Source organism: Brachyistius frenatus, unplaced genomic scaffold, assembly GCF_029030835.1.
Source record: "Brachyistius frenatus isolate BFR_SWC_R1_liver_20210118 unplaced genomic scaffold, ASM2903083v1 Contig_20, whole genome shotgun sequence".
Taxonomy (NCBI): domain Eukaryota; kingdom Metazoa; phylum Chordata; class Actinopteri; family Embiotocidae; genus Brachyistius; species Brachyistius frenatus.
The window spans coordinates 2543804-2678229 of NW_027210619.1; the positions used below are offsets into that span (position 1 = coordinate 2543804).

A 134426-nucleotide genomic window follows, 5' to 3' on the forward strand; every position below is an offset into this window, starting at 1 on the left:
TGAACCTAAGTGCTGACCTGACCAGGCAGGCAGGCATGAAACATGTAGATGGTTTATTTAAACAAATTTAAATATAGAGGCTTACATACAGGGAGGTTGGCAGGCAAGCAGGTAGAAAACAGGAGCAAGCAGGAATCAACAACCAAGATAACAGAATCTGGAAGAGAGCAAAGGCAAGATGGCAAGTATAAATACACTGTGGCTGACAGGGCAATTGGGAACAGGTGAGGTGGGTGTGGCAGCCAGGTACAGAAGGGAAATGGGGGGATGGAGTGTGACAGGAGCTAACACTTCTGCTCTGGTACACAAGGTGGGTTTTTATTTCTTATATGTTAATTTTTTCATTAGTGAGAGTACCATTTCTCCTTTAAAACATTAAATAGTCTTCCCTTAATTATAAAATAACAATACCACTGTAAAAATTACAAGTAATTGCATTCAAAATTTTAGTAGAGAATAAGTTTAAATATATGAGCAGAAAAGTATATATCAGTAGAAATATTTACTGTAAGAATAAAAAGAAATAATGTAGTGTTGCTCATACAGAATGTCCCTTTCCAGTCTACAACTTTAGACTGAATCAGTATTACTGATGCAGCAATGTATAGGCAGCATTTTAATTATTTAGTTTGAACGACTTCATAGACCAGCAGGCGGTTGAGTGAATAACAATGCATCATATTCTTTAAATTTAATGTGTAATAACTTAATCTGCGAAGTTAATAGAAACTCAAGCTGGAAGGCAAATACGGTGGAGCTAAATGTGAAATATCTTTCTATGAAATTCAGTGGAGTAGTAATATAAAGCTCCATAAAAATGAAATACTTTTGTAAGCACAAGTGCCTTAAAACTGAGGAGCTGTTTGAAATGTTTTGAATACTGTACAGAATAATATAACCCCCTCCACTCTGACTGAACTATAAGGCAACTCAACGGAGAAAAGGAAATGCAGAAGTACATCTGTCTCCCTCGCCAAAACAAACTCCTGTTGTAGGCCACATTTATGCTAAACGTCAGAGAAGTGATGAGTAAGTGCATCACGCAGCTGCATGGGTCTTCTTAATAGAGCACTGGGCTGGACCCACTCTATCAGACATGCTCTAATCGTTGCCCTACATTGGCTCCATTGTATCCTAATGGCTCAGATTGCACTCGGGGCCTGGGAGGTGTGCAGTCTAAACCGCAGCCAACTGCTGTATGCAGATGGATTTCCGCACAGCAAACAGCACTCGGATCCTACTGCCTGAGAGGGACTAATCAAATCCAGAGAGCGGGAGGCTACAGCGGGTAAAATATATACAGGAGGAGGGGTTGTGGAGTGGCGGGAGTGAATGGCGGATCGTGAGGAAAGCTGGAAGCAGTGTGTCCGCTCTCCTATTTAAATGGCGAGCAAACAGTGCAGAACATCTCGCCTCCAAACAACTGTGCCCTTTTCATGAACATGCAGACACACACAGCATGTTGACACGGCTATATTATATCTGCCACAAACTGCACCAACTGCAACCTAAAGAGCCACTACGTCAGGGTTTATAAGATATGAGATATTACGTGGGGCATCATCTTCATCCTCACCCCGGACTGAGCTGGTGGGTTAAGTGGGCTGCTCGCAAGTGTGTGCAGCTGTCATGCTACAAATATTTCAAAGTGAAGACTTCAGAGCGCAACTGCAGTATCACAGTGTCAGCATGATAGCTAAGTGTATGCTGTGGTGATGCTGATGTACAGGATGTGTGTTTGTGTCAGCTGTCTACTGAGTAAAAAAAACAAAACATGAGTCAGCAGACTAGTGACACGGCCGGATTTCTACTCTCACACTTTTCCTGACACTTTAACATTCAAGAACAGTTTTTTCCCTCTCACACTTGAAGGGTGACTTTAAGGTGAATTTGAATGAAGGTACCAAAACCAGGTGGTTAATTGATTTGTGATTAGTTTGGCTATTGTTAAAGAACTGTATCACAACACCAGGTAAGATGGCAAGATCATATCAACTGGAGCTGTAGTACCTTCAACATTCCTCTTTGAGACCTTACATTCCACACTGTTGTCTCTGTCTAAGTCACTATCTCTGCACTCTTTCTGCTGAATGAAATGCAACATTATACTTTCTACGCGAGTACAAGCATGTTGTGATGTCTGTATTCTGCTGCTTCTCCATGTTTTGTTGCCCCAGGAGCTTTCAACAGAGCCACAAAACAAATTCTGCCAAAGATGTGAGCTAAACACTCCTGTCGTCGGCTGATAATAACACTGCATTGTCATTTCATTCCATTCCGTTATTATCATCATTATATTGAGAGTTTTGACCAATCAGAGTTGACATTACTGTCCAATCGGGTGCTATTGTAAGTGGAAGTAGAAGCTGTGTTGACTATAGAATTGTTATTTCTGTATCTGGACTTACAACAACTTGGACAGCTGCATTAATCCTATTAATTTCATAGAAGAGAAATGCTGGGTGAAGATGGAGGAGATGATAAATGATAATTAGGCAAAGGTACCTGGCCAGACTCACACCGGGGATGTTGCGGTTCATGGTTGGCGCCTTAAACCCCTGGGCTTGAATGTAGATAGCTGCTTAGTTATGCGGGAACATGACGTTCCCATTCTCAATCCTTTCTCCTAATCTCTGATTGTTCGCTTGTGTCTCCAGCCAGCAGAAAAAGCCATTAATGAGCGTTTAGCTGAACCCCTAAACAAATGAGAGACGTACTGTAGGAGGCATTTAAGATATCTGGAAACACACTAACCTTACCTTTCTTCTGATTTCCCTCCCCAGCTAACACCACCCTCTCCTGCTGATAATGATGGTTATATTTGTTGTGATGTAAGGAACGGAGTGATGTGACAGATTTGTGACCTCGGTGTCCTCTCAGTTCTAAGAGGCACTGTCAAAATTAGGCCTTTCTTAATGTAGAGGCAGCAGGGAGTCAAGGCCTTAAGCCTTTCGACAAAAGGAATGCTATATTGTATGCTTTGTGTCACCCTTGATTGAAAAGGCAATTGACTGAGAATGCCTGCACCTGTCCTGATACTAATATTTAGAAGTATCAAATGAGCCAAGTATGGTTTTAAAGTGTTAGCACGATAGTATAGTTTATGAAGCGTTGGTGTTTGTGAGTCAGCTGTCTCCTCTCTCTCAGCTGAGTGACACGGGCTGATTTTTGCCAGGCTTTCTTTGGCACTTTCTTAAAAATAAAGTACCATTATAAGGCTTTACTTAAGGTGCTTTGTCAATCATGCCACTTTACTTCGAATGTTTTTTGGTTAATAATTGGTGCTGCAATTGACATTGTTGTAGCAACTGGTTCCAATTATTTGCTGTAGTTACGAAAGCATAGATAGCAAAGTTCAAACTTGTTCGATTGGGACCTTAAGATCAAATACCAGGGTCCTAATGAGCAGAGTGAGATCGCTCAGAGCTGTAGATGTTCAATCCTTCCATAATTCTCATTAAATTTTACTTTAAAACAGGTACAGACTGTTTTTATTCAGTCCATCTAGTGTGTTGCTGCTGTTTCTGTTCTCTAATAACAATATTCAACAATGAGAACACACATACATGATGTACATTCTGGACTTTCCAAAAATTCTGGCAGGGCAGGTCCTTCACAAGCATTTTGTAGAGTGACTAAACGTCCAGCTGTGCATTTTATATTGTGTTTCCGCTTTCCTGGTTACACTCATTGCACAGAATCCATTTACTTCTCCCAACCCCGGGGTGTGGGAAAATTAAGCTTTTTGGGAGTCAAATAGGTCACTTATCGTTCACCTAAAATGACACATTGGGTTTGTAATAGTCAACCCAGCCTTGCATTACTCGCAATAAAGAGCCATGCTTCAGGGTTTTAGACAATCCAAATACCCACTATAAAGACATACACTATATAAACTATAAAGATTCACACATGATGACAGCGATATTCATGTAATGGCACCTGTTTTTACAAGAGCAGTAACATTGTTAAGTCCCACATGTTTGCTCTATTGCCAATTCACATTATTTTGTATGAAGGCAAGCAAGATGGTCGTGTAACTGTGCAATTTTCAGGTCAATGGCAAACAAACTGAGACTACCGTCGATTGCGCTCACAGTACTATGCTACTTTTCCAGGTCCCCTCCTTTCCTCTCTGCTGCTCCATCCTGTCACACCTTGGATGACCATGATCTTGTGCGTCTTTAGCTTAGCTTCTAAGCCATTCCTCTCTCCACTCAGTCTTCATGTATTCCCTCCTTCCCCGCTCTCATTTATTTCCATTGGAGAGCATCGATTGGCTGGTTTAAGCCCTTTGGTCTGAACTAATATTTCACTTTGTGCGGCCTAATTCCACTCGTCTACTCTTCCCTCTGTCGTGCTTTACTCCTCTCCCTCTGTCATTAGTCCTGCCCTCCCACCATCCAAATACTTGACCGGAGACACAGTATGAATCCAACTCGATTGCACGAGATCCTGATTTAAACAGGCCCCTGCTATTGCACACAGACGGTCTGAGCAGCACAAACATGTATCTATGTGTACCAACGTGTTCATAATGCTAATACTAACTTCAGCGAACCTCTCTGATTGATTTCTTAGCTCCTAACTGTAGTTAAGTGTGGGAGTATTAACATGTAAATCGGTAAAACCATAAATGTCTTTTTAAATTCATTTTATAAAGCTTGTTGGGATTTTACTTGTCTTCATGGACCTCTGATGAAACAGATTGTTTGGTGGTGGGGGGTGGGGGGTGGGGGGATATCAATAAAAGTATTCACAGAGTACTACACTGATTGGTTGGTGATATTGCAGCCATTGTCCTGTCCATTGACAGAAATAAATGTTGCTGAACTGGAGCCAAGACCTGCTTTAACAAGACACTGAACTGATTGAGAATTACACACTGCTACATCACTATTTGTTCAGTGAAACGTCACACAGAGCAACAGCTCTAAATGGCTTGTTCAAATGTTCAGTGTACTACTGCATCCCATTAAGACACTATTAAAAATGTGTAAATACATAATTAACATCTCTAACAGAATGCAAGAAACACATTTCTTCCACAATACCCCCAATATCTCTTTTTACCCCTCATTTTTATGTCCATCGCTGTTTTGCATTTTCTATATGGGAATATATCACAAGATGTACTTTTTATCATCACTTCCCCACTAGTCCACAGCTCATTAGTCTCTCTTTGTATATAGTACACCTATAACTATAGACCTATCTTTTTAATCTGGCTTTTAATTTGGAGTAACGTTTATCGTCTTGGATTTTTAGTCGCAAATATTGTTTTTATCCCTGGTGTTTATTCTGTTTTACTGAATTGTATTTTCTTTCATCAACATTTTTACTATTATTACATTATTTCAAGGTTATTGTTCTGTTCATTTGTTTGCTTTTTGTATGTGTGCGCGCTCTTGCTCTAATGAGAAGCCATTTTGGGCTGCATCCTTGTATAAAAGGTGGTGGTTTCACTGTGTGAAACTAATTGTGACCACAATCCAAAAATGTCCTCACTTTGAAGGTTTAAAACTCAAATTGGTCCACAGAAGACAGACTCGCAGGAACATCAACATACTCAGAGCCTGAAAATGAGAGAAAAAAAGGACCTCAACATGTAATTAATGTAAGAATCCCACATAAGTGCTCGTGAATAAATAAAAAAAAAAATGTAAGCACTTCAAAGATCATAACAAGGATATCTACTCACAGATTTTGGCTCGCATCCACCATGTCTATCAGGCCATCCGTGGCTGATTTCCCTCACGTACACACGGACACGGCCTGCAGGCTGAAGGTGAGCCCACGTTTCCATCTGCTGATCCTTTGGAGCATTGCAGTGAGCTGTGCAGGTTCTGGGAGGCAGCCGCCCTGAGGAAAGGAGTACCTGCTGAAAAAAATTTGCATTTTCTGCTCACTCAAACTTTCAGCCCAGAAATTCTGTGTTCATTGTTTGTGTAATCTGCAGCTTTGTCATGAGTGCACAATAAGAAACAGAAGCTTTGCAAGTTAATTTCCAGTCCTCTTAAAACAACTTAACAGCAACTCTTGACACAATAATATATATATATATATAATCCCCACGAAAATCTTGAATGACTCTGTATCATTCAGACACCTCGGAGGATGCAAGTACTCCTATAGAAACACAAAGGTGATGAATATAACAGACTGCTACTTGTTTTATTCTTTTTTTTCAACTTTGTAAAAAAAAAACAGTCTATTTCATTACAATTTAATTGAATTGGGAAAAAAAATATAGAAAAGCGATTGTAGATGATTTACAAAATATATACATTAAACCTACACATATACATACACACCCAGCAAGACTGTATATACATCTTTAAACTTGCATATCCATTTTTGTGTACTGTGGGGTCCAGGAGTCTGAGTCCACAACAATTTAATGATAAAAAAAACAAAAAACAACCTAATACAAAATGTATTTATTTAAAGCTTTTATTCAAACACATTCAGCTGACAGAAATCATGTAACAGATATTAAAACGATTTATCTGTATTGCTATATTACCATGTCTTTTATGTACAAGTCATATTGCAGTAAATGCTGTAACTCACCAGTCTGAGTATTTATAAAAGGTCAAACACAAGTATACCTGACTGTAAATCACTGCTGAAGACAGTTAGAACTAAAACTGAACTTGAGGGCTGTAACAAGAGAGCAAACTACACACTGCCGAGAGGTGCGCCTCTGTTCTATAGAAGCAACAAAGTTGAGACCAACGGAAAAAAAAAACCAACACTCATTTGACAATACAGAAAAGGCTGTGTACATGCAAAGCTACACCAAACCGTTTGACGTATCACTGAGTGCTGACTTGCATAACTTTTTCCTCTGAAGCTATCATACCTTCAGCAAAATAAAGATTTCTGACAGACGTACTGGTACATACTACATCTCTGTCATGCTCAGTTATTGTGAATTCACAAATTCTTTAAAAAAAATTAAAAAAAATCTTGAGGCCTTCCTGCACCTGCGCAGCAGCTAAAGAAAACAGTGGATACTGCAAGTATTGAAAATTGCTGACTTGTAAATACAATTTTCTAAAATATAAAACCGCAATAGTAAATAAATCATTTCACACAGCACAAGATAAATGAGTTTCTGAAAGCAGGCTCAGACTTTTGGACCCCACTGGACATCTGTGCGTTCATGTATCTGTATATACTTGATGTATATATTGCATCATCCATCTGGAACATGAACAGACAAAACATAAGTTTCCCAAGACAACAAAACTGTTCTCACTTTGTGGTTCTCCAGAGCCTTTTTTCTATTGAGATAAAAAAAAAAAACAATATACAGGCAGGACAGTTGAGGCTCCCCGGGCGTTCTAGCATGGCCAGCTATTGATGTCCACCAAGTTAAAAAAAAAAAAAAGAAAGATGAAATACTCAAAAACAGGTAAGGAATAAGAACAGAAATGTTCTACTTCTTGGGGGTCATGACATCATTAATTCTCTATAAAAGCTCAAAAGCACAAATTATAGGACAGATCAAAGGGCGGCTCTGACCTATGCTGTATGATTGGAAAACATCGCAATGACATGTGGCGAGATGGACAGCTGTAGGCATACAGTCAATTTTACAGATAGTTTTAATCAGAACTGCCTGATCGAAGACTTTGGTTTGTACAGGAGCCAAATCCCTAAATGTTGGACAGAGAACTTCGGGAAAGTTGGCGTGAATGCTCTTATGTACAGTAAAGGTTTGTGTACACTGTTAGCTGTGTCTGTATCAAGCAGGGACTGATGTTCAAGTGTACGGTCGACTTCTGATTAAAGTCGCTGCACTTAAAAAAAAAAAAAAAGAAAAAAGAAATCCAGATTCCTGCTGAGAGCGTCCCATTGTCTCAGCTGCTGTCCTAAAAGCAGCCACTTGTATTTCCACACGGTAAAACATAGGGAGCAGAAGAAAATAAGCACTTCAAGACAGAACACTTAACCTCTAAACTAGCTTAATCACAATTACAAACACTGCTACAAAGCAGGGTCACATTAGGTTGAATGCCAATTAGCTGCTCTCGTCATCTACTCAAGCTCTGGCAGTAAAATTAGACAACAAAGAGAGGTCCAACGAGAACAAATCATCTGGTTCATGACTGCATTTGCAAGAGTCAAAGATTTTACATATCAAGTAGAGTGGTGGGAAAGTAACGACCAAACCCCCCACCCCCCTCCACCACCCCCAAGCTAATCTTGGTAAAAACAGTAAGAAGGATGCAGACATACAGCAACTGTTTAGCAAACTAATGCAACAGAGCTTTGGAGCAGTGTGTGTCATGGTGATTTACTAACTTCAAACTAAATCCTTTTTCATGTAGTGTTTACAATATTCTGTACACCCTGTGGATCTCTCCCGAGCTCTGGCTTGTCAACTGTGGCCTAACTCATCCTTCAGGCTTCGCCCTTGACTTATTCCTCCCACTTATTCTGTCCCTTTCCATCACTCTTCTTCTGCAGCCTTTAACCATGTTCCATCAGAAGATACAGTTCTAGCCAGAGGCCTCGCGTTGTTTGATTGTCCTTTTCCTTCACGACATCCACCCCTTTCAATCTGCCCAAGCTTTGTGCTTTTCACCCCAATCAGATTTATATCATTTATTTATTAAAGAATGCTGCACTGTCCAACGCCTCCTCTTGCTTGTACTCCACTGCTCCTCCGTTTCTACTGCTTCCGTATCCCACAGGGACACTCGACCCATTGTTCCAGCCGCCCTCCCCTGATTCAAAGCTCTTCTCTTCCAGTGGTTTGCCGATCCAGGCTCCGTAGCCGTGGACGCTGAGAGCTTTGAAGAAGTGTTGCTTCGCTTGTTGGAAGCACATGGCCGACATCTTGGCCTGAGCGTAGGAGGGCAGGGACAGGAGGTCAGTGCGACCACACCGCTGGCACAGAGAGCGGAACAGGCAGAACAGGTTGGACTTGGACACGCGGGACACGGCCAGTTTCCTGGAAGACAGACATTTGAGCACGCTTTAACTGAGGCAACAGTCACACTCGTACATTTTCAGTTTCAACCCACAACCTTTGCCGCGTTTACGCCCAGCGTCCACACTGCAGAGGCGTTTTTAGTGGGTAGCGGTAGTCCTTTAGTGGGACTGCGTTTTACTCTGGATGGGGAAACACTGAGACGTTTGGAAACAATGACGTCGACACCCAGGCTTGCTGATTGGATCTTATCAGTCAGAATGTGTCACACACCTGTCACATGACTTATCCCCCCCCCCCGAGGAAAACCAACAACATCAACAATCAGTAACTCCGCTTGAATAATGAACGACAGGCGTGACCTCGCTGTCTATGCTAGAAGCTGTTATTGCAAGGTATCTGGTCACCCATCAGATTCTGTGATCTTTCCTGATGTTCTCACTGTAACTATCCTCCCCACTACCGACAGAACCAACCAACACAATCTGCACCACAGCTCACAGAATCAGACTGCTCACCAAGTTGGGTGCGTCACTGGTTTGGGGTATCATGTCCTGTATACGTGAATGGTCATGAAATACGCATTTCAGGCACGTTAGTATGGATGGAGTTTAATTCTGAAATAGTGCTAAAAGGTTCGTGCTGAACAGAGATCAGTTTCAATTTGAAATGAACATTAGTTATTAGTGTGGCCTCAGCCTGAATGTCAATATAAAAAACAAGCGTGACAGTTGGAATAACATCATGCTCATGCCGTGTTTCCTATTTAGCTTACTTCGCTACCTGCTGCTTTCTGTTTTGGGTGATCTAATTCAAATTAAATAAAGCTTTTGGTAGTACTTGAAAATGAAATGAGATCATGGTGTTTTGTATACTGGTCACATTTCTATTTATTGCTGGTACCGTATGGTTTGGTTTTAGTTTTAGAAGATGATTTGGAAGAAACCGTACTAACAAAAATGGAATTATCACAACCAATTCTATTTGACTATCTTCAAATGATTTTTTTTTTAAACAAATTTCAGGGATGTCTTTTCACAAGGACTTAGTCTTTGTTTAATGTCACACTTATCAGCAATGCACAGAAATGAAAAAAAAAAAAAGTCTCTGAGAAGCATTTAGGAGGATTTCAGCCAGGGCAAAGTGTTGACTTGTTGGTGTTCTGGGTTAATACAAAGTTATTATTAGAATCTAAAGAAAGACAAAAGCACTGAACAGCAGCACAACATTAAGACATTGTCAAATAAACAAACAATCTACTGTATCAATAGACAATGCTGAGTACACATTAGGAACGACAGGATTTAGTATAATGACATTACATACTACATACCCATCTAGCTTTCCTTTGGTCCCGTCCAGCACCTCGACACTGTGCTGGTCTGGAAAGCTCCAGTTTACACTGGACTCCTTGGTCTTGCCTGTGTGACGCGTGGAGTCGTACACACTCACCCTGCCCACCTACAGTCCAAACCAGGCGGTGTGGGGAAAGGGACAGAAAGACAAGAGCTCATTTTGTTCAATTATACTTCAATGTAATCTGCAATTCAAATCTCAGCATGTAAAAGTAGCTGTTGACTGCATGGATCAATGATGACACCATCAGAAAGAAACCAAACGAAGTGTTAAAAAACAGCCTAAAACCAGGAACAAACTGAATTAGGTGTGGCTGCCAGCTATTGTATTCCTTCCTCAGCGGTGCGATAGTGACCTACTTGCCTTTGTTAATTGATGGATGGGCCAAATTTACACAAGATGAGCAATGATAAAACAGCTGTGGAGGCACAAGTAGGAGTGTTTGCAGCTTAATTGATGAATTTAGTGAGAATGACCTCAATATTCCTGATTAATGTGCAAGTGTGACATCGCCAAAAACTTGTGCGGTTACCTCAGGGTGGTTCAACTTGAAGGACGGCGGGAGACTCTGGGTGAACCCTTCCCCGTCTCTGGCCAGCCGACAGCACACAGCACGTGTCAGGTGACCGTGGCTGTACAGATAGCCTGACAGATCGGAAGCAGCAAACACGCATATTGTAAAACAGAAATTTGAGTAGTAGAAACAATGCAAAATAGGGTGTTCATCCTGTTTTTCTTTATCTGACAGTATGTCTTACCAAGCGTGATGGACTTCAGGTAGATGGGTTGCACGAAATGGGTGAGCAGCGCCCCCTGCAGGCCCAGCACGTTCCAGCGCAGGATCTTATCACTGCAGCTCATGGTTCGTAGCCTTTCACCATGCTGGATGCCATCCCAGGTGGGAACAATGGCACTTGACTCCACTGGGATGGTCCCCTCGCCTGACAAAAGGAACAACACACGCATTGACAAAGGTCAGGTCTCTTCCTTACAAACCTGGGGTTGGAATCATTTGCTTTCAGACACATTTCGTGACCGATAAAGTACGTGAGGACAGTTTTGTGTGAGCCTTTTGTCTCACCATTCTCCACTTTAGTGCGAAGCTTGCCCTGCTTAGCGTTCTCAAACAGAGGCTGGTGGCCATCGGTTTCATCGCCCGCCTCACTGCATGACTTATCAAACAGAGCACCATCCCCGCACGGTGCCGTGCTAAGGATGACAAAATAAAATGAACAGACATGGTATTAATACGAATCACACCAAATTTGACGTGCAGTCTAGAAGAGGAGGTATCACACGGATCTAAACATACAACACTGATGTATCTAATGGACCGGATATCAGAAAGAAAGAAAAGCTTTGGGGCGATGAAAGAAAACATCTGATACTCCCACCTAATGTAGAGGTGAAACGTGATGTCAGATTTGATCCGCAGTTTGTTTTTCTCCACTGGCTCAAATATACTGTCGTCTGTGCCTTCATAGTGCTTGAGCAGCTCAATGTACAGAAACCTGAGAGGAAAGGAGACAGCAAGTTAGACTTATAAATAATGTCCTGCAGACTGGGTCTGAGAGAAAGGGGGTTATTTTTAGAAGTGCAGGAGAAGCATTGATAAAGGAGGAAGATATCCAATTCTACCGAACAAATCCCCTTCTGGAGATGATTTCAGCATGGCAGTCATTGACAGTGTCCCCTTTAAGGCTCAGCTCCTCCCCTTTAACACAGCGATTTCCTGACAGGAAAAATACAAACAGACAAAACAGGAGAGACACATCCAATGTCAAAGAACATGACAATGCAACGCCTCTCGGTTGTGCAGTGACCTAGTTCTGCTTTAACTTTGTGACAGTACGTACCTCTGAGCACAGAAATCCATGAAAAATTAAACATCATGGAAAAATGCAGTGACAACAGATTTTCATCTGTTGATGCACAATTTCTTACACTCCCCGTTTTTAGCCCTTCGCTCATTTCATAGGTTATATGCTTAAGGTAATGGATTTACCAGTTCCGAGGCTGACAACAGTCCCCAGGCCCTCCCCCCTCCTCATGACGATGGTGGCCAGAATCTTGCGTCCCAGAAGGCTGTGCTGGATACGTGTGGTCAGGGCATTGAAACGCTGGTGACTCAACATTGCGATCTGGTCATGCAATGTGCTGCCGCTCACTGGTAGCTAGAGAGAGGGATGCATATACAGGACAAGACCAGCAAAATGAAAAGAAAACAAGAACTATTTAATCTTATGTACACTTGATATCAATCAGGCTTCTCTGCATATCTATGTACTCTGTACTAGAGACAAAAAACAGAACAGAAAATGCTTTTCTGCTGAAAAAAACCTGATTTACTGACACCACAGGTTAAAACAATAAATACATATAAATAGTATGTTTATACTGTTCAAATGAACAGTATAAACTGATGATTTCCAAAGAAGTGATTAAATCATTTACTGTGAAGCAGTAACTCTTGATGTGCCGAGTTAAACACTGTGTGTAGTTTACTTTATACTGTTATTATCTCAGAACAGCAAGTGAAGTGGTTGACTGATTACCTCATGGGTATTTATTGTATTTAAGCTCAATCTTTCAGCAAAGGTATTCAAGGTGAGCCAAACCTGCTGCTACGCTCTGCTGTTTCTCTCATTCCATTATGTACTGCCTTAATCCCATGTTGAGCCACAGAAAGCTCTTTTGAAGCTGATGCATATTCAACTTTGAAAAGGAAATTTGTGAAAGCGTTGAAAGTCTGTACCTCAGCTGGAATAAGCTCCCCGGTGCGGGCTGCCCGCTCAGCTTCTCCAATCAGAACTCGCAGAGCAGCATCTGCTGCTTCCTGCTTTCCCTGCTTCTTGTTGGACGCACAGACTGGAGGGAACCAGCGTCCGCCCAGCTTGGCCTGGTAGGTGAACCTGAGTGACACAAAGAAAGGCAGTCAGTGGAGGATTTGACTGGATTATCATCCTTAATTCAAAGACCAAGGATCAAGTACCAAGAGACCATGGCTGCTTTAAAAAAAAGAATATACAAAAATCTATTTGAACATTTTCATTAGCAAATCAAAGATTGTCAGGAGAACAGCAAGGCAGACACTTAAAAAAAAGGCCCAGATTTTAAAGTAAAAAAGAAAAACAAATTCTCAAGTACAATGATGCAGGTCACACATACTTAGGCTCATGTGGTGGCCCAGACTGTCCCACCAGGCGGATCTCAGCAGCAAAGCCCCGGGCTCTGGCATACTCCAGAAGACCTGACACAGCGTTGTTGTTCAGGTGGTTGATGAGGTCCCCAACTCCTGCCTCATGTGCTGCTCGCAACTCATCTGCTGTTAGAGGAGGCAACGAGGGGCAGGCTGTCCCAGAGGCACCACCATCATTATCACTGGAAGGGCCCAGGGGCAACTGAGGCTGGAAAAAGAGACATGAATAGTTAAGCAAAGGGAGCGGAGCGTGACAACGGTAACAAAATTATTTCTTTCAGCCTGAGTAAGCTGTTGTTTTTCAAAATATTCCTTTTGAAGATATGCTAACCCTCTCTCTTTCCTCCCAAACAAACAACTCGAATTATTCTCTGTTCTCACTCCACACCTTGTTGAGCTGCAGTCTTCCATCGGCCATTAATTCTTTGACAGCCTCCTCTGCTGCCAGCTGGCGAGCTGCCTTCTTGCTCGGAGCTGAGGCCTCTGCAAACAAGCTCTCTCCAACCTTCACCCTGTACATGAACCTGAGCAGAGGACGGGGAAGGTGAAAAGGGTGCAAGAGAGAAAGGGAGAGAATTATTTTGGTTTGTAACTGATATTGCACACATGGCACACTTTGTTTTGTTTGCTTCAGATTCCTGACTTCACATTTAGATAGATGAACAGACGTGCCAGGGTTACAGTAACACGAGAACATTTGATGTACTCATGAAGACAGATGCATGCAGCTTTTCTAGAAAGCGATGGGAGGAAAACACAAGTTTGTGTTGTGTCTCCAAACCAGTCAGCCTAAAGGGATGAATTGAACAGAAATGGTTAAGAGTGAATGGACAGTGATGGTACTGTGTTTTTGTTAGATGACTACAGCACTGAGGACATACTGAACAAAAATAGCTGCTTCTCTAAGGCAGAAATGCCACAGAGGGCGTTCATCTATGAACATGTGGTGTGGGGGAGAAGCACATCCCAAAGGACAGATTCAGAGGGACATGAAGGAGCCAGTACCTTGGGTCGTGTGGCGGGCCTGCCTGCCCAGTGATGATGAATTCGATGGGGTTCCCACTGCGCTGGCTGTACTCCATCAGGACAGACACAGGATTCTTCCCACCAGGCAGCGAGCGAGACAGGGGCTGGCGAGGTACCTCTGCCATCCCTTCCACACTACTGGACCCAAACCCACCCCCCAGGTTTTCAACTGCCCCCTGGTAGACGAAGGAGACAAAAACATATTCAACAACATGGCATATATTTAAGCCGGTTCTTGGCGACATTTTTTTCATTGTGGCTGCAAAATGACATCGTTCTCACGAGCACAGCTTTAATCTGCATAGTTGATTCAACTTTTACACAGTTTACAGCGTGTATAAAACCCCGCACCGCCTATTAACAAGTGTATGACCGACCGCAAACGAATGTGGGAAGCACGCTGTGATTGATTTGTTTTCTTAAAATACAAAAGGAGGCTTGTATTCACACATGACAAAAAAAAAAAAATCTTACACTGGTGTCTGGAAGTAGATCTAGCACTTGGTCGACACCAGCAGTATTTCCCTCGTCCCCCGTGCACGCCCCTCCCTGCATCTCTCCGATGAGAATGCGCAGGGTGGCCGCAGCAGCATCCTTTTTTGCAACCTTCTTACTAGACGCTTCGGCGACAGGAAACGGCCTCCCGTTGAGCATCACCTGCATACGGAATCTAACAGATGTAGAAAACATTTACAGAGGAGACGAGATGAATTGAGATGTCAATAAATTAGGAATTAAAGAGCTGCAACACACCTAGACTACCGTGTTGCATTACAAGCATCATTCTTAGCTGGACCTCACTCAGGCAGTGGCATTTCTCACAGGTTTGCCAACAGGTGCTTTACATACAGTAACAAGCATGTAGGTGGAAAAACCAAAAATGATGTGTGTTGTCTAATAAAACAATCAATACCATTGAATACGCTCAATTTGTGAGGGTTTATCTATCTAGTAGAGGGCAAAGCTTTGGTATTTGAATATGCTGCAGGGACTTTTTCTGTCCTAATAGATCAACTAAGTGCTGATCCAGATTACCGATCTGACATCAGTGCTCCCTTTTTCACAAATTGTATCTGCATGAAACTAAGTGAGGTAATTTTTATGTAAGGTTACATTTAAGGAAAAGATTACTGTGGCACTCTAAACTGAGTTAGTTGATAACCATGATATAATGAATTGATGTTATATAATGACATTGACAAAGACACCGTATTTATATATGGTCCACTTAGTAAATAGGGACCCTGGTGCCCACCTAGTAACATTTCTACATTACAGAAGGAATACATGGATAATGATCACAGATTATTTTTCGTTATCTCTCGTATCAATCAAAACAAATTAGATCACGTCACTCACCTAGGGTCATGGGAAGGTCCCGACTGATCGAGGAGCAGGAACTCACAGTTCTGGCCCAGATACTGGGCATATTCCATGAGGCCACTGACGGGGTTCTTCAGTCGCACCTCCTGTAGTTTGGCCCAGAGATTCTGGGGAGGCGGGGCGGCCAGTGACACAGCAACAGTTCCTATCGTATTGGCCTTTTCTGCTGCCAGTTTTTCAGCATCTGTCTCTCTGCGAATGGCATTGAGGAATTCTGGGATGTCGTCAGTAGCCCACAGTTCCTCATTGGCCTCTTCGCTTTTACATGAAGTAAAGGAAGGGGGCTGAAGGGAGAAATGAGAAGGAAAAGTCAGGTGAAAAGGTCAATGAAATCAGGGTAGATCTTCAAGACTGGTGTCCGTCATATTTGCAGGAGCTTGCAATTTTGCCAAATTCCTGTGTTTTCTCAGCAAAAAAATGTTTTGAATCAAAAGCTCTGCTGAAGGTATTTGAGCACAAATATTTCTGTGATGTGCAGTATGCTTATTATCATATAACTCCCTCTTTATTAGGTAGTAGTTTAAAAAAAGATGTATTTTTTTTCCTGCAATGTTTGCCAATTCTGCAATTTTACATCCCCGACAACCACACACACGATATAAAAAGGACAAAAAATGATGCAAATCGAATCAAATCCCCCCTTCCCCACCCAAAAAAAAAAGATGTTGCGAAATCAAGCATTTGTGATCGCAACATGTACAAAAACAATAACTTGGCGCAATCCTGGAGTTAACATTTTCAGCATTTTGCTGGGTTATATGAAAAGACAGACACTTCTCTCATGCTGGGTATGAAATGTAAGTCTACAACCAGCAAATGCTTGTTTTATTTTACAATACGACTGTTTGCTGTCCTGGCTCCTAAATGGTGGAATGAGCTCCCCAGCGACATCAGGACAGCGGAAACTCTGAACATCTTCCGCAGCAAACTAAAAACACACCTCTTCCGACTTTACCTTGAACAGTAGAACTTTAGTAGCACTTAAAATGACACTTACTGACAGCACTTTGTAGTTTGGCTTTCTTGAAGAAATTGTATTTTCTTGATTCCTGTTGTTCTGGGTTTTGTACCCTCATGGTTGAAATTTACTTATTGTAAGTCGCTTTGGATAAAAGTGTCAGCTAAATGAAATGTTATGTAATGTAACAATAAAGACTGAAAACAGGGGTTACAAGTGAATAAGCTTATTTCTCAAAATGTTTAATTATTTATTCAACTCTTTAGATGCCATGCTGTGTTATACTGGGGGACATATTTTGATTACCTAGAAATTGTTGGTATCCACTGACCTACGCAGGGCAACGAGTTTCCATTTGAGTAACTTTATGTTATGTTTTGAATTTCAGTTCACACCTCAACAATATTTCTGTTTATGTAAATATGAGCAACCACATTTGAAAGAATATTTGCCCTTTCATATTTTTTTTAGCATATGACTGCCATGCCATGTTAGGGTATATTTCCATATTCATAACAAAGTACTCAACTTAATCCCATTATAATAAAAAATGTGCAAAGCAAAACACTAAAAACGTTACCTACCGCTTCACTATTACTTTTCTCTGGCATCCAACCCTCTGGAAGTGGCATCGGCTCTAGGCCTGGTAATTGTGGTAGTGGTGACGGTGTGAAGATGGGCCCTCCTCCATCCTCCTCTTTAATGGTTTCCACCTCCATCCGACTCTCCACAGCTAGGGTGCTCTGTGCGGCTTTGAGGCTCCTCTCCATCCTCTCTCTGCGGTGGGCAGAGAGCTCCCATTTGGAAGGGTTGACGTCACTATTCTTAATGATTTCACCTTGCTTCTCCAGGTCGTAGAGGGTGGGATTGACCTGCTTGGCACTCCTAAATCCCAGATTCTTTGCTATGATGAGGGCAGTTGCCGTCCCTGAATCCAAGAGGTATTTCAAGATTAGCTCCTTCTGGTCAGCCATCATAGCAACTTTAGGCTCCGGATTAGGGGAGCTGGCAGTGCTGGAATGTCGTCTTTTGTGTTGTTGACCTTCTGCTGGTGACTCGGATTCTTCAGAGTCCGATAACTTTGAAGAGGAGGAGTAAGAAGGACTGGATTCTGTGTCAGAGTCCTCTTCTTTGAGCTGTCTCCTGCTTTCTGTTTCTGAGTCGACCTTGGCTTCAGGTTTGTGAAGATGTTCAGAGCAGACACACAGATGAGAAGGTGGACTTTGTACTTGAGAGTTTTGTTCTTCCTCACCTCTGACAGGTTCTTTGTAAAGAGTCCACTCAGGAGGCAGTTCTCCTTGCTTGAAGGCTTTATGTGAGCGTTCCAAAGAGTAGAGAGTCTGGTTGACGATCTTCTTTGGCAGATGTAGCTTCCTGGCCAATACTTTGGCAGAAATACACTCACTTGGCTTCAAAGCAGCCAAAGCCTTGTGCACCTGGTCCTGTATGTCAGGTGTGAGAGCGATGTCACCGCTATTAAGGCTCTTATATGCTGAACTGCGGGATGAAGAATATCTGTCAAACCTCTCTTTTCCTCTGTTGGGCCTTTCTCGATAAGGAGACCAACTCTGAAAACTGTCACACAGAGAGTCTGTTTGGATGCACCACTGTCTATTAGAGTATTTGTTGTGATTTTTACCGTGTAACTGTTTTCTATTCAGAGGTCGAGGGCCTGGAGGGCCTCTTGAGCCTCCTGCACTGGGTGGGTATGCAAAACTCTGGTCTTGGCTATAGCCCCCTCTACCCCTAAGGCTGCTGTTGAAGTTTGGAGATCTACTGTACCCTGAGTGGGGCTGGTAGAAGGAGCTTGGCGGCCTGCTGGGTACCCCTCTTCCTGGCGAACTGCTTCTGAATTGTGGTGCCTCAGAAATCTGTCCTCTCAGGAACTCTACCTGTTTATATTGAAAGGAATTAGGAACTGGACTGACACCCTGATTATGATTATGTAAGCTATTGAGGGCATCCACTTTAGGGACCACGTTAATGTGGTGTGGTATGGGGGGAGCAGAGGGGGTGACAGAAGGAGATGGGGGCTGTACGGGCACTAGAGGATGGGCAGGACTGCTGTAGTAACTTGGATGTGGGATCTGCTGTGGGCCAGCTCTGGGGAAAAGTGGGGCCGGGCCAGGTCTATTGTAATTCTCCTTGGTCTGTAAGTGGGGTGGGAAATTCCTGTAGTAGTGTTCTTTGGAAGGCCCTCCTCTACCTCTGCTCATAGCGCAGGGGTTGAACACGAAGGGGGCCCGTGAAGCTGGCTGTGCAGCTTCTGTATTAGTGTGCGTCCTCCAGCACAAACACAATACCCTGAAGGAAAGTCAGGGCAGGCGAGTTACACACCGAGAGCACCTGGAAAACAAACAAAGGGCAATGTCAGGAGAATATGAATAAATATAAATAAATAACAGTGAGATAATTAAAAGGTAGAAAAAACAGGAGCAGCCAGGAGTTTTGAAGAAACTGTCTTCCCAGCCAATAGCATAAGTTCAGGGCCTGCTGGCAGCCTTCCAACCTGCTAAAGTGTCCTTGGATAAGTCAGTGAATCTATACCAGCTCCAAGGACGGTTTTTTAGCATCACCCCACACTACTGCTTTCCTGAAATGCACTATACAACTGGGTGAACAATGAAATATGTAGTTATTATGAAAGGTTGGAGATTTTATGCAGAGGATAAACTCTGACATACAGCAACACGGTTAATGTTGTTGAGCATATCTTCAGATTATAACCCAGTCAGTCTACAAGGATATTGCAGGGTGATATACTATCTCTCCCAGTCACACTGAAACTTAATTCCAGGATAAAAGGAAGCTGATTAATAATTCAAACCTTCTTGTGACCATTCTGTATTATTTCTGGCCTTCCAAATTATTGCTGGATCTGGAGATCCAGAGGGGAAAAGTGACACAATGATGCAGACAAAAAAAAAAAAAAGACAGTTTCAAGGACACAAGAACATCAAAGGTCATTCGTGACAGGCTGTGTGTGTGTGTGTGTGTGTGTGTGTGTGTGGGGGGGACCTGGGTGGTGGTGGACCTGCAGTTGCTAGCCGACAATCCTGGCTATAATACCAAGTTTTTGCAGAGCTAGATTAATTCCCTTCTTCTAATACAACTAGACACATACAGATATTAAGCAAATGGAAATGTAGATTTTGAACCCGACAGTCCAGAATTCCAACATCTTTCTATGGCAGAAACAAACATTGATTCCAGCTCAAGTGTCATTTCTGACAACATCCAATAATGTCTATATCAGTGAGACTGACAACAAGGAGACACCCAATACTGAGTCAGGTTTCATTCCCTGTGGCCCAGTCAGCATCACAGAGCTGAGCAGGCCCAAACCCTGCCACACTAATGGAGAACACCATAGTGTTGGTTCATCAAAGTAATAGGGGCCGACAAGCCCGGCAGCCCAGGGGCTGACAAGCCCGGCAGCCCAGGGGCCAAATGGGGCTGAAACCGACTCATCTCGACCATGATGCAAAGCAACGTCTGACAGCCAAAACAACAACTCTTGTGTTTTTCTGAATCTGCAGTCATTATGCTCGCATCTGCTGTGAGCCTGGGCAGAGGCAGACTATCCATCTGACAACTGACGAATCAACTCCTCTGCACACTTCATCCCGTCATGTGGAGAAACGGATAAATACCACCAATGCACAACTTGCCATTCAAATTCACTCTTCCTCCATCACTTGGCACCTTTATGTCCCCTGTTTAATAAGCATTGTAGAAATTAAACCTAGTACATGGCCCAAATTCGGTGCCTTCACATGTGCATGCAAAACAGCCCACTAAATCGAGTGGTAGTGTCAGAGCCCATGGTGTTGTGGATCTCACCTACAGTTCAAATGAAAGTGGCGGGTGTGGAAAAAGCAGGAAGTTTACAGGTCGGCGCGTTTGCTCTTCTCAAGGATCAGGCGAGTTAAATTTAACATAGGTAATCACAAAGTAAGCACGGAATCGGTGGTAAAATAGAAACGATGAAACTATCCGAGGAGTAGTTTGTGAGAGGGTAAACGAGTTTTCCTGCCCGCCGAGTCTTCCGATTTAGATGAAAAAGGTCCTTTTGTCCGCAGCCTCCACGACGAAAACAACAGCGAGGTCGCTCTCCTGTAAACGCTTTGGGCACCGCGGAGTTGTTGTAAAACACGTTTCTAAACTGTTACACCACGAAGTGTGAGGGGGAAATCCTGGAGCCTGACTCGTGTTTGAGAAAGGAAGCCGTGTCAACAGAGACGGGACCAAGTTTCGATTTCATTTCTGAGGAAAGTTTCTATTGTGAGTCACGTGACCAGGAGAGCTGCGCAGTCAGCCATGCTCATAGGGAACTTTAAAAAGGTAACAGAAAGGCAGAGCTCCTCTTTTTGAGTCGATTATTGTCCCATGTTTAAAGACGTCGCGCCACACAATCAAAGTGCCCGTGTTGCTGCGGGCCCGCAAGGACATCCTCTCCTGAGTGCCGTCTCCATCACACCGAGGCAGAGGAGATGTCAGATCAGATTCTCACATTAATAATAGAGAACACGATGGAGTCTGGTCGTAATGTAATATATTGCGAGAGATACAAATAACACATCAACTCGTGATAGTTTTTGCTATGAGCCTTGCGTCAGGTAACAAGGATTGTGATAAGCAGTGTTGTGCAGGTTACTTTTGAAATGTGATAGGTCACAGATCACTAAATTCGCTGTTAAAAACGTACTGCGAAGTAATGCAAATTATTACATTGCATTCATTTGTTATCACTCTTCTAACATATACTTTAAAATGGGCAATAAAGCTGCAAAGTCCTAAATAAATGCGAACTAGGCAGCGTGAACCTTCGCAACAGCGCTGATTACTTTCAAACTTTAATTAAAAGGTTCTTCAATACAACTTGAATTAAGATCGGAGTGTTTTGATTTTAAAGCGCAACCACCAAACAAATCACAAGTATGTAGATCACAACTGACCGCAGTAAAGGAAACGTATGAACTCCCCTCCAACCAATCAAATACAGGGCTCACAATTTTAGCGCATACTGCCAAATGAATGGATGTAGACAGAAGAAAAAGGTGTGCAGAGAAAAGAAGCAAAGCATCAGAATAAATGTTATACACGACATGCTTTTTACTGAAAAGAATATATTTGGATGTAACCCCTTTGTAATCACGTACAATTTGAAGAGGAACTAGCATTTCCCCCCCCCCCCCCCCTCAAACTGAAACAATTACATTGATTTTTACAATTCAATTACATTTAACTAGTTGAGATTTGAGTGACATTAAGATGGAAATATAACGTAAGTAAAAAAAAAAAAAAAAACCATAACCCCTTTTCACACGTGTCGCATTACTGGATTCACCTGCCCGACATTTACGTTTCAGAAATTGCTCCGAAATTGAGTATAAGCATAAATGAGGTTACTCATGAATGAAGGGATTTAATGACATGAATGTTTTTTATTTTATTTTATTCCATTAAAAATGATTGAGATGCGTTCAGTCTATTCTCTCGGCCAAACAATTGGGATGACGAAATATTGAATACATGCAGCTGGTATTGCAAAAGCGATTTAACCACGTTTCGTCAGCATGTATAAACCGACTTCACATCACGGTAATGAACTTAAAACAGGAAAACAAACTCGGGCAGAAACAAAAGTTTGATAAAAGCTCTCAGAAGATTATTTCTACTTGGGAAGAAGCTATTTGACGCTTCGAGTACATATATTACTGTCGCTTACGAGTCAAGGATAATATATACCTTTTACTATCCCTTTCGGAAAGGTCCAGATTAATCCAGGAGTTATTGAGGACAACGAATTCAAACTCTTCATTTTCACTTGACGCAGACTTTGAAGAAACCAATCAAGGCAGGCGGTTTCATCTTTATGGGAACACAAACCTTTAAACTTTTAACAGCTACAGGTTAGACGACCTGTTTCTCTTTTTCCAAACACAAAACACACAAAAGAGCCCTTTAACTTTTCAACTGTGTTACAGTAAAGCGACGTCGTGGGGGGGGGAGAGGATGGAGAGAGGGGGTGGGGGGGGGGGGGAGAAACAAAATGTGCCGCTAACAACCACCTGGACGCCGTTTCCTCCCCCCCTCCCCCCCCCCCAAGGCTAACGTTAGCTCGCCTGCTAACGCGCACCGCCACTGCACCATTTCCAACTATCGCCTCCAGCACAGTTCACTGTCTGCTCATGCAGAAACACCTCCACCTCCACCGCCCATCACCCGAGCCCCCCTAACAAGCGATTTAAAGACAACTCGCAGCTTTGGCCATTTACCTCCACTCGCAGTGTTTCCCCCACTGTGGGCTCTTGTTCCTGTCTGGTGTTTTAATGCGGTGATGGAAACAATCAAAGAACTGGTGCGTGACGCTTTCGCGTGTGCGACGGACACAAAAAAAAAAAAACCCAGCTACGCGTCGCATGTGAGTGACGTAGGGGACACCGGCAAGGTTCCAGCCATTTTCAGCTGTTTCCTACGCATACACGTTGGCGAGCTGCACAAGAAGGGCTAGTGGTGGGAAGTCGTCAAATATATTTACTCAAGTATTGTTCTTCAGTCAAATTCAGTGGCACTTTACTTGAGTGTTTCCGTCTGATATTATTTCAACTTCCACAAAAATAAATTTCAGAGGAAAATATTAAAGGAGTTAGTTAGTAGTTATTTTATACACCAAAAATATATAATAATTTTCTATTCATGCATTGATTTACATATATTCGACGCTTTAACAGTATCGTGTTGAAATTAGCTCTACCATGATACCATTAAATTGCTGCTCACAAGTACATATCAATGAAGCAATATTCCAGTAATTTATATATGATAAATAAAACACTATAATGTTACTTTTGCGAAATGAGTGCTTTACAGTTGACACTTAAAGTATATTTTGATGACAGACTTTATATAGGCTATTACTTAAGTATGATTTTGAATGCAGTACTTCTACTTTTATTACGAGTATTTTTTCATTGCGTTATTGCTACTTTTATTTCAGTAGAGGATCTGAGTACTTCTTCCACCGTTGGCGATCACCCAGATTTAAATTTATCACAATTTTACTGCAATGTGTTGTCTAAATTAAATGCACCTAACCTAAATTACACATTTATATTGCTTGAGCAACACTCTTCTTATTCAAAAGATATTTGCTTAACTGGGTCAATTGACCATTATCTAGTACTAAAGCAGATTGCAAGGCCTAAAAGGTTTGTCTTAGTCCTTTGTTGCAATGTTAGTTTTAATTTTTTTTTTTTAATTTTGGCTTAATATTGTGTATTTCTATAAAACCCCAAAAAGAGACAAAGTACAATGTAGGTACTTCACCTGCAAGGAATACTGTTAGAAATAATAAAGACTACAATCCAAAAATGATGAAATGGACACAAAAATTTAGATGAATTAAAAAGAGAGGTCAATGAGTGGGTCTATATTTTGAGAAAAAGGTCGACTGCAAACATGAAAGTATATTAACATTGCCAAATTATCCTTTGTAACACTACTGTGAACTGGCGATAATAAATTATGATCTCACAACAAAGATTTAGATTTAGATTTAAATCTTTTTAGTTTACGTAGCCTTTAATGTTTAAATACAGTTACAAAAATCTGTTACAAACAGACACATTCTATTAATGTAAATGAAAAAAAGAAATAAATAAAACAAATTGAAGAACCTATGGAGAAGTTGGAACTTATGATACATTTGTTTACAATAAAGGTGTTTTCTGTATTTAAACAGTGTATTGCACTTTACGGTAATATCCATTAGGTGTCAGCGTTACTCTATGAATGCACTAATGTCAAATTTAACAGGTTTAATAGTGAAACAGCTTTTAACTATTGCTGGCTGTTAAGTGCAAAAATAATTCAAGAAAAGCTTAATTTTGATGTATATATTTCAGTTGATCTAAAATTCTGGTAAAGACTTAAAGACACACTACAGCTACTCTAAAATCCCATTACTTGGATGGCTGTCCAATATTTATGGAGTCCCTCACAGATTTCAAACTGCTTTTGAGGTCCAGCAACCCAGAAAAACAGTGAATGAGTCCATTGTAAAATGATGGAGTATGACTGACGTGTGGTGGCAGATAACTGCATATCATAAAGTCTTAATGACCAGAGAAGCATGAAGGACGAGTTTGAGCACAGGTCGAGGTATATGCCTTTTTCAGAATCTGATTGACTCCAACACCCAGCATCTCCCTCTTTATTCATTTCACTGCATTTGTCACCCACTCTGTCTCCCCTGCGCTCTATTCCTCCCCCTTTCTCCTCCTTTCCCTGCTCTGCCACTACTGGTATTAAGCTCTCTCCACTTATTTTCTACAGCCCCTCTTTCTCTACTGATCCCTATTTCTTTCACCTCACTTTCCTTATTCAATCTTGTTTCATCTCTCTCTTTTTCTTCCTCTGCCACTCTTTTCTCTGCTGATACAGAGGAATGCAGTATGAGGCATGCTGTGGTTCTTTGGCTGTTGATACTCGCGACTCTGCTCCGGGGTGAGTTACTTTCACTGGCGCTTTGAATGGGAGACTGTGCTCGAACAAGTGTGTGTTTTCTACATGTGCTGTATTATATGTATGCTGTATGTGTTCTTTCATGTCTGTTTTTTAATAACTGTGCACTCAGCAGCTCACTAAGACTCAAGAGTGTCTATTGGTGTGAAACCACACAGAAAAGAATTGATTCATCTTTTTTGATGAGCCAGCAACACTATGATGTGTAATCATCTTCACTGCAGATTACGTAGCTGAGCAGTACATTTCTTTGCTATAATGTAAAGTATAGATATAGGTATTATCCAGTGTGGTGATTTTTAGATAGATAGATAGATAGATAGATAGATAGATAGATAGATAGATAGATAGATAGATAGATAGATAGATAGATAGATAGATAGATAGATAGATAGATAGATAGATAGATAGATAGATAGATAGATAGATAGATAGATAGATAGATAGATAGATAGATAGATAGATAGATAGATAGATAGATAGATAGAGAGAGAGAGAGAGAGAGAGAGAGAGAGAGAGAGAGAGAGAGAGCGAGAGAGCGGGCGGGCGGGCGGACGGACGGACGGACGGACGGACGGACGGACAGACAGACAGACAGACAGACAGATAGATAGATAGATAGATAGATAGATAGATAGATAGATAGATAGATAGATAGATAGATAGATAGATAGATAGATAGATAGATAGATAGGTAGGTAGGTAGGTAGGTAGGTAGGTAGGTAGGTAGGTAGGTAGGTAGGTAGATAGATAGATAGATAGATAGATAGATAGATAGATAGATAGATAGATAGATAGATAGAGAGAGAGAGAGAGAGAGAGAGAGAGAGAGCGAGCGAGAGAGAGAGAGGCGGGCGGGCGGACGGACGGACGGACGGACGGATGGATGGATGGGCGGATGGACGGATGGACGGATAGATAGATAGATAGATAGATAGATAGGTAGGTAGGTAGGTAGGTAGGTAGGTAGGTAGATAGATAGATAGATAGATAGATAGATAGATAGATAGATAGATAGGTAGGTAGGTAGGTAGGTAGGTAGGTAGGTAGGTAGGTAGGTAGGTAGGTAGGTAGGTAGGTAGGTAGGTAGGTAGGTAGATAGATAGATAGATAGATAGATAGATAGATAGATAGATAGATAGATAGATAGATAGATAGATAGATAGATAGATAGATAGATAGATAGATAGATAGATAGATAGATAGATAGATAGATAGATAGATAGATAGATAGATAGATAGATAGATAGATAGATAGATAGATAGATAGATAGATAGATAGATAGATAGATAGATAGATAGATAGATAGATAGATAGATAGATAGATTGTGCAGAGTAAAAGAGAAGGGTTATTATGAGGTTCCCAGAGGTTACTCTACTACAGCTGGACATTATGCACACCAAGGGGCTATGAATCTGAATTATTCCTTCTGTAGAGTAATATTGATATTAATTATGGTGTAGTTAGTGAATATACTGTAAATCTGACACGGCACGGTGAGCGCATTAATCTTATGCCCTTTACTGTTGCACTCCTGCTGTATGCTATGAAAAGTTGCATGCACTGTTTGGCTACAGAAAAGGCTTGATGCACCTACTTTGAATGTACAATAGCTGTCTTTAACTTGTTCAGTGAGCGTTTTCCCATCCACCTATGATAGCTCCCCCCAAATCAATGGGATTGACTTGTACAGGATCAATCAAGAGTGATTTGGAGCTCTTGGCGGAGGAATATAGGGCCAAGAGAGAAAGTTGCCTGTTGTCATCGTTGGGAGTGCTGTGTGTGTCTGTCTGGGGTGTTTCAGTGTTTAATGGCCTCACCATTTCCTGCCTGGAATAAAACTGACATTTTTATGACAGTGGATAGACTCTAACTGTCTACTGGTGATCCATCAGAGATGTAATTGATTAGGAAGAGGAGGATTCTTTCCCTCAGCCCTCCTCTCTTTTTTTCCCCATTGCCTTCTTTTCCCTCGTGTGTTCTCTTCTTAGGTCCTATGTCATCTCCTATATATCTTTGAGCCCCTGCGCAAGCAATTTAATGTTTAGAACATTACCTTTTCCTATACCCCGATAAGCCCACCCTATATTTTGTCTCAATTGGAGCGTCCACTGTCCCTTTGTTACCGTGTTTCTTTTTCTTTTCTGTCATTCACCTACAATTTCTCTACCACTCTTTCCCAAACTCTATCATCGTAATCATGCCGTTTTTCTAAAGTGCTTTCTCCTTGTCTTCCCTGAAGACACAGCTTTCTTTTTGTGTCACTTTGTCCTCTCACTCTTTGGTGGTGATTTGACCCTCTACAATTTTTCTATCCCCTTGTCTCCCCTCCATTAAACTCCCTACCGTCCTGTATTCAGTATCAGTGCAGGGTCCTCACCAGCGTTTTCTGCTCAGGGAGCTGCTGAGGGACTACAACCCCATGGAGAGACCGGTGGCCAACGACTCCCAGACTCTCACTGTTCACTTCTCCTTTACTCTAATGCAGGTCATGGATGTGGTACGTGTGGCAACATTTTTATTTTTTTTATTTTTATTTTTTTTAATCATAAACACAATTATACACCTGTGCAATAGATTTAAACAATATGCTCAAAGAAAATTCAAGGTTTGGTTCACATTTTTTCCGATTCTATCTTCATTAATATTAATTTAAAGAGTTATTGATCAATTTAATTTCGCCTCTGATCTATACTATTTATCAAGAGATATCTTTGTTTGAGATGGGCCACAAATTCATAGTCATTCTTCTGTATAAATAATAAGAGGTCTCATCAGTCTGATTTAGTCAAATCAAGTGCGTATCTTGCTAACTCCAAACAATCCGAGCATATGTTTCCCCAGACAGTGTTTATTTCTTTAGCTGTTGTGTTTATACATAAACACAAAGACGAAACCTACCACTGACTTACAAACTAAAAAGTTAATACTTCAGTAGATATCCAAATGATTTTCAGACTGCTGAAAATATTACCTTAGGTTTATCTTAAAAATACATTTTTACACCAAGAGAGTAGTGAATGTTTTTCAGTTACACTATATTTAAATTAGAAAGTATGGACAAGAGGAACAAACAACCAGTAACTATTGAACTACACATATAGGCCTAAGTGTATTGTTTTCAGACGAACTTGAAAAAGTATGAACTGACCCTTAAAATCATCAAATGTTGTCATTTTTATTGTGTTATGAAAGGATGAAAAGAACCAGATCCTTACCACAAATGCATGGCTGCAGATGGTGAGTATAATAGAAAACATTAATAATGTGATATTGATCTGTGTAGTGGAAATCATTTTGCGAGATTATGCAGTTTCACCCAAGATGCTGGTCGGGTTTCAGTATCATGCTAATGGATACCTCAGCAGGGTGACAGCTTCTTCCTTCAGCCCCAAACATGGCTTCATTATGGGAATAATGAAAACAGGATGAATCTAGGCCAAATGACTCAGCTTTACTTTCATAGCCCCAAATAAAAAATTTGCCTCAAAGGACTTTGCCATCGACAGCTTGGATAAAATCCCTTTGACAGGGCAAAAAGGAAGAAACTACAAGAAGAGCAATAGTAAAAGAAGAACGTTTCCTCTTCCTGGACAGACATGTAGTACACACAAGTTGTGTGTACAAATTAACCAAGTAACAGTAGATTTACAGTATGAAAAAATCAGTGTGTGCCTTGTGTGTGTCTGTAGGTATTTGTGGATATTATGTTTGAGTGTTATTTGTTTAACCAGTGTTGTGCTTGTGCCTCCCAGCAGTGGTACGACCACTACCTCCAGTGGAACCAATCAGAGTATCCGGGAGTTAAGAACCTTCGTTTTACACCTGACCAGGTCTGGACACCTGACATATTGCTGTACAACAGGTGTGTGAAAATACAAACACACATTTACTCAACCAGTGCTGCTGCTTATCTCTAAGCTCTCTTATCACTTTGTTACTATCCTTTAGCGGTCATGACAAATTTGATGCCACCTTTAAGACCAATGTGTTGGTCAACTCCAGTGGCTTCTGTGAGTATCTACCTCCAGGTACGTTTTTATCAGTCAGAGTGTTCGCCTCAAAGTCAAAGTTTGTCTGTTGTTCATTCTCTATAAATGCAATGTTACTTGTTCTGCAGCAAATTACATTTAAAACTGTTTACTGCAATCAAATATTATCCTCTTTCATTACTTCCAGATGGTTGCACCAAGCAACATCTTTAATCAAGTTTTTCTCCCTCATTACATCTTGGGATGAGTTTACTTGACTCTGATATTTACTTGCTTTTCACTGTAAACTATTTTCCCTGTTATTTCTGTGTTTCAAGGAATATTTGTCAGCACATGTAATGTGGATGTGAGATGGTTTCCATTTGACATCCAGCGCTGTGAAATGAAGTTTGGCTCGTGGACATTTGATGGCTGGCTCCTGGACATCCAGGTGAAGGAGGCAGATTTGTCCGGATACATGACCAATGGAGAGTGGGACCTACTGGGTAAAATTGCCCGTTAAAATCCTGGATGAAAAACTGTGTCGCTTAGTTACAGTGATCACATTACTGCCATGCAGTACTGTACCATTAAAGACCCATAGGTTAATTCATTTGTGTTTAGATGAGCAATTAGATTGTAACAGTATAAGTTGAAGTATGTCTTCTAAATCCTTTCCTTGAAGAATGTTTTTGTACGCTTTTATGTGCTCACAGTATATACATTAGTAGGGCAGTATGGCACACATTGCCATAGTATAAATGGGAAAACAGTTTAGTATTAAAGTACAGTAAGTAAATAAAGTCAGATTTTTCTTTCTACACTCTGTTTCACCACTGTTCAATAACATGTTTTAATGATGACAGTCCTATGCCAGATTTGTCTTTTGCTTCTTACTTCAAAGCACCTTACATCCCATTATCTTCTCACACTGTCAAAAATATTCAGTGGTTGTAAGTTGTATTATTTAAATTGAATTTCTGAGTTTCATTATGTTTTCTTGCTTTCTCACCTGTCACCCATGTTTGCTGCATTATGATCTAATTATGAAATAATTTTTGCTGCATCTCTGTCTTTCCTCAGAGGTCCCTGGAGTTCGTCATGAGGTTTTCTATGACTGCTGCGCAGAGCCCTACCCTGACGTTACCTTTGTGGTGACATTACGAAGGAGAACCCTCTTCTATGCTCTCAACCTCCTCATACCCTGCGTGCTCCTCTCCACCATGACCCTGCTGGTCTTCTTGCTCCCTGCCAACTCCGGGGAGAAAATCAGCCTGGGTGAGGAATAATAAGATTAGAGAGGAGAGGAACGGAGGTGAGGGATGGAGTGGCAATAAGAAAGGGACATGAATGACAAATTGGAAAACAAGAGGTGCATCTGCTTATAAGATCAAATATACCTTCTAGATGCATATTCTTCCCCACTCTCCTTGTGAAAGTATTGGCTTTTCACTCCAGTATTTCTCTTCCTATCTTTCTCTGTTAACATTACTGGAAAACTTTCAGTTGGAGCTTTTGTACAGTGTCAGGGGGGCTGAGATGGAGGGAGGAAGAGACAAAGACAGAAAAGGTGGGAGGGAAGATGAGAAAGGGTGAAATCGAAAATGTTTTCCTTGGAGTATCAAAAAGACAGATGATTGTGGTGAGAAGTCGTGTGCAGCATACCAAATATACAGTTCTACTAAGTTTACTTGTGTACTTTCTTCTCTTAAGGGTTCTCTTTCCTTTATTTTTTCGCATCCCACAACTCCCTGGTGTCTTGTGTCTGCCTCCAGGCATCACGGTTCTGCTTTCTCTGACTGTCTTCATGCTGATGGTTGCAGAGATTATGCCCGCCACTTCAGATTCAGTGCCACTGATTGGTCAGTTTTTTTTTATTTCTTTCTGTGAACGTGTGTGCATCTGTATGTTGGTATTGGTGGCTTTTGGGGATACTGACATTTTTAATAGCATACACATTGTCAGCACAACCTCGTGTGTCTCAGGTCAGTATTTTGCTAGCACTATGGTGATTGTCGGGATGTCAGTGGTGGCCACAGTCATCGTCCTTCAGTTCCATCACCACAACCCCGATAGTGGACACATGCCACGTTGGGTGAGTTATAATAATGAGTTAATTATGATAAAAAAAAAATAATAATCATAATTTTAATTTAATTTGCGCAACGTCTGAAATTATATCAGAATTCAAAGAACTTAACAATATGTTCATCTGATGTGTATTTATTTATGAAAATGTGACACCTTATCATAACTGTCTGATTTGTTGTACTCTTCATTGTCAGGTGCACTTGGTTCTGCTGCAGTGGGTCCCTTGGTTTCTACGGATGAAACGTCCAGGGGATGGAGCGGAGCCGACTTTCTCCAACAGCCAGGCAGACTCTCAAAGCAAGACCCTTTCCTCTCCTACCACCACCACCACTACCACCACAACTATCCCCACCCCGGTGCCCTCTGTCCTCCCGCAGAGCCTCAACTCTCTGCAGGGCAGCCTGGCACAGCTCAGCCACCCTCTGTCTCACCCGCTGCCTCACCGGCCCAACTCCCAGGCTGTTCTCCTCCTGAATCCCAGCCACCGAGATCCCAGCCCCAATCCGCCCCCTCAGCCTAACGGTCACCTGCCTTACATGGGCTTCCAGACTTTCCAGACCTTCCAGACCGCTGCAGACCTGGAACCAGTCCAGAGGAACAGAATCACCAGTCATGGGATGAGTAACAGTGGGCTAGGTGGAGAAGAAGGAGAGGGAGCAGCAGCAGGAGGAGGAGGACCAGTTGGAGATACACCAATATATCACTACCTACCTTCCAAGTTTGGGGGCCCCCCACAGGAACCTCCAGTGTGCCCAGACCCTGACCCGTTAATCACATCCTCTGGACCCTGCGGGCTCGAGGCAGGGAGATCAGCTGCTTTACATACTCATAGTGGGATGATTCGATCTGTGGCAGTGGACAACCAGCTTCAGGCTCTTCTGGTGGAGGTGCAGTTCTTAGTCGAACGTGTTCGTGAGCAGGACCGTCAGCTGAGTTTGGCGGAGCAGTGGCAGTTTGCTGCAGCTGTCATCGACCGTCTGTGCCTGGTAGGATTCAGTGTTTTCAACATCATCTGTACCATTGCAATCCTCATGGCTGCACCCAACTTTGGAGAAGCACTTTCAAAAGACTTCCTGTGAGAAGAAAAAAAAGTGAGAGATTTGAGAGGTGGGAGCTGTTAAAAGATAGTACAAATACGGATTTGCTGGAAGCACAATTGTTGTCTGACAATGGGACACAGAAAAGCAGATATTTCCTATTGACCAAACTGGAGTGGACTGTGGCACATTTCGAGTGAATAATGATTCAGAATTTTTTTTTCTCTTTCTGATCATGCTCACATTTACCAATCACACATTCATACAATGGTTTGCTTCAGTGATATTCTTTGGACTAACAGACTATATTGCTTGACATTTAACAATAGAACATGAGCATCAAAGGAACTCAATATTATTTGGGACACCACAGAAAGATTCTCAGTTGAAAGCAACTTGGCAACGCTGTGCTGCTTGTCAAATAATAGTTTTTAAACTCAAGCAAAATTGAACAACTTTATCAAAGTTCAGGGTTAAATTAAACTAAACTGCATACAGATATTCTTACACTACTTTTGAGAGGAATCTGTTTTGGGTGTTTGTAGTGAACACATTTTATCACCGCTAATGCTTATTTTCTCCGTCATGTAGGAGTTCCAATATTTTCAAGGTTTTCGTTCAATAGGATGCCCCAAATCATTGTGATCAATTCTTTTTCGCGTGAATATTCTGTTCCAGAAATCAAAAACAGTAAGAGAAAAACTTTTTTCACAAAAATAATGCTTGGAAGTCATTTATGTAATGAGTTGATGATAGTGGGAATCAATTTGTGCTTCACTTTTACCAATCATGTTGATATAATACCGTGGTGCTTACATAGAAAGCATACTAGTATCCCTGGAATATTATCTAGCATACTGCCATAGGGATCTTTTCTGTCTATTGCAATTTATCTTCTATAAAACTACACTCAGTAGTGATATCTGAAAGAAAAAGGTTTCACACACAGTGATTATACATACAAGCCCGCTGCAGCGAAAATAAGTTTAAAGACCCTCTTTTTATTCATGATGTGGAATATTATTGTTTTTCTGTGCAAGCGTCAAAGATTTAAATTGCGGCTTGTGAAAGAGAAGGAAGAAATCATAGGTCATGTCAGCTTTCACAGAGCTTTTATATCTTAAACCACCTTTACTCATGTATCAACACAAAAAAATCCAATCTGTATGACTGTAACTTTGAATGCAAATCATTACATATATTTCATAGAAGCACTGGACACTTAATTGCCAATAGATTGTGACAGAAACAGTAAATATTGTGAAATAAACTGTCTCGTCTTTTGTATTTGCTACACATGTATCACATTTTCTATTCTTTGACTCGCCTCCCCCTGGTCAAAGTTTTAAAAAAGGACATAGAAACAGAGGACAGGGGGAATGAAGCTGAAAAAAAAATAAGCCAGAGAGGAAAGGGAAGACAGAGGTAATGAAGCACAGCAATAAAGAGGGCACAAGGAAGAAAGAGAGATGGAAGGGGGGGCTTTGCAGATGAACACAGACAGAGAAAATGCACAGAGAAAGAAAGAACAGTGATTGCATGGTTTGATTTACAGACACAAAGGAGGGTGCAAAAAAATGTGCTGAGAAGGCACACAGGGACCAATAAAGTTTTTAACTGATTGCTCATTAATGAGAGAGGGAGAGGAGGAAGGGGAGAGGAGGAGGAATGAAACCTCTCCTCCTCTTTATCCTCCTCGTCTTGGATGCTGCTGCTGCTAAACTGTACTTAGACCAGAATTTAGGGGTGACTGGACATATATTCAGAAGTGGAAGCGAGTGTCTTTATCAGAATTTATGTGTCGGATCTTGGCAAACACTCCCATCTAAAATGATTGAGTATGAAATAATGCAAACACTTCATGGTGTTTGAATTTGGCTAATTGGTGTCTTGGCACAGTAGTATTCATACCTTTACCCAAGAGGTTATTGATTTGACATTAAACCTTTTCAATGCTGGTGCAGTATGTGCCGGGAGGGTAGTTCACTATTCGACAAATTCTCAGTGCATTTCAATGGCCTACTGAACTCCTTTTGTCTGTGCCACTGGTGCGGCAGCAGAGAGATGCAATCCGGCGCAGGTAATAAATCTAAGACACTCCTCCTCCACTGACTCCGTCATCCACCTGCTCTGTGTCGACAGCTCATGCGGTGCTCTTTGTCCAGAGGAGGAGCAGTAAGCGCATTCATATAAGACAGAGGAGACTGGAGTGCAGAAAACGTGTCTTTGGTATCAAGGGGCCACCGCAATCTGTGGCTGCAGTTGGCACACACACACACACACACACACATCCACAGACACGGGGAGCAGTGCAAACACAAACCCACTCACATCAAGTGGGAAAGTAAGGACCCTGCTGCAGACCTGCAGTAATACACACTCTTGAAGCAGTCTCTTTTGCGCTGACAGTTCTGTATTGTTCGCTAATGTGGAAAAAAAATTTAAACCAGTAGAGAAGGCAGTAAATTGCTGAAATAATGTGTTGGATTTGAATAGTTTAGGTGATTAAAAATGCCAAATAACCAATGAAATGAAAGAAAACTTTAACTACATAACCCACCTACTCATCAGGTTTTCCATCAGTCGGCTTGAGAAGCAGGATTGGGAACATTGAAGTCAGGTTGCCCAGCCATAATAGGTTTTCCACAGATAATCACAGTCCTGGCTTGGATGTCTTTCTGGTGTGGGAGGAAACAGAAGAAGCCCACCAGTGCAGGGAGAACGTGCAAATACCACACAAACATACAGTACAGGCCACTGTTACACTCCACTCTTAATAATTTAGCTCTAAAATGTTCAATTTGGATGGACAGTATCAAAACCTTATTTTTTCCACAACTGAGAGACAGAGAGATTGACTTATTATACTCTAAGAATATAATTTTTCTTAATCAAAGTATCTTTAGCTCTACCTCCTCCCTACATGTAATGATAGTGGTAAGAAACCGATCAGGAAGTAAGATCAATAGCATGACGTCTCTCCGGTCTATGGCTGAGAGATGGGAGCTTATTAAAATTCAGATGTTCCAAGATAATATGTCGCACCACCAACAGCCAATAGCTATTAATTACTGGGTGCAGACACTCGATACAGGTCGATATGGAACGGTCGTTTCACTGCCTGTTGGGTAATTGTCTCCCACATCTCATTAAGAGACGTTGGGGTTGGGGAGAGAATAGGAGGGATATAAGAAGAAGGAAAACAGATGTGGTTACACAGATGGAGAGTGGGAGAGTGAGTGTAAAATCACCTTTACAGGATAAATCATACTCTGCTCACTGAGGACATTGTGCGAAACGTTATGATTTTGGCAGTGCTTGATTCTCAGCTCCCACCTACTGGTTCCGTGTCTCAGGTTCTCAGGTTCCTCCACACAATATTAACTGTAATAAAAACAAAACAAAGGGCTAACTTTGCATCAATAAATTGGTTTATTTAAAAGAATATGTTACAATTTATTACAGTAAGCAATGTAACCAAACACTCTTCAATTTTACATTTCAACATGTGGATCTGCAGGTTGTCAATCTCCATCCTCCTCCTCTAGAGTGAGTCTTTGAAAGCCATACCTTATCAGCTGAATTTACCATTGTATCTTACTGAAATAAATAATGAAGGTGAAATTTTACTTTAGTCAGAATGAGAGTGGGAAAGGGAGCGGTGGTGGGGGAGCTAAAGAGAGCGCATACCTGAACGTAGGCAGATCAGACGATGTCAGACAATCGACTATGTCAGACATGGTTCAGAAAACAGAAAGGAATCCTTGGAAATTTGTTCGGCCTTTAGGGTTGCACATTCAATTTCTCAATTCAAGGCTCAACACATTCAATTAACCATCCTTTTCACACCCAGTAAGGTCTGTCGAAGCTCATTAATCACCCAAAATGGCTTTTGTGAACGGCAACCTTGTAACAAGTACTTCTTGTAAGAGCCATGGATGTAAATCTAATCCTCTAACCCGGCTTGTAAGTAAAAAAAAAAAAAAAATTGTTAATATTTTAATTACTACCTAAACAGGAGTTAGGGCTTGGCATTAAGTGAATACTATCATTTGATGATATCCAGTGGCATCAGAATTTGCTTATATAACCTTATCGTGGTATTGTTTTTTCTGTTGATGACTCCTAACAAGCTGTAAATACAACCTAAGAAAAAGTCTTTGCTTTGAGCATCAGTAATTCTTACATAGGTTTTTGAATAAATCATTATGGTAGTATAGTGATTTTAAATAATACTCTTATTATTATAATAGTATTCAACTATAACACTTTATCTTGTAAAAGGTGGTAGCAACTCCCCACGCCATATTTTTGGGATTGAGTAAGAAAAATGCCCTTTTAAATGAGTTATTAGTTCAAACAAATAATTTAGCTTTGATTAATAAGCTCACAATATTCCACTGGGCAATGATAAATATTTAATATCAGCAAAATGACATTCAGGTTTTGGTAATGTATAATGTAATAACCTGTAATTACAGTCTGATTTGTTTATCAAGCTGATTTCAATATTGCATCATCAGATAATTAGGTTATGCCTTATTACACAATTTTTGTCATTACATTAATCTGAGATTTTGAAAATTAGCTGGGCTCATTTAGAGATGACGTTAAACTACACTTGATTTATTTATTTCATGACACTAGTTATGTGATCAGTTGCCTTTAGTGACTGCACACTGTGATCTCCAATAATCATCATATCATGAAGGATGAAAAGCATTCCTTTTGTTAAGAGATCCTCGTCTCACTTAACCTGAACCTGCAGTGCATGAGTGCTTTAACGGCTTTAACGGTACAGCAAAGTACGAGCTACAGAGATAACCAGTGCTGCATGGAAAGGCCATTTGAATTACCGGCCACTTATAAATCCTGTGGGAGCTCTCTCAGAAACAAAATAATCACTGCGAGCCACAGAGAACAGGCAGGAGCAGAAGGACCCCTGCTGTCTCTTCAGCATAACGCACAATAAACTACACTCACTTGCCTGCAGTGCTCCACATCGGCATAAAAACATTTGCATGGAGTGGTCACATAATATTATAAATACACAAAAGTTGAATGCATGGCTTTGCACACTGCACATACCATTTGTTGATGCAGTATAGAATCATACTGTGGTCAGTCACTCAAAAATGATTATGAAGGAAGTCAAAGCTCATTCCAGTATTATGCCCACTATCTGCTGTTTGGGTTACATTTTGCACATTTGGAGGTTGTTAATACTGTTGGATAAAGTGCAACATTAGTCTATCATGTTCCTGATCTGTGTGAACTATGGACCCAAAAATGACCCCAAAAAAAGTGCCCTGAAAAATGTCAGCTTTCTCTCTACCTTCTCTCATTTGCCATGATTTCCTTATGTAGCGCCAAACAGATGAAAATTGATGTTAAGCGACATGATTCAGCTGTGACTTACATTCTGAGTGCCTCACTCTTGTTTGCCCCTTGTCTGTTGGGGCTCCCTGCACGCACAAATAGATGCGCAAGACACTGCTGGTCTAATCTGTAATTTGAGAAGCTAAGTGTCTTCCTCTGATCAACCCACCAGTATCGCTGAGTACTCTTTTATCTGTTCCCCTTTGTGAGCATTAACAGCTTCCACTTTCCCTTGTTAGTCCACCAATAATTATTCATTCACTTCAGCCTTCTTTTTCAAGTAGGACTATTTCAAAGGAGGTTCGAACCCTCCTTATTTGCATGTCACATTCCACTTTAAGTCCCTGCCAATAAGAAGAAGGCTTGCACGAATCCGTCACCTTGAGTCCATAGATGCCTCGTTTCTTTTTGACAAAGCTCTGCTTAATGCATGGTTATGATGTGCTGGATTCAAGAGTTCTGGTTCAAGAGTCTGTAGCTTTTGATGCTTCTGTGTATTTGATGAGGTCATCAGCAGATGCTTGTTGATTTGCATGTAGGGAGTAGCTTCTCATGTTGTAGTTGATAGAGTGTAAATGATGTCCGTGTGGTTAATAGCTGAGTGTTGCTGGATCTGGGGTGAGGTCAGGGACAAAATTTAGCAGAATCGGTGACAATGGTGTGGTTAAGAGGTAACGATCTGCCTTCCTAGGTGCCCCCATCCCTTCTGTGCCTCAGCAGCTGGAAAATATTCTGCAACAGAAACAGCAATCAGGACCAAAACACACAAAGACAAGAAACAGCAATTCACCCAGGCTATTACTTAATATCAGACTGGACAGAGGCAGGCAAAGCCTTACCTTGCCACACATACCATCTTTACTGCAGTTCTTATTGTCCTTGTCTGTCGCCTCCTCTTCCACCTGCAAACACAGACACAACAAGCAGCGGTGAGTAAAGGACACAAGTAAACGGCTTGTAATAAAGCTGATTAGTCTGTAAGGAACGGTTCTTACCTCTTTCCTCCACTTCAGCTCACAGAAGACTCTCTCAAAGCACTCGTGCATGTAGTTAAACTAAACGTTGTCCATTCGCAGCAAATGCAAAGAGAAACAGATTTAGACTGATGTTGATGTTTTATTTTGCTTTTAAAAAAAATAGCAGGAATAGGAAAATATTTATTTCTTCTTCTTTTCTGTTTATGTGTTTTATTTTTAGTTTGATAAGAAGATTGTTCACCTTACCTTAGCATTAAAAGTAGAAATCGTTACAAAATAATACCGACCAGCACCTCTTAAGCTTCATAATTAGCAGGTATATCATGTTTGTTTAGTTCAGCCAAAAAAACGAAGCGCCCAACGATGTTTCATGTTACATGGGCTTCAGAGGAGCTCGGGGGCAAATCTTTTTGGGCTAGTTGAGTTGCTAAGCTAACTGGCTGCTTGTGCTACCTCTATATTCAAGATTTTTTTTTTTTTATCTTACAGTTTGTTTAAGCAAAATTCCATTATGAATGTTTGTTAATCAAAAGGCACACAATCATCAGTGAAGATAATTAAAACAGAGAGGCTAACAGAAATTAAAATGTAAAAGAAATTTAACTTAAATGAGCAGTGTAAAAACAATCCACCAGTAATAAATTGTAATACTTGTATGACTGCAGGAGCTGTGTTTACCCTAGAACATTAACATCTTATTGTGTAATAATATGTGTGTGATACTTACATAGGGTGTGAATATCTTAACCCAGCGAGGTTTCTTCTCTCCTCGTGCATATTCAAAGCAGAAGGCCATGCCCTCTTCATCCGTGTCCCACCTCTGCATCTCCCCCCAGTCAAATGCAATCACCTGGTTCTGGAACAACGTGGGGGCTTTAGTGCACTGAATCCACTGCACGCACAAAACGTGTATAAAAAAGGCACACGCACACGCACACGCACCCACCCACACACACAAAAAAACAGTTGGCCTTGCCTCAAGTGTCCCCTCCTCAGTGCAGGCGTGAAGCTTGAAGTTGTGAATGCTGATGGCTGTGATCACGTGGCCTTTACGTCGGGAATCGCATGAACAGTGAGGGAATATGATCTCATTGTAGCCGTCACAACTCCTCAGCAGACTCAGGTACTGAGAGAGAAAGTGGCAGAGGACAGAAGAGACGAGATGCAGGACAGTGTTTTTACTATAAACTGTAATACAAGACGGAGCTCTGCAGCTGACTGAGGATTTGATGCAGGGTGCACTTCCAGATGTTTAACCAAAACTAATCTTCAAAGCTATAAAGGATCTATAAAAACTTCAGATACTATAGTCACTCCCTGTAGCCAAACACATTTAAAAACAGTGTGATTATGTACCTGCTGGGGCAGCTTTAATCTCTCCAAAATTAAGGTGATGTATTTATGCTTTCAGACAGAGGGGGAGTCGCTCAATTCGTCCATGCATATTTTCCTTGCAGAGACTCTCTAGTCAAAACTACACTGTCACTGTAAGACTTCCTCTACCTCCAGAGAACTCTTCTTCCACTTTGTTATGTGAAACACAGTGAAGGGAGACTGAACAGGTGCAAGAGAGGGGATGACATAAGACACACTAAACTACAATACGTATCTATGTGTCTCTGGAACAGCAGTGTGTGAGAGACTGACCATGGACATCTTCTTCTGCTCTGCCAGCTTCTGTAGCTGATAAGACTTCTGCTCAGCTTTGATGAAACCCTTCTTCACATCATCCACAGCCTGTAAAGGGGCCACAGAGGGGACACTGTCAAACACAAAATAACACACACACACACTGCACTTGAACATCGCACCAGAGAAACACAGACAAATGCACACACCTGGTGAAAGAAATAGTTGACAGCGAGCTGGTTGTCATTGAGCAGAATCTCTTCTTCTGTGGTGAAGAGCCACTTGCGCAGGGTGAGGCAGGTCCCTGGAATGGCTGAGGTATAGTTCTGTACATAGAGTTTGTGGGGGAACTCATTGGGGGCAAGTTTACGCACTAAGCATAGAAGGGAGGTTAAAAGAGGGAGAGAAGGAAGGAAGAAACGATTGACACCTGATTCTTGTGTGGGTAGAACATTTAACATCAAAATGCCTCAATTTTGGTCCTATATTTACAAATTCCTTCCAAAACACGTGTTGTCTTTCTCCATGTTCACACTGGAAAGATAACAGATCTAATGTCATATTTGAGGAGTTGCCTCGACTTGCTGTTGGTATGCAGTAATAAATAGTTTATGTATTATTTACTGGAATAATTTAGTTAGAATTTTTGAACAGACGGGTGCCAACCTGACAAACCTGGTGAGCTTCACTCAACAGCAAAGTGCGTCGACAACAATCCAATCTGGCGATCTGTTCTTCAGCCTCACAAAGAGGTTTATGATTGTGTTTTTTGTAAAATGTAACTACTGAAATAATTGCCAGGAAATTAGTTACAAACATTGTCTTGCTCAGGAAGATTTGCAATAACTTGCAATAACGTGATTTCCTAAAAGTCATGCATTGTCTTCATCAGGTCAAACATTTTTATTTGTCCTCTCCTTTGGTTTATAAGAAAATACCAGCAGAACCACAGTGATTCACATCACGTGCAGTGGAAGTTTGTGGATGTGATGCCGATTACAAAATCTTATTAAGCCAACATGCTAAACTAGGATGTGTTAGCAGTACAGCCTCACAAAGTTGCTTATTACTGCTTTGCCATTAAAGCTTGTTCAGATTCAAAATTGAGAGACTGGTTAAGACACAAAAATGGTCAATAACCAAGCACTACAAAACAATGCAACAAAGAACAGAAAGGAAGAAAAAGAAAACAAAATAAGATAAAACAAATAAATAAATAAATAAAAAAAAACAGCTGGCAGAGGTGTTACAGTAAGAGCAGGGCTTTGAGAAGTAATCTCACAGGAGTAACTGATTCAGTGGAAGCTTCTGGGGCAGACTAAAGACCTCTGGCTAATTTATAAAGCAACCAACACAGATGCATATAGAGTTAAAAGGTCAGTGATAAAACTTCAATTACATTAGATTCAACTGAAAAATATCTTAAAGTCAACCAATAAACTAAAAGGTAATCACTGTGAAAAAAATGTGAGCGCACAGGTGGCAGTCCATCATCATGCTTATTGCCCTAAGAAGAAGTGTAGCTACTGGCTGTCTTCCCATTTGGAAATAAGAGAGACTTCAGAAGGTAGAAGGAATAAAAACAATCATAATATTCTAATCTACAGCTGATAAATAAAACATGGATGACTTATTTCACATCACTATAGGAATAAAAAATATGCCTAAAATTGTATTTACTCATAGCCTGAATGATAATAGTTTGAACTTTTGTGACCTGCATGTAAAACTTGAAGACTCAACGGATATGACTCTTGTGTTTACTGCTGCTGTACTTTTGCTTATATCTTTGCAGTAACAGACAGTGCACACAGTTGATAGAGAATAAACTCAGCCGTGCTGCGTGGGCTGGAAAGAACCATTTCTGCTATAGTTTTATTTCGGTGCTTTAAAAAAAAAAAAAATTGGACACATAACAGATTTGTAGACGTGAGGGCCAGTCAGAAACATCACTTTCAGTACTTTCTCTGTTTTTGTAAACAAGAACAGAAATAGAAGAACATTTACTGAGGTATTTATTACTATATGTTATTTTGAAAACTAGAATTACTGTCTTATGGTTTGCTTCTGTCAACCAGTCAAATTGCAGTTTACATCCATGTCTGTCCAGACAAATAGAATATATACAGTGAAGATTTTGAGAAAATCCTTATGTGCTTACATATTTGGCCAATAAAGTTGATTCTAATAGAACAGGAAGTTGTAGCCATGACAGCAGAAAATGCTTCAAATACAGATGTTGCTGCAGAGAAGCTACAAATTCTAAAAAGTGGATGTTTCACACACATCGTCAACGTGACAGCATAGAAGATGGATACAATCAGCAAAAGTCCTCAATTCAGTATTTGACAAAATGTGAAATATGGTCACAGTCTCCCTGTCTGTTCCTGAGTTATGGTAGTGAATAATGGCCAGAAAAGCATTTTTGCAGAATAATATAATGTAACAGGGAAATTTAACTTTGACCTTTTGGTTATGAAATGCAATCACTTCATTATCTTAGCCTATTCGACATTTCTGCAAAAATGTTGTCATAATTAGCATATGAATTCTTGAGTTATAGCCACAAACGTGTTTTGTGAGGTCACAGACCTTTGACCTTTGAAAGTCAAAATCTTATACAGTTCGTCCTTGAGTCCAAGTGAACATTTTGTGCCAAATCTGAAGAAATTCCCTCATTTACGAGCATGGGATGGACAAACAACCCGAAAACCAAATGACTCCACTGCTGTCGCCACCGCGGAGGTATAATGATGGCTGCTGAGGAATCCTAATAATCCCCACAACATGCAAATAACTCTCTTTGTCGGCTACTTATAAGTCAATACAGGCTGCAGCTACAGACATTCAAGTTGTGCTCCAACAAAGAGGCGTGGAAGTTTAGTGTGAAAAGATGAGCAAACACATGGTTCAGATACGTGTCCGTACTCACCGAAGGTGTGGTTGATGACCTCAAACAGAGCAAAGTTGCTGGCTGTTACACTGTCCATCCCGAGCTTCATAACTACGGCCTAAAAGAGAGCGATTGAGACAGAATGAGAGAAAAGGGAAAGAAAAAAACAAGACAGAAAAACATTGATGATTGTAAGGTCACGATTATAATGGTTAAAAGTTATATGGGCTTGTGTATGTGTTTACCTGATAGACCTGGTCTGTCGTAGAGTTTTTGCGAACTCTGACAGTGAGCGTAGTTTTATCGGGCATGGCTATTCTCAATTCCACATCTGACACGCCGTTATAGTTCTTAGTCATGGGAAAGAGAGACGTAAACTGTGCAATGAGTCCCAGGCAGGGCAAGAAGACACATAAGTAAGATTTTCCTATTTTCTTCTACTTTTTATTTTTTTTACCTCATCTGATTCAGACAGGAAGTCCTGCATGATGTCACTTTCTCCAATCACCCGTACCGAGCACACTGAAAATAAAATAAAAAAGATTTTTATACATGTGAAATTAAAGTGATTATACAATGACATAAACTGTGTAGTTATGTACTTTGGAGTGAACAGCATCATCCTTTCTCCAACTTTAAAATGTATTACTTAAATTTACAAACCCTGGGGTGATATTAAACAAAACCGTTACAAAACCCCCTTCTCTACATATCTTTCTCTCGCACCTTTCTCCAGGTATTCTTCCAGGCCCCTGCGTCGTGCATCCAGCTGCTGCTCCGACAGTGAAAATGGCCATTTTCCAGGCAGCTTGGGGAACGTAAAGTTGGCAAACTCCCTCTTCAGGTTTTGGTGGAGAATCACAAACTCCCGGTAACGCTTGGAGCACAACTGTCTGCCTGCCATGTACACATTATATACCTGGAGGAGAGAAAGTAAAAGTCAAGGTGTAAAAAAAGAAAAATTAGAAAATTACATATTAATATCTGACATATTTATAGTTGCTCACAGATCTGAATACAGAGTTCACGTCAAAGTGAAAATCATGATTTTCTTATTTGAATCCACACTTCTGTTTACGCTACGCCTTTTCACTGGCCAATCACAGCTTTCCCTTATACATCCATCTATGCTTCCAAATTCATCCTCCCCCCTTTCAATGAGCCACCTAGGTATTAATCCACAGGTGCACCCACCACAAACTTCTCATGGTTGAGCTCGGTGTGTTTGTAGCTGGGAACAGAGATGGGGACGGCTTGCTTGTCGGAGTAGTCATAACAGGACTGGGCTGATCCGTCGTCTCCGGGATCCAGGCAGTCGGCCTCCTGGGGTGGGACGGACAGCACAGCCAGCACCAGCTCTCTCTCACCGGCTCGTATCAGATCCACAACCTGCTTATGTGTCGCTCCTTCGACGTTCACCCCATTGCTGTGGAATAAAACAACATATGTAGACATTAAGGTGCTGAGCATTTTATTTATGACTTCATCTTCCTAAACAAATATTTTAAATGTTCTGGTTTTAATACGAGTACAGCTTAGATTGTCTCTGGCACAATTTGAGGTTTTAGTTTGTAATTGACTGAATTATAAAAAATATGTTTAAACTATAACTGCATCATAATGCAACCAAATACAAAAATACAATAATAAGCCAGTTTCAAATGACCATACACTTGAAAAACCAATGTGACACACTGTGAGCAAAAATGAAAAATTATTCACAAAAAATGTCACTAAAATAGCACTTATTCTTCTCCGTTTTATTCAGAAACGTTGAATTCATTATTATTTTTCATCGTCTCATATCTCAAGGGCAACACATCAAATAATGAGACTCTTGCAACAACATTGAAAGAATTATGAAACACCCTAAATAGTAAACAGAATGAAATAGCAGACAGACAAATAGTATAGATAGTAAATGGGCTACAACTCAGAAATAGCTTCTTCGTAAGCGTGGTGGAGTGATTCTTTTCCAAACTAAAAATGACTTTGGCTTTCACATCTGCCAAGACCTTTGGTTATGTCACAAGCACAGCAGAGCATGAGCAACACAGGGTGTGTGCACTTTGGCAGTCATGTGCCAGAGGCATGACAGCACTAATGACAGGGCTGCAGCAACATCACCTGTAGTTAACTTTTACTCAAAACAGCCACATCGTCGCCTCTGAATGCTCTTTGCATCACCTCAGGTTATTTCTGACATATTTTAAAAACAAATTCCAGTGTTATGGGTAGACTGGCAAATAAATGCAGAATTTGAACACTGCCTAAATGAGATTCAATAAATTAAATGATTCTGTGCTTTATGTTTTGTGGGCACGTTAAACAGCAGCTTGGAAATATTAGCCTGAATGCATAAGCTTGCCAAACTTCTATTTGAACAACTTCCAAAGACTACAGAAGCCAACACGGCCTCAAATGTTATTTGCATAACCTTAATGTATCCCAGTCAGCCATCCTAGCCAGAGATGCAGGGGGGCAGCCTATCCCAGCTCACTTTGGGCAAAGGCAGGGTACACCTATTGACAACTATTAAAGTGTGCAATGCACATGAACACAGCAGGAAATGCTCACAAGTGGGAAGCCAGTCAGAGATAACATATTTGTCACTGCTGAAAAAAGAAAAGCAGCATGTTTTGTTTTTTTACAACTTTTACAGGTCAATAGTAGCTTGAGCAGTGACGACCATAGTGCACGTGGAATCGGTAGGGAGAACAGGGGAAAATGCTAATGGCGGGGGAAGAATAATCAATTATCAACTCTAAGACAAGCCTGGCGACTCTGAACAGGAGATGGTTCACTTAGAACTTCTCAGCTCATCCGTTATGTCAGCCATTATGTCATGGCAGGGCTTATGTTGGCAGCTTGGCACAGGGCTAAAGCTCTTTAATACACACAGTGGCACGTGATAGCTAAACATGAACACGCAGTCAAGTCAAGGGAGGCCCTCTAAACCAGTTCACACCAACATACACACTGGCACCAGTTTCAGCTTTACTGAGAGGAACAGTCATTTTGGAAGTAAAAGTAAGCAAAGATTTCTGAGGGAGACATAATTGCAACCATCTTGCAGGTGTAGTGGGAGAGAGAGCAAACATCTCCCGCAAAACAAAATGCAGACGAAGCATTTCGGCAGCTCTTTCCTACCTGCAGCTTTATGATGATATAATAAGCACCTGACATAGTGGCCTTTGCACTGACTGCCACTATCAGCACTTCTGACTGTGGTAAACAGTTTACAAGAGACATTTTCCCCACGTGTCATATTTCCAGTTCTTCTGCCTGTAATTCAATCCAATAATGAATGTGTTTGATTATTTTTGTTGTTATTACAAATTAAGTGTTATCTATTTTTTTTTAACTCTTTGCAAGTATGCATGCACACTCACTCACCCACACACATGGAAACACACAATTTAAAAGCTAATTCTGCAAAATGTAGAACAGGAGAATGCCATAAAGCAGGATGCTGAAAAAAAAATGTCAAGCAGTATAGATTGTTCTGCAATAAAGCCTGAAAAGCAGGAGCTGTTTATAAATGTGCAAAGAAGTATTGATTGTACAGAGAACAGAGGGGGCACTATATTGTTGCAGGTAGCTGTGTGCCTACTGAGCCTTGACAGGAAGGCAGGAATACCACATGGACCAAATGTCAAATTCTCAGCTGAATATAACAATGAACGTGCAAAGATCTGAGTAAATTTGGGCCTGTTTTAACCTCTGCATGGGAGACACAGTAGATGACAAAGTCCCAAATGAGGCAGTTTAAACTAACGTGAAGGATAGGCATGAAAATGAATTCAAATATTACATTCATCTGAATAAATAAAGCCAAAAATATAATATAATATAATATAATATAATATAATATAATATAATATAATATAATATAATATAATATAATATAACTAATAATAATTGTACAGGCTGTCTCTTGTATACAATGTCAAAAATGAACATCCATACATCCACATGTTTGCAGACAGGAATAATGGGGTCAACAACAAACTGCCAGGTTACTGCAGGACATCCATTGACAAAGCAGTGTGCAAAAGCTAGCCAATCAGACACTGAATTTTAGAGAGCAAAGCCAATCAAAATTGAACAGAAGGCATCCCTCCCTCTCCGCATCCCCTCATTGCGTGCACACAGACACACTTGAAGCACCAGCGGTGATGCTGAGCTGTACACTGTGTGTGTGTTCTTCTCCATAGCAACAGAGTCTAACATCTGCAAGCAGTCTCCATGCATACTAACACGCCAGTGAGGACAACCATCCTAAACCGCAGCAGGCACCGTTAAAAAAAACAAAAAAAAAAAACACCTGTAACATCCGGATCGGTGTGCGGATGATTCCTTGATGCTGATGATAATAATTCGACTTGCGTAAACACTCGCGATTAAAGTAAACAAAAAGTGGGCGATGCGACTCGCGAGGAAATAGTACACAGCGTCTGGTTAGGAGGACATGGACGTGTACGAGGGGGGTGACTTGAGAATAACCGGCGAGCTGTGGATGAGAGGAATCGATTTCAGTGTGACGGGAATTTCTAATGATCCCTCGGATGTTTCCTCTGACACACACAGACTCTCCTTTCATGGGGATGAACCAGTAACGCACACACTTTGGGTGTCCCGGTGGGTCGTGAATGATGCTCAAAAGTCCTGCACGTCTTGGTTTATATTGACATGATCACTAGGAGATAAATATATATATATATATATATATTTTAAAAAGAGTTATTTGTACATCATTTAACGCTATAAGCTGCTTGGAGTCGAGCTAAAACGAGAAGCTACTTACACCTCGAGAATCCGGTCCCCCTTAGAAATACCGGCTCTGTCGGCGGCACCTCCGGGGAGGACAGCGCTGACGTGCTGCAGCGGTGCGTACAGCTCCCCGTTAATGCTCCGGAGCTGCCCTCCTTCACTAACTTGTCCCCGAACATTGAAACCGTAGCCGGAGTCGGACTTCACTATTCGAACAAGCCGCGGGCCCGAAGTGACGGTGGTCGCCGTCTGGCAGCCGCCGCCGCCGCCGCCGGTGACCGGTGTAACGTTACCGCTATCGGAGCCGTTACGGGAGGAAGGGTGAGGTAACGGAGGCACCGAGGAACAAACTCCTTGTCCCTCGACGTCCGCCATTTTTCTACACTATTTGTATCATCCGCTCTGAGTCAAGCTGACGTTAAATATCCTACAAACATTAGCTCGTAGTAGCGGGCTAATCAGCTTGGCTAGCTAACTGACAAGAGGTACGCCGGAAAAAGCCGAAAACGTCCGATGGTTCACGAGGACCGTCCGAGGATTCCGAGGGCGCGTTCCATGTGGATCGCTCCAGCTCCTCTTCAGCGTTGATGGTGAGTACTCTGGGAAGACCAATTGTATTCAGACAAATTGAGAGGCAGTGGGTTTTTTTTTGGTTTTTGTGTGCGTGTAGTAAACTTGCAAAGTAATAAATAGATTTTGACTCTATTCCTGTGATTCCTAGCATGTGGCTTGCAAACCCACCAGGGATGTCAAGGGAACTTTCAGAGGTCATAACGTGTCTAGTGAAATATTGGATTAAAAAAAAAAGAATCACTATCTGATTGAAGTGCTCACTACTCATTTCGAAACTAAAATTATAAGACTAACCGAGTCATGAATTGACGTTGCAAGAGCATCAACAGAATTTTTTTTTTTTTTTAAAAATAGGCCCCATCTGCTTTTATAATTGATTAGCAAATCTTTCCTAGTCAGTCTTGAAACATAAATGGTAAACAGTTGTAGTACTCTGACAGAAGTTATATTTGCTGAAATAACATTTATTTCTTTCAGTTAAATCCCGTTATATACCAGAACCAGCTTTGGTTGGGAGTGCTCTGGGTGTCTGCGATGGGTAAGTTGCCATTTGTAGTCTGCTTTGTGCTCAGTTCTTATTGAACCTTGGAGGTGTTATCCAAACTCAGTGTTCAGGGGGTGGCAGGTGAGGGGCCAATAAGAGCTCCCTCACAGATTAGTCCGACTATGGCTGCTGTTTTGTCATTCGCTTTATTTCTAAATGAAATTGTGTATTATTTTATTTTTCCTCTTTCGGAACATTTTGTAAATACTACACATCCCTTTTATTTATAGGCTACTTTCATTACAACAGTGTAATCATAAAAAAAAAAAAAAAAAAACTATAAAAGTAGACACAAGAGGGCAGCATTGGAAAAGCACCATAAAACATCTGCAGTGGACAACCAAACATTGAACACGGAACACTTACTGAAATCTGCATGAACATGTGTGTTAAGATTATTCCAAGAATTGTGTAGTTTTAAATTTATACTGAGGTTTTGAGGAATCCCATTTAAAGATATGATATAAAGATGTTTACTTTATCTTAATGTTATTTCCTGTTCTACAGCATCCAACAGTGACAAACTAAACTAAAGGTTAGTTAGGTCAGCTCTGCCTTTTTTAATTAAACTTTTATATAAAATGGTGGAGCATATTTTTGAAAATGATTTGAAAGCATTCCTGCTTTAGTAGATGAGAAATAGAGCGAGTCAGGTTCTTGATTTTTCATTGTATTTGTACTTTGTTCAGAAGCATAGACAAAACAACATTGCAAAGTGTGACAACATTTATTTAGTTGTTTTTTTTATTAGTCACCTCTGACATTCAAAATCAGTGATACACACTTATGGTAGCATATTATAAGTATTCAAACTCCCAGGCCTACATTTGATTGCATATGATAAATCTGTGTGTTTAATCAAGTTTTTTTTTCTCAGAACACATGATAATGACGTAAGGTCTGACACAGTGAGGCCAAAATATTTAGTGCCCTCACTCTGTGCCATCCATCCAATTTTTTTTTATAACCATGTCAATTAATTCATAGGCTGAATGTCGATTGACATGTTACCCGACTCTTCCCACCATACATCTCGCTGCACAATGCTACATACAACTGTTTAAAAAAATTAAATGCAAATCTAAGTCTAAAATTTAAAAAAGCATCAGTGATATACACTCATGTCAAGACCCCCAGGCTTACATGTTATTGCATATATGATTAATCAGTGTGTTTAACAAAGTTTTCTTGATGTCTTTTTCTTGAGATGACGTGAAAATGGCATCAGGTTGCATTTTAACAACAGATTCGGCCGGGAACTTCAAGGTGGAAAGAGGACGCTGTATTAATTAAGCCTGTTACTTGTAAAGGAATATCATGTTTTCAAAGATGATTTGAAAAGCATTCTTGTTTTTATAAATATGCAGTTCTTCTGTTGTTTTTGATGTTTTGTGGTATTTTTTTCGAGAAACACAGACGACACATTTCAAAGTGTGAATTTATATCATTTTGTTTCTCTATCAGTTATTTCTGACATTCACATACACAAATGCACACTCCTGTCAGAACATTTCACATTCTTCAAGCGTGTTCAGTCATCTCTGTTTAATCTGGTTGTTTTTAACAAAATTCTCCTTTACAGAACACAGGATTATGACAGCATTTTCATTTAGCGCACATCACATAATGCAAGAATGATTTGAATTAATGTGGCCAAATCTAGCACATCTCAGAGCATGGTGAGGGTTACTACAAAAACAACAAACTCATTGAAGTCGACAACACCGTCACCATCTTCATCCAGTGAGCTGAAGTACTCGTCCACATCAGCTTTCTTCAAGACCTAATAAAAGGCAGACAGGAGGATTTTTTTTATATTTGTACAGCTCTTTGTTGCGGCAGTACAACATCTTTTCTACTTATTTCTGCCCCAGGGACCTCATTGCGGAGCATTTGAACCAGGTCTCGCTTGGTCAAAGTCTCTTTGTTTCCAGCATACTTATCGAAGGTTTCCTTGAGGAAAGTAACTGACTCCGTGAGACTACACATGGTGTCTGGAACAAGAAAACATTGTTGTTTTGCTTAGCCCAGGGGTATTTAGGGCCAACTGGATTTAAACAAGAGACATGATCACATGGGTGAAACAACAAAGAAGCAAATTGGTAGTTTGGCGTGGAAGGTAAATCTGCATTTTTCCAAAACAATTCACAGCTACTTTTTATCATTTCATAATCTGCCTGCCTGATCACTTTACAGGTTGTTTCTTTTTAGATACTTTGGGTCAGCATTTTCACACTGTCATAAACTGGCTTCACTCAATAATTTTCAATTCTTAGTTTTTTTAGTTTTGTTTTTTTTTAGCCTTAGTGTATGTCTGTAAATCTTTCAAAACAACATTTTGAGTTGTATATAGTTTTAACAGAAACCATAGTAGCCTTACATAATACATGTTAACTATTTAAGTCAAATGCATATTGTTTTGCCTAAAAATGTTGCGTTCAAATTCCTACTGTATGCTGCCACTGATATTGACAATATTCTCTCGGAAATCCAACACACTGTCGGTAAAGCTACGTTTTGCAGCATTTCATTAAGAAATTTTACAGAATTTGCGGATCTTAGTAGAATTTTCTTCTTCCACATTCAGTAACTGCATATCCTGCAGCAATCACAGCAAATATTTTCAACTAAGCATCATTAAATTAGTTAATTCTGCAACCAGTAATTTTTGCCTGTATTTTAGTGAATTAGATGAGACTGAACACTTGTGGTGGTGAAACTCTTGATGAGGTCGGTGGATGGAGATTTGGACACTGATTCTGATAAAAGGCAGGTGATTTGGGAAGGGTACTATTGCATCGATTTGACAATATAAAATGGCAGCTGACTGCAGCAGAAAAAGGACGAGTTTTAAACTTTGACAGCAGTAAAGTGACATCCAGAAGATGTGGCAAAATCTGGCAGGAGAAACTTCCCTCAAGCAGATAATGTAACTCATTAGTAGTGAAAAGCTTTGAGGTAGTCTTTCTAATGCATATCTTATTGCAAAAATGGTATCAGATGTATGTAAACAATCAGCTCAGTATACTAAATTATTACTGCCACAGATTAGTGTCATCCATTTTACTTTACATGACACCGACAAAACACAGCCACCCGGAGCTTTTCGCCACATTCTGCAGTTTAATTACCTTCTTCACTGACAGATTTAGCTCCGAGTCCTACTATGAGTTACAAACTGAAAATGACCAGAATGCATGCGTTCAATACAGACAGGGGAAGTTTACAAGTGACAGGCAGAGTAAAATGTGCATTCACTTCATTTAATTTTATGTCGTGACCTCTGCTGTTAAAGATGTATATGTGTCTGTGCAGAATAAGCATTAGAGGGGTAATTTATGCTCATAAAATTATGGAGTTAGCTTTGCTTCTGCAGTCAGTAATGAAGACCAATTATTGACTTCTAGGGGCTTTCATGTTAAAAAAGTATACCTTTCAGTTTTAACAGTTACATACAATGTGTGTGAAAACACAGCTTAAATGGCCAATAATATGATAATATAATTGGCAAAAGCTCCACTCATATGACTGCTTATAGTTTCCCTCTACTGCAAAGACATTGAATATTACTACACATGCAGTGATTGTAATAAACATAATAAAGCCAACATCAAATGTAACCTCAAAGTTTTTATTTCATTTTCCCAGTATTGAATGGACACTACCTTAAAGAAAACTGTTTACACAGATTCATAGCGTGTAGCTTCACATCGACCATTATTGTTTACACATTTTTTTTTTTTAGGGCTTTACAGCTGATCTTCTGTTTAGTCTCCATCTTTGCCTGTCTTCATGTGAAGGTGGCATCTGGCCATAAAACCCACTCATTTCATGAACTCTCTGATGTTGATCTTTCCATCTTTCCATTCCTGTCCTTTCCCATGGCTTTGCCAGAGTCAATTTCACTGAGTTTAGCCTGGAGAACACATTATTGCAGGTAACTATATTTAGTTAGAGTAATAAGTAGTTTAATAACAGCAATAGTAAGGTAGGAGAACAGGTACATGTGTTATGTATGGATGTGCTTGCACATAACTATATCATGTACATTTAATATGTGTCTTACTTTTGTCTCAGTGTCTTGAATTTCTTTTTCCATCAAATTTTCAAATGCTTCCTTGCTTAACTTGCCACCGGCCCCATACTCCATATACATGTCCACAAGGTTTTTAATGACCTGTTCCAAACGAGCCATAGAGGTAGCTGGAGAAAAAGAGTGATATTAATTTTCAGTAGTAACAAGAAAAACAAACACCTAAAGGCCTTATAATAACTTAATGTGAACAAAAAATGAACTTAGATTTTTAGAAACACTGTAATGTAAATCTTTAGACAGATTAATGTTTGCATTGTAAAACATTGCTTTTGTGCATATGTGTTTGTGTTTACATTGACATGTGAGCTGTTTTTTTTAGCGGGTGGAGTAGACAATCTAAGGAAGGAAATCCTTCTTTTCATTGAGAAGCTACAAGGTGCAGAAAATGTTTGTAATGTATGTCAGAGTAAAGGGAAATCTACAGTGAACAGCCCAACAATGTTGACCAAAGATCAAAGCCATGTGTTTTTGTGTGTATCTGCTTATAACGTGTGCCTACAATATACACATGTATCTTTGCTCGTTCTACGTTCTATACTTGTGAATTCTACGGATTCACAAGTATTTAAATATTTTAACTTTTTTATTTGTTAATTATTTGCGTCCATCTATCAATACTCGCTTATCTCATGCACGATCCTGGGGGACTGCAGCATATCCGAGTTCAGACTAAGCAAATGGCAAGGTGACTCCTAGACGGGTTGTCAGTCATTCCCACTCACATACATACCTAGAATTGTCCAGTTTTATTAAGCAGCTGTCTTTTTTTAGTTTAGGATTAGGGTTAAAATTATTTCATGATGTTTTCATGAAATTTTGGACCACATACCATGGTATGACGTTTTTATGAAATTTTGGACAAAATAAATGTTCATGACGTTTTCATGAAATTCTGGATGGTTAGGATTAGAGGGTGAGGGTGGGGATTAGGGTTATGGTTAAAGATTAGAGGGTTAGGGTTAGAGGGTTAGAGGGTTAGGGCTAGGATTAAGATTAGGGCTAAAAATAATTTAAACCAGCAGATATTTTTGCCGGTAATGCAGTCAAACGTTACACTTGTCACTGGTAAGTGCAGATCTGCAGTGTACGATTTCAGTACCCCGTCAAAAATTTAAGTACATTAGTCAATGTAATAACATGTAAGAGCACTAATACATGAGAGTGCTAAGGGAAGTACGCCATATCAATACTGCAATAAAGAATACTGCAAAAGGCTTCTCATTCATACATGACATACAGTATGTGATATATGTGTTTAGCATTGTCACCATTACTGCTTTAGGCAAATAACTAACACAAAACAAACCTACAAAACCTGTACTGACTGCAGGTGCTCTCACAAATACAAGGCCACCATTCTCATCGTTAATTTCTTTATGCCAGCCTGCAGCAGCTCTTGTCTAAGAGTAAGTCAACATGTCAAAGTCACTAGACTCAATTGAAAACATAGTTTAAGAACAGTTTAGTCTCATTAGAGACAACATGGACACATCTCTGATGATATTCCTCCATAATAGTGATCATCCTCTGAGCAGAGCAAGAGTTATTCAAACTTTGTGACAGACTGCTGGCAACAAGTGAACCCAACTGACTATCAAAGTGTTAACTGATTACAGGTTAAGAATATTGAATAGTACCTTTTCTCTATTTACAAACAACTCTGACATAAAAACTCCATAAACAAAGACAACCACACAAACAAAGCCAGAGTGCCTCCTATTTTTGTTTGTAATGAACATTGAGCCATAACTCCACTGTGAATTGAGATTGAGTCTTTCTGAGTGAAGAAGAAAAAATAAGTTAGCTTTATTTCATACCATGTCTTGATCTACATACATGACAGTTTTCACTTTTCACACCCTTTATACCAAGTCTTGATTGGCTCGTAGACATCATACCAGGTGTGTTGTCTTTAGTTTGCTTGTACTGGCCAAAGCTTCATGTGGATTTCCAACACATACACTCACAAATGAAAAGAGAGGGGAAAAATAGACCTGTCTGAGTGACACAGCCAGTGACGCTCCCTATCCTCCAGTGGTCTGACTGCTGCTCATTTATTCTTACAGTTTAGTTATACAACAGGTAAAGCCTTCCTTCTGAAGCTGGTAATTTGGGGTCCCTTGCACAAGAAATTACATTGTCAACATAGATCTACAAACAGTATTATTATGTTCATAGAAACCTTCTAAAATATATTTTAATTTTGAAACAGCGGATTACATCCCAGTATACTTGTTTAGGGTCAAGTGTTTCTGGCACATGCTTATATCTAGCAAAGATACACGGTACAAGTGGCTCCACCTGGCAGGCAACAGGGAGAATTCAGTTATAGTCATATCTGCAGGCAGTTAAGATGGCACCTGCTTAAAGGGTGTGACTCTGCACTAGGAAGTGGGGAAGAAACATTTGAATCAGTTAACCGATCTATTAAACAAACTTTATCCCTGTGAATAAAACATTTGTCATTACCTATTGATATTTTGGGTTAAAATGAAGGTTGATAACGACACATTTTAAGATTTTACACCTCATACATCAAAATCAGGAACAACTTTCGTAATGCACAAGTTACACGTTCCAATCTTTTTGTTGGCTAACCAATTAAAGGATCAGGTGGTAGGCTGTGTTTTGGCACAAAGCCGTGAAGCTTAAATTCTTTGGATATGCTGCTTTGGGTACGGTACACCTGCACAACCTGTTTTGACTATATTGTTATCTCATAATAGTCACTCAAATTGTTGAAGGAATTAATGGACAACAAAAATCAATTCTATGAAAGACGTCAGCCATTGATATGGAAACAAAAACATTGTGCTTCTGTTTTGTTTAAGTAAATGGCTGTTATGTCAGTGGACATTAAGGCATTTAGAAATTCTTCATTTAAAAATGTTTAATATCTGTCAGATGAGGATAGACATTGTTTAGATCATTCATCTTGATGAATAAGGGATGCACAAATTTATTCACAAATGTGGCTTGAAACAAATGAATGAATGACATATAAATGATCTAATCAGTAAACATTTTAACTTGTGTCAGACTTTCAGTTAATAAGGGTGGACAACACAATCATTTTAACTTGGGAGGGACTGACAGCGATATGTGCACTGGAGAACGCAGCGAGTGATGTCTGTTAAATGTTTGATGAGTCTGCGCTTGTTTCCTGAAAGGACACCAGACTCAGCACCTACAAATGCAGTGATTATCATAAGCAAAAGAGGAAGCCAGAGGCAATTCAAACTTTATAGGTTTTTATTCATCTTTTACTAGTATGGACTGGAAACTTATTGTCAAAAACATACTCTTTTTCAAAGAAGTTTCCAGTTTAAAACACAAAGGATTTGCACAGCACCTGTTTTCAGAGTCGGCAGTGTCACATATTTACAGTACATGTACATACTGTATGTGTCATATATAGAATATATTTTTTAATACATGGTGCTACAAACATTTTAAGGGTTTGCAGTTTCTTCTTGTTCAACCTCTGGTTGTTTGCCCTTGCTTCTCTTGCCTCCCTTGCCTGTCTTCTTTTGGTAGTAGCTTTTGGCGAGGTCACTCACACACCGACAAAATTCACGGAAGTTCACCTCACCATCATGGTTTTTATCCAGATGAGCCATGGCTTCCTCAATGTCACCTGCATTGATTTCACTCTGGAGAATACAAGTTTACAGTTAAAGAACAGCATTAACAAACAAAAATGCATTTGCATTGCGAAGAAGCAGCTTCTTTTTTTAATTTTTTTTTTATAAATACATGTTAATATCATGCTTACTTTTAACTCAGGGCTTTGTATTTCTTGTTCCAACACCTTCTTGAGCTCATCTTTGTTCAACTTGCATTTCTTGCCTTCATCATCAGCATACTCCAGAAATATGTCCACAATGTTTGTAATGACCTGATCCAGACGTGCCATGGCTGTAGGTGGAAAAAGAGATTGTAATTGATTGAGAGTGATTAACAGAAAGGCAGGAGAAAATACCCTTAAAACATACAGGATGAACAGAAAGTAATATGTACAGGCATTGTGTGGTCAAACCTTATTAAGAGCATTGATAGTAGTTTGAGACATATGTTATAAGACAAATGTTTATGCTCAAGCATAAGATATAAAAGTCAGTGGTTCAAAGTAAACTGCAGTAGTTCAAATGCTCAGAGGTACCTGTGTTTGCAGTATCACTGATTAAAATTGTAGTAAATAACATGAAATACTTCAGTTTCAAATTACTAATAATTTCACCATTTCTTCTATTTCATCATTAAAGGCTGTTTTGCAGCTGCTATCCTCATTGTGTGGATTAAATGCTACCATTTTCTCTACGACAAAACTCTCCCCCCGCATCCTGCTTTTCATCAGTACTCACCTTCGAGTTTGCGTTCACCAGGTGAAGAGCGATCACGTCTGTGTTCACCAGTTTGGTCCCAGTTGAGACTGCTTTTAGACTTAGGGGCAAAGCCTCCTCTTAAAGAGTGGGCAGGCTGTCTGACACACACACCGAGGTATGTTTCCAACCACACCCACGCCAGCAATGAGTCATGCCCTGGTACTACCCTACTTCATTCATGACAGCTTAAACAGTGCTGTAAAGATTAAAACATTTTGTCAAAAGACAATATTTATGTTTGTGTACGCAGGAAATGGTTCACTTGTTGACATTCATCTAAGGAAAGAAAATAGGTTTCTTTCAAACCGCTCAGTATAGCCTTTTGAAGAAAATATGTCAGAAAAAGTGGAAAGTTTACAATGAGTGGGTTTTGTGTGTGTGGGGCGGAGGGGGGGTGCTTTTATATCCCTGAGGGAACTTTAACCTGAATGCACACTGAACCATGGGGATTTCTGTCATTGTGGGGACCAAAGTTTTTGATGGTTAAGACTTGGTTTTAGGGTTGAAATTAGGTTTAGGTTAGCGTAAAACCTAAAGTTAGTATAATGTTGTAACTGGGGGTTACATTATGGGGACACATTATGTCAATGAGTGTCCCCTACTGGGATAATGAAAATAGGTCTGTATTTCATTTCATTTTTGCAATGTTTCGGATGTTCTTCAAATAGCTGCAGTGATGTGACGATCAAAACCCACTGCTCAAGCCACCATTCAAGTGTTAAAAATCTGTCTTTTTAACTTGAAACCGCCAAGAAATCCGTTTTAGCAAAAACTGACAGTTTTAAACGTGTATTTTAGTTTTTAGTCCTATTAGAATAGTGTTGAATACACTATTGGGTGCATGTTTATACCTTTGATTGATCTGTGATGGCTGAACAGATCTAAGTGAATACTTTATTCAGCTATTCAGCTATTCTTTGACCCGCAGCTGTGTTCAACCAAGTTCTATTTTATTCCTATATTTTTATATTTTTGGGGATTTTTTTTGGTTTAAAGAAACCCTCACAGCATACTTGTCACAAACGATCCCAAAAAATATGAAAATATAGAAATAAAATAGAACTTGGTTGAACACAGCTGCGGGTCATTTTGACCCGAGGACAACACGAGGGTTAAAGTCAAGCTAAGTGTATCTGTGAGTGCTCTACTTTAATTCAACTGAACGAAATAAACACAGCAGCAGTTACAAGTCTGGATAATGAGGCTCAAAATATGCCAGTGAGAGTGTTTTGACTGTGTTTGAACATGTTGGATTCTGTCACAAGTCATGTCAGTTCATTCTGTGCGGCTGTTGTATAACTCATTCTCCATTTTCCACTCCTCTGTTCCCAGGCAGCAGAAAGGCAGCATTTTCCTCCTCTCTCTTGCCCCCTGCCAGGTTCCCTTTATAGGTCAGTTCGCTCTCTTCACTTAGGTGATATCACTTTCACTTCATGAATGCTATCGGATTCCCTTTGCAGGGGAGGAAAAGAAAATAGAGACAAAGTATCATGTGTTGTTAATTACAAAAAAGTGTATCTTGCCAGTCTGGTGGCTGGGATATGCATTACAGTTTCACTGCTGGAGAGGCCCTGTGCCTTTTCCCTGGTGCACACCATGGAAATGAACACTATTTTTAAAAAGCCTATTACACATAAATAGCTTTGAAACTCACTTTTTAAAATGTATTTAATCATCTTGTATTGGAAGTCAATGTTTAAAGTTAGTAAAGGTAAAGGTAGATTTATTAAAGATGCAGTCGCATCCGAAAATATTTTGACCTCCTCATCTTTTGTCCTGTAGATTTAATCTACATTTAATAACTTTTAATGACGAAGTGAAAACATGGTTTTTTTTTTAAATATTTGCAAATTTATATAAAAAAAAAGTGTCATTTTCAGACCCTTTAATGTAAAAACAAAGCCACGAAGTGCAAGGAAGTCTCTGCAATAAACTGCGGCAAGGCACAGATCACTCAAGGGTATAAACAATCTCTAAAGCTTTGAGGTTCCCTGGAGCACAGAGGCCTCAATAACAATGAAATAGAAGAAAATAATTGTGAAATGAAAGAAAATTTAAATAACTGTCACGGGGCTGCAGATGTCCTCTGCAGAGTCAACTCTAAATAGATATTTTTCAGCAGTCACAATTTACACATGGAAAAACTGTTATTAAACTGACAATGTATTTGGGTTATGTTTCAACATTTTAAAGGAGACTGCCTACATGAATATTAACTCATTTTATAAATGTCTTTACTCATTCAGCTGGATGCTCAATCAAACCTCAACGATTGTAATACATCTTCAAACATCACATAAGGAACCTTCCTGGATAATTACATCATTTAGTAATCTTGCCATCGTCTGTGTCACTTGAACTGCTATCTATCATGGCTACAAATATTTTAGCACCATCTTGTGGTCAAATCAAAACATGCCAAACCAAACCAAAATGAAGTGAAATAGAGTATCATTTTCAACAAATTATCTTAAATAGTTAAACTTAACTTGTAAGAAAACACTTCAAGTACAAAAGAGTGTTCAATTTCTGAATCTAAATGCTTTAAACCAAGCAATACATCAAGATTGTCACCTCTCTTATTTCAATTTACTCAAAGTTAAATCTTGTTTCCTGATAGTACTTTTGTGCACTGAAATACGGATACTTTAATTGAAGCTTTGCCTTACACATAAGAAATATCACTAGTGGTACAAGAAGCATGTTTTATTTTTAACTTTAAAAGTCTCGACTGATATTTGGCACAACCCTAGTTTAACTCATGAATACATGACATACAGGCATGTGCTGCACCAGAGTTCAGGCCAAGAACACACATCTGCACAGTTCAAACAAGCCATTTTCACTCTGTTTAAAAAGTTCTGCTTCAGCTGGGAGAAATGATGCGTATCAGATGTGAAGTCATTAGTACACTGAGTATTTGGCAGGATTTTTTTTTGGTGTTGAGTGAACGTCTCTAGACGAAATTAGTTCCATGTGTTCAAGAAATCAGTTATCACGTTTAGAGTATAACACTTCATGCAACCAGCAGACATCATCATCAAGGATTTTAAACCAACCAGACAAACCAGTGAAATCTTGTCAGATGTTCTTTTTACTTGTAAATATGGCACATGTTTGTGATACAAATTCCTCTTACTTTAAAAAGCACAAAATCAACGACATTTTCCCTCAATCTGCCCATCACTTCCCGCCCTTCTTACTGAGCGTGGAGCGATACTTCTCACAGGCGAGTAAGAGGCCTGCGATGAAGGGTAGAAATTCTTCAAAGTCCAACTCATCATCTTTGTTTTGGTCCAGATCCTTCATGATATTTTTAACAGCATCAGGGTTTCCCTGGCAATGAAATAGAGTTAATTTCAGGGTGCAAAACTAAAGCAGGCTGAATGATTTATAGAAAGACTTTCACCGGTACGGCAGATAGAAATCAGTTTTGACAAGAGATCCTTACCATCATAAAGGTGGGCAACTCATTCTCAATTAGTTTTTTCAATTCTTTCTTGTTTAAGGTCTTTTTATTTCCACTTTCTTTGGCATAGCGGTCAAATATCAACAAGATGTTCTCCATGGATTTCTCTAAACTTGCCATGGCTGCAGAAATGGGTTCTGAAAGGGGAAAAGAGTTGTTATTATGAAAATAACATTTTACAAATCAGCATAAATAGTCATACCCAGCAACTAGACCACTTACAATTTAAAAACAGCCACCATATAAATAACTTGATTATCTATTACTTTTTTACTATAGTGATCAACACTGAAAGATTGCTACATTCACTCTGGTAATGTTGCAGTTAGGCACTAGGTTACAGTACTGTATCCAAAACAAACACAGATGTGGGAGTTGGGTTTTACTGGCACTGAAAGCAAATTCTTTGGCCAGACATCCTTTTCCTGGCTACCAATAAAAAAAATGTTCATGGCTTCCACAGACACTTTTCGGGTTGGGTTTTGGAAAAAAAAAACGAGGAAATAGCACATATTGCTTCAACACCGCCTGACCCCACCCTACAGCAACATGAGGATTTAAAGAAACTTCAATGCATGTAGTCTACAAGACTCAAACTAGTTGGAGAAACTTGGATTAACATGCTTAAACACATTTTAAAAAGCAATTAAACCAGATAATTAAGTGTTAAAATGACTAAAATTACCTTATCAGGTCGAGAAGAAGTGCAAACTGACGGCTGAGCTCGAGTGAAGACTGCTGGGGCTCACTGAAAGTTTTTTCAAGAATTTATGCTTGTCTAGGCAACGCCCAACATGATGGAAGTGAGAGGGAGGGAGGCAGCGAGGCAAACACCGTCCCCGCCCACATTTCCCCACACAGAAGAAGTCCAGAGCTTTTAAATGGGACACACTTTTAACACTGTAATAGCCATTTTGCACAAAGTTTTTCTCAACATGAAACTCAACTTGGCCTTTGAGACTATTTCTCAGTGCTTTCACTATAAACTTTATGCTTCTCCTTCCCCTTTTAAAAGACACATTTCAATTAAAACAAATATGTAAAAAATGTAATACATATTTAATATAAAAACCTGTTTCTAATTATTTTTGATCACCTCGAGAAGACAAGATTGACCATTGTGCCCGTTCCTTAAAACAGTTGGTGGTCATATCGGCTCTAAACAAACACCTGTCAATATTTTCTGCATAAAAATCAACAAGTAGAGAATTAGGTGTGCATTACATTTACACAATTTCTGATATACTGTACCTGGTCTGGATGACAATGGATGTAAAACAGCTGTGCATCATGCCTGTTCTCTCTCATCGAGGCTAAGGACGAATTCACACAGAGGAAAAGTACACAATCATGTTGCCACTGTTGATGAAGCAGCTTCTATTAGTCTGTTATCACACCAAACTGAGCAATGGTTCACAGAAGAACAACATTTTTAAAGTATTTCACAAAATTTAATTACAAAATGGCTTGCACAAAAAAAAGCCACTTGATGTGGCGACGAATGAACAGATGACATGAACTTGCAACCAGCTTGAGGGGGGAAAAAAAGGGGATAAATGGAATGTAGAGTTCTGTTTAGCTATGTATTTTAAGGCTTGACATCTATCAGGGACATTTCTTTATGATTCAAATTTGGGATCACGGTAAAAAAAAATAAAATAAAAATAAAACAATGCTATGGCAATATAACCATTATAAGTTTGTAGTAAATGAAATAATCACTTCTTAAATAATTCTCCCAAACCAAATTTAAAACCTGCTGGCCGAGGAAGCACCCTGGGGTCATGGATTTAAGAAGTAACCGACAAAAACAGGTGTATTACAATGACCTGGCACGTTGGTAGTATTGAATAGATGCAAGTGTGATGAAAATGATTGATCAGTTCTTCCGTTTGCCCTTGCTGGCAGTCTTGGCTGGTGCTACTGCAGGTACAGATGCTTGGTAGAGGGCAGCAGACACTTTGTTGATGTAGTACACGGCGAAGAGGGAGAATATCAGGCTGGAAAGAAAGAAAGGAAAAGAAGGTTAACTTTTGAAATGTAATAGGTTACAGATTACAAGTCACCTTCTCAAAAAAGACATGTAACCTTTTTAATTTATTTCAATGTAATCCAAGTTATTACATTAGATTTGTTGTTTGTTTATTTCTTTCCAACAAATATTTTAAACTAGTCAATAACAAAATAAATTGAATTAGGCAATGTGAATCCCACAAATGTACTTAACACTGACTACTGTGAAACTTAAAAATGTCTTAACTATAACTTAATTTAGATCTAAACCATCAAAACAAATTACACAACTGCAATAAAGGAAAAGTGTTCCCATAACCTGAGCCCAACTCCATGTTCAGTAACGATAGAGCTATAAACAGGGTTGGCTTCACTGGTTCCTCAATACTCTTTTTATCTAGAGAAAATTCTGAAGTCATGTACAGGTTCAAAAAAGTCTTGAACCCACAAAAATAATATGGTAGGTGGGAAGAACTTTATTTCAAGTGACAGAGACATTTTCCGATTTGAAAATAAAAATAAATTCGGAATTTCCAGCAGTAAAGCGTTCCTGTCGACGACCTGGCCAAACGCCTTGGCTTAGTTGCTTAGAGCGAAGCACATTGATTTGTTTGGCAGATGACAGGCATAGCAGTTCAAACAAGAGTACCAATCAATAATAACGCTTAAATGTAATGGCATATTGTCAAATGAATGCCGCATTTCTAAACACAGACAGAAAGAATTCCTTGCAGCGAAGGGATGCAAAGCAACAGAATCAATATATTATAGATCAAAGCTTTTAACCAAAAACAATTTGGATGCAACCCCTTTGTAAACAAAAATATTTTGAATAGTAGCTGTAATTTAAATACATACTGTACATCTCAGTGACTGTGAAGGATTACAATTACATTTATTATGTAATGTATTTGCACAACGACTTTACATGCAAGTTACTCCCAATACCGGTAACCGGTAAGTAAATAAATAAAATACATTTAGAGGTGACCTTTAACCATATAGCATGAAGCTGAAGAAGGTATGCGTGTTCGGCAGAAGAGGCACTTACCATGTGGTGACACAGACACGGTGTACCAGACCCGAGGCAAACAGTGACAGGCACAGACACAAGAGAACTGGAAATTGAAAGAACAATGATACTTGATCAGTGAGGAGTACAGCCTAAATAAATCATCAGACAACTAATATTATGGGTTTATAACAATTAAAATGCACACACTTGTAATAAGATTGGATGTTAAATAATTGAACTACTGTGCATTAAAAGTGTAAACTTCGATTTAGAAGAGGCTGGAAGAGTGACTTCTGAATATGCTTTACTAATCAACAATGCTGCTGTCTCAAGAGTAAGCTGAGCTGACAGTTGAATCAGCAAATGATATTAAGTTAAACATCACGTAAGCACAAAAGAGACACTTACTCTCTGGGAATATCTTGGCTTGGAATCCTTTCCCAAAAACCAGGTTTTCCAGATTATTAAATGCCTGAGAATAAAAGTTAAGGAGGAGCACTCCTGTATCTGCACATTAACTGTATGCACACACACAAAGATACAGGTTACTAAGAGAAATCAGGTTAGGCAGAAAATCAGATGCTGGAGAATTTAAGACAACAATAGCATTGGAGGTTCATTTCACAAACATATATGCGAACAAAAATAAAACACTAGAGTGCAATGATTATTCCACACGTTGACTAATAAAGAGTTACTTGCTAGCTATTTTTAGAGTTAATTCATCACCCTGAGCCCCTTTTTAATTAAATAAATGCTCAAATTCACTGATTCCACCTTATGAAATGTCCAGTTCTTTTAGTCCACTACAATACTGAACTGAGTATTTTTTGGTTGTGAACTGTTGGTCAGGACAAAACAAGACATTTTAGGCTGCAGCTCCAGTGTTGTTGGTTTTTTTTTCACCATTTCTCACATTTATACAGACATAACAATTTGATAAAAAAAAATTTAAAAAAACAATCATTGTTAGTTGCAGCCCTATAAAATACTGAACAACCTCATAGTTTAATGATTTACACTGTGGGTTAAAGCAGTTCAATTCTCGACGTCACCCAAAGGATACGGTTAGGGAGCAGATGAAGAGGACTGAGCCCAGGAAACCTCCCAAGATGGTGAGCCATTCAGTAGAGCCCAGCTGTTTACTGAACATCTGCATCCCAGCAAACACCAGCACTGACAGCAGACTGGACAGCACCAGAGACGTGCCTGTGTTCACCGCTGCAGAGAGATACAGTATCATGAGGAAAAAAACTAAACTACTTATAGAGAGATACAGTATCATGAGGAAAAAAAAAACTAAAATACTTATAGAGAGATACAGTATCATGAGGAAAAAAAAAACTAAAATACTTAGAGAGATACAGTATCATGAGGAAAAAAACTAAAATACTTATAGAGAGATACAGTATCATGAGGAAAAACTAAAATACTTATAGAGAGATACAGTATCATGAGGAAAAACTAAAATACTTATAGAGATACAGTATCATGAGGAAAAAAAACTAAAATACTTAGAGAGAGATACAGTATCATGAGGGGAAAAACTAAAATACTTATAGAGATACAGTATCATGAGGGGAAAAACTAAAATACTTATAGAGAGATACAGTATCATGAGGGGAAAAAACTAAAATACTTATAGAGAGATACAGTATCATGAGGAAAAAAAACTAAAATACTTAGAGAGAGATACAGTATCATGAGGGGAAAAACTAAAATACTTATAAAAGAGAAGGGACAAGTACAGGGGACATGAAAAAACATTTGAAACTTGGCCTTTTTAGAAATAAGTATCTCCCATATTATTATTATTTGATACTTTTTCTAAAAAAAAATTAAATAAATAATAACATTTGCTGCCTGAAAACATCATTGAAGTTGTAATTACATGACCTAGAAAACATCTGGCCAATAGATATTAAACCACTGCAGCGTTACGACACGTCAGTGTTCGCACAAAAAGGCTTCCGTCAGATAGCTGCTGGCTTCAAGCTAAACAATATACGTTATCAGCAACGCACTCTCGCTAACATAATCCTCTACACACATAAATAAATCAAACATGGAAAGAAGTAAAGTCAATGCACGAAGTAAATAAAACTGCTCAACTGCTTTCATCCCTCTACGTTGGCTGGTTTACTTCCAAACATTAGCTGGCTGGCTAGTTAGCCCACCCACAGCACTACGCTGACGTCTTATAATATCTACACATCCACAAATTCGCTTATCTAATATTACCTGAACATAAATTGACTGTGAAATACTTACCCATGATTTGACGTCAAATTAAGAGTATTCGTGATGAAACACGGGTAAATAAAACTTAAAACTTCGGTGAGCCAGTTAAATGCCGTTGCTCTAGGAACTAAAAGGCTCACCACCCGGTCCAGATATAAGGTAACACCGGGGGGCGGAGTTTCGGGTTTGTTAAAAGGATCGTTGGACTTTGATTATTTGATTATCATTTGATCCAGACTGTATTTAGATTTGACCTTAATTGCACCCATGGTTTTACCTGATGAGATAAATGTAAATTTCGGTCATCAGAATAATCTACTGTGTATTAATTTGTCTCTTATTTCACATTTCCTGTTATAGTGTTTTTATACCCTTCCCTCCCCCCCCCACACACACACTAAAGGAAGCTTCCTTCATACTTTTCCTTTGAAATTGTTTTGATGTTTGTTAAAATTGTACACATCAAAATCATTCAACCCTGGTATGACTTGATGTGCATTAAAAGAAGGCTGTCGATAAGTGGTTCTTTAAGGTCTTTCTTTCTGTTATTTGTATTTTCTTTATCTTGCATCCATATTTCCTACTTTATTTATTGCATTACATTTATAATGTTTGTTTTTGCATCTGAATATGACCCTGCAATTCTGTACTTTTCTGTCACAAAGCCTTTATTAATGTTCTGGGAAAACACAGATATTACTGCGTTAAGACCACAGTAAGGGCCACGTAGTAAGCATGTAAATCCGGGTGAAGGAGAGTATATTTACAGTTTTCACAACTGTGAAATAGGTGTGGACATGAGGCTAAAGTTGCGCAGAGGGCCAAAAGAACAGAACAACATCAACAGTTTTTAGAAAGAAGAAAGTTACAACGGACATTCTTGGCACATGTTCTCTCTAAACTAAGCACTCCCACATGTTAAAAATAATCGTAACAACATCTTTTTGCATCTATTTAATTCAAAATTTATAAAAAAAAATATATATATATAAAAAAAAACATCATGAAGAGCATTTTTTATCCTCCCTTGATGTTTGTTGGTACATTGTATCCACATATGTCTGCTAGCCATGGTTTTTCAGGTCATTATTCTGCACTGTAGCAACAATATCTGTTGATGCACTGACAGATGTTGACATCAACAGTATTTGTCGCACTTTACATCTGGACTGGTTTTCACAATGGCTTCTTCTTCAGTCCCAAAACGGCCACAAACAGAAGAACCTCCACAAAAGCTGGTAGCACACTAGAGGGAGAGTCGGACAGAGAAAGAAATGAAAAGCAAACCATTGGGGACGAAACTACAGTACATACATGCACTCGTAATTTACTGTTTATAGAGATTCTATCATTTTGCCCTCTGAAAAAGAACACATTCGCTCACATCAACATACATGCACACCAACCTGCAGATGGCAAAAATAACCCAATATGTCCAGCATTCCCACTTCTCAAACACAAAGAAAGACAAGGACACGGATGCGCTGCAGTGGACAGCCAGTGCTGGGTGAAACTTCTGTCAGGGAAATGCACTTCTGTAAACATACACACACAACGGAGCATATACAATATACACTAACCTGCAAATGGCAAGGATCCACCAGTAGATTTCACACTCCCACTGCTCAAACAGAAAGAAAAGTAGAGCCACTGAGGCACTGGCATGGACTCCTGTTGCTATGGTAGGCGACGAGGCAAATATACGGGAGTTTGTAGTCATGGAACTGTAACTGATGACTTTATTTCTTTTTATACTTTAATATATTCAGAGGGATTTTAAAGAGATGTTTCAATTGGGACGAATTTCATGGGTTGTGTTGAGGCTGCCATTTGGCCTGGAGATGCCAGACTATTGCTCATAGCTTTAGTTTTGCTACTCTGAAGGGAGGACCGATCAGCAACCAGTGGGGGTGACTAAGTACAATGGCACTGAAGTAAAACGTTTCTTTTCTAAATGTAGCTGCATCGGTGGTAGAGTTTTGGTGCATATGGTGGTCAGTCAATGCCAATTGGTTAAAGGCTGCTTCAAAGGTTTCAAAATTAAGCCGAGGTCTTTGCCCATTAGGATGCTACAACTGGAAACAATTATCTATGGAGAGCGACAAGACCCATGTGTGAGAATTATGGGTAGCTAGCTGTCAACTGTTCTACGCCAAAATACATTTCCACTTGTAATTCTTTGTCCAGGAGAAATATGCCTTTGCATTTTTTGCTCTAATCTCATGCCTTATAATTTTTCTGCAATGGTACCACAAACCAACCCCTAAATTACAACTGCAGAGGTTATGATTTATTTTAATTATATTTTTCCGGCATGTTTGCATTTATTTGAAAGTTGGTGGTGAAGAGTCGGACAGTAAATGAAGTGGGAGAGAGATGCTTAACAAGCAACAAATGTCCCCATCTTGAGTCAAACCACTGTTCTGTGACCCTCTGGCTCCACGTGCAAACAATGGAAACATCTTTTGACAAAGCTTGATCCATTGTTGAGCTCAATACTTATGGATGTTAATTTCTGTCCACCTGTACATATATAAATTACAAAAGTCATCACGGTGTATATTGATCGTCATCACTGAGAGACCCGCAGTGTCAATGTAAAGGATACACAGGAGACCTTGGCTGCAGTTGAACATGGACACTCCTGTAAAGAACCCAGCCAGCTCTATAGCAAACAGACCGAGGGTGACAGCCAGTGCCACCACCAACCTAAAAAAAAAGAAAGAAAAGAAACAGAAAGTAGAGGGTGTGTACGCGAGTATGTGTGTGTCTAAGCATTTATTAAACGTTTACTTACCATTTGTCTTCATTGTCATACTGCTCTTGTGTGAAATCCAAAGGCAAACAAGCCCTCACATTATTTTCCTGGGAAACACACATTACAAATTAGCACAACTTGACACGCCATACGATAACAGTAGTGGATAAAGTGTTATCAATCAAACAGTTAGAATATATTTGGGAAACCTTTATAATAAAATTAAAATGTAACACAAAGTTCTTTACAGTAAAAAAAAAAAAAAAAAAAGGAAACGTTTGATTATGTAATTAGGTAGGTAGGTAGGTAGGTAGGTATTTACTTTATTAATCCCTGAGGGGAAATTTTTTTTCACTACAGCAGCATACAGAAGCAATAAGATAATAATAGAAATAATAGAATATAATAATAGAAAAGCAATAAAATAGCAGTAAAAAAATATAAAATGCATAGTATATACAGTACATTATATATCTATATATATATATATATATATATTATATATAAACAAACCAAGAAACACAGTCAACAGTGTTATTGTTGTGTGATGGATTTTGCCAGATGTGAGTTATTGTACAGTCTTATTGCGGTGGGCAGGAACGATCTTATCATTATCATCACGTCAGAGATTAAAATGCGCATTCAATGTACTGTTAATTTAACAGAAAGGTTAATCATACGTGAACGTTTTGCCTGATTTACTTACCCTCGACCAGAAGATGGTGATCACGATGACGAGGTGCGCTATGATGGTGAGAAACCGTGCAGGGACAAGGCTGTCGACAGCCGACATGCTGCGGCTGGAACTGTTTACTGAAAGTGTACAGACAACCACAAATCAAATACGATGTGCATCCAGCACCGGGCAGTCACACGGATCGGCAATGTCGTCGTTATCTGTAATATAAACGCGCCCTCGTAGTGTGAGGTTACTGTCAAGTGCTAATTTAGCATTTAGCTACAGCCAGAAGATCGATCTTAATCTATCAGTGACAAACACAAACATTGCTCGAGCCTGAACCTTTAGTTCACTAAATGAAGATTAACTGTTTTTTTTTTTAGATATATATATATATATATATATATATATATCTTAAATGCCGCATTCTCAACCAGAGTAATTACTCCAAATCTACAAATATTCAACCACGTTCACGTTGTTGCGATTACAACGCTGAAGACGGTTGCTACAACAACCACCTACCGAGTGCATTCAGTATTACTGACCGGACGAACAAGCAACATTCAAAGGGTTCCGGTATCGCGAACAACAACCGAGAGGGGACTCTTACACAATGCTGCCATCTAGAGGCTACACAGGGAAAACTCGGCCACACGTAATTGATGGAAATTTTCGGCAATGGAGCCGCACGTACCCCTGAAAACGACGACCCGGAGGTTTACTCCGAAAGACTGAGACGCCGATTATTTAATCTGTTTGGAGGAAACAGCAATGACGCGATGGGTTTAATAATATCGTTTTTTTTTTTTTTTTTTTAATGAAAACGAATAGTGTTCGTCAGCATTTATTATAGGATTATTGTGAGATTGGACAGGATGTTTTTTTTTTTTTTTTTTTTTTTTACTGTCAGATATGCATCAATTGAAATACTATTATTATAGCAGTAGCATAATACTGCCAAGAAGACCAATGTTAATCGCTGCTTGAGCAATGCGGCTGTGATAGATCCTAAACCAGACACGTCCAATCCCCCCCCCCCCCCCCCCTCCCATCCCATCCTATTTCTACAACGAGTCGACTCTTGCCTCGAGACAGACAGCACAGAATCGGCGTGTGCCACAGCGCACCTCAGCACAGCTCCTCCAGCCAAGGCCCCGGGTTCGCTTTACCTTGGCACGGTAACCTGCTCTGGCTCTCCAGAGAAAAATTGGACTTTGTTGGCATCGCAGAGTCGCTGGTATTGAGGAGGCATGGCAGAAGCAGAGCTGCAAACCTTTACCTCTATCATGGACGCGCTGGTTCGCATTAGTGTAAGTATGACGCTCATTTTATTCGCCGTTTCAAAACCATGTGTGCTGTTTTTGAACGAGGTGTCATGCACACGTCTTTTGTATCCCACCTGTAAATTGAACAATAGAAATGTTCCATATTACCTCTCGACCCCTCTGAATGAAAACGTAAGGCGATGAAAGCGGCATTTCCTCCTCTGCAAAAATATTTGAGCATGTATTGATTCAACAGAGAGATGGTCTGCTCGGTGGCAAATCTGTGGTTGGAAACATAAAAACAGGGCCAAACGCATGATGAGAAAGCAGAGATGATGCACGTTGTCATAGAAACGGGATGCTGCGCTTAGTATAGCTGCAGCAATGGAAACGGGCCTCCACAGCCAGTACAACCGAGGCCGGCAGCCACATAGTCAGCATGAAAAGGCTGGGTTTTGATGTAGACCTCCTACTCCTTTACCAAAATCATTGTACCCTATACCAGAGGTTTTCAAGACAATTCTACACCTGAATATGTAGGGTGAGGGTGAAGCTACATGACTCCATAAAGGAGGCAGGGTAACACCAACCACAAGTCAGGAAATGCTATTTATTCCTTCACATTTGCTCTCCCTTTGCTCTCTATATCTAACACCAGCCTGTGTAACCAGTGTTCATCTCCCCTTCTTGCTTTTGACTCCCACACATCTCGCATCCATTTTTTTTTTCAGGTGTCAAGAGGTGCAGACTGTAAAGAGCAGTGGATTCTGTATTTATTCTAGTGACTCAGCCTTTATTTTATGTGACTACTCACTCAGTCCTCTTCCGTCCTCTCCTCCTCTCCAGTCCAACATGAAGAGTATGGAACAGGAGCTGCACTGCCCTGTGTGTGATGCCATGGTGAAGCAGCCCATCCTTCTGCCATGCCAGCACAGTGTGTGTCTGCTGTGTGCGGCTGAGGTGTTGGTACAAAGAGGCTATCCTCCTCCGGACCTCCCTCCGGAGCCCAACTCACCAGCCTCCACACCCAACGCCCGCTCCCCACGACAGGCACGGAGACACACACCCAGGACTCCTGACCGTTTGGAGCGGGTCCTCAGAACAGGTGCAGGAAATGGTTTGTGTGTCATACGTGTGTTGGGCACAAATGATTGGAGCTTTCGAGTGACTTTGCTCAAGTGTGAAAGAAGGACTGAATGACCTCAGAATCCAAGTGACCAAACAATAATGTCAGGATTTTAAAATGTAGAGATGATTCTGCAGTATGATGTCTCTGTCCTCTTAGCATCTGAGTGTCATAGATGATGTAGCTGACACATCAGTATCCTGCTGTTCATTGGGAGCTTTATGAATTCATCCCAGGACTTATTTAAGTTCATGTAGAGCAAGGGCCGCACAGTCAGAGAGAGTCAAGGAGGCAAAAAAGGCAGTAAGCATCTGTTGGGCAGGTGTGTATTAAGGGTGTGTAAGCAAATAGCGTTTCATCCACAGTGAACTGAACCTTATTTATCACTATTCTCTGTGTAGACAAACAAGAGCTCTGCTTTACTTTCTCTCACCAGTGTGTCTCCGTGAAGATTCTCATAAACTATCATCACAACGCCATTCAAATCTTCCATCCTGGACTCGTGTTTTCTACTCTATGTCTTTGTCTGCTTCTCTTTCTCCTTCATCTCCTCTACACCTGTATCCTTCTTCCAGTGTGTGGAACGTACCCGGGGCGAAGGCGGAAGGACCCGGCCCCTCCCCCCATGCTGTTTCCCTGTCCTTCCTGTCAGCAGGACGTGGAGCTCGGAGAGAGAGGCCTGACAGACTGCCTCCGCAACCTCACTCTGGAGCGCATTGTCGAGAGGTCCGCACACGTCTTAACAACAACATAAACATATTTTACTGTACTGTATATACTGTAGCAGACAGAATCTCATGTCAGCATGCTGTCTTAAACTAGACTTATGATGTGTTTTTTCGTCTCCCTATGAGAATGTATCAGCTTATTAACAGAAATCAGGAACAATCGATGATTGGAAAAAAAAAAACTTGAACCAATCCTGCAGGCGATGACGATAGGCAGTGAACTAAGAGTTAAGTCAATACTGCTTTATAAACGAGACAGGAAATCATTTACTGGAAGCAGTTTCAATAATGAATCTTTCTTTTACTCCTGATCCAAGGCGAAGCCTAAAAGCAGATTGCAGGGCCAGCTCAAAAACTGCGATGTACTGTGTGACAACAACAGTTAACCAAAGTTATGTAAGCAAGTTTGGAGTAAAATAGTTCCTTGGATTCTCTAATGTTATCATCCTGTCCTCTTATGGTAGGTAGGTAGGTAGGTAGGTATTTACTTTATTAATCCCCGAGGGGAAATTTTTTTATCAGTTCAAACAGAGAAGATCAAAGTGAGAGGAGCAGCTTTTAAGAATCAAAAAAGAGTGTGAAACTGGGAGGGATATTTATGGGAATAGGCAGATTCACACGCAGCAGTTTGATGAGTGCAGCTGCTCCCTCCCCAGGCAGTGGTTGTGGTGGTCAAAAAAAAAGTGTGACGGTGCATGTTTTACTGCGCAGGATGCACTAACAAGGCAGTTGCTGGTGATGTATCCAGGTCAGGCAGTTAAAGAGTTAGAGACCTAGCAACTGAAAAGAGAGCAGGGCACACTGAGACGAGCCCAGTCTTCTCTTTTCTTAAGTTGACTTCTTTACTGCTGCAGAAACGTCCTAACCCTGCCCTTATCTCCCTGCAACCCATGTCTCTCCCTTAGGTACAGGCACACTGTAAGTCTGGGCAGTGCAGCCATCATGTGTGGTTTCTGTAAGCCACCTCAGTCTCTGGAGGCCACAAAGGGCTGCGCTGACTGCAAGACCAACTTCTGCAATGAGTGTTTCAAACTCTACCACCCATGGGGAACCCCTCGAGCTCAGCATGAACACATTCTGCCGACCAACAACTTCAGGCCAAAGGTTTGTGTCCTTGTGTGTTTTGCACATGACATACAGTAGCTTCTCTGTTGTCGTGCCTTAATCCCTCTTTGTGCTGCAGGTCCTGACATGCACTGAGCACGAGCAGGAGAGACTGCAGTGGTACTGCCGTAACTGCCAGAGATTGCTGTGCCCACTCTGTAAGCTACGCCGTGTCCACCATGGACATAAAGTTTTGCCCATTGCACAGGCCTACCAGGCTCTCAAGGTGAGTTTGGATGTAGTCTGTTTCTGCTGTGTTAAAAGTCCTGATGCTAGCAGCCTTAAGATGTTCCTTTTCTGTTTGGTTTTACAGGACAAGATTACCAAGGAAGCGAACTTCATCCTGGCCAACCAGGAAACAATACAGAGTCAAATCACTCAACTGGAAGCTGCCATTAAACAGATGGAGGTGTGTAATCTTTTCACTGTGTTGTATTGCTTGTCTCACCATATATTTGTACAGGTGCAACAGTAGTTCAAAGAGGACCTACTACAATATTTTGTCTGGTTCACCGAAACTAACCATCCACCTTAGTTAGCAGGAATTATGTCATTGATGAATCAATACTATGTTGGGATTTATACAACCAAACAAACATTGTTTTTTTTCTTCAAATTTACTACATTTTTCCCACATAAAACTTAAATTCTGACATTGGATGCAGTTTAGATGAACTCAGATGCTACAGTATTTTGCCAAGGAAACCAACTGGAGCCTAACTTGCCACTTTGTTGTAACTACAATTGCAACTGAAAGGACACATAGTATTGGTGGACCCTCTACAGGCCCTGGGCTTTCGTACAATGGCAAACTTCTGTGCTTGTGATAGTTGAGCCATTGTCTATGTCTCTGTCATTCCTAATCTGTCATTGTTTCACTCAGTAGAAACAGTTTCTCTTATCTTTCTTTATTTCTCCTACTCGTACGTGTCCCCTCTCTGCAGGCTAACAGTGCAGTGGCTCTGCAGCATCTGACTCACTGTATCCGAGAGCTGGGAGCGGCTGTAGCCGAGCGTCAGGGGTCTTTGGCCTTGGCCCTGGAGGGGTCCCGCAGCAGGAGGGAGGATGCTCTGTCCGCTCAGGTCTTTGAGAGGCAAGGCCTGCTGGAGCACGCAGGTCTGATAGCCTACACCCATGAGCTGCTCAAAGAGACAGATCCACCCTGCTTTGTTCAGGCTGCAAGAGTAACACACAACAGGTAACAGATACTCATTCAGCTGAATCCTAAATTTAAGAGGAATTAAATGTTTAGGTATGGCTTGTTAACATTTTCACCTTTTCTTTTTTTGTTTCCTCTTCCTCACTGTTTCTGTCTCTCTCTTCAGGCTAGTGAAGGCTATAGAAAACCTCCAGTGTTTCTCTCTCGCTGCTGATCCCTCCTTCAGACATTTTCACCTTGATGCATCCAAAGAGGTCAAGATCATCAACAGCTTGGAGTTTATACAAGGTGGATTGTCACCCCATTTGTTCCTGTATTATGAACCTTGTAAAAATAAAATTATACTCTCTTAAGGTCAGCAGCCTTCATACCTCCATTTCTTTGTCTCCTCCACAGCCCCAGTGGCCCCAGTCATTGACACTCAGAAGACACTAGCTTATGACCAGCTGTTTTTGTGCTGGCGCCTCCCTCAGGACTCAGCCCCGGCGTGGCACTTTTCTGTTGAATACCAGCGACGAGCAGGAGGAGCTGCAGCCACGTGGGGCGGCACCAGATCCCCTAATGCTTCAATAGCCTGGCATCGCCTCGATGAAGTGAAAGGGACCAGTGCCGTGGTTGACCGACTGCAGATGGACAGCGTGTATGTGCTGAGGGTGAGAGGCTGCAACAAGGCTGGGTTTGGAGAATACAGTGAGGAAGTTTACCTCCACACTCCACCAGCACCTGGTAAGATATGTACACATGATCAGTTGTTTCATTTGCATATTTCATTCAGTGCAAAAAATCTTTGTCTTTCCACTCTTCTAAAAATGAAATTTAAGAATTTTGTAAATAAGATGCCTCAAGATTGCATTGATAACAAAGTAAAAACAAAAAGGTGGTAGATACAGTATTTTAAGTTGGATATATTTCCAGTGTTGTCATTTTTCAATTGATCGACTAATCTTGATATTTCTTTTCTCTCCATCCCTTTATTTTCTCCATTCCTACTTTTTTACTTTCTGCACAAAGCCTTCCTTTTTTTTGCTCTTCACTCCAGTGTCATCCCAGTCATGCTATTTCTGCCTCTGTCTCTCTTGCCACAGGTCTGTCTTTCTGCACTTTCTAAAATTATTTATTGTTTGTGTATATTGTCCTTTGTTTCTCTTGGTATTATTCTACATAGTCATCCCTTCAAAAAACATTTAATCTAATTTGATCATCTAATCAGTTGAATTAACGTACACAGTAAAAGTTATCTCTTTTTCTCTTGACTACTGTGGCTTTATTCTGACTGTCCAGGCTACAGGATTTAACCCGTCCTCCTTTCTGACTCTTTCCCTTTACCTTCTTTGCCGTCTTGCTCGCTCTTTACCTTTCCTTTTCCTCCTGATCTGCCTCCTTTTTCTCTCCTCCCAGTCTTGAGTTTTTCCTTGGACTCTCGTTGGGGTTTGCATGCTGACCGCTTGGCTCTGGGCAAAGGCCAAACCTACGCCCGCAGTGTGCCAGGCCTCTCCCTTCTGCAGGCTGCCGACCGCACACTCACTTCTTGTCACCTGACTTCTGACCTGCTGGTGGCGGACTTGGCTGTCACTCAAGGCAGACACTACTGGGCATGCTCCGTGGAGCCTGGTTCCTACCTGGTAAAGGTCAGATGAAGTCTTTTTGGTCAGTTTGTCTGATATGATAATAGGTTGTATATATGGAATTATCCTTACCTTACATGCTGACTCAGAATGGATATGCCCAAAGCTTTCTGCCTCTTTGTTTGTTTGTTTACAGGTAGGAGTTGGGCAGGAGACCAAGCTACAAGAGTGGTTCCATCTCCCTCAGGACATGGCCAGCCCTCGGTAATCTAATCTCATTCTTCTAAATATTGACTTTAAAATAATTGTCAGTCATAAGTCCATTTCAAGGACCAGTCTCTCACAACAATTATAATACATTGAACCACAAATGATAATGCAAATGAAATTACCCTCTGTCATGTTGATTGTTAGATCTCTTGTTGATGTAAGGACATTCAATGTCATGCCTCCTATGCAAATGGTTGGGAGTCAGGCCAGAATTGTCACTTCCTACATACCTACTAAAAGCAGCATTAATAGATTTCTGGTATATTTTGGCCATTTGGGAGCAGCATGACAACGTGTACAAAAATATTGACATAATATTGCTTGGTGCAGCTGGGAACAGGGTTGAGGGTGGTGAAGAGACTAAACCAGGACAGTAAAGCCACTGTCCATAAAGCCAATTACTGCTAAAACCAGAAATGAAGAGAGCTGAAAAGAACTACAAATAAATGGAACTAATATATTAATTGAGGTGGAAAGCTGTACTAAAAGTGGGGTTTACCATCTTCATGTCATATTGTATTCAACTTTGTAGTCTGGAAACAGATAAATCTTCCTCCTTTGCTTAGTTTTTCTCTTGCTCAACTTTTTTTCCCTCTCCTCTGCTTTATCCCAGCTGCGACCCAGACAGTGGCCATGACAGCGGGGCAGAGGATGGCCAGGATTCCCCTCCCTTCTGCTTCCTCACCATGGGCATGGGCAAGATCCTGCTCCCTCAAGGACATGGTCATACTCAGAGCCAGGGTGACAGCCAGAGCCAGGGAGGAGTGCACTTCCACAGTAGCAGCCACAGTAGCCTGCCTCACCCTCTCACTGCTCCTCTCCCACCCAGACTAGGAGTGTGTCTGGACTGTGACAAAGGACGAGTCACGTTCTACGATGCCCACTCTCTGCGTATGCTGTGGGATGGACACGTGGATTGTTCAGCTCCAGTGTGTCCAGCCTTTTGTTTCATCGGTGGCGGAGCCCTGCAGCTGCAAGACCTTGTGGCCAATCGGAGCATCGAGGAGCCGCCACCTCGGAGGGTAACCATCCAAACACGAGCAACAAATCTAAGAAAATAAAACAGACAGTTCATGGGCGCAGTTCACTCAGAGATCAAAGTTTGTCTCGTGTATAGAGTTAAAGGTGGTTTATCATCACCATGTAATGTGAGTTGATTATTAATTTCTTTGACCTTGTAAGACTTTGATACTTGACTGAACTGTCACTGCTAAATATGTTTTTCCTTTTAATGGAATTTTTGAGATTTGGCTATAAATATTTAATGTTCTTTTGCACTTGCACTTGGCCTGAAAATATCAAAGCTCTTCTTTGCCTTTGTTTACTTAAAATCTTTCCTGCTTTTGTTCTCCTCAACTTTGCAATGCTCTTATGGACATTGTGGCTGAAGTGATTTTAGACTATGCAGAATTCCGTTGACAGTGTGAGTCAAACCCTCATGGCAGGTTAAGAATCTAAAAATCTGTTTGCAATGTAAGAAACATCTGCGCTCCCTTTACACTTGGCTTATTTTGTCCCAGATTGATTGGGCAGCAACAGTTGCATGCAAGTGTAACTAGGATTCATAACTTACATATATACCGATAAGTGACTGTCACCTTGTCAAAAACACCTCAGATGTACTTTATGTCTAATTTTATATCTTGATTTTTTTTTATGTAGCTTCAACAAGTGTTAACGATGTGAATATAATACAGAATTGGAGAATGTGAATATTCTTTGATCGTTGAATTGTAAAGCTCTGCTGCCTCTGTCAGGATCACATGTATCTGTGTCTGAATAGCCCCGTTTGGTATTTTATATAGTCACTGTTTTGCATTTCAAAAGGAGTCGTGTGGCATTTCGGCTGGGTAAACATGCTCACAGTTGCCTCAGTGTTTTCAGATTGTAACACAAATCAAAGTAAAAAAGGTTCCTCTGGGGGAATAATGTTCTCGTTATACTGGTTAAATTATAAACATGTGAATACATTTCAGTGTTTTACATTTCCCAAGTTAAAACTATTGATAGCCTACTTGTCCAGTATTAAACTGTGGTGTTTGAGTGATTTGCACATAAATATTAATGATCAGTTAAAGGTAGTTGATTAATAAGAAGGTGATCAGCTGAATTAGAAGATGTATTTTATAAACTCTGATAGACTTCAAATTGGACTTGTGTTAGTCCAACTGTGTCTGACAGTAAGACAGACAACTAATTTACTTATTTACTAATGTAATTCTCCGTTATCTTTAGGGAATGTAAGGGCCCAGTTATGTATAATTTCAATGCAAGAGTTTATATCACTATATTTTCAAATCAACTTGCTCTGACTGTATTTTGATATACAATATGATTTCCTTCGTTGTGTGTGTATGTGAGCTATGGCTGTGACTTTCATGCTTTCTGTGGTGTGTATGTGTGTGTGCGTCCTGTCTTGAACGACTTGTCTCAACCCCTCTACATGTGTTCCAGGCACAGCACTTGAATGACTTTAGACTGTAGCATCTGGAAAAACAGAATTTAAACGTTGCCTTGCTGGCAGAATGTTTCTATCATGTCATGAGAAAAACAATAAAAGAGTGTAAGACTGTAACACGGAGTCACTTTGTGTCAAATAAGGAGCGCACCAGAGGCTGTAACTTGATCAATACAATATTTGTATGTAGATGTATTTAGCGTATCATCAGTTTATTATCATGTCTTTTTTTTCTGCTCTTAAGCATAAAAACTGTTGAAAACATGGAGGTGGACATACACTATTCCCTGAATAATATTATTCATAACTTCCTTCCTGTAATACAAGCAAGACAGAAACTTTTTCTTTAATTTATCTTCCAATTTTTTTCGGTCGAGTCTGAATCTCCAGTTAGTCACTTAATTGTAAACCACTTTTATTTTTCTCATTATCAACCTAGTGTATATGCCCTACAGCTGAAATTATTTTCAAACTGTCAGTTAAATTAAACGCATGCTATAAAGGTGTTACATTTTGATTGACCGTAAACATGAGAACAGCACTCTAAGATGGATCATAAAAACAAACCCGCTTTGTTTAAATGTCATGAAAAAACAGATGTGTCTCAGAGTGTGTGGTGCCTGCCTGCATGTAGGGGCAAGTGTGGCCTTAATCATTCAAGTGTGCCAGAGCTGCTCCAACAGATAGAGGTGGATCTGTTGTGTCACGCGGTTTAAAAATAATTGGCCTATTTTGTGCAGACCCAGGACACACCTTGGGACACCTGATATCTACAGCAGAAAAACAAGGTAGGTTAAGAGCTCAACAGCCACATTATATGTGAATACAAGGTGAGCCAGTTGGACTGGAAGTTAGACCAGTTGTTATAAACAGGCTATTATCACCCAGACAAAGTGACAAAAAGGTATGTTCCACAATGGTGAAAGACTTGAGTAGATATTGTGTAACACCAAAAAGCTCATGCATTTGTCATCATCTTTTTCCATCAGAGGGGAGGTGTTGCAAACAAACCAGAGCAGGGGCTCTTCTCCTGCTTGTAATATAAAAAATTCACCATTAGGGGGCAACATTGTTTGTGCTTTGTTGATTTCTGCAGTCTTTGGTAGAAAAAAAAAAAAAAAAAAAAGTCAGCAACAGGTGCACCATGTGTCAACACTGACTTGTCTGGTCACAAATCTGTGATGACATGTCAGAGGCTGCAAGTTAAGAGCACCTTTCAGCATCTGTTTGGTTCATCTAAGCCATTCTTTGTGCCATTCATTATGTTACACCTCTCTTCATTGATGTTTTTCTTTTTCATTTTTTTGTACTTATTTTAATCCATATAAATCAATATGAATTTTAATTTACATGTGCAATGAATAGTCAAGACTTAATACCATTGCTTGACAAAATGCATGTGAAAAGTCCCAGAGGGTCTGACATATTACAAACAGCTACAATACAATCATGTCACACAACAGAACAGAAAGAGAAAGAAAACCTCCAACAGAAAAAGACAAGAAAATTTACATTAACACCACACTGGTCTCCACTAAAGTGTTTTACTTATGTGTTTTTTCTTGCCAGTCTTGACTTCCCCTCCACAGGGCACTGGTTCCTGTGTGGTTACATCATGTCTTACCTACAGCTCACCTAACAAAACCCTCCCTTCAAAAGTTAAGACCGTGTTTGTGTGTTTGCATGCAAGCATGTTAGTGATTCACATGAATTTCCAGAAGACTCTTGTTGTGTTATTTTCTATGTATGGAGTCACTCATTAATCATACTGATGACAATAAAGGTGAAGAGATAAGATAAATAAGTTACCCATGATGGGGATAACCTGGTAGTTTTAGAATTTCAGATGAATACAGATGATGATGGAGCTAAAATATACCTATTTTGTTTTGCTTCAAAGATTTAATATATCTCAAGATAAACATTTAGATGTCAAATGATTGTCTGTTCAGTCATTATCTGCTTTGAAATAATTGTATTTAATTAGCCAGTAGCCATTTGTCGTTTTTGTTTCATGTTTAGAGTTGACTGAACAAACTGATAAAAATGCTGAGTGCCAGGCAGAATAAGTTCCGCACCCAATGAGATGTGGCGAACTTTCAAATGTGCATACAGTGCAAGAAGCAGCAGAAATGTTTGCTAATGCAAGCACACACTCCAAGTCCCCAGAACAGCTGTGTCTCCTGTCTTTCCTCTGCACCTCTGCACATCACAGTGGATGTGAAGTCCTGCAAACACTCCGGCAAACATACAGGAAGTCCTGCAAACACACAGGCAACTTCAGTTCCCAAGTACTTCCACAAGTTCCAACCTGCCTATTTTCAAAAGAAAAAAGTTTGTAAAAACTGTTAAACCAAATGAATTCCTGCCCCTGCAGCTTCAAAACAAGTTTTTGTGTGCCACTGCACTGAATTCCACATGCATGTAATGAAATCCAATTCCACTTTGCACGGTTGCCACTCAAAAACACATCCAAAACCACTGTGACAACATACACACACAAATCTGTCACATGTGTGTTCTGGATGAATGCCAAAAGTGAGAAAGCAAGCTCAGACAAGACCCAAAAAAAACCTCAGGTGCTGTGAGTATTTCTGCCTCAGTGTGCTTCATTTTTAGACTGGAAAAACATTAGCTCTTAATAGAGTCATTAACTGTACTGTACCACCTGTTTGGCTTGTTTTAATTGTGTTCTTCTAAAAATGTTTTGTAGCTGTAGTCACTACACAGGATTAATAATAGTTTATAGGTAAAATATTATAACTTTATTGATACAACTTGATTTAAATGATGTATTTGACATGAGTACTGCTACTGTTGTCGGGTTGACTGCTGTTAGTGAATCTCCCATATGTTTTGCTGATAAAACAGAAGAATCTGCCTGACACATGATTTATATCAAAGGTGAAATGTGTATGTTCATCCATGCTGACAGGGTTTTGGTCCATGGGCTCTCCTCTGACAGCTTAATGACTAGCTGTCCACATATCACTTCACTCACTGCTTCAGTTCTGAAGGGCGGCAAAGGCAAGGAGGGTAGGAAGGAGGAGAAAGCAAAACAACAGCCTGGGAGACTGAGACAGGACATACCAAGCCAGCCGCACTCAAACCCTCAAGACACACCAGAGGTTCTGCATGTTAATCTTTTTTCAGTGGCAGAGGCACAGAGTACAGGTCTTTCAACACCAGCTGGTAACAGTGAACGAGCTTCAGAGTCACATTTTTGCATGTTATTGTGTGTATGAAGAAAAAGGAATGTGGTCTTTGTTTACAACCTACCATACATGAGCTCTTCAGTGAACCCCTCAGCTGTGCAACCTCGAGCCTCTGAGGGGAAGAAATGCTGATTATATTCAAAACAAAGGTGGAAAGGCTGGTAAAACTAGGAATAGAAAGTCACTGGCTGTTTGCTGCACATGCTTCACCATAAATACCTCCAGTGCCAACTGCATTGACAAACAGGGCAGTGCATGCATACAAATGTACGCCAATAGAAAACTATGATAGAAGGCTTCAGCAAGAATGTTAATTGGGTAACTTTTATATGTAGTGTTCTGTCCGTCAGTAAAATCTGATGCATATCAAAAGAGCTCGATGTGTTTTTTTCTTGGTTTAGAAAGCTTATGCACTCCTCTCTTCTCTGCTTGTAAAATCTATATAAATCTTTGACAGGCTGGCAGTTTCATGAGGCAGACTGATTATCACTACAGATGATTTATGTGTAGAAAACATGACAATCAACTGTGAACTATCTTTTAAATATATACCAGGATTGCAGGGCCACCAAGTCCATTTCGAGGGGTGCGATGCAGAGGTGGAGACAAACAAACTGAGAAAGAACAAGTTCGAAGATCTGGATGAGGGAAATGATACAGAAAGAAGTGAAAGAAAGAAGATATTGTAGTGGAAAACAAGGAGAGAACAACAGCTGACCATGGGAATAATTAGATAAACAAGTCAAGGGGGGAGGAAGACAGAGACTGCTTGGGGAGGGGGGGGGTGGCTGACAGGAAAACTGAGAGAAGCACATTCCTCTTTCCCTCTTATTCTCTTCAAAACAGCAGCTGGGACAGGTGTGCTTTTACTGATGGCAGAAAGTGCACAAGCTGCTGACTGCCTCCCAGTGTGCTGTGTGGATGTGTGTGTGTGTGTGTGTGTGTGTGTGTGTGTGTGTGTGTGTGTGTGTGTGTGTGTGTGTGTGTGTGTGTGTGTGTGTGTGTGTGTGTGTGTGTGTGTTTATATGCTGAGTGTGCACCCTGTCTGGCTGCAGACTGCATGTTAGCAGAGACTTTGTTGTGTGTAATTACGGAGCGAAACAAAACCCATAGATCACAATTCGGCCATAATGACAAAAATAGACATGTGAATGCACACATGGAGTTTATGGGGCTGTAGGAGTGTCTGCTGGAAGAGACAACATACTGTACATGCAGTGTGTGTAGCCTATGTTTAAAAGGATGTGTACAAAAGAACAAGAGTCAGCTTGTGTGTAGTTTAAGGAGACAGTCTCTACTACAGGAAACAGAGGGATCCTGTTTGCGAGTTGTACTCATTGTTCAGCTGCTTCCCCCACCCCCTCCTACACCCCTTCCCATCAGAGCAACTCTACTACACACACTCATATACAAAACATAGATCTTGTGTTTCCATATGGCTGTCCACCAACGAAGTGTACTCATCAGATCAGTGTAGAAAGACCATGCTTTGATTTCCTGCCGAACACTTAACACATTGTCTCTTCACAAAAAAGCCAGTTTCTAAAGAGGGGTGTGTCCGAACAGTCTGTGTAACACCACACATTGTCCCTCCAACCTTATTGATGTCTGCCTCTTTTCACCAGAAGAATGAACAACAACCAACACTCCCTTATCTTCTCCAGGACTCATCATTTACTGATTTTTCTTACACACCATGCCCCCTTCCTTTTCCTCATAAATGACTAATTTTTACTCACAAGGCCTCTCCTTATCGCTCTACTGTGACTCACGTGTCTGCACTATCCTGTCCCAGGTTTTTCACTATTACACTATTGTTAGGTACAGCACTGTCAACTCACAACAAGTTTCTGGGTTCGAACCTGCTGGGTCGAGTGCTTTGTGTTTAGAGTTGTCATGTTCTCCTTGTGCCTGCTTGAGTTTTTTTCTGGGTGCTTCAAATTCCTCCTACAGTCCTGAGACGTGTGCTAGGTTAATTGGTGATTTAAATTGGCCATAGGTGTGAATGTGAGCATGCATGGATATCTGTCTTTGTGTGTTGGCCCTGTGATGAACTGGCAACTTGTTCCGGGTGCACCCTGCCTTATCCTTAACTCAGCTGGGATAAGCTCCAACCCCCTGTGACCCTGCACAGGATAAAGTGGGTAGAGATAATGGGCAGATGGAAGCTTTTGTTTTGTCATAACTTAATTACCTAACAAGTCAAACCTTGTACATGAACATACATTCATTGCACCCAGAGGATAAAGCTTCATCACCCTGGTGAGCACTGCCATTTCCTCTTGAACTACTATGATGACATTTTTGTTTTTTAATGTCTTAAATGAATTGGAATATATTTCCTTCTTTCTCACTGTTTCACAACTACTTCTGTTAACTTTTGTGTTTAAAACCAACGGCAACACTTTGCCTTCCTGGAGAGACTATTTAAGAATGTGTGCTGTGATGTTAATTGCATCAAGACTACAATCACTCGCAAAACAAACTGAATTCCTGAAGAGAAATCGGTGAGACAGATGGATGCAGCCAGACGATGCGAAAGTCAAGGTGGAATAAGCTTTGAGATCAATTCACCAAGGCCAAAACATGGATAAAAAGGGAGCAGCTGGGGGGTCAAGATGCATCCCGTTCTCTATGTGCAGCCGTCCTGTTAGTGTCTCTTTGTGAAATATTGGCAAACAATACTCAAAGTACTGTTGGTACATACAGTAAGTGCAGCTGAACAGAATAAGCCGGTCCTAAATCTCTCCTTGGAATTATTTTATTACTGTTTCCTACCTTGTTCTTATTTATACATGCTTTCCTTCTGCTTTTTCATCTCCTGCTAAAATTTCCCCTTTTCCTTCTTGTTCTGTCTTTCAACTGGAGATCCTTTATCTTCCACCTCCAGTCTTCTTTTAGCTTCTACATAACACTCAATTCCAACACAATACTGTGTTGTCTATGTGTGTCAGGGGCAGGCGCTTTGAGCTCAGGAAGAGAGACTAATGTAACACACGCACACACGTACATACAAAGGGGATGAGAACCTCTGGCGTGGCCTTTCCCACCACTGCCCTCTCTGTATCAACATACTCACGCAAACAACCTCGTTCACACTGCTGCACCATCAAACAGGCTTTTGTCTCCCTTATACAGCCAACCCTATCACACACATACACACACTTATCTCCACACATCTGCAGTAAGCTCATCATTGCACCCAAAACAAAACTTTCAAACTAAAGCACAAATCTTTCTACTTCAAAAAGATCAAATACTGTACAGCTTTCTCAAGGACAAAAATTAAAATAAAAACCTTTTCCACCATTTACACAACTCAACAACAATCAGGATATAAAGATCACTGATGGTTACAGTAAAAATGTATTTAAAAAGCACCTTTTAATATAAAACATCATTGAGAGGGGAGTGAATTAGCACTGAAACTAAGCTGGTTAATTTGCACTTGTCCTTAATAATGACACAAGTAAGACTTTATTACCAATGACAACCAGCCACCGAAGAATTAAATATTCATTCTAGTAAAAAAAAAAAAAAAAAAAAAAAATCCCTTGTGGTTCATTTAGTCTTGTATTTTATTCAATCTCATATACCAGTATTTATAAAAAAAATATCATTGACAATATAAGCAAACACTATTTGGTCTGAATATAAGCCCAACATAGACCCTGTTAACAACTGGCATCCAAATGTGTCTTGGGGGATCTGATCACAAGTGGCACAGCTGTAAATAAACCCTAGCTGCATTGAGGATGCACATCTTTCAGACCCCATTCACAGATGGTCTGGGCCGCATATAGCCCCAATGTTTTTTAGCAGTGTGTATGCGAGTGTATAATGAAAGTTCGCCAACTCAATTAATGCTCTCTGTGCAAGCGGAAGTACAAACTCATACAGCGTATTAAAGTGCGAAACAAGAAGAAGCCATTTGTTTTGATTTCTTCTTCCTCCTTTAATTTTAGGCACACTAGGCACAAGAACTGAATAGCGGCCTTTCGCAGGTTAAACACAACAACACATTTGTTTGTTGCAAAGAGAAATCATGTACGTGTTTATTTGCATATATAGCAGGAATGTGAGACGCAATAACAAGCGGTCACTAGACACAAGTGAAGAACATCTTAATGTCAGGTGTGAGCTGATGCACTTTGAGCTGTCCACTTGCATCACCCAGGACACGTTAAAGCCACATGTGAATATAGCTACACACACCGTGTATCAAAAAGATTCAGACTGAAATATTCAGAAAACATCTATACACAAATATGACCGTCACTGATATGAGTCAATACGATTTCTGCATGGTTACACTGAGGGAAGGGTATCAACTCTGACAAGATATGTACTCATTATACCCACACCAGGTTGTGCAGAAAAATATGTAACTATACACTATGTGTTTCATATACGAGTACCAGGGAACAGAAGAAAAAAAAATATATATATATAGATATATATATATAGATATATATATGTAATTAAAATAGCAGCCAGAAAATTACAGCTTCACAAAATCTTTGGCTAGTATGATATGAGGTTCAGTGCAGATCACTGGATTGTGAAGAGATAGCAAGTTTCCTGACATGTTGGCAGATCAGTAAATTCCATTGAACTTTAATGGCAAATGCGACCTGACAGAAGGCACTTAAAGACAGAGAGGAGACACAGGTATTAAACAAACAGCGGCAGAAAAATAAGAGCTTAAATGTATTTAAGACATCAAAATTTTCCCTCTTAACTGCGCGACTATACTCCTCGCTGTACCTCCTCAAAAAAGTAAACCAAAACCCAATTGTTATAATCTCCACTTTCTCAGTGGTGCCACTCAATAAGTTTGCTTCTCAACATGTAACTCTGTCTCACTCTATTAAAACAACAAGACGAGTAATGCTAGAGCTTTGACGCCATGCCCTCCATGGACTTAAAACAGATTTGTCATCTCTTTCCATTTTCATAACTGTCACCTAAGATCCTCATATCTGCATAGGCTTATAGGAAGGCAAGCTTTGATTGACGGACGCAAATTTCCAAAACAGATAAAATCTGATGAGGCTGGTGAAGATTCCCGGTGTGTTTGGAACCTGAAAAAAACACACACAAGCAATAAGAAAAAGACGTAAAGGATAGGTATTATCATTTAATCATGAAACAACACTATAAACTGTGTTTACAGGTGATATGCACGTACTGATTCAGGTGCATAATTCAATGAGTCTTACCACAATATAGTAGTCGTTCAACTGGAGGCCATAAAGAACCCAGGAGGTTGAAGTGAAGAAGGTGGCTACAGTCAGAGGGAAGGACAAGCACTGCACATTACCACTACGAACAATCTCCACCTAAGAGGAAAGACGAGATGATAGTAACAATCAGGAAACAAATAAACTTTATAGCTGCATTATTCAAAGAGTCTATCAACTTACTTTGTAGTTATCCACTGCTCTAACCAGTACTGTGGTGTCTTTCACTTCATTGTTTTGGTACAACTTTTGGTAGTCTTATTAGGATGCCAGTATACTCCATCTAAAGTGCTTGTCAGATTATCATAGTTTTAGAAATCCTCTTCAAATCCTCACAGTGTTGGAAGGACTGAATTTGCATTGTATCGTTATCCCATATTTAAACTACTATTTATATTTTGTTTCCCCATATTTAAACTAGTATTCAAATTTTTTTATGTTTAATATTTTACTACCTCTATTTTTATTCTGTCATTTTGATTGCTTCTACCCTGTACATGCTGCTGTAGCAAAATAATTTCCCCTCACGGGATTAGTAAAGTATCTGTGTCTCTGTGTCTCTCTGTTTCTACGATGCCAGGCTTTTCATGCTGCTTTCAAATGTGGCTGTCCGGAGCAGCCATAAAAATCTGAGCCTTCTGATGTGGTTGCATTATACACCACTTTTTTAGGAGGTAAAATCGAAAGTGATCTCACCTAAAATGCTGATAACAGTGAATGTGCGCCCACAACTACTGAAAATACTGAAGGTCAAAATTGACCTCTATAAGTGCGATCAATATTTGAAATTGAGAGTTTAGGGTGGTAATTTCACCTTTCACCTTTGTTTTTTTCTTCTAAATAGGTTTTGTTAGCCTCAGGGTTTATTTAAAACCTGCATGATTCTCTGTCAGGTTTTTAAAATCCATTACTGCATCTAGTTTTCTCTTAGAAATTTCACCATGTGCCCAAATGTCAGTAACGTATGTGGTGAATACAGTCTCGTTATTATTAATATTGATAGCTTCAAATGTTGTATAAATCTGGACTTTTTATTTGCTGGAATGTGTTGTGACGATAAGACGGAAGATGGTCTTTATGAGGATGGATTAAGGTTTACTCATTTTGTGCAGTGTCAGCATTATATTATGGGCACTGTAAGAAGAAACAGAATGAGCGGAGGAAGTAACAGACAGAGACCGAGAATAACAGGAAGACAGATGAGGGAAAGAAAGGCAGGAAACTGACTGGGGGTCATTGAGAGCCAAGAGGCCGATGGTGGTAAGGAGACAAACAGGATAGCAGAAGGAACCACAAGATGATATGATGAGACAAAAGGGAAAGAGAGAGAACAGGAGGGTTGATTCCTTCACTGGTGAATTAACTGTAAAATCAAACAGAGAAAAGCATCTTATCTGCAATTTTAAAGGCTGTGGTCTGTGAATGTTTGGAATTTTTGCTTGATCACTGACTTCTTTGATCATTCTTTTCTTTTTTTATTTCACTTTATTAATCCCTGAGGGGAAATTTCTTCGCTACAGCAGGGGGGCTCTCAGGGGGGAGCTGCTGCAACAGGCTGCCACTAGCGCGGCGCCAGGTAACCTGACCTGAGGTGCATGTTTTTGGATGATGGGAGGAAACCGGAGAGAACCCACGCAAGCACAGGGAGAACATGCAAACTCCGCACAGAAAGGCCCAGGACCGGATTCGAACCCGGAACCTTTTTGCTGTGAGGCGACAATGCTAACCACTGCACCACCGTGCCGCCCTAAAAAATTCTGCCCATCAGCTAACTTATTAAGTGACCATTTGTTTCTCGTGTATATTAATTTGCTTGCATACATCTCATAAAACACGGATATTACTTCTTTTTTTTATGAGTACCATGGCATTTTTTTTTGAAAATCAGCCCACTGTATTTGTTTTCCAGAGTAGTGAAAGCTATATTTTGAAAAGATTTAGTCTCTACATTAAATGCGTTTAGTTAAAATTTAAAAAAAAAATACAGTTGACTTTCTACATGCTGCCGGTGTGTTGTGTTTGTCTGTAATGCACATGAGCTGTACCAGGTCGGTCAGCGGCGACAGGTACATGCTGACGGTGACCACGCTGCAGGTGAGACCCAGCTGGCTGAGCCGAGTGTTTCCCTCAGAGAGAAACATAGTGAAGTAGAGCCAACCGCAGGTCAGCACCGTCCCCGCTGCAACGGTCTGGGACATCACCATCCTCTGAAATGAACAAGCAGGGAGAGGGATGAAGGAAGTAGTGTGTGATCCAGCTGCACTGAAGAGAGGTTTTTTTCATGCATGTCCACACCTGACGCTGTGCTTACCTTTTGCTTTGTGTAGTGGATGTACGTGATGATGTAGACAATCTGGAGTAGAGCTCCAATAATGTTGACCAGGAAAATCGTCTGATCTCGCTTCAGCATCCCATAATACAACCAGCCCATGTTACTATGGAAACCAGAGGAGCCATTAGATGTACAGATCAGAGCAGGATGACAATGGTACTGAACAGATCACGGTGAATGATCGAGGATGATGTAAAAACACACTCACTTGAGACACGTGGTGAGGAAAGGGAGGAACTGGATGTTGTCTGCACTTTTGGATTCTTGCATCTTCTTCAGGTCGGTCCTAGAAACACACAAACAAACAAATTAGAAGACAAAAAGAGAGGAGCAGAGAGGTTCAACACAAACAAAGACACTAATGGGACCCCAATAAATGATTCACTTTATGTTTAGTAAATGTATCTGTATCATTGTGCAGCAAATTCCTTCATAATAACGTTCTCATCCCTCTGGCTGGCATGAATTCAGACTAGCAAGTACAACTAGTACAGAAGAAAGATCCCTCGCGTCCAAAACCGATGTTGTTATATTTTCTACCAACCTAATAAAAGTTACAGCGGGAAATGAAGGTGAATATGATGCATGGCACTAATGAACAATTCAACTTACAGTCCAGTCGAAAACATTCCGACTGTGAACACGATGCAGGCCCATGACAGAAGCTGCAACAAATCCATAGTCGGTTAGATATTTTAAGTGCAAAGTGTGCTTTTGATCGTGGATTCTTAAACTGCATGGAGATAAAGATGGAAAATAACGACGCGAATGCTCTTTCTGTATTTCCGTGTTTGCAATCAGTGTGCTCAGAGTTCCTGCACTCTGGTTGGCTATGGGATGAAACGGGCGGGGCAAATTTGTCCAATGGGCGGCTGAAACGACTCCCAACGTCGTAAGTGACGTCATCGCGCTTGAAGAATTTTGAGAGTCCAGAGCTGGTTGAAGCTTTGTCGCTTCTAATAAGTGGCTGATTCAAAATAGGCGCAACATTTCAATAAACCTGCAGTTTTTTTTAGTGTTTTAAACATTTTATTTTGTATGTCCATGTATTGGCTTACTTTTATATCATTTTTCTTCAGTAGATTCTCAACCTCAGTGTAAAGGGGCACTGATTTTACGTAAGAATTTCAATTTATTCTTATAGTACAAACTATAAACAGCTTTCCAAAGTTTAAAAAATAAAGCTAATAGGTTTTACGTGGGAGAGATTTAAAACTACAAACGAAGCAAAGTTGATAGGCTATTAAATTCGAATGAAAAAGACATTGAGGAGACAGAGAGGTTCTAAAATAGAAAGGTGCCACTGATAATCCATAAGGGGTCATGAGCAGACAAAGCTTTGTTTTAATGGCTCTCAAACCACAAACCTGCAGGTTTGCATCATTACAATGCTATAATTGTATGTATATACTGGGTATTCAAATCCGAAGTCCAATGATTTTATTGTTTAAAATGTCAATTAAAACACACTGCACTTGTACTTCAATTAATTCAATCTTACGTGAATCTTGTAACTATTTTTTTTAACATAGTGTCTTTTCATGCATATTACATCCAGAAATGAAGGCTCATATTTCAAGTTGTGAACTAAAACATTGTTATCTTCCATATACATGTAGCAATGTTAGGGATGAATGTAATGCTAATTACCCAAAATGTCCTCGTTAACTTTATTTGGCCTTCTTTACCTCACATGACTTCCCCTCGTCTACCATGACAGACCTTCCAATCACCCGACGGCCTCCCTCCTGTGTCCAGCTGTCAGAACTGAGCTGTTTTTTCAATCTACACTTTTCAAAACTCTCTCAGACCTGAACTTTATCAGTAGTCTCTAATGTATCAGTTTCTCAGTTTTTGTACTTTTGTTTGTAACTTTGAGTTCACGTTCGGCATTTGACATTTAATTATTTTTTAAAGATTTGTAAAAAAAAAATTAAGGTCATTTTTGTATCGATTCTGAAAGAAGTTATTTTTATGGCCTATATTTGATCTTTCTTGTATTAAATTGTAATTCTCCTTCTTTTTGGGACAGGGATTTTTATGTGCAGTTGAATATCTTCAGGTGTTGTGCAAACAAAATGTATTGTTTGAGTATTAAAGTCTATTCACTGAGCCTCAATATTTAGATACCTTTTTCCCTTTTGAAAATATTTTATAAGACTGAATAAGAGATCCATATTTCCGGACAACCATCCTCTGTGTATACCACTTCATCCTGTACAGATTACCAGCGGTCTGGTCCCTATCTCAGTTGTTTTTTGGGCGAAGGCAGGGTACATCCTAGACAGGTTACTACAAAGGTCCAAGCTGACCAAAAAAAAAAATATATATATATATATATATATATATCAAAAGATAACTTACAACTGTATTTCTTTTTCAAAATAATATTTTACTATCTGTCACAGTGAGTCACTTATTCTGAATTCTGCTGATTGTGTAGTTTTACTCAAAGGACATCTACTTGCAGCTTTTATTTTTTTTCTAGGAAATTTACACAACTAAAGGACTCTGATACTTCCACCAGCACTGGCAAATGTTGACTTTTTTTTTTTTTTTAAATGTATAGCCTGCATCCCTTTTTTGCACACAGTGCATGTCGTGTTGAACTGAGACACTGATGTGGCCCACACTATTGTAAATACTGCCACGTTTGGTCTGGTCCGTCAAGCATAGTTGAACGCTGCCCTGCATGGACCTGCTGCACACATACTGTACATGGGTGCTACATTGCTCCAAGATTTCTGAGACTGTGTGATCATTTGCAGTGAATTTAAGCCTTGACGTTATTACGGAAAAACTAACAAGTCTGTTTTATGCATCGATTTCGAGTGTGTACATTGCGTGGTTTTACAAGGGATAGTGACTTTTAACAGTTTTCAGTCAGCGCTGAGGTTTTCAGGTATGAATGTTTGTGCCCTGTGCTCCTCTTCACTCCAACATACGGCTGTGTAGACGGATGTTCAGCTTTACTTCAAGAGAGGGTTAACAGAGAAGTAAAAGAAAGGGCGAAAGAAGGAGAAAAGAAAAGGGTGAAAGAGTGTGAGCAAGGAGGCGAGAGTGACACCTTCACAGCCAGTTGTCAGTTTGCTTGTGGGCCTCTCTCCTTCTCTCCCTCTGGACTCTCTTGCTCATTTTTCATCCCCTTCTTGGTTCTTGTGTTGGTTTTTGAGACTGTGAAATCTAAGTGGCTGTACCACTAGGGATGAAAGACAGAGAGGACAGAGAAGAAGGGATGAGAAAACAGGGGTTGGGAAAGACCTGGGTGTGGAAATGTGTGTGTGTGTGTGTGTGGAGGGGGGGGGGGGGGCTGACTGACAAGATTTTATCAGTGAGTTGGAGGACTTTGACAAACTATTGTGTCATCCATCAAAACCTCAATGAACTCAGTGGAATTCCAAGATCCAAATGAGGTCATTAAAAAAAAAAAAAAAAAAAAAAAATCTTCATGGCTGATAAAAAACAGACAGACATCTGTTTTTATTACATCACGTTTTGTTTTTTATTTCACACCTTAAAACTGTTCTTATAGTTTTCTCTATGTACAAATTTACATATAAACATTTACAAAAATGACACAGGCATGTTTAACAAGAAAACAAACAAATGTATTCTGGGGAGTCCCTTCAATGTGAGGTTTGATGATGTGCAGGCGGGATCACACCTGCAAGCATCGCCCAGTGTACCAGGATATATTCAAGATTGTAAAAATTAGTGAACAAGAAGTACTGAGGAAGCTCAGCTCCTAAAACTCCTGTTAGATTTGGATTTTTTTTTTTATTGGTTCTCTTTATCAGTGGCTCTCAACCTCAGATCACAACCCCCCCCCCCTCCCCATAAGAACATATAGGTGACTGATGAGAACTTTGAAAAAAAAAGTAAAACATATTTCAAGAATCCTAATATTTTCAATACATTTTTTGATCAGTAGTATTTTCTCCCTTTTGAAATACATTACCAAAGTACAACGTAAATTGTAATGAGCCAAGAAAAATTTGTTGAGAGCCACTATTCTGGATTTGTTTTCTGGTGCTGCTTTAAAACTCAATTGAAAAATGTCTGATAACTTGATACATGTGAAGACATAAAACCAGGAGCTGAGTGCTACACAACATGACAAAAATCCTACATTATGTATACCACTTCGGCAGTTACTGACAACAATACACAAAATCAATCATTTCTGTATGTAGAGGAAGAAAACAAATAGTTCAGTGATGCAATGCATAACTGTACCAATGGTATGAAAATTAAACATGATAATGAGGATTACGTGATCCTCCTGTTATTTTCAATTTGATATAAATCCTTTAAGTGTTTTGATCGCTTAGCTTGTAGTTTTGTTTGAAAAAGTGTGCACCTTAAAAATGGTCAAAATTGAGAATTTCCATTCTCATAAAGTAAAAATAGAAAACGTTTTCTTTGAGGTACTCTTTTTTTTGGAGCGATCCACACTCCACACTCACACAAACAAACACATCAAACACACACTGACCAACGCACACTGTCCATGCTTGTATAAAAAAAAAAGTCTGTATAAAAAAAGTCTCTGAGTGCTCTTGTCCCAATGACCAGCATCGGGTAAGCATCGTCTCTGTTATGGCATCTTGGTGAGCCTCAGTGTTGCATCAGAGCTAATAACACTGGGATAATGGTAAAGAAGAGAGAGAGAGAGGCCAGATGTGTTGCAGAGTTGCCGATACTCCTTTGGACGTTGGGCTCCATTACAGCAGGGTCATCTGAAAAAAAGAGATGGGAGGGGCAGTTAGGACAGGATTTCATCATTCAGGAATGGTAAACACACCCAGCTGAGCTCATCTTAGACACAGCACTGCTGTGACTACTTTCTATGTGCCTGGTATTTAGATTTTTAATGAGCCCTCACCTGCTGGGAGCCGGTTAGAGGGGTTGTGAACTCCTCCTGCAGCAGGAAACTTCACTTTTCCTCCATCCAGGCTTTTTCCTGTTACTTCTGCTTTGGATTTGTCAACGTGATTATTTCCAGAGCCATTATGCCCGACTACGTCCACTCTCAGCCTCAGACAGTCTTGACCATGGTGATGCATTGGCTTGGCTGGAAAAGTCAAGAAAGAGGGAAAAGTTTAATACCAGAAACCTTCATTCGATCACAGTAGATAAAGAAAAAAAAGGCATCATTATGAAGGACACTTACAGATATAATAATAGCTCTCTCCTTGTCTAAATTCCTTGCCCAGCGTGAAGGGCGTGAAGCGCTGGAACTTCTCGGAGAATTTTTCTGGAGCGTGGGGCGCGAAGGGCCGCGAGCACTCCCAACGGAGCTGATCGAAGGAGTGCGGTTTGCACACCTCGTAGTCCTCCTTTTCCACCATGTACAGCACGTAGCGTTCAGCTGCATGGGATGACACCTCGCCGTGCGTGTAGTGGGGGCAGATGATGTCCAAATAGTCATTGATATGCACTTCCACCGTATGGTCATCCCACAGGAAGCTGCAGGGAGACAGGAAGAGAGAGGAGGTTACTGACAGATGTCCTCGCCCAGCAAGAGAAGGGTTTTGATCTTCTACATTGATTAACAGTATGAATAAGAGAGGTGGACATCATCTGTTGGTGTCATTTCTGTACAACACACACCGTGCAGCTCATATAATACAACTACTGAGAATAATTATGAAGGATAATCACACACAGACACATTCAGCAAATGGAAAAACACTCTTAGTCACAAGAATAACAATACGTGACACACGTGTAGTGTGGCAGTCAGAGATCCCGTGAGGATGTTTGTGTTGTTGTGTTTCAGTATGCTCGTGCAAACCCACGATCAGACTTAGAGCCTGATCTGGCTGAACTCGTTTACTTTGTTTTTGGACGAGGAAACACACCCAGAATCTTTCAAAGCCTGACCAGCCCACACACACACACACACCTTTCTTTCGCTCTCCCCTCCAGCAGAACTTCCCTTCTCACCTGCTTACAAACATATGAGATTGTAAATGACAGCTCACCCCCACAATCTGTTTCGCACCATCTTTGCTTGTCCACTTTTCTAGCTGTAAAACTCAGTGACTCTTTCTCTTTTTAAACTGTTTTCCAATTTCTGTCTCATTAGTTTCTTCACCTAGATGTTTGTCCATCTGTACTGCAGCTCCTGTTGCGACTTCTAAGGCTAATTTGCCATCTCTATCTGTATGCCTTTGTCTCAATTTCTCTCTGATTTTTATCAAAGACAGAGACAGAGTGGGTGGAGACAGACAATCATGCTGTTTTTCCGCTTTTCATCTTCACCCTTCATTTAGTTTTACGGCTCTTTTCTAGCCTTACCGTCTCCTCTTTCCTCACTTCCTATGCTTGTTTCGCCCCCGGTGTGCTAATGAAGTATGGAGACATGCTAAAAAAAACAAGTATAAATCATGCACAGTCCCACAGCACATTTGTGGTAATGATATATTAGAATATATCAATACAGTGAACCCTCGTTTTTCGCGGGGGTTACGTTCCAAATAGAAACCGTGATAGGCGAAATCTGTGAAGTAGTAACCTTTATTTTACAATTGAAATAGATAGAACTGGACATTAAATATATCTACGTTACATATAGTCGTAATGTGATTTCAATGCACGATGCAAATCCGTGAAGCAGCGAGACCGTGAAAGGTGAACCGCGTTATAGCGAGGGCTCACTGTATATGAGAAAATAAAAGATTGATTCATTAGAACTTTTAGTTTTTAAGTAACTACAACTTGGGTGGGCACAGATTTATTGGGGCAAAGGGTAAAATAACTTGCATGTAAAAATTTAATGAACTCTAACCTGGTGTTTTAACTTTTGGTTTCACATAACTAATATTGTTTCCTTTACAGTAAACAAGATGCAGGCGAAGTAAAGTAATGCCTGTGACGTGTAGCTGGCCGGCGTGTTTGTCACAAGCCAGGAAGTGAGGAAATATTTGTATTTGCTTATTCCTCCCATTACATCTTCGGGGGCAACAGGTTTTAATCCGCAAATTCAGCCCGAGCTTGAGCCGAGTGAGTGCCTGTACATGCTTGTGTTTCGCATCTTGCAGTGAGTGAAAGTGACAAGAAAACAGCCCCTTGTGAGTCTGCCACTGTTTATGTTGTGCTGTAATGTCTGCCTGCCCTGTCATCAAAGCCTAAGACATGGTAGCTCTGACCCCCCCCTCCCCTCCTTCCCCTCTTGTTGTTGTGGCTCCTGTTAGGACCCCCTGGCCAAGTCACAGACACACTGGCTCCAAATGAGGGCCTCTAACCCCTCCTTCCTGCCTGTGTGTGTGTGTGTGTGTGTGTGTGTGTGTGGGGGGGGGGGGTTAGTGATAACCTACCTGTCAAAACATGCTTTGTTAGCTGAACACAGCTCTACACTTGTTATTCGGGGCTAATGGGCTGATCACTACCCTATATTATAAGCAGTGCTTTCTATCAGAAAAGGTTCTTTGTAAGTGTGTGCACTTTTGTGTAGGTGTGTATATCTTTGTTTGTGTATGTGTGTGTCAGGTCTGCCAGGGCAAGTGCTTCAGTGAAAGGAAAAGAGACACATCTGCAGCAGCCTAATTGGCCAAATAATCTCTGATCTCATCTTGTTCCTCTGTGCTGTTTTCTTCACTCCAACCAGTAATAACAAGGTTGAAGAAAACAAGACATGTGGAGGTCTCTAGTGGTTCCCTCTGAAGTGAAAAATAGTTTTAAATTGTATGGGATACACCTTCTTCCCACACTGTGTCCTCTTTAGCGGTCTGGCCGACCTCCCCATGAAAGCAGAGGCTTGTCAAAAGCCAACAAAACGGATAGATTCTGTTGCTAATTTCATTCACGGCTCATGCTTTTAAGAAAACTCTCCTTTTATCCTTCTCTTCACCTCCTCATTTCCCCTCCTCCTCCTCTCCTCCATTGGTCGGGCTAATTAAAAGCTGTTAGGGGTCTGGGGCCAATGTGTTCTCTAGAAAAGGAGGGGAGGAGGAATGAATGGGGTGTAATTATACCCTTTCCGTCCCCAAAGACAGAATGCCTGAAGGCTACAGGGCCCCTTCAACCCCTGTACCGTAACCCCTGTGGAGCTTTCACTACCCTGACTGCTGTGTATGTGTCTAATATGTGTGCCCATGTGGCTGAGTGCAGTTTAAGTAGTTTAACAATAACATCTCAGTTGTCTAAAATACATTTATGGTTGAGTGAATGTTTTTTTTATGTGTACTGAATTATCTTTATGAAACCACAAGTCAAGAAACTGGGAAAACCCCATCCTATCCATGTCTACTAAAGTCTGTTCCACTTTCTCTTTACTCTTCCTCCTCTCACTCTAACTTTACGTCTTCACTCATCAAAGCTCTCTGCTCTTGTATCTCCCCACATCTACACTCACCTCTGACTGACAGTTCTCGGGAGAGTGAGAGTCGCATTAACGTGATAGCTATGCCCTTTGTGAGACTGAGAGCCAGGTGTGTGTGTGTGTGTGTGTGTGTGTGTGTGTGTGTGTGTGTGTGTGTGTGTGTGTGTGTGTGTGTGTGTGTGTGTGTTGTTGCAAAACTACTTTCCACACAGTTCCTTCTTCCAATGTGTGTGCATGTTTTCATGGGAGAGAGATTCTCTGAAGACCCTTATTCAGGACGTCTCATGCCCCGGGCTCATGAGCACATCTGTTTATCAGGTCCTGCTGGAGCCTCCTGTGTGTGTGTGTGTGTGTGTGTGTGTGTGTGTGTGTGTGTGTGTGTGTGTGTGTGTGTGTGTGTGTGTGTGTGTGTGTGTGTGTGTGTGTGTGTGTGTTTTCTTACATGTGACAGAGGTGTGGGTAAAACAGCGACGTTTGATGGTGGATGCCATCTTTCTTTTTCTCTGCAGGTCAATTCTCACTACAGAGCTAAGTCTTTGTGACAGTGATCAAGGTGTATGTGTTGTGAGGGTATAAAATAGTAAAATGCTTTCAGAGCTGGTGGTTATTACAGTAGGTGACTTGTTCAACACTTGCTTCACTTTGAAGCTTGGAAGTCTTGCTATTGTCCTTGCACTGCTTTTGCGCTTTTCCGTTTTTCTGCCATCCCTCTTTCCTTTTCCCCTTCTGCCTGACAGCCCTGCTGTCCCTCCTTCCATTTGCCCCCTGAGCTCATGCTGGTTTTGGTCAAACTGACAGAGGAACTCTGTCTTTCACTGTCTCTCCTGGGAGAGTTTCAAACTGGCAGCCAGGTCAAGGGGTTAGAGTTCAGGGTCGCCACTTCTTTCACACACTACCATCCGAGTCAGCACTGAGATAGATATACATTTCACACACACACACACACACACACACACACACACACACACACACACACACACACACACACACACACACACACACACACACACACACACACACACACACACACACACACACACACACACACACACAAACACAACACCCTCATAGACCGAGACAGCACCACTGTAACACCAAACAGATGCACCTCCATTTGCTCTGCAGGTAATCAGTAGTAAGTGTGCACACGCAGGAATGTCACAACGGGTGGGGGCTGCGGTTTGGACGGTTTACTGTGTTCTCACAAGGCGCACTCATCAAATTTCCAGTCGCACTCTCACACACTTTTACTTTGAGGTGTACACTTAATACCCGATTAATTTGCTGTGGTAAGACAGATTCACACCTCCTTTCACACAGGCTGAGGAGCTGTCAGTGGGTCTAATGGGTTTAGCTGCTCACTGGTGGGCTGCTCTATTAGAGCCAATCTAATTTACAATGAAAAGTCTTTCTATATTAGCTTCCAATTTAATCTACCCTGCAAAAGGAAATCAAGTGGGAATTCTTCCTCCACTATGCACCAATACCACCTGCTGTCCAAACCATTATTACAATTCCAGCTTTCCAGTTTCAAGTATTTGGAAATGTGTGTGTTTACATATGCATGCATGATATAGTTAAGACACTGAGAATCCTCTACAGCCCCCAGGAAGAGAGCATTTAAAATGGTCAACAATGGTGTTTCACTCTCATTCAGTTCCAAACTTCTTCCCTCCCTACATCCATCACTGTCCACCCTCTCCTCCCTCCGTCTGCCTCCCTTTCATTCTTCCAAAATTAGCCCATCACCCCCCTTCCCCAGCTTCTATTTTGTCCTGTCCCCTAACGCTGACATAATATACCAGAGCTCTTCATCCAGGCTAATTTCTCAACACAAATCCCTTTCTCCAGCTCACCCTTCTCTCACCCTGCACCCAGGCCTCAACTCCTCCTCCTCTTTGCCCCCCTCCCAAAATCTTTTCAGCCACCCTTCTTCTATTCATCACAGACAGAATGGGATACAAAACACACACACACACACACACACACACACACACACACACACACACACACACACACACACACACACACACACACACACACACACACACACACACACACACCATATTAAACCAAGCGTGTGTGTTTGTGTGTGTGTGTGTGTGGGGGGGGGGGATCACAGAGTTAATCTGTTGGCCTGTCTGGCTGAGAGAGAGAGGGAACAAGTTCAGCAACTTCTGAGATTTTACATGGAATATTCAACTTTTTTTTAAATTTTTTTATTTATTTATTATTATTATTATTATTATTATTATTATTATTATTATTATATGTAATAACTTTTGAATGAACTGAGGCAAAACAAAACATCCTCAAATACAAGCACAGGACCAGCCGTTGCAAATTTTGCCTTTAGGGGGCGACAGTGAGCTTCAAGTGGACAGCAATAACAAAGTATGCCTGAAATGCTATGAATGAGCGGTGTGTGTCCACACACACACACACACACACACACACACACACACACACACACACACACACACACACACACACACACACACACACACACACACACACACACACACACACACACACACACACACACACACACACAGGGTGAAAGCAGGCCTCTCTAATGTTAGTAGAAGCAGGGCTGAGAGGTGCCCTGTCCTCCTCTATGGTGGAAAACTACTGGGGCAAAAAACAGAGGAAGGTCTGTGACAAAAAAGGGGGCTGGTGGGATGAGGGGTGAGGGGTGAGGAAGTCTGGACCACAGATAAGGAAGCGAGAGGAAGAGCAGATAGCAAAAAGAGGTACATGGATACTGTGATGGAGGAGGGGGATGTCTACTGAGCAGAAACACAAATACAATGTACATGCTGTAGTGTACAAACTATGTGTTGACAATAAGCTTCTATGGGTTGTCGTGTTTGAAGGCGTGTACGTATATTCATGCGTGTCAGGTCACAGGACACACATATCAGCAGGGAATAAACACAAAGCCAGCCTCCTGATAATGACTAGGAATTATAGCAATGGAGATGCTGCTTGTAATTGATTGTTCTGAGAATGGATCCCATCTGGGAGATTATGGTGGGAATGAGGCACTGTTACAAATTCAGGTTTATTAAGTAAGTTCTATACATCACAATGATTATCCATAATCCACCAACCCAGATACAAACGCTGAATAGAGGACATAACATAATGGAATGAACAGAGGTTACGTCACATGATCACAGAAGGCCATACATACAGTATACTGTGTGCAATATAGAATGATGCCAACAGGGTGATGTTTTGTGTCCGTGGGGCACATAGTCAGATTACAAACAGTCTGTAATCTATGTTAGTATGTGTGCGTTCTCATTCTGCTGAGATTAGAGGCCAACAACGAGACGGGCCAGGGGCCAGGGAGGGGAAATTAATGACTAAAAAAACAGAGAGGGAACAAAATGTATAAAATGCAGGAGTTAAAGGGAGGGTGAGGGTGGGAGTGACATCGACCACCTTCACCTCATCCTCTGGGCAACATGTGCGTGTAGAGACAGGCCCGACTACTTTAATAGCAACGAAGGAAGGCTGAGCCAGACACAGGCTGAGATAAACAGAATATTACATTACACCAAACCCCTGATAAAGATATTTGCACAGATACTAGAAGCATGGGACATGAACCCAGGCCACTGGAGATGGATGAAGGCTGCCAAATAACTCGGAGATAAAGGATGCAACGGAGGAGCGTGTTAATAGCATCCATGTGTGTAGGAAAAGAAGAGGTCTTGAATGTACTGGAATCAGAGAAAAAGATGGAGGGCTTCAGGCCGGCGGACAGTCTGGGAGGAGACCCAGCTGTTAAAGAGAGGAGTAGGAGTGGAGAGATGGAGAGAGGAGCAGACAGGTACAGAGAGAGAAAAACACACACACACACACACACACACACACACACACACACACACACACACACACACACACACACACACACACACACACACACACACACACACACACACACACACACACACACAGCTGACAGAGTTGAGGATAGTAACAGCAGGGTGGAATGCTGGCTGCAGCTAATATTAACATCCAAGTCCTCCCTCTTGCCCCCCAGTGTGTTTAAGTGTGAGTCACACATTTATCATGTCTCGCTAAGGCTGCCTACGGTAATGGCCACTCCCTGTTTTTTTCCTTTTACGCTGACACACACACACACACACACACACACACACACACACACACACACACACACACACACACACACACACACACACACACACACACACACACACACACACACACACACGCACGCACGCACGCACGCAAAATCACGTACTGTCAGTTCACATCAAAAATAAAATTGCTTCCTGTTAAAAGCCAGTTAAGAGCAGCACAAGTTGAACCTCTCCCTCGCACACGCACACACTAATAAAGTTGACACAGGCAGAGACACATAGTGTAAAAACAAGAGCGGACCAGTCTGAAAAAAAACATGCCTCGCCACCTGTCAAGTAAAGAAACAATAGACTGCAGTGTATGAAATCCCTACAGGACTCGAAGCACGGGATTAAGCCATAATCATTAAATCGCGCTGACAAGTTAGCAGAAAACAAAACACTCACACATATATATAGATTGTGTTCAGACACATACACACACCTAATCCGCTGCCAGTGCTTCACATCTCTACACTACCAAACATCAATGGGCAGACTGCTGCCATCTGGTCACTGTCCTCCACCTAAGACAAATCACTGCTGCTCACAATCAGACCAGGAATCAATTAGCATCAATTATCCATGGCCCACTGCCGTCAAAGCTCGCTGGTGGATCTATGAAATCCTCTGAACAGGTGACTGATTGATCACAGGGGATGGTTCTGGGCAGGTGGGCTTTTAGTCAAGCTGGAAAGCAGTAGACCAGAAGACAAGAGAAAGAAGTGAGAGGAGGGACTGAATTAGATGGGGAGTCTGGGGCAGAGGGATTATCATAATAGAGACTTGACAGTAGAGCAAAATTTTGTTGGAAAGAATCAAGTGCCACATGGAGGTGAACCAAATGTCGTTTTCATTTCACGGATGCCTATTTCCCTGTACTTCTCAAAATGTGTTTGGATTTAAGTGTCAGACACTGAAATGGTGAAAGGTCTTGGTTCATGACAGAGAGAGACAAATAGAAGCACAATAACCATTAACATGGTCTTAATCCTTTACTTGTTTGTGATGTGACGTTTATGTCTGTCAGCCTGTATCATAGTCCATGTTTAGCCATAACAAAGGGATTAGTGGTAAATTTTAATTTTTCTTGTGGTTATGTAACTCCGATTCGACAGCAGAAATAGTCCCCAGTTGGATTAAAGAGACAACAGACATAAGGTCTGACTTTAGACCCCCCCCCCCCCAACACACACACACACCTATTCTGCCTGTCTTCATTTTGTGTCTGAACCTTTCTTATTTGTCCAAAATGTCCATTTTCCCTCCTTTATACTGCAAAATTAACCAAAAGACTGTGGTTACACACTTCTTTTTGTGAAGTTCTCACCTGAGCCAGATTTCCTACCCTCTGTCTGTGGTGAGTCAGGTTTAAAACTCAGGTGGGTCAAACCCGAGCCATTGAGTCACACATGGGCTAACCCATGACACAAGCACTGCTCATGACGGCAGAACTTTCCATGAGACTTATCCAATTATCAGAACAATTGTTTTCCTTGTAGCAGGGCTCTTCTTTAGCCCCGTGTCTATTGTCATTGTTAAAGGGCAATTAGAGCGCCAGTAATGTAATAAAGGCAAGACTAAAAGGCCATAATGCCCTTCTCCCTTCTCGGTGGCAGGTTTTAATCGACCTATCTCGGCAGCAGGAGAGCGGGGACCGTCCTTCTGTTTCAGCTCGGTTTTGAAACAATACTGTCTTTCAAGCGTCGGGATCACTCGCTCCACGCTAAAAGCTCAATAAATTGCACTGCGATATGTCAAGCTCAATCGATCCCACTGAGTGGTCGGATAGCGTTACATTTCTGACCTCAAAACAAAAATAATCAGCAATATGCGGGCCTCTCTCTGTGACTCACCCCTCTTCCCCTCAGAAAAAAACACACACTTTAAAACAGTTGGACAGTCTTAATGTGGTGTCAGTAAAAGATGTGTTATGGAATGAACTCCTGTGATTCACGTGCATTACTCGTCTTTCCATGGCACACACTGCGCGCGCGCGCGCACACACACACACACACACACACACACGGGTGCTGCCCCTATACACAAGCACTGGCCAAGTTCAAACTAGTCGGTCTATTTTTTACTATTAGAGTATGTCTGTGTCTATGTGTTGCGGTTAAATATAGTGGTGAATCTGTCCATCTGTCTGGGCATCAGCTCACAATCTTCTGCTTTTACAGCCGGCTGCTGCTCAATGGTCTCATACACTATAGTGACATGTTAGTTTAAAAGGAGACCACACGAGCCTGACTTCACGGCACATGTCGTGAACCTTTAGTTGTCATATGATGGAAAACAAAAAACCAGGACGAGATGGAGGGAAAAATGCGAAGTACAGGATGAGAAATGGTACGAAAGTAGGAAGTTACAGCCGCTCGCCTCTGGACACACTTGGGAGACCCACAGTCACACTGATAGAGTAGTTTATGATTAATCCTATAGGCTACATCCACTCATACATTAACGTCACAAGGTGCACAGATCGTGTAATACCACACAAAAGCAGGGACGAGCACTTACTTTGGGTTCGTGCTGTTCCAGTAGACGCTGTGTCTCTCCGCGGAGGCAAACCGAGCACCGATGGTCAGCGCCAAACACACCAGACACACCAAATCCATAGCTCCTCTTCTCCACGGGAACCTCAGCAAGTTAAACTGGTAGGCGATGATTAACAAAAGACTTCACTTACTGAAGATTTAAATGCGCGTAAAGAAGCACACGAAAACAAATCGTGGATTTGACGTTCTTAGTGAAGCAATCTAAGCAGATCAAAGAGTATTAGATCACCAAACACTGTTGCAGGTCTTGACTGGTGCACATGAGCACAACTTGTGTGTTTTGTCGGCCAGTGGCCCCACCCCTTAAATTGCCACCAACCAATAGCAGCAGGTGAAATCTAAATGCCCTGCCCACCACAGCCACTGGGGACGCGCCCTCCAGCTGCCCGCACTTTAAACCAGGAACACAAGAAAACCAAAAACAACTCCACAGGAGCCATAATAACATCTCAGAGGCGAAATAAACCAATATAGGACAAAATGAACAGGATTTAAGAGTAACTTTGTCAAGTTAGCTGCCAATAATTAGGCTGTTAAGATAATACAAAACAGTAATAACAGTTTAGGGAAAGAGAGTTAGTGTGTTTACTGTACAATAAATAAATATATTTATTTCTGAAAATTGTAGGCTAGAGGTGACATAAGTATATATATGATGTAACACATACAGATATACTGGCAACCAAATAATGTGATAAAAGTACTCAGTCTGTGTTGTACCATTACATTATTTGGACCGTGCACATGTAAGCAGCACTTCAATTCTGTAGTTGGTAGTAGTTATTTTAACAACTGAATGGTATAATCAATATAATATTACTAATAATACATCTTGTATACAATATCATAGTTGAAAAATTAATCAGCTTTTACGACACTACAGTGGAATAAGTTGGGCAATATTTCCTTCGAGAATTTAGGATTATAAAGATGTAGTGAATGGAAATACCCAAATAAAGTACCTCCAGATTACAAGATTAACTTTGTACTTTACTCAGTTGTATAAATTTATTTAACTCCCATCAGGGAAAAACTGGGCTAAGAATTCAAGTGAATTCCTGAAAATGTTCAGCTGTGTTGGTTTCTGCCGGTATTAGGTTGTTGTGTTGTAACACTGTCACATGTTACTGTTGTGCAGTGTTGCATTTTTTATTTGTGATGCATTGTATGTTGCAATTCACTGCATTGTTTTAAGTTGTTGGGTTTGTTTTATGAACTGTTATGTAGTTTGTTGACTTGCATTTTCTTTGTACTGTGCAAAATGTGATTGTTTTGCATTGTTTCTTGTTGTGTACTTGCTGTGCAAATGAGCTGTAAACATGTTGCTGCACTAATGTTGCAATGACATCACTCTTACGTTGTATAAATATACAGTATATGGCATATTAAAGATAATCTGGCTCTGGTTGTCCCACTGTTTGTGCTTGAATTATTTGAGAACCCTCTGCCGAGAGATGTGCCTGTTCCTGCAGGTTGTTGTTGTTGAGGCACGCTGCTCTACTGATTACGTTTTGTCAGATAGTGAAGAATTATTACTGTCTTATCATTGAGTCTAATCTTGTGGCCTCTGCTTAGCTGCGTCCACAGACAAGTAGCTGTAGAAAACAACCTCACAGATGGAATGGATAAAGTCCAGACCATAGAGGGTCAGTAGGATTGTGGCCTCAGCAGGAGAGGGCTTCCCTCGGGCAGGGATGGAGCCAAGCCTGGGTTAGCTGGTTCAGAGCTCTGGAGTTTCATGGAGAGTGTGTGTGTGTGTGTGTGTGTGTGTGTGTGTGTGTGTGTGTGTGTGTGTGTGTGTGTGTGTGTGTGTGTGTGTGTGTGTGTGTGTGTGTGTGTGTGTGTGTGTGTGTGTGTGTGTGTGTGTATTAAGTGTCTGACTGTCCCTAGGCTTGGTTGGGCAAGCAAACGCACATCCTGGCACTCTGAGAGGATCACATACGCAGACACACTGTAGATGCTGTAGAGGGTTAATCACAGCTCAGGGAGCTTTTCCATTCCACAACGTGTCCCCAAAAATGAGGGAAAACTGAAGAGGAAGTGAAATAGTAGATAGAAATTGCACACGAGGCCCATTTAACCATTTCAATCAAGAATTCCACTTGTTGGTAAAATCTCCATATGCAACACCAGATTTTCCAGCAGACTCCAATGTCTTTCATTTAGATCAAGTGACATAAGAATCTACTTTAAACACGTGTATTCATTTCCGGACGGAAATGCAAATAATGTCCCAGCAGCTCCAAAACTAGTGCGTGATTCACCGACCTCAGACCAGCAGCAACAGGATGCCCTAGTTCGCAATTATACATAACACTAGGAGTGATTCTTACAGTGTCCATCATTGCCAGGCAGACTTCCTCTGCTCATACTTGGGAGCTCCTCATGATGCATTCATGTAACACATAACCAACCGTGAAGCCAGACACAAATACGAATTTAGAAATTCACAACCCACAGATACACCTCTAGTTTGCTAATGCAGCCGACACTCAGATTGCTGGGATCACCATCACACCCATGCACATGTATTACATGCATAGTATACATGTACACAAACACAGACAAACATGTAAGAGTGCTCCGCAGGCTCTTATGACAGTTTTGTTGCCAGTAAAAACCGCAGATGACTCTCACAGTGAGACTTAATCCTCCTACAGCCCATCGAGGCACACACGGACAGGGAAGACCGGAGTTTCTGCGAATGACAGGAAGGCAGAGAAAACAAGATGGCTCAAAAAGGCAACTCACAGTAAAAGTGTTTGAGAAGATGGAAAACTCGACAGTTCTAAAAGTGGATGAAAGGAAGTCGGGGGAAGACCTGACAGCCGTACAAACCCTTCAGCAAGCGGAAACCGGTTTGTTTATTTTCTAAGGACTCGTCTCCAGGCGTCACAGTATCTGCCGCAAGTTGTTCAGCATGGTGTGGAAACCTCACGATTGCCTAACTGGTTTGATTGACAGAGATCGTCTGGTACTATACCTGTACCTGGCAGTACATGATTTTCTATTTCATACTTTACCAACCATAGCATTAACATTAATCATTTTCATTGGTGTAAAACACATGGCAGAGTTTTGGGGGAGTGATGTAATCAGTAAAACAAAAACACACGGTGTCAGAGAAAGAAGAGATGTATTGGTGCAGATAGAATAAATGTTTTGATAAGAGGGGTTAAGGATGTGTTGGAGACAGCTATGTAAAAAAACAAAAAAAAAACACTTGATTCCCCCAGTCTATTAAATTTTCAGTCTTGCTTCTTTCTTCCACTCCTTCCTCTCCACTCTCTTCCTGTCGGCCCCAGGCAGGGATCAGAGCTGGCCGGGGATCTCTGTCTAAAGATTTGGAGAGGTTTCTTCAGACACACACACACACTGAGAAATATGAAGAAGGGGTATTTAATAGAGAGGAGAGAATACAGAACAGAACACAGTGACAGAGGGGTGTTACAGATAAAAACAAAAAAACAAACGTGGAGATACTGGGTGTCAACCACACTGAAACATAACAACAACCAAACAGGGATGGTAGAGAAACTTGCTACGTAGACTGAACACACCTGCTCAGACACTGCTGCAGGTTCTTATTGGAGTTTAAAGATACATAGGAGTGTTCTCATCCCCGATGGTATCTGTATTGTTGTTGCATTAGGGGAGCCGAGATGTTATCCTGTTGATCGCATTTCTGTCATCTTTATTTGTCCTGACTTTATCACACCATCAATCTCCGTGCCCTCGAGCTTCTGCCTTAATGTACCATTTGTGCTTCTCCTCCCTATCCTCGCCCACAGAGAACAGCCTTAGCGGGCATTGGAAAGCAAAGGTCATATGGAAGATCAACATTATGATACAATGAATAGGGTATATGGGGCTTAAAGGAGCCAAATGACTATCTTATGCCGCTTATTGACTCCAGCTGATCACAGATTGTATTTCAAATAGCTACCTTTTGTTCACCCAATCGCTGTCATTACCGCTAGCTTAGGCTTGTTAACACTTGGCATTGTTTCATCTACACATGGACAGCTTGTCACCCTGCTGCCCTCTGTCCCTTTATCCCCAGCCTCCTGCGGGCTCTTGGCCCTCTGGCTCATAGCGGCACACTTGGACAAGCTGCTCCTTCTCTGGCACCACAAAGGCATGTCTCCCGGCCTCCATTCACATCCATTCATCTGCATACAGGTGGTACTCAATTCAAACACAGGGGAAGGCACACTTCTGCTCCACAATGATCCATGAGTCTAGATTTGGCCCGGTAGGGGGGAAAATGCTCATTCTCGCAGTGAGAAACTTGTCAGAAGTTGGTGTTTCTACTCTGAGCATCCTCTGGAAAGTCGCCACGGAGGCTGAGCTGTTTTCAGACGTGCAGCACATAAACTGACAGGGAATCAAAACAAGCCACGGACAGGCACACACAAACAAACTGAAACACTGTTGCATGTGTGTGTCAGTTGGGGGTAAATGAGCCTCCTCCCTCCCTCCTGGACTAACACTGTCTCACTATTCAGACCACAGGAATCATTAACTCGCCCAGTCAACAGGCACACTTCACTCGTTCGCTCTCTCACTGCCTCTCTGTCCTCTTTTCTGTCTCAGAGGGACCCTCACCCCCCCCACACACACACACACACACACACACACACACACACACACACACACACACACACACACACACACACACACACACACACACACACACACACACACACACACACACACACACACACACACACACACACACAGCAGCACACAAAAGCACAAACAAGCCCCAGTGAAATATATTTAACTACGCCACTCAGTTCGCATTGCCTCTGCCATCATTTATTATACTGTATCACCTTGTCTGTCTCACTGCCTGTTCTCTCGGCTCATCTGTTGTCTCTGCTGTCTTTCCTTCCTTCCCTTTCTTCTGTTCATCTGTTCAGTTATTTCTATGGAGCCCTCATCAGCCCCTGGCCAGACTACATCTCCCTGATTACTTTACTTTCTCTTGTTTTATTTTCACCTTGCCTGGCTTTTAAGCATCTCCCCTTTCCTTCCTCCCTTTTATGCTCTATTGCTCCCTTTCAGGTCCTTCACTCCCCGTCTTGGTGTAGTCCAGTTTTCTTCTTGCTTCCTGCCCCCTCTCCGTTCGCTTTCAATTGTTTTGTTTCTTATCCCTGTATTTTTTTTTTTCTCCAGACAAGTACCTCAAGCAGTGCATTTGTTAGGAGAGAATCCATTATCCGTCTCCATCCTCCCACCCTCTGTCCTCTTTATCCCTCTCTCTCTCTCTCTCTCTCTCTCTCTGTGTCTCTTTCTGTATCTCTCTCGCCCTCCTTTCCTCACATGCTCTTGGCCCCAGCCCTATATTCATTAACATAGTGTTAATGATCCCAGATGGACTGACATGTACTCTATGGGGGCGAGGTGTGAGTGGCTTCTTCCAAGGGTGTGTGTGGGCGGTTTTATGTGCGTGTGGGGGCAAGCACGGCTGTCGGTACATGTGTGCCGAATTGTGTGTACACACATGCATGTATGTGTCTACATGCGTGCATATGTGTCGGTGCACGTGTTCATATCATTTGAGTGAGAGGCACACTGCTTGTTTTTCTCCTGGCAGTAGGTTGCTCTGTTACGATGATATGCATCTCTCATGCTCTGCTTTTAGAAAGACAACAATAGAGTTGATCAGACCACAGTCAAGAAAGAATAAAGGTTCATGAGGAATTTGGTCTGCATTTCAATATAAAGTAAGTGAAAATAGTTAGTGATAGTGACACTCTTGTGCTTTAACAATAAAGTCGAATCAAAGTAAATTTAAAAAGACATTTTGACAAACTGAACTAAAAAGTGCCTCTGAAAAAAAAAATCCATAATGTTTCATTGCTTATAGGGGTTTGTAGCTTTGTCATGCTGGTCTGAGTACTGCTTACTGGAAATATAAAAATTTCACACCTATGGGAACAAAATAATTTTCAATTAGACTGAAACACTATAAATCCATGTGGTCTCTTTACAGTTAATCCTCTCTTAGGTTTTCCAATTGACTTCTCTGTTGGCCAATTCTAAACGCCAGTCTATGACTACAATCTGTGGCCACTTCTTATTGTTGTTGTTTTAATCTTAATGTTTGTTTTCATGTTTTTCATGTTTTTATGGCCTTTCCCTTAGTTTGTTTTGTACAGATTCAACAAACAAATGTATGAGATGAATTTGGTCATCTTTGCATTGAGCCAAGCTCACTGTTTCCCCCTGTTTCCAGTATGTATGCTAAGCTAAGAAAACCACCTGCTGGTTCCATCCTTGTATTTAATGTAAAAACATGAGAGTGGCACGAGTCTTCTCATCTTAACTATCAGCAAGAAAGAAGATGAGCTGTTCCTGTAATGTTTTGGGCTTGGCTGGTATGTTTTCTGATAAAAAAAAAAATTAAAAAAAAAATTCTAAAAGCTGCAGCTTGCAATAATATTTTAGAGAAGAGTGTGTTTTCAAATTTGAGAACATTTTGCCCAAGGCCCTCAACATAATTATGCAACTATATGCAAGAACAGAACAGAGAAAGAATAAGGTCCATCAACAAATATTTTTTAACACGTTTTGTGTAAAAGAACTTGACCTGCCTGCACAGAGCCTTGATTTCAACTTCATTCAATACTACTGAAATGGACTAAAGCACTGACTGTGAGTCAGGTCTTATCACCTAGCAACAGTGCTGAATTTCACAAATGTTCATGTGGCTGAATGGAAACACATCTGTCCAGCCAAGTTTACACAATCTTTTCAACAGACTCAATTCTAAAAGTTCACATTTTATTTTGTTCTTGTGTCCACATGCTATTGTCCATGCCGCTAAAGTAATGCTCGAGATACACATATCAATATATCTGTGATTAAGGAATATGTTTCTTTTGAGGCTGCCCTTTTAGACTCACAAACATCTATGCTATGCTAAGTGTGTCTATGCATAGGCCCAAAGGATCAGTGAGTTAGAGAAGGCAAGAAGTTAAAACCTTGCTGCTAACCAAGTTTAGGTCGAAGTGGTGCAAACAAATACACACAAACACATGGAAACACATACAGGCACACACAGTCTGCTAAGGTTACAATGTTACAGGTGCAGGGGCAAAGTGCATGTATGCGAGTCATGGATACCTTAGCATTCTTTCGATGCATACACACATTGCCTGACCCACTCCAAATATAGTTTACTGCATACTCACTAGTGGCATAAATCCCACTGTACATGTATTATAAAAACAAGTTTCCATCCAACTTCAGCCAAACAACAAAACGTACAAACAACTTCATCTTTGAATCTTTCTCTGCAGTGCATCTTTTTCTCTCAGTCGTGTTTCCTTTCTTTTCTCAGTAAGTAGTCCAACCCAGTCACGCTGTTCTCTGCCTCCTGTTCTGTCTCCCTGTTCTTTCTTGGTCTATCACTGGCATGGTCACGCTTATTGCATAATTGCACAGTTGCTTAATTATATCAAGAACACTCAGTCTAGCGCTCGCCTTGTCCGAGACCTGTCCTGGTTACCTTCTACGTGTAAACACACTCAACACAGACTCTTATACCCACACACACACAAAATCCATTGCCGTTCTTATCTTAACCATCATCTCTGCATCCTTTGTTTTCTCCTGTAGCTAATGCACGAAAACAAAAACACCTGTTGATACATTTACAGAAAACAACTTCCAATATACAACAACCAAATCCACTGACACACCTGGAGTCACTATGCTCTTCTATGTGCTGGATTTCATATGCATTTTTTTGTATTTGCATAGCTTTGCCAAGAACCCCTACAATCATAATGTGCAAATACTGATAATGGTAAAGGGCACAAAGAAAAATCACTCCAAATGAAAGCGCAGATGTGATTCTTGAATAGATTGTCTAATGGGAGACTAGAAATCAATTTAGTGAGCTCAGTTCATTAATAATGGATGCACTCTCAAATCAATGTGCATATGTTTGTGTGCATCGCTGGCCAAAGAGTGGTCACCATGGTGATCTCCTAAACCAGTATCTTCTAAACGACACAAGTGAGTGGTAGCAGTGTCTTGTCCAACTATCACATTATCACACTCAGGAACATACACAAATACAAGCATTGGATTATATATTCAAGTGCAGACTTGGTATTGACAGTGTGTTATGATCGGATAATTCTCTAAAGGATTTAAATAGTGTTTCATTTGACATGTCCTAAAATTGTGTATCAGACCTGTTGGTTCTAAGTGGGCCCACAAATGTGGGAATGTGGTAACAATGCTACATTAGGACAAGAGGCAAAAATGGTCAGACCAGGGCTGCTCAGATAATATATCTGGAATTTAGGCAGGGTTTCTGACATGAATTTGCATTTGGCAGCACCACACATTGCACATGTTGGGTTTATGTTTATGTGGCTAATTCTTATATTTTTAGGCTAGATATCTTGAAAATGTGCCTTTAACCATGTTAGTTATCTGAATGTGGCCACAACTAGAATCCTAAAATCAGTTTGAGGACACATCAAATTGTTCTCATAAACAAAAATGTCCCCATTAGATCAGTGACCTCTGGTCAGTCCTGACAGGCGCTTAACCAGACCACACACACAAACAAACGTATACTAGGAGGTTTGGATGGTTTATCCTTGGCAGATGGAAACATGCACAACATATTCCTGTGGGATTTTCCACAGTGCTGCCAAACCTTATCACTAGAGGGTCATCTATATACACAGATAGGCATGCTCCACTACAGTGATTTATTGATGTGCCGTCACTAAAATGATCCAAATTACCGATGTTTGGACAGGTTGTTCGTCTAGTTTTCTGATGACAGTAAGTAATGGGTTGAGGGAGGGTCAGGTCATACTTTAGACGTTATAGGAAGAGTTAAAACAGGCACTGAGGGAAAGTTCAGCTGGGGTGATGGTCTCCTCCCAAGCCCTCAACAGCAAACAGATGGTGTCCTCAACTGGAATGGACTAACAGAATAAAATACCATGATTCAATAAGACGCACGCACAAACACATTGATTCAGCAGGCAAGAGGCTCATGGGGATCTGAAGGATGTTTTTGAGATCTAACAAAAAGGAGGTTCTGTTGGAGAAGACTGTTCATTAGGGAATTTGTTCATTCAAATAAAATGTTACCCTGATGGTGGCTTTTATTGGACTGTGAGAGCGGGAATATGCTCAGATCCAAGACATCTTAGTCACTGTGGCACGATGCATAATCAGAGCTTATTCAAAACTGAATCTGAAACTGAATGCATTGTGATCAATTTTGCAGAAATCATGTCCCTTAATCATATTTGATTTAGACAAAGATAGTAAAGCTGGAAGGGAACTCCAAACAAAATCAAAATTGGATGGGTGTATTCAAGCAAAATGAAGACTTTGTCATTATATTTGGCTTTGATCACTACCATCTGCACCGGCTTGCTGGCCAAACCTGTTGAAATTTGGGAACAGTTTTTTACACATTGACTCAGATTTGGGAGAAGAACCAGCCCTAGACTTCAGATATTAAATGTATGATCCTTAAATCCTACAGTTATAGCGTTAAACCTTGAACTCACTTAGACATCTCATATCTGTAGTTTAAAGGTTAAATTTGAAATTTAAAACAACACTTTGTCAAGCCTACACTTTAAACCTATCTCCATGGTCAACAATGTCTTTACAGTGGAGGTGTGTAATGTAATACAATCCTTTAGCCAGATGTCAAATTAGCTCAGATAGTCTTAAAGGTCAGGTCAGGGGGTTATACAAAGAGCACTCAAAGAACAGTAGAGGGTGGATTACTTAGCTCCTGAAAGTCTGCATTGTTACTCTTAAATTATTAAAACCAATCGCATTACTGTGTCCACGTCTATGGAAGTTGGTAGTGGGGGGAGGTCATGTATGAAAAGGAGGCACACTAAGTCTGGGTATAATAGGCTTACTGTTAAGGGCTATTAGATTCAAAGCATTACAGATCATTGCTCTGAACTCAATATTTTTGTCCACTAATCTGTACAATATCTCATTTCTAAAATGTCAAATTTTTGGGGGTTTGACTTCAGCTGGAAAAGGTATAGATGGAAAAATGGAGTGTTAGAATGAATCCTGTAGGACTGATTTAATGTCAGTCTCTGTATGTGTGGGACCCCCTATCTCTACCCCTCTGATCTCCGTCAATGGAATAAAAGACTAATCCCATTATTGGATATTACTGTATATTTAAGTGGGTTAACGTCAGTGGCTATGCCTATCACAGGGATGTGTGTGTGTGTGTGTGTTTATGTGTGTACAGCTTACCCTACAATGTGCTTTCGTACGAAGACACAGTGAAATACGTCAGTGCATTGACCCAAATCAGTCAAAGGGAGATGTCAGATTTGGAAATGAATACGGCACACAAAAAACTAGCTTATGCCCTTATCAGCATCTTAGCAAAAATATTATTTGGAAACTTGTGTTTTTGCATTTAGATTCTGTGTATGTGCATTTCATAAACACACTTTCCTTCGTTTACTGTCTCCAGTGTTTTGGTCTTTTAGGACGTCCAAAGGTGGAAAATAAGCAGATTTACTTAAGAAGTCTTTCTACATCTACGACACCAAATTGACCACCAACACGAACAATATTTTATCTTTTATTCCACTACTTCTGTTTGACATTGGCATGAACTTACATTAAAATATATACCCTATAAAAAGCCATGCATTATTAAAGATTAGACCAGCTGTTTCCAACCATTTTTGGCATTTGAACTCTTTCAAAATAAAATAAATTTTGTGATGATTGTGGCCTCTTGTCCAGTTTTAAATATCTATGACTTTTTACTCGTTTCATATTTACCATCAAAAAAAGTCATTAAACATTTCAGACCCCTTAGATTTATCTGATGACTCTTTTAAAGTGGTCCAACCCTTAGGTTGGAAACCTAATATACAACCTAGTTCAAACTAGCCCGCAATAGCGGTATACAGCTTACTCTTTATGGAGACCTAAATCAGTATTAAACATCTTTTGATGGAATTGATAGAGGTCCCTTTTCTGTGGAACCAGCACTTTACTTATCTAGAACATGTTTTTACTTTTACTTCAGTAACTTTTTGAATGCAGGACCTTTTCCTATAGTTATCATTTCTATATTTTTGTATTGCCATTTACTTTGGTTGTATATACAATGCAATGCAAAGTATTTGAGGTCTCTGTGGGTCACGGATTTGTGAATTTCCTCTGCATTCAACAATAAAGTCTTCGTCCTGTTAACAGATATATTTCTGGGCGGAATTCTGTGTCTGTAGAAAAGTATAGCTCTTCACTGCAAAATATTACTGTTTAATGTTTAATGCTTGACTTAAAAGGATTTCCAAATTATTGGGAGCCACAGGTGAATTTAGCATGAATGTGATCCACTAAACAACACTGATACAGATTTCAAAGAAATGTCAACTTTTGAAATTGATTTGTACTGCTGGCCCCCAATCTGCATTGCCTGTTAAAAATTGGCAGAAGAAAAAATTGGCAAACCTGAAATTTCATCAAAGTTAGCTCGAAGGATAATGTGAATGCCAAATTAATCAGTGAACTCTGGCGGCTCATAAAAGCTCTCCAGTTAAGGTTACAATCTTCTGCAAGGTGTGTATGTTTGCTGATAAGCGAGCAGATGGTAAACTGCCTTTGCAATTGTAGATTTTGTGATGTCTGATTTGACATTTTGTTATATTTAAGAGAGAGAAGTAGTGTAGCTTGACAGGTCCCCCACACAATGATGTGTGTTTGTCTAAACTGTGTGGTCAGTATAGAAGTGGACTGTTTTCTCTGCTGTTTTCTCACTATTCTCAGAAAAATCTTAATTGCAGTCCTTCACTGTGGTTAGCTCACTGTGGTTCAGGATTATACTTGTGTACTCACACAGCTCTTGTTCTCTGCTACACACACATACACACAGACACGGCCATGGGACCAATCCCTGTAGATTAACATTACCTCTTTGCTGGCCTCCGCTCCATCATGGCTGAACTGGAAATAATTCCCTCACCACAGATGGCTGCCAACAGGGTTGCCGGTTCAATTCCCACCAGCTGTTTGTGTTCTATGTCTCAGTAGACGGAGGGCAAAGAAATGGCCAAAGATACACAATAGGTCAGCTCTAACATTTCTAATTAAAGAACAGGACGTAGTAGTGAGAGGGCTGGTAATGCACTGTGGTCTGCTCTGACTGACTGCTATAATTACAATCAGGCTGGATTCAGCCCGGCATAGCCGGGCTCCTTCTATAGGGCCAAGGTGTTAAACCACCCGTGGCTCTCATTAAGGACATGGGCTAATGAGTGCACCCCATACACATACACTGGGAACACACAGAAACACATGCACATCGTTTCCAGAGTTCACTGTGCTTTTACTGCATTCTGGCAAGCTTAATTTCACACTTTTGCCTCCAGTGACACACACACACACACACACACACACACACACACACACACACACACACACACACACACACACACACACACACACACACACACACACACACACACACACACACACACACACACACACACACAGATGCCCGCACCCTGAGAGGGGTGTGATTTTAAATGGAGTTATTATGAATGGAAATGGGGAAAAGCCAATTAAAAGTGTGTGATTCTAATTATTCCACCCATTTTACTGTGTGCCAGTCCACAAGGGAACCAGGGAGTGCAGGAAATGAGCGCGAGGGATAAATTTAAAGAGGAAATAAAATGGTGGAAATAGGTAGGAGAAGAAATGTTTCCAGAGATACAAGGAATTAGGGAGGTTAAAAAAGAGAGAGCGGTGGAAACTGAGAGAAGGAGGGAGAGAAAAAAAGAGAGCAAGAAAGTTGGGAAGAGTGTGCGGGGGAACCCGATCTCTGTCCTGATAAAGCCAAATTTATCTTGGAGGGTAACAGAAACAGCTCTATGTCACTACGCAGAGCTACACACTCGTGAGTCCACTGGTGAGGTGGAGACATATTGACTAGATTCAGGAGGTTCACTGGAATCGAAATGTCAGATTAGAAATTAGAAATGGGATATGACAACTGACATGATTAGAATAGAAAAAAGAGGCAGGAAGAAAAAGGAGAGGGAACCGAATAAATGAAGGACTAAGATAGCCTGTCGGGATGTCTGAGGAGGTCATATGAAGTCAAACCAATTATTGCGCTGCCACATGAAACCAGTATGATTGACAGTGAAACCACTGAAAATGCACAGGAGCAGCTGTTGTTTGGGGAGCTGGAATCGACATAAATCACACGATAGCTGATCAAAACAAAAATCATGATTACATGGAAAATGTGATGTCAAGTCAAAATGTCAAGTCAATGAAATCACAGTTTTTTGAAGCATACACCCAGTGAATGCTCTGTCAGAGGTGTTATTGGTCTCTGGGGTCTGGGCGGTGTTTCAAAGTTTTTGGGTGGGGTGCATGTGCTTTGGGGTTGAGCCACGGGGAGTTTCTTGATATACGTCAGTGTGCTTGTTGGCACTGTCTGTGTTTTTTTTTGTTACTTTTGCTGTTGACTTGTCTGAAGGAATGATTAAATGTGTTGACGTACAACAGTCTAAACACAACCCGCATCACTCAGATTGCCTGTCTGACCCAATAAAGAATAGACTGGATTAAAAAACAAGGTTGCGAGTACATATACAGTATGTCCAACTTGTCCGTGTTCATCCGAAGGGACTGCCCTGACCTATATCTTACTGTATAGTTTCAGACAGCTAACAGTAGGCTAAGCCCTACTTATACACAACATTACGGACACCTACTGCAGCTCAAAGGATCCTGGTCCGGCGCCATTAGGACAGTGTTAATACAGCTGTTGGAGAAAATGAAGCTGCGCATTTGCTTTGTGAATTAAAGAGAAAGATGGTTAGAGGGCTGACTGTATTTAGGGCAGTTTATTCAGCCCTGATCCCTGTGGCCTTAATGCAAAGTCCAGTCCACTGGAGTCTCCACAAATTGAGGGCTGGATATTGAAGTCAAACCTGCGTCAGACTGTATATGGTCTCGATTGGTCAGAAGGATCAGACAGATTCAGACACGACAAAATTGAATTGACAGATGCCTGGGAGAGAAAAAGAGCAGACAGTAAGCACGTTCTCGCATGTCTCTGCATTTTCTTGTTTCTGTCAAGCTGAGTTGTGAAGAGCTGAAAGGACGGCAGAGGTTTATACAGAGAGAGAAGGACAGATGTAGAAATGGAAACAGGAAGAAAGTGGCAGATTGTAATTAGGGCCTGCTTCTTACTGGTCAGTCAGTCTGGGTTACCTTGGCAATGACAGACACAACTGGGTGGTATTATGGGAACCATGGCATGGAGAACTAGTGATTCATCCACATGGTACAAGCTGCCAATACACACAACACAAATACTAATGAGAATCAAAAGATGCTAATCAGTAACATATGGTTAGTCCGGTTGATTAATAGAAAGGAAAGTGTACGTAAAGAACCCCTCGCTGCATGCTGATGTTAACGTGATGTACGTGCCATTACCTTGCTGAGTCACTTGAGTAAGTGGACGTGCGTTCAGTCATGGCAAGCTGTTTATTGTGTGAGAACTATTACCAACGTGTGTGCGCACCTTGCACCAGAACAGATAAGAAAGTCAGAGAGAAAGACATAAAACAGGAGTGGGAGAGCCTGTATGATTGTGCTTGTTATTGTAACTCAATAAAACTTTTATTTTACTTCTCTAAGTGCAAAGTTGACCTCTGTTTCTCAAGAACAGACTTTGAAAATTGTGTTGTTTTGGCCAAACAATGTGAATTGTAAACTCGGCTCTGAAGCTTTTCTTTCTGTGAGCCTGTGGAATTCACTAAACTCCCACAGAGACAGGCACAGCAATGCTCACAGGGCTGACACAGACACTATTGTCCGTTCATCAGACCACCATTGTCTCTGTTTGTGCATGCATGTGCATACTGCCTTGTGCATCAGAGTGTGTTATCTATCGGTACGTACAAGCATGTGAATGTAGGCATACATGCAGGATGGCATGCCAGTATGTCCCACACATATTGAGTATGAAAGAAAGAAAAAGAAAAAGAAAGAAAGAAAACTCCCAGTGGCACTTTGTCTTATCACACATCAAACAAGGTGACATCATGCCTGCTGGTAAGACGGGCCACTGATACTACACTATTTACAACACCTGAAACACCCCTCCTGTTAACCTCACTACCTGACTCAACCATCAACGTGCTACAGTGTGATGCCATGGTCAGCATAATTCCAGACTCTGAAATCGGAAACCTCCTGCTCAGCTTTACCGTCTACAATACCGGTTTCCACTCTAGTATACCTGTTAATTGTAGTTTGTCAGTTCTTGTTTGCATATACTTTGTTGCTGGAGGTTTGATTTAGTTTTAGGAGACAAGCAGCCTGAGCAGAGTCCTGCAGTAAATCTATGAAGCAATAGCTTCTGAGAATCGTACTGAGAAGTGGGAATTTCCTTTTTTTTAAATTTTTTTTTTATACTGTATCGTTTTGCTAGTAAGCCTAAGGCCAAAGTAAATACCTTGGTGCTTTATCAGCACAGCAATGTTTTATCATTACAAAAATGTTTTAAAGAGAAAAAGTCATCATTCCAGTTTTTTCACATTGCATTACATCTCTTCCTTTTATAAAACAGCTTACTGCAAAGCTTTAATATGCAAGTCAAGGAGTTTTCTGCTCACTACCTGGCAACTCTAATAGGTCATTGTTTAGGTCACTGTAAAAAGGTGCATATTTTTTTTTTTTTTTTTTTTTTAGACTTTTCAACGATTTGTGTACAGATTTAACAAATAAGATGCAATGTGTTGATTTTTGGGCTTTGGAGTTGCTGGTGTTTGGATTTTAACTTTAGACAAGGTTGTGCTTATAATTTCTCCTTTTTTTTTTTTTTTTAACCCTTATTCGTAGCTAAGCTTATTGGCTGCTGCTAATACATTTACCCAAATGCCAAACAATTATTTTGTTTGTTGGTTATTTTATTGAATACAGAGCTCATTACACAAGCTCGCACAAGTTTTGTCAGACTCTTAGAGAGTCATTTAGACTATTAGTTTGACAGCACAAGAACCAGTGTGATTCCTCTAGTTTCTAGGTCAGGGGAGGCTCCACTCGTCTCTCTTCTGTCCTCCCAATCATTTAACCCTCCCATCCATCACCCAATCTGTTTGGTCTCGCTGTAGTTTCTTTGTACCACAGAGCTCTCTGTGGCTGTCAAAAATCAGTTTGTTTCTGCTCGGTGATGGATCTAAACAGAATTCTGTTTTTTGTCCAAAGGGAAACAATTAGTTCAGTGTGTGCATGGTTTACTGGGTGTGTGTACCATTGTGAGGAGGGCAGGCATTCAAGGCTGTAACTGAACAAACTCATTAACTGGCAGTTTGTTAGGCCTGAGACAAGACTGAACAAGATAAAGAGAAAACAAAACTAGAGAAAGATTTTAGACTGATGTGGGAGGAGGAAAAAGAGAACCTTTGTTTGGGTTTCATGATTACACAACATTTTCTGATCACTTTGGTCAGTTTGGAAATCTTTGCCTTTTGAGTCAGCAGTCACAGTGGATGCTAACAAACACACACTTGAAGCTTTCTAAGCGCAATTCAACTTGTTTTTTGTTGGTATCGCTGATAAGACTAAGTGAAGAAAAACACAATAAAGATTAGGAACCTCTTCTGGAGGTTTTATAGTTCAGCCTACCAAGTTGGGGGGGCTGTAGCTCAGTCGGTAGAGTGGGTTGCACACCAATCAGAAGGTTGGTGGTTCCCTCCCCTGTCAACATGCCTAAGTGTCCTTGAGCAAGACACTGAGCCCTAAAAATTGCTCCCGATGGTGTACCATCAGTGTGTTGTAAGTCACTTTGGATAAAAGCATAAATGTAATGAGTCAAGTTGCTGCTTACATTCATGTCTGTCCAGGCTCATATAATATGAAGAAGACTGAAGGAATCAATGGGCCTCATTTGCACAAGCAAAATCACCATGGGATTCATGACACATGACACATGACAATTTTGTTCTCACCACCTTGCGTTTGTTAGTGAAACAGAATCATTCTAAATTGAGAGGCATGTGTCCATGCTCTGCAATTAGCATACTGACACCCCCCCCCTTTCTCCATATAAGGACACATGTTTGTCTGGAGCTTCATGACGAAAGCAGTGAAGAGAAGTTGACAGAGATGGCACCAGAAATTAAAAGGGAAAAATATCAGTCCCTTGTCTGTGTAACAAAGCGTAGTAGAGATAATCGAAGTTGAAGTTGCGTTGTCGTTACACTCTGCAGGAAACGCTTCATCCATCTCACTACTCTTATTGGATTGATTCACGAAGTCCTGATCACCTCATAACATACTGTATATCAAAATAAACAGCAGAACTTACCCTTTCTGATGATAGCTGTCATTTCTCCGGACATCAAAGTGTTTTCAGCCAGTCCAGTTTTAAAATCCCACGTGACTTCTGTACTGTCTCCAACACTGCTGACATTACCTCCCACTATGTTTGAAAAAAAAAAATAATAATAATAATAATAACAACTTATTTATGGGCCTACACTACAACCGAGGTATTAGCCAATATCACGGGGGCGTATGCTGAATGGTTAGCCCCAACAATGACCAATATATTTAACCTAAAAATGAAGGAATTGAAATTACCCCGAAAATAGCCTATGTTCATCGGGTTAAAAAAATAAATAAAAATGGTTTGATATTTATACATATTTATGTGTTTGATATTTATATTTCAACAACCAACATAAGCGGGATATGTCCTAGAAAAGAGGGTGAAACTGATGACATCCAGCAAGAGTAGCCACAGGCAATTTATTACAGAATTAATATGGTATTTGCAATTATCTATGAATATATTAATATTTTAATCAAGACAATAATTAATATGTATTAAAGGGTGTCAATTTAATGGTTAGCCTATTGAATACATTTGGTCAATGCATTGGTAAATTAATGGTTTTCAATATTGTCATTTATTAAATTATTTTTTAATGAATGCAGATTTAATATGCTGAAAGGTGTATGTTTATATTTTCTAAGACAGCAGGCAGTCATTATTTGTGCATTCACATGGTCTGAAGTCATACAAAAACTTTCAGATTACAAACAAATTCAGGAAAGAAAATGTGTACAGATTTACTTAACCAACACCACTGATCTATCTCAGACTCAGATAATGTATCTAAATAGATAAACAGAGGTAGATGAATAGATAGTGTGTCTGATTCAACATTCCTCTAAAATGTTTTTTTTAAATAGTTTTATAATTTTAAAAGTACCACGACAACAAAAAGACTACAAGTTGGTAAAGGTCTTTTGAACAGCACACATTTTCACTATTCATTGCAGGAAAAACACAGGTGTCACTAATTTCATGAACGATGGCCTTGTTATGTTCAAATGTATTATATCTATTGGAACAACACACGTGTGAGTAATAAAATTAATGATTGCTGAATGTCACTCCGCTGCTTCAGTTTCAAGGTCCTGCTATCAAGCAAGCTGCTCACTGTCACACTGACAGAATGAATAGACTGGGTAGAATGGGGCAACTGTTAATGTAATTAGTAACACCTGGGCTTTTCATACAAAGGCAAGTCAAAATGTCTATTGGAAAAACAGATCCCATAATTCACATTTGGTTATATCTGTATGCTAGTTGTATATCTCTGGCCAAATGTGAACATAACCACAAAAAATAAGTGGTAAAGCTACAGTGGAAGTTAATGCACAAAAAACACAGTTGCATAAGGTGTCATTTTTACCTTCAGAACTGAAGAACAGGGACACTCACCATCTTTCACTGACTTTCAATGCTCCCTAAAGGGATGAATCTTCTGTATAGTTGAAGAAGCAAAACTGTCAAGTTCTTCACAAACAATGGCCTCCGAAGACAATGATGCAATACAGCCAAAAGACATGTTGTGTTTTAAGTAATGTACACAACCACTGTCACTTTTACCCACTGGGAAAACTCTTGCTGTTAGTATCATTATCACCTCTGCTTTCACCTTTGAGGTCTGCACCAACATATAAACAATGGCTGGATAAGTCCAGGCATGTTTCCTGAGTCTTCCTGGTGAAAGTGGTTCTGTGAAATGTAGTCCATAACTGACGGGTTGAGAGAGTCAGGCAGATTATACAGAGGAAAGAACATTAGGTAAGACAGTGTAGAGGGAGAAGATAGATCAGCTAAAAACATTTAACTTTTCTTTGGTTCACATAATAAGAATGATCTATTCTCTGAATGATGACATCGAAAGGGACATGAGCACACATTAGTCAATGTAAGTCACCACCTCTGAGACAGCATGTCCAGATGTTCCCAGATTATTTCTCTATCATCCATCATCCTTCCCCTTCTGTCCTGCTCCACTGACTTACTGCTGTTGATATGTGTAATCCCCACCTTTTATCTCCTTTTCAAATCTCTCCCATGGCTATGTCTTCATTATGTATTTGTCTGTCCATCACTCTTCCCATTTAATCTCTTCTCCGAAACAAGTGGTATTTTTGGACTTGTCATGTATAAGTCTTCTGTGGAGGGCACAAGTGTATTTATAGCCTGTAAGCTAGAATGGTATTACCCCTCAATGAACATGTGTGTTAATATGCTGTTGATGCCAAACTGAATCAAGGTCAGCCTGCAGCATGTGTGTTAATGAGGTGTTTGGATTCCATATAACGTACTGTACTATGTGTCACTTAGTGTGTATATGCCTTGATTGTGTCGTTTTATCTGCTTGTGTAATGGTAATACGTTTTACAAAACATGCTCAAGATATTTCGGAGAACATAGGACTAAATCTCCCCTAGTGTATTATATCACAGCAAAATGTTCTATATAAATAACCTTTATGCATATCCTAAAATAGTTTTTTTTTTTAAATCACCAATGTGTGTTCCAGAAAAAACTGAGATTAAAACTTCAGGGACCTATTTTCATGAATCAAAGCACAGTCTCTCCTAATGCAAGTGTTTTTCTGCTAATTTTGTCACTAGTTTACCTGTGAAATGGCTTGACAGGAAGGAAAATCATTATTAATGCAATAGGAAGTTAACCTTTGACCTTTTTTGATATGAAATGTTATCTCATTATTTCAACCCTTTAAAGCATTTGTGTGAAATGTTGTCATTATTAGTATAAGGCTTTTTTTTAGTTATGGCCACAAAAGTGTTTTATGAGGTCACAGTGACCTTTAACCTTTGACAATCAAAATCTAATCAGTTCACCTTGGGTCCGAGTGGACGTTTGTGCAATTCATAAGATATTTCTTGAAGATGCTCCTGAGATGTTCATGTGAATGGGGCAGACGGATGGGACAGACATGAGGTCACAGTGACCTTGACCTCTAACCTTTGGTCACCAAAATCTATTCATCTCATCCTTGAGGCCAGGTTAATATTTTTACCAAATTTTGAAAACTAGAATGGACATGTGCATTAACATGCCGTTAATGTCATTACCTATTTTCATGAATCAAAGCACAATATCCGCTCTCTTGTGCGGAACAAACTTGTGCCAGTAGTCAACCTGTGAAATGGGTGGAAGGGAGTAAATACTTTTTTAAACTGTAGGAAGTTGACCATTGACACTTTTGATATAAAATGTCGTTGACACATTATTTTTTCCATTTAGGTAATTGTGTGAAATGTTGTCTTTATTAGCTCGTGAATTCTTGAGTTACATGTTATGTGAGGTCACAGAGACCTTTGACCTTTCACCACTTTCACCACCATTTTATAAGAACTTTCCTCAAAGCACTCCCGAGATAACACGTTCACGAGATTGTGACAGACAGATGGGACGAACATGAGGTTACAGTGAAATTTCCCTCTGATCTTTGATCATCAAAATCGATTCAAGTCATCCTTGAGTCCAGGTAAATATTTGTGTCAAATGCTCCCACATGGCCTTCCTGTAACAAGGAGTTCGCAAGCATGAGACATTCGAAGGTGGATACGTAAGTGCTGACAAATAGACAACCAGTTGCTGGCATGCAGGCATAAAAATGTCAACCTCAAGGTGGTACTTTGGGAAATGTCAAGGGATCAACAAACTTATTAGGTTAGGTCATTGTTGGGATGACAAATATGTGGGAAATATTTCATGGCAATCCATCAAGTAATTATTAGGATCGACAGACCAAAGAGTCACACAGCTAAAGTAAGTAAAAATACAGTTGAATCAACACCACTCTGACAAAACATCAATGACAGATGCTTCACAAACATCTCATCTATTTGCAGGTCTGGTATATTGGATGGTATTTGACTGTGTGGGTGTGCCAGATAAATTAGCATGTGGCACTCTAATTTAAAAATATGAATATAAAGAGTCTGAAACCGAAATATACATCCTCTCAGATTACATCCCTGGGGGCAGCTCATGTCCTTCTGTGAGCTGAAATCAAATTTCTGGAAATACTGAAATATTTATCAACATGTTTTCTGTGCATAGTGACACACATCTTCGGGCTCACAGCTGAAGACAATGACTGAAACAATAATCAGATGCATTCAGTTAAAGCAGTTGTGTTTACATTACAAAACAGAGCTTGTTAAACTCTTAAAATGATTGAAAAAGCTGCAATTTCAACATAATTATCTGGTTTGCATGACATTTTGTACAGAGTTAATAGGATGAATCCTGTTAACTCTGTACAAAATGTCATCCTGTTAACTTGGTCATGCCTGGACTCGAGTGGCACCATGAGGATTTTAGTTAGTAAAATAGCTCAGCAACTATTGGATGGACTGCCATCACAGAATTAAGGAAACATCAAGTTAATCCAGACCACCACCAGGTTGTTTCTAACATCCACATATCTCAAAATTAAAATGTAAAATTAATTAGGCCATACTGCAGGCCAGCCTTTTGGGTGTAATGCTTAAAGAAGGGGATGGTTTGTTGGGCTGATGCACCTCCAGGAACCTAACATTTTCCCCTCATGTTTAAGTGAAGATGAATGGAAATATGTGTCCAGTTTGACACCTGAATATAAACATCTGAAACTGAGGCAGTAGAGTAGGCAGGAAGGAATGAAAATACAAGGACATTTTGAATACTCTGTGTGTGTGTCTTCCATTGCCATCACTGAAGGCAAGTACAACTGTACATTAAAAATCAGAGGTTGCTTTTCAGAAGTGAATACCTGCCCTTCAGCTCTTACCTTTTGAATAGATATGAAAGAGAATATTTTCAGATAACCTGTCAGCAGTTGCAGATGAAAAAAATGGTAAGAATTACCTCACATTTTAGTATGCATGTAAGAGCCGGTGAAAGAATACCTGTGGAGGTAAAACATACATATATGTACAAGAGGTCTTTGAGGTTGCACCGAGTCTGAGGAGAAGGAACAAGCATGTGTATGCAGGTAGAAAAATATTGGTTTCTGCCTCACACATTTGCCACTTCACTGATGTTAAAGTCTGCTGTATTTAATTTGTGACCAGCATGAAAACAGGCCACTGAAGCCCAGAGCAGAAATATGGCATCAGCAGAAGTGCATCTTTTGATCCACAGCACACATCACAGCAGTAGTGTGCTCGTCTTATAATTCTGGTAGGCAGACAGAAAATTGAATGCATGCTGAAGTTGTACGTCTTGAGAACAAACAAAAACTATTGTCGACAGCAACCAGCTTATACAAAATAATTATAATTACAAAAGAATTGCTGTCAAAATTCACATTTATAATGATGTATTCACTTATTTTATTCACTTATTCACTTATCTTATTGATTTAATGAACAACCATTATGCAGAAATGTTCATTAACCGGATACAAGAGGTCAAAATGGGGGGTTTCGTTTGACATATTATAAACCATTAGATAATCTCATGCTTTATATTATAGCCATGCACTATAATGCATGATGTAAAGTTCACTACTAACGCATTTTAGCTATAATAATTTCTCTAATACATTTGACCTCTGGGTTAGTGGCATTAAATTACAGTGCACTGTTTTAATGAGACAATATAAGGAATGAGTCTATATTATAAAATGCTGTGACCTGAATTTGCCCACTATAGAGGATATATTTACTGAGATTTATTACAATAATAACGTAACTGTGTTATACAATTGTCATCATAATACCCAACTTCTCATTGTTATTAGAAACAGTTAGTGTATTTCTAGCATCTGATTGATGTGAAGATCAGAGGTCAGGGCGGAGCAGGTCAGAGCAGCGGAAAAGCCATCAGGCTCAGTTATAAAATCAGAGAAAATAATAAGCCACAGGCTTCATTGTAATCCCATTAGCAAGAAACAGCATGCATAAACAGATTTATGCACATCATTAAAGACCATGTATATAAATGTCTGTAAAAATAATAATAATCAATACCAGAAAAAAAGCTTTAATCTTCATTTTGTACATTTTTGGTTTCTTCTAGTCTTGACCTCAATAACACAACTTTATTTCAGAAAGAGCAAAAGGGCAACAGATTATGTGCAATACAGCACAAGATAAAGACCAAATCCTGAGGAGATTTAAAATTCTATTTCTGAGGGTTGATTTGAGGTAACTTACCCCTATAAAATGAAAGAGAGCACTGGGACTCAAGAAGAACAGCTTTGAGAAACTCAACATGCGGCTCCTGCTACATTCAGCCAATGTTGATGTGTAATTATGTGAGTTAAGAAGATGAGTGGAGGTTTAGCGCATGTCTTGACTAAATGAGAGAGGTTATTTGTGTTCCAGGGGGCAACGGGAGGATACACTCATTTTACAAGCTTAGGCCACTGCACTGTCTGTTCAGAGCATCGGGGCCATGGGGGGATATTTCACTCAGTCCGTCTGTGCTTCCATGTGCTAACAAATACACGTGTAATTAAGAACACAAACAAAGACAAAAGCATGCATGTGCACACATGTAGTCCATTTTTATTTATACATTTTTTTCCTGTTTGTCACTTGAATGCACAATAACCTACAATATCATGATGCAGGTCACAGTCTGGGATATGTTTAGTAATCAGTGTCTGCATGTGAAACAAAGTCAACTTCTGAGTCAACGACAAGGCTTTGATTTTGTGGTTTTTCGAGTATCACTGCAACTGAGACATTTGGAAAATAATGTCATTTTTGTCTTGTCATAACTGAACATACAAATAAGCATTACCACGATGCTCTTCATTTAAAATAAAAAGGAATGAAAAAGGATTATAGAGAACAGTGTGTGCAGGTGAAACACAGCAGAGCAATGCCCTCTCGTTACTGCTGAAAACTGATAAGGAATTTAATGAATTACTTAGACCTGAGGTTCATTTAAAAGTATAAAACAATATCAATTTCGCAGCACCTTTAAAAAATGTCTTCGGAAAAACATGTTGAATGACTGTTTTTCAGTTTATTCTCACGGTCAGCTTGCATTTTTACACATATATTTCTGTTAGACATAGTGACTGATGTCATTCAAACTCAGATAAGCATTATTCCAACGAGACTATCAAATCAAAGTTCAAAGTTTGAACCTAATCAGTGATCTACTTCAAACTGTGGCTGTCAGATAAAATACTCTGAGGTCGTACAGATCATACACAGTGTACTGTACGTGAGACTACAGTGTATCACAGCCATTTGAGATCTGATTCTGACACACACACACACACACACACACACACACACACACACACACACACACACACACACACACACACACACACACACACACACACACACACACACACACACACACACACACACACACACACACACACAGAGGCTGTTTCCATTTGGCTTCTTCAATCCGGACATACAGTATCTGGCCGTGATCTGACCACAAGTGGTCAGCAATAGTACAGGTGGAAATACACTCAGGAAGTATTGAGCTCTGATCTGTTCAGACCATATTTGGTCACACACGCACACACACAGAGTTAGAGTGTCCCACTAGGACAGCCTGTAAATATTTCCTCATTAATTCCTCTATTTGGCCAAAGCAGTACTTAGCAAGTTGCAACGTGATCACAGCATCAGTCGTGCTCATCAGCTTGTGTGTGCATGTGTGTGAGTGTGTGTCTGTGTGTTGTCCAGACGGCTCTGCTGATTGTTGGGCCTTTGAGGGACTTTTGCGGATAAAAGTGGAGATGGGACTTTTAGAGTAAAGGAAAAAAAAGATGTCTGCTTTTTATGCAGGACAACAAAAAAAGTAGACAGTCGAAATGAGGCACATAAGAGATTAAGAGGAGATCTAGGGACAAAACAGGAGCTAGACGACACACCATATGCCCCATGGCCCATTAACCAGCACTTCAGCCTAGCTTGAACATACATGCATGCTGTGGACTTGCAAAGCTCAACTTCGACAACAAGTAAAGTACAGTTTTAAGCCTTTCATTTTGCTACTCGTTTTAAAAAAGGAGCATATTTTTTTTTGGAAGTACATGTGAGTTCACAGCAGTTCATTCAAAAAATAATAATACTGACTCACTTTTGAGTATTAAACAAACCTCGAGGCTTGAAAGTACAATACTTTAAAGGAATAGTTTGATATTTTGGGAGATACAATAGAGCTCGATCGTAAAGGCTTAAATAGCAAATAGCAAAACTATAATTTGCTTCACAAACACAATATATTACAATGCTTTCATACTGGGTTGGATTTAACTGTCTGGGTGTTCCCATTAAATTTATAACTCAAAAATGTAAAACTATGAAGAAACAGAACTCCTCCTGAGGAAATCCCTGAGGGCAGCTCAAACCCTTCTGTAACATTGTATTCCATTAAACCCGACTGAGTCCAAGCTGATCACAGCCACTGTTCTCTTCAAATAAGGAAATTAAAATCTAATTAAAGCCACTTTCAAGTCTGCAGGGGTGGAGTGTTTGACATTCCAAATCTGTATTTGGGGTTTATTATCACTTTAACTATTCATTTGTGAAACTTCAGTGGCTGAGAATGTACATGTGAGAAATTGCTTTAATTTAAAGCACTAAAATAAATTTCTGCATGGAAATAACCACATTTAACCAAACAGGCACAGGTTTGTTATATCCACATGCTAATAAGCATCTGCACCTTATTATGCATCAGTCATTTCCATCATTCTGACCTGACATTTGAGTTGTGAAGTAAACGTGTTATTTTTTTTCTCTAAGTGTGGCATGAATAAATACATAAATTATGAAACATGTGCCATACTGGGTGCTGCAGGTGCACTAAATGAGTTGACACGTGTTGCTATGTGAAGAAATCCAATCACGGTCTGAAGACTTCACATTAGAACAAATAACACAATATGTCAAACCTGATGAAAATGAAAAAAAAAGAAGACATTTTTTAGTATAGAGGGGACTTTAAATAATTTCCAAATTGTATCACCAATACTTGTATCAGAAGTATTATTTTAATCTTGATTTGGCACAAGGATTATCTGGGGAAAATTTAATCTCTATGGATGGCATCCAAGAAGACAAACATTGTGCAATACATTTATTAATAAAATAAAATAATAGGGAAATAAAATAATTCAATCTCACCTATAAGGGGTGCACTGACATCTGTTGCAGTTGTTTCTTAAACATGAACCTTTGATTATAGTTAAAAAAATAATCAAAAATGATATTTTTCCACATTACCTAGCTTCATTGAACTTTGGCTTTTGGCTAAAAAAAATTAATAAAAAAAAATTGCATACAATGGATAAGATTTGTAATCATTTAACATTTTACTGATATCAACCATGTGTGCATGTGCAAGAATATCTGACATCTTGATTACAGAGATGATTCAGACAAGCTTGACACCTGTTTTACAAACCACACATCATAGGTGCCAATGTCACGAGGGGTATCATGCGTTGTTAGTGTCTCAGTTTCATAGTGCAATTTTGAAAGGTTTACTGCACTAATTGGAAATTTAGGGGTGGTAGTTATTTTCCTTGATGACCATACAGATATTACAAAGACACAAAAACTTACTTCATACACAACACCTCTGCAAGATGGCAGCAGCAGGTACACATCCCTCAAGCCACAATTCAGCATCTATGGTATACAAGCATTGTCAAACTGTGGTCAAACCCAGTCAAAACAGCGAACGTGACCAAGTGAGCTAACTGCAGCAAACATTTCCTAGCTGGCCAGCATTTCCTGGCTATATTGCTGAAGCTGAACCGTTGTGTGGATTGCAGCTGTGGTTGACTCTTTATCCATAGCTAACTAGCGTGCTCTCTAAGGTAACAGATTAAATGAAACACAACACATACTGTATCAGACAACAACCCCCCCCCCCACCTCATGACAATGTTAGGGTCGAGAGATGATGATATTTCCCCATTGATTTTTCAGTCCAGTAAGAGAGACTACTGGGTTACAGTTAGATTTAGGGATTTTGTAAACGACACAAAAGTAAAAGCACAAAAGTATTTTCAAAAACCTAGGTTGTTTTTTTTTCTCTTTCTTTTAATTACAGTTATATTAACAACCTAAAAAAGATTTGGAGCTTAAGACAAAACACTCAGGGCTTACGTTGGTTATTAAGACCTTTCAGTCAGTTTGGGAGTGAGTGAATTCTGGTGTCATGCAGGGAGATACTCCTCTTTACATTTGGATTACAGACTGTGCCAGATGACAGATATTTTCTACTCTTTGGTAACAGTGTTGACAATCAATCTAAGAACACATACAAGGAAAGCAACTGACGTCATACGTCTAACGAACAAGCTGTTGTCATTTAGAATATAAAAAAAACTCCACAACACAGACAGAAGGCCGTCACTCCGGATATCTTCGGGCAGATAATCTGGTGATTAGAGGATAAGAAAAGAGGACGAGGCGGGTTACAGGAACAATTAAACCACGCAGCTCCGCTGCTCTGCTTAATCAATTAGATCTAAATCCATTAAGTCTATCTGAAACCTTGTCTAACCTTAACAAGACGTCATAGATTTGATGCACACAGACAAGTTCAAACACTAGTTTACATTAATGAACACATTTAAACGCAATCAAATATGCACAGTTACACACATCATCATCATTATAAGGATGTACTTTCCTGTCTTTGACACAGTTCAGCTACACAGGGACATGTGAAAACACTGTCATGTGCAATGGTGACTCGTACAGTAGGCTACAGTATATTAACCATATGTTGACCTGACAAACCACACTGGGATTATTTTAGGGATCACATTACACATTTATGTATTTACTCTCTAGTCTCCGGAGTTTTATTAATGAGTCTTTCATCTCAAGTGCACATTTAAATGTTATGTGTTAATGTGTGCAGTGTTAAAGGTAGTATTCTATGGGTGTGTATATATGTCAGACAGACAGAAAGACAGACAGACAGAGTAAATATAACCAGTCCATCTGTTAGGTCTGTGCAGATGCTGTCTCAGAAACAGAAGATTAGTGCTAAACTTAGAGGGGGGAGGGAGGAGAGGGGGCGGGGGGTATGCGATGAGAGGACGAGGGGGAAGCTAGGCAGTGACTAACACCAAAAGCATAAATCTGGGGGGCGACTGACAGCATCGGAGCAGCCGTTTGGAAGGAGGATGAGAAAATGGAGAGACAGTAAAGCATGCTGCACCCATGTGAGGGATGAGGAATCAGGGAGAAGGAGAAAATGTACAAATATAGAAGATGGGGTGAGATAAACAAAGAATGCAAAGTAATATTCAGTGCCGTCATAGAATCTCATGACAGCAATAGATATGGTTGGTTAAACATATCCACTGTGAAATAAAGCCAATGTGATGTGGTTGTTGTCGGAAGAAAATTAATTTATATTTCTTTGAGTAGCCTACGCGAACAAAATTACTGTGTGTGTCCGTTAAGTAATAACTCCACTATTCACAGGAAAATTATTGTACTACTGAAAAAATGAATAATGCTTCACGAGCAGTCAATGGAAACATCCTCACTGACCTTAAAATATCTCAAAAGTATCATTGACAAAGCACTAACTTTATTCATTTTGAGCATAATGATCTTCAGGGACTTTAAAATGTCCTTGGTTCTAT

The 134426-nt window shown here is 40.4% G+C and overlaps 10 protein-coding genes across 16 annotated transcripts; 2 read left to right on the forward strand and 8 right to left on the reverse strand.

Annotated features, from left to right (window-relative positions):
• Positions 1-6161: 6161 nt before the first annotated feature.
• Positions 6162-23220, reverse strand: adar (adenosine deaminase RNA specific). Of its 2 annotated transcripts, none has more exons than XM_069695906.1 (16): positions 23148-23220; positions 17451-19212; positions 15885-16192; positions 15000-15195; positions 14505-14701; positions 13888-14023; positions 13469-13707; positions 13056-13212; positions 12306-12474; positions 11939-12032; positions 11695-11811; positions 11382-11509; positions 11059-11241; positions 10833-10945; positions 10278-10405; positions 6162-8965 (listed from the first exon to the last, which is right to left on the reverse strand). In XM_069695906.1, exons 2-16 carry the CDS (start codon positions 19080-19082, stop codon positions 8617-8619), a joined length of 4146 nt encoding a protein of 1381 aa, XP_069552007.1. In that variant the 5' UTR covers positions 19083-19212; positions 23148-23220; the 3' UTR covers positions 6162-8616. The 2 variants fall into 2 exon arrangements, with proteins under 2 accessions (XP_069552007.1, XP_069552008.1); XM_069695907.1 differs by lacking the exon at positions 23148-23220 and adding an exon at positions 20714-20929.
• A 2078-nt stretch (positions 23221-25298) lies between these two features.
• Positions 25299-33760, forward strand: LOC138619440 (neuronal acetylcholine receptor subunit alpha-7-like). 2 transcript variants are annotated; one of them, XM_069695911.1, is made up of 10 exons: positions 25299-25377; positions 27758-27897; positions 28593-28637; positions 29153-29262; positions 29349-29428; positions 29707-29874; positions 30452-30646; positions 31144-31230; positions 31354-31463; positions 31654-33760. In XM_069695911.1, the coding sequence occupies exons 1-10, from the start codon at positions 25326-25328 to the stop codon at positions 32536-32538; spliced, it is 1872 nt and encodes a 623-aa protein (XP_069552012.1). In that variant the 5' UTR covers positions 25299-25325; the 3' UTR covers positions 32539-33760. The 2 variants fall into 2 exon arrangements, with proteins under 2 accessions (XP_069552012.1, XP_069552014.1); XM_069695913.1 differs by having other exon boundaries at positions 29156-29262.
• Positions 33761-35905: 2145 nt separating this feature from the next.
• snx27b (sorting nexin 27b) lies at positions 35906-48522 on the reverse strand. Of its 2 annotated transcripts, none has more exons than XM_069695914.1 (13): positions 48182-48522; positions 44569-44800; positions 44101-44293; positions 43832-43896; positions 43620-43724; positions 43414-43492; positions 40691-40854; positions 40500-40589; positions 39829-39978; positions 39580-39708; positions 38871-38930; positions 38729-38777; positions 35906-38607 (listed from the first exon to the last, which is right to left on the reverse strand). In XM_069695914.1, the coding sequence occupies exons 1-13, from the start codon at positions 48520-48522 to the stop codon at positions 38540-38542; spliced, it is 1725 nt and encodes a 574-aa protein (XP_069552015.1). In that variant the 3' UTR covers positions 35906-38539. The 2 variants fall into 2 exon arrangements, with proteins under 2 accessions (XP_069552015.1, XP_069552016.1); XM_069695915.1 differs by having other exon boundaries at positions 38715-38777.
• A 2360-nt stretch (positions 48523-50882) lies between these two features.
• Positions 50883-57276, reverse strand: LOC138619216 (protein S100-P-like). Its single transcript, XM_069695499.1, has 4 exons — positions 57136-57276; positions 56953-57013; positions 51113-51258; positions 50883-51038 (listed from the first exon to the last, which is right to left on the reverse strand). The coding sequence occupies exons 1-4, from the start codon at positions 57274-57276 to the stop codon at positions 50934-50936; spliced, it is 453 nt and encodes a 150-aa protein (XP_069551600.1). The 3' UTR covers positions 50883-50933.
• Positions 57277-60821: 3545 nt separating this feature from the next.
• LOC138619442 (protein S100-P-like) lies at positions 60822-62454 on the reverse strand. Its single transcript, XM_069695916.1, has 3 exons — positions 61900-62454; positions 61197-61351; positions 60822-61081 (listed from the first exon to the last, which is right to left on the reverse strand). The coding sequence occupies exons 2-3, from the start codon at positions 61332-61334 to the stop codon at positions 60929-60931; spliced, it is 291 nt and encodes a 96-aa protein (XP_069552017.1). The 5' UTR covers positions 61335-61351; positions 61900-62454; the 3' UTR covers positions 60822-60928.
• A 189-nt stretch (positions 62455-62643) lies between these two features.
• On the reverse strand, positions 62644-66645 carry krtcap2 (keratinocyte associated protein 2). Its single transcript, XM_069695917.1, has 5 exons — positions 66514-66645; positions 65309-65463; positions 64651-64714; positions 64279-64345; positions 62644-63214 (listed from the first exon to the last, which is right to left on the reverse strand). The coding sequence occupies exons 1-5, from the start codon at positions 66515-66517 to the stop codon at positions 63094-63096; spliced, it is 411 nt and encodes a 136-aa protein (XP_069552018.1). The 5' UTR covers positions 66518-66645; the 3' UTR covers positions 62644-63093.
• Positions 66646-67024: 379 nt separating this feature from the next.
• Positions 67025-71560, reverse strand: tmem107l (transmembrane protein 107 like). 3 transcript variants are annotated; one of them, XM_069695921.1, is made up of 6 exons: positions 71357-71560; positions 69948-70054; positions 69281-69348; positions 69092-69192; positions 68064-68160; positions 67025-67729 (listed from the first exon to the last, which is right to left on the reverse strand). In XM_069695921.1, the coding sequence occupies exons 1-6, from the start codon at positions 71535-71537 to the stop codon at positions 67660-67662; spliced, it is 624 nt and encodes a 207-aa protein (XP_069552022.1). In that variant the 5' UTR covers positions 71538-71560; the 3' UTR covers positions 67025-67659. The 3 variants fall into 3 exon arrangements, with proteins under 3 accessions (XP_069552022.1, XP_069552023.1, XP_069552024.1); XM_069695922.1 differs by lacking the exon at positions 68064-68160 and adding an exon at positions 67890-67986 and having other exon boundaries at positions 67028-67729; positions 71357-71541; XM_069695923.1 differs by lacking the exon at positions 71357-71560 and adding an exon at positions 70446-70491 and having other exon boundaries at positions 67028-67729.
• trim46a (tripartite motif containing 46a) lies at positions 70788-79715 on the forward strand. Of its 2 annotated transcripts, XM_069695918.1 has the most exons (12): positions 70814-71233; positions 72035-72293; positions 72890-73040; positions 73948-74146; positions 74226-74372; positions 74460-74555; positions 75091-75344; positions 75472-75593; positions 75702-76031; positions 76704-76933; positions 77067-77134; positions 77754-79715. In XM_069695918.1, exons 1-12 carry the CDS (start codon positions 71174-71176, stop codon positions 78199-78201), a joined length of 2364 nt encoding a protein of 787 aa, XP_069552019.1. In that variant the 5' UTR covers positions 70814-71173; the 3' UTR covers positions 78202-79715. The 2 variants fall into 2 exon arrangements, with proteins under 2 accessions (XP_069552020.1, XP_069552019.1); XM_069695919.1 differs by lacking the exons at positions 76704-76933; positions 77067-77134; positions 77754-79715 and adding an exon at positions 76317-76697 and having other exon boundaries at positions 70788-71233.
• Positions 79716-86259: 6544 nt separating this feature from the next.
• slc50a1 (solute carrier family 50 member 1) lies at positions 86260-91166 on the reverse strand. Its single transcript, XM_069695924.1, has 6 exons — positions 91001-91166; positions 90597-90674; positions 90368-90491; positions 90102-90263; positions 88036-88155; positions 86260-87897 (listed from the first exon to the last, which is right to left on the reverse strand). The coding sequence occupies exons 1-6, from the start codon at positions 91066-91068 to the stop codon at positions 87790-87792; spliced, it is 660 nt and encodes a 219-aa protein (XP_069552025.1). The 5' UTR covers positions 91069-91166; the 3' UTR covers positions 86260-87789.
• A 2699-nt stretch (positions 91167-93865) lies between these two features.
• efna1b (ephrin-A1b) lies at positions 93866-105691 on the reverse strand. The gene is made up of 4 exons (XM_069695925.1): positions 105392-105691; positions 95562-95857; positions 95274-95462; positions 93866-95127 (listed from the first exon to the last, which is right to left on the reverse strand). Exons 1-4 carry the CDS (start codon positions 105487-105489, stop codon positions 95006-95008), a joined length of 705 nt encoding a protein of 234 aa, XP_069552026.1. The 5' UTR covers positions 105490-105691; the 3' UTR covers positions 93866-95005.
• Between the last annotated feature and the right edge of the window lie 28735 nt (positions 105692-134426).

Bases quoted from the DNA above. Each gene is read 5' to 3' on its own strand.
- adar (XM_069695906.1), bottom strand. From the start codon at position 19,082: ATGAGCAGAGGTAGAGGAGGGCCTTCCAAAGAACACTACTACAGGAAT. The intron at 12,475-13,055 runs GTACAGACTTTC...CCCTCTCTCTAG, and splicing joins GGGAGCTTATTCCAGCTGAG to CTACCAGTGAGCGGCAGCAC. The intron at 11,242-11,381 runs GTGAGACAAAAG...TCCTTTTGTCAG, and splicing joins TCGCACTAAAGTGGAGAATG to GCGAGGGGACCATCCCAGTG.
- LOC138619440 (XM_069695911.1), top strand. From the start codon at position 25,326: ATGAGGCATGCTGTGGTTCTTTGGCTGTTGATACTCGCGACTCTGCTC. The intron at 29,429-29,706 runs GTACGTTTTTAT...CTGTGTTTCAAG, and splicing joins CTGTGAGTATCTACCTCCAG to GAATATTTGTCAGCACATGT. The intron at 31,464-31,653 runs GTGAGTTATAAT...CTTCATTGTCAG, and splicing joins GTGGACACATGCCACGTTGG to GTGCACTTGGTTCTGCTGCA.
- snx27b (XM_069695914.1), bottom strand. From the start codon at position 48,522: ATGGCGGACGTCGAGGGACAAGGAGTTTGTTCCTCGGTGCCTCCGTTA. The intron at 40,590-40,690 runs GTGTGTGCATTT...GCCCCTTTACAG, and splicing joins TCAACTATTTCTTTCACCAG to GCTGTGGATGATGTGAAGAA. The intron at 39,709-39,828 runs GCAAGGCCAACT...ACGTTGTTCCAG, and splicing joins CTGAGGAGGGGACACTTGAG to AACCAGGTGATTGCATTTGA.
- LOC138619216 (XM_069695499.1), bottom strand. From the start codon at position 57,276: ATGGCACGTCTGGATCAGGTCATTACAAACATTGTGGACATATTTCTG. The intron at 57,014-57,135 runs GTAAGCATGATA...TGTATTCTCCAG, and splicing joins TACAAAGCCCTGAGTTAAAA to AGTGAAATCAATGCAGGTGA. The intron at 51,259-56,952 runs GTGAGGTGAACT...TTCTTGTTCCAG, and splicing joins TCTGGATAAAAACCATGATG to ACACCATGTGTAGTCTCACG.
- LOC138619442 (XM_069695916.1), bottom strand. From the start codon at position 61,334: ATGGCAAGTTTAGAGAAATCCATGGAGAACATCTTGTTGATATTTGAC. The intron at 61,082-61,196 runs GTAAGGATCTCT...TTTCATTGCCAG, and splicing joins AGTTGCCCACCTTTATGATG to GGAAACCCTGATGCTGTTAA.
- krtcap2 (XM_069695917.1), bottom strand. The intron at 64,715-65,308 runs GTATCCTTTGGG...TTTTATTCTCAG, and splicing joins TCTTCATCTGCTCCCTAACC to GCATTTAATAATCTGGAAAA. The intron at 63,215-64,278 runs GTAAGTGCCTCT...CTTTCTTTCCAG, and splicing joins CGTGTCTGTGTCACCACATG to CCTGATATTCTCCCTCTTCG.
- trim46a (XM_069695918.1), top strand. From the start codon at position 71,174: ATGGCAGAAGCAGAGCTGCAAACCTTTACCTCTATCATGGACGCGCTG. The intron at 72,294-72,889 runs GTGCAGGAAATG...TCCTTCTTCCAG, and splicing joins GGAGCGGGTCCTCAGAACAG to TGTGTGGAACGTACCCGGGG. The intron at 76,934-77,066 runs GTCAGATGAAGT...GTTTGTTTACAG, and splicing joins CTGGTTCCTACCTGGTAAAG to GTAGGAGTTGGGCAGGAGAC.
- tmem107l (XM_069695921.1), bottom strand. From the start codon at position 71,537: ATGACAACGTGCATCATCTCTGCTTTCTCATCATGCGTTTGGCCCTGT. The intron at 69,193-69,280 runs GTAAGTAAACGT...CTTTTTTTTTAG, and splicing joins TATGACAATGAAGACAAATG to GTTGGTGGTGGCACTGGCTG. The intron at 67,730-68,063 runs GTTAGTGTATAT...CTCTCCCTCTAG, and splicing joins TGGATCCTTGCCATTTGCAG to TGTGCTACCAGCTTTTGTGG.
- slc50a1 (XM_069695924.1), bottom strand. From the start codon at position 91,068: ATGGATTTGTTGCAGCTTCTGTCATGGGCCTGCATCGTGTTCACAGTC. The intron at 90,264-90,367 runs GTAAGCACAGCG...TGTTCATTTCAG, and splicing joins TCCACTACACAAAGCAAAAG to AGGATGGTGATGTCCCAGAC. The intron at 87,898-88,035 runs GTAAGACTCATT...TGTTTTTTTCAG, and splicing joins TGAACGACTACTATATTGTG to GTTCCAAACACACCGGGAAT.
- efna1b (XM_069695925.1), bottom strand. From the start codon at position 105,489: ATGGATTTGGTGTGTCTGGTGTGTTTGGCGCTGACCATCGGTGCTCGG. The intron at 95,858-105,391 runs GTAAGTGCTCGT...GTCTCCCTGCAG, and splicing joins TGGAACAGCACGAACCCAAA to CTTCCTGTGGGATGACCATA. The intron at 95,463-95,561 runs GTAAGTGTCCTT...TGACTTTTCCAG, and splicing joins AGAGAGCTATTATTATATCT to CCAAGCCAATGCATCACCAT.